This window comes from Phodopus roborovskii, unplaced genomic scaffold (assembly GCF_943737965.1).
Source record: "Phodopus roborovskii unplaced genomic scaffold, PHOROB, whole genome shotgun sequence".
Classification (NCBI taxonomy): Eukaryota; Metazoa; Chordata; class Mammalia; order Rodentia; family Cricetidae; genus Phodopus; species Phodopus roborovskii.
In genome coordinates, this window is record NW_026126447.1 from 17,159,007 (window position 1) to 17,303,185 (window position 144,179).

General features: G+C 42.8%; 1 protein-coding gene across 4 annotated transcripts; it reads right to left on the reverse strand.

Annotated features, from left to right (window-relative positions):
* Positions 1 to 14,480: 14,480 nt before the first annotated feature.
* Positions 14,481 to 114,430, reverse strand: Ttc39b (tetratricopeptide repeat domain 39B). 4 transcript variants are annotated; one of them, XM_051188117.1, is made up of 20 exons: positions 114,295 to 114,430; positions 93,413 to 93,447; positions 67,792 to 67,884; positions 57,145 to 57,252; positions 54,899 to 55,030; positions 53,979 to 54,055; positions 50,839 to 50,906; positions 47,032 to 47,096; positions 41,854 to 41,959; positions 40,532 to 40,597; positions 39,365 to 39,473; positions 38,577 to 38,644; positions 38,431 to 38,490; positions 36,640 to 36,801; positions 35,358 to 35,449; positions 33,875 to 34,001; positions 31,013 to 31,124; positions 27,105 to 27,219; positions 25,117 to 25,233; positions 14,481 to 21,420 (listed from the first exon to the last, which is right to left on the reverse strand). In XM_051188117.1, exons 1-20 carry the CDS (start codon positions 114,334 to 114,336, stop codon positions 21,330 to 21,332), a joined length of 1,845 nt encoding a protein of 614 aa, XP_051044074.1. In that variant the 5' UTR covers positions 114,337 to 114,430; the 3' UTR covers positions 14,481 to 21,329. The 4 variants fall into 4 exon arrangements, with proteins under 4 accessions (XP_051044074.1, XP_051044075.1, XP_051044076.1 ...); XM_051188118.1 differs by lacking the exon at positions 93,413 to 93,447 and having other exon boundaries at positions 114,295 to 114,420; XM_051188119.1 differs by lacking the exons at positions 93,413 to 93,447; positions 114,295 to 114,430 and adding an exon at positions 81,638 to 81,817.
* Positions 114,431 to 144,179: the final 29,749 nt, after the last annotated feature.

The following is a 144,179-nucleotide window of genomic DNA, read 5'->3' on the forward strand; positions in this document are numbered from 1 at the left end:
TTCCCATAAGAGTGTCCAGATTACAAGTGCAGGCCACTGCATCTGGCTTTCATGTGAGTTCCCAGCTCTAACTCTGGTCCTCAGGCTTAGTGGCTAGCACTTTTATCCACTGAGCCATCTTGCTGGTCCACTACAGGAGATTCTAAAGCAATGTTGCCATAATCTTCCAAGATGAATCTAACCCTCCTCTAGCTAGGATGGTTAGCCTACTGGCCTGATGGTTTCACTTCTTACTCTGTGGCCAGACCCAAGATTCCACAGTCAGAGAGGAGCCCCAGGATAGAAATAGCCAGTCCATGCACATTAATCTTTGAGTGGGCTCAATTGGAGCCCAAACTCAACTCAGGCCATCTAACAGCTCACACACTTATGCTAGAGGCTGGTCCTGAAACCACCAGCATCACCAGAGGAAACTACAGGTCCCACAGGAGGACATACCACATCATGCTTTCCTCATCTGCCCTTCAGACACTAAGCCCACCTGGTAATAGATGCCACCAGTGGCTCTGGAGGGGAGCTAGCTAGGAAGCAATAGCCTCACAACAACCTGCCTACTCTCTTCCTGCAGAATTGTTTCCAGAATGCATATTGAAAAGGTGTTTCTAAAAGCACTTCTGGGGCTGGAGGGATGGCTCAGTGGTCAAGGGCACCCACTGTTCTTCCTGAGGACCCAGGTTCATTTCCCAACACATGCCTGGCAGCTCATAACTCTCTGCAGTTCCAATTCCAGGGAATTCAATACCTTCTTCTGACCTTGCCAATTAAGTATGTGATCCACATATATACACATGCAGTCAAAACACTCATACAAAAATTAAAATAAATTGAATAAAAAAAAGGAAAGAAAGAAAATCTAGGACTTCCAATACCAAACAAGGTGCCACTCCACACCTCAGATGTTTGTTAAGGCCTCTCACCCTGCAGGGAGCTGTTGCTTTTGTGCAGTTGTCGCCACAGCCCCCACCCTTCTGTCACACCAGCTGCCTAGGTGACCTGAATAAAATTGCCCAAGTACTGTTTCAGACAGACCTACCCAGAAATAGCCTCGAGGGCTCACACCTCCAGCTTGTTGGGTATAACAAACTGTTGTCCAGCTGAGGAGGCTAGTACACAAAGGAGGTGCATTGAATCCTAGATGTCCAACCCCACGTTCCTGCTACTGAGCCTTCCTAAAATGAAAAGGCTGCCTGGGAACCAGCTGCAGGCCCATGTGTGCTCACTGCTTCCGCTCTGCACCCAAACTCAGGCACATGTCCTAAGAGGAGATTCGGAGGCCCCAGGTAAGCAGACACCATTTCCCTGCAGCTGCCCACTCTTTCCCCTGCAAGCTTCTGTGGACCTCAAAGAAAGGATGGAATGCCCTTATAGTAGTCTCATTTTGGGTAACTGTGTTTTCTTCTATAAGTGGCTACTTTCATCCCTGTGATTGTGTATATTTGTTTATAATTGATTAGTCTTTTTTGAGTAGATACATGTTCAATCACGGTCAGTATATTTCAACAATTTATTACACCAAAAAAGATCACAGAAAAGGAAAAAGTATTTACTTGGAATGTAACAACAACAACAAGCATCCCAGCTATTCACAACAAACATGAATTGAGGTCTAAGCCTACCGACTTAAGTATAGGATAAAAGGCTTTAGAAACTCCCCAAGTAAATGCAAAACACCTCGTACACATGAGTGGAGGACAAGGTCTAGTGCAAACTCCCTCAGTTATGTTCAATCCAAAGCCACAACTCCAGATAGAAACACAAGCTCTGTGAGTCTTCAGACAGGAGCTGGGGAGCTAGACCTCATTCTAATCGCCAGCTTAAATGTGAGCAGCCATCACTGTGCTTTAGCAACTCATCCAACAAAGACAGGAAAAGAGGCAGCCTTTGCTTCCTCTCCACATCCTCCCCAAGGAAGTGCTGCTGCCAGAAGAGCTAAGGCAGCTGGAAAGCCAGGGTTTGTCAGCAGCACACATGGCCCTGCACCTGAGCATGCAGAGGCAGAGAGAGGGGCCAGGGCTGGCTGGTTGCTACAGGCCATCTGGAAGAGGGAATCTGCTGGCCTTAGAGCAGGAGCTGCTTTCCTTGGGAGTTGTTTAAAGACCCTTTTATCGTAGAGCAAAAGATTGCTCAAATAAATCAGAAAACCAAGTCTACGATGAAATGGGTGAGGAAGGAATAAGGTAAAGTCGCATCTATTATAACATCTAAGATTTAGACCAATATCAGGCATCATTTTAAAGAGAAATACAGATGAATGTTCTGAGAAGGAAGACAATAGCGGATACCCGGAAGGAAAATTAACCTGGTGAGGGAAGCAGGTCTGCCTTCCCATCTCCTCCCTTGAGTTCAATACCAAGATGAAATATAAAACCCAGGTGCACCTCTAGCTCACAAGGAACATTTTCTTGTTCTGATCATCACAAAGCTGAATAGGCTACCCACCTTGTCTTAAACATCCCCATGACTTGGACATTTTAAAACCACAAAATTGCACACCAAGACATTCTGTTGACCTGGCCTCAGCTTGTTGCTCTCTAACCAATTAGGGAATATGGAGTTTTAACATCCAGTTTTAAGAATGTGTGCTCTCCTCTGTTAGGAGCCGGACCAACCCAAGGCCTTCTCAGAGGCCCCAATGAAAGGACATGTAGTTTTGCCTTGCTTAGAGGCTGACTTGAGAAGGTGGAGTCTGGGGTTGGGGCTAGGGCCTTGAAGGAATTGAGGTTTAGGTTCCTGGGAACCCAGCTTTTCTCCCATGAAGGACTGTGATTATCAGTCCTAAGGCAGCTAGCTGTTTCTGGGGTATCTTGTGTTCCCATTGCCATATTTTTTGCTGACCTTGGCCCATTCTGCCCCTACAAATAGTATATATGATGCTATACTCCCCCCTCCCAAGACAGGGTTTCCCTGTGTAGCCCTGACTGTCCTGGAACTCTCTCTGCAGACCCCACCTGCCTCTGCTTTCCAAGTACTGGTGTGTGCCATTACCACTTAACAGATGCTATATTTTTAATAAACTTGCTTAGCATAAACCAACAGCTTATGAAAGACCCCCTGGTCTCATATTTTACTTTTGTCTTCTTCATTTCTTATCTCTGGTCCTCCCACTCAACACCTCCTCCCTTTGGGATCATTCTTTTGAAGGTCCTGGTGACTTCTCCATCTCCCATAGTTGACCTAATGAGTACACAGTCTAGGTCTTAATAAAATCGTGGACACTTACTACTTCTTATGTTCACATGTAAACAAGTCTAAGGGCATAGAGTTCTTGTAGAGAGAAATTTAGTAACTCTAAGGAAATTCTCAGTGGGCAATTAGTGGCCCTATTGAAAAGACGGGGCACCAGGATTAAAACTAAGACAGCTAAAGAATTCATTGTCATAGTACAGTAGAGAAACATAGTCCCTGATTTATATACTCTGGAGGCTTAAACATCTCCAATTGGGAACAGGTAAAAGGCTTATAAAGAAGAGGGGCCTGATAATTTCCCTATTGCTGCCTTTTCCCTTTGGCATCTAGTTAAAGATGAGCTCCTGAGCAACAATGTCAAAGAAAAAGAACAAATGGCAGAGATGAGTAGGACTTTAGAGGAAGTATAAGAGTCTTTAAAATCTCTCAGAGAACAAGAAGGATCCCAACTAAGAGATAATAGTCCTACCATAACAGATGAGGAAGATACTTTGGAAGCAGAAATTAAACAATTAAAACAAAGAATTGCTGAAGCCGATGAGCACAAATGGCATCCGCTACAGCACAACCCGTTTTCTTGTGATCCCTTTAGTAGGGCCTCTGCTCCTCAAGGGACAGAGGAGGAGGTCAAAGATTTAATAACCAAGGTAGAAGCATCAGAAAAGGAAAGACAGGCTTTTCCTGTGATTGAGACAGTGGATCCTCAGGGTAACAGGGTTAAGGGAGCATGACCCATTAAGTTTCAAGGATATAAAACAACTTAAAATCCACCCATTCTGTTGCCTGTGGGTCTGAGTAGCCCTTTGTGGCCCTTTTTATGACCACTAATTATAGTTTGGGTAAAGCAGGTATAAAATTACACTTTGGTCCAAAGGATAAGAATTTCACCTTCATTTCAGGCACTTCTTTTTCGTTGTAACTGATGCTACTGATTTTGGAAGGAAGTCTCACTTGTTCTCAGCAGGTCTGCCCACTGTTTAGCTGCTGGACGTACGGAACAACAGCTGTCGTGGTACCTATGCTGGAGACCAACTTGTGTGGCATAGAGAAAAAGGAGATTTCGAGATCACAGCTGCAATTGTTATTGCCATTGCTGCCTCTACCACTGCAGCAACATTTTCAAGAACAGTCCTCTCCCAATCTGTAAATACTGCAAGCACGGCAGAAAAACTATCAGGTGAAGTGGCTGAAGCCTTAGCCACCCAAAACACACTCGATAATCTAGTACAAATTGGCATTTTAAAACTAAATCTACAAACTAGCCTCCTACAGGAACAATTGGATTTACTGTGGGAGGCACATATGGTTTCTTGTTCTCCCTCTTTCATACACATCTGTGTTATACCAGCTAAAGTTAAGAATGTAGTTACTTTTCTCCAGGGGTCCTGGAATGATCAGTTTTTAAATTATACACATACTTTAGCCATGCAGATCAGTACATCAATAATACCCGAGTACCACCTGCCAGTGCAGAAGACCTTTTATAAGGACTTCAACTTGAGGGCAGATTAATTAGAGAGTGGACAAGCTCTCTCTCACTGGGGCTCATAGCCCTTGCACTTGGTGCTATCTGCCTACGCCACCATAACATTAGACAGGCCCAGGTCAACTTTCAAACAAGACAGACTCTACTGTCTTTAGCTCAAGAGGACACCTCTGTCCAAGTATGGCTGAACTTACAGATGAACTAATCACCAGAGACGGATAAGGCAGAAGGGAGCAAATATCCAACCTAAGACAGGAAGTTTACGGGCCTGGGTGACCTCTCCCATGATGGGTAAGGAATTATGCTGACATCCTCTGCCGCCTAAGACAGGTATTAGTTTATATTAAAAGAAAGGGGGATATTTACACACCACCCCCCCCATCCCACCCCACTCCCGAGGCACCTTGAGCAAGCCTGAAGCTGTTGGCTGGAATGTCTTGCCCCAGAGTTGTTACTGGTACTCTTCCTGATTTGCTAACACACATCTGAGGAACTAAGCTTGAGAACTTGCTCTCTTGACCCTTGATTGTTTCTCATACTGTGTGTGAGTCAGTATATAAGCCCACTCCTTCCCCTCAATAAACAGCATTTAGCATTCCTGTTGTACGATTAACCTGCTGTCTTGTCTCTTATTTAAATCTCTAGGCCTTCCCCTGATTAGTGAAGCAGATTGTAGCTACAGGTAGCTACAGGTAGCAATAATAGTCAAAGATGCTTTGGATGCATTTTTTTCCCTCTCCCCATTCCCTTAAAAAATGGACATTTTAAAGACGGGAAATCTGAAAACTACTACACTAAGCCACACTATGGCCAGTCTCCCAGACTCGGATTGCATCTGGTTCTGGTGATGAACAACTCTGGTAAATGTGGCTAAAAGATCACCATACAAAGCAACTCCATCTTTGTCTTATGAATAATCCAGACCTTCCTATATATCTTCTCCATTCTGTTACCCATTCTCCTCCACTTCCTCCTAGTTTTCTCCTCCTCTTCCATCTTTGAGATAAGGTCTCACTGCATAACCCAGGACAGCCCCAAAATTGTAATTATTCTGCCTCAACCTCCTGTCTGCTAGAGTTACAGGTGTGAACCAATGTGCCCAGGTCCTTCCTTTCTAAGCACAGGCCTACATCTTTTCCAAGGCCTGCAGTTTCACCAACAAAAGATACCATACAACTCTGTGGTTGTCTGAATGATAAATGTCCCCACTTAGGCTCAGGTATTTCAATACTTGGTCCCCAGTGGACACTATTCAGAGAGGTCATAAAACCTTTAGGAGACATAGCCTTGCTAAAGGAAGTTCATCACTGGAGACAGGCTTTGAGGATTTTATAGTCTTTCCCTACTTCCTGTCCTCCTACTGCTTCTTGGGTGTGGATGAAAATGTGAACAATTTGCCAGGTGTTGGTGGCACACTCCTTTGATCCCAGCACTTTGGAGGCAGAGATAGCGGATCTCTGGAAGTTCAAGGCCAGCCTGATCTACAGAGCTAGTTCCAGGACGGGATCCAAAGCAATACAGAAAAACCCTGTCTCAAAAAACAAAACAAAAAAAAAAGGAAGAAAATGTGACCAATCAGTTTCCACCTCTGCCACCATGCCATGCCTTCCCTGCCATAAGGACTTTGTCCCTCTTGAACTAAAACAAAGCCTTTCATCCCTGAGTTGTTTTTGGTCCTGTCATTTTATTATGCAACAGAAAACGAACTGATACAAGCCCCTTCCCAAAGAAGCCTTCATCTTTCTGACAGTATGTCAGCCATGTGGTAAAACCTCCCCAGATTTGGCCTTAAGAAGATCTCCTGGGAAGGGAAGAGTGGTGAAGGAATGTGTTCTTTGTTCATACTGGATAAAATCTATGTCTAAATCTCAGATAATGACCAAGGGGAACTAAAAGAATCCCTAAGCTCTGAAATGTCCAGACAGACACATTTCCTCAGAGACTGACAAGTGTTATAAATGCTTCATGCCCCTCAGATGTGCCTGCCTTATAAGGGAACTGTGGGAATGAGGGGAGGAAATTGAGATCTGTTCAAGCATTGTACAGCCATCACTTGTATTTTCCTAGAATGAAGGAGTCCATCTCTTCTCGGAAAAGCCATGTCATAGACAAATGAAAGACTTTCAGTTTTATCCCTGCATTTTACCCAGAGTTGGCCAAACAGATTTTATTTTTAAAAATTAAAATTTATCATTTGATAAGAACAGATCTAGAACAGAATCCCAGGACTCTAAATGAAACTAAAGAACATGGTCTCTGTATCATTTAAGTCCCTTGAGTTCTCTTTAAAACCATTCATAGTATACTCCACAAATCACTAATAAATGAAGTAAAGGAGAAATAAAATGAAAGCTCACAGCACTAGAATAGCTCTTCCTATTTTCCATTTAATATTTGGATAGGAATGATTCTTGGAAATGACCACAAAGGCAGAAATTACTGGCTTAATTCTAAATAGATTTTCAGTTACTCCTTTCATGTTATTTTTGGCATGCTGGCTGTGGTGGTAGCATGCTCAGTTTTGATATAACTGGTTGCTCAGAAAACAAGACTCCCGACAATTTGTTCCATGGACAAGCTGAGGTCTGAAAGGGGGCCTAGAAATGCATATAAATTTCCCCCCTTGCAGCTGCTGAATTAAGATTTGAGATTTTACCATAGGTTTCCCCTTCTACTTAAAGCTTACGTGACTCTCTGAATCTTGACAGATATTTGGGATTCTTTGAGACCTCAGACAAAGACCCTACGAGTTTTATCAACAGACCTTGTTTACTTGTATACTACTCATATGTTTTGTTTTATCCAATTCAACAGGTTTGATTTGTCCTTAAGGGCTCCTGGAATATATAATGAAACCCAGGTCCTAATGACAGGTACTTCTGAGGTTTTCCTATGTCTCCTGTCACATGCTTTTCTTTTCCTCTATTACAATTAGGCAATGGGGGAGAGGTTGCTTGTGGAATGCTGTGCAACTTACTTATAGGATGTTAAACCCATAGAACTAAGATTTGCCCTAAAAAAAAAACCAATGAAGACATCAACTGCTTTTCTTTTTTTTTAATTTACATTTGAAACAAGTTTGTTTTACATGTCAATCCTGTTCCCAAACCCTCCCATCCTCCCCTGTTCCCCCCCCACCAACACCCATCCCATCCCCTTTCTGCTCCCCAGAGAGGGTGAGGCCTTCCATGGGGAGTCTTCAAAGTCTATCATATCATTTGGAGAAGGGCTTAGGCCCTCCCCCCCATGTGTCTAGGCTGAGGGATCATCCCTCTGTGTGGAATGGTCTCCCAAAATCCATTCATATACTAGGGATAAATACTGATCCACTACCAGAGGCCCCATAGACTGCTCAGTCCTCCCAACTAACACCACATTCAGGGGATCTGGGTCAGTCCTATGCTGCTTTCCCAGCTGTCAGACTGGAGTTCATGAGCTCCCCCTTGTTCAGGTCAGCAGTTTCTATGGGTTTCTCCAGCCTGGTCTTGACCCCTTTGCTCATCACTCCTCCCTGAGTGCAACTGGATTCCAAGAGTTTTCAGCTTAGTGTTTAGCTGTGGGTGTCTGCTTCTGCTTCCATCAGCTCTAGATGAAGGTTCAAGAATGGCATATAAGGAAGTCGTCAGTCTCATTATCGGGGAAGGGCATTTAAGGTAGCCTCTCCATTATTGTTAGTTGGGGTCATCCTTGTAGATCACTGGGCATTTCCCAGTGGCAGATTTCTCTTAAAACCTGTAATGGCTCCCTCTATTATGGTATCTCTTTTCTTGTTCTCCTCTATTCTTTCCCTGACTCAATATTCCTGCTCCTTCATGCCCTCCTCTCCCCTCCTTTTCCTTCTAACTCCCTCTCCCCCTCTTGGAAACCAGCAGTCTGCTGAACCGATCCCCTAACGATGGGTGGGACACACATGGCCATGTCACCCCTAGTCACTCATTAAGGGGCTTCGTAGGGGACTCAGTTTCCCTTTTAAAGCAAGCGCCGCACACCCCCAGTCTCTCTTCCTCTCTCTCCTGCTTTCGGTTGGCCACCAGCTACCCCCCTTTTCTTCTCTCCCCCTCTTTCTCTTCCCCTCTCTCCTCTTCTGTTCCCAGTACCTCTGTCTCTTCCCTTCTCCCTCACTTCCCTTTCTAAATAGACTCCTCATTTAAGCTCTATCTGCCTGGCCTGTTATTCCCTCTACCTTGCCGCCTTGGTCACCCTCACCTGATGTGGAACCTGCTATGCTCTCCCATGTGGTCCCTTACCTTGGGACCCCACTCACTCGGGACCGCCATTCCCACCCCTTCTCCAACTTTTATTCCTATAACTGTAACTAAAGAACAACACTCTCCCCCCATGCTCCTAATTTGCTTGGGAGGTCTGTCTCTCTTAGGGTTCTCTTTGTTTTCTAGCTTTTCTGTGGAGTGTAGGCTGGCAATCCTTTGCTCCATGTCTAAAAACCATATATGAGTGAGTACATTCCATGTTTGTCTTTTTGTGACTAGGTTACCTCACTCAGGATGGTTTCTTTTAGTTCCATACATTTGCCTTCGAATTTCAAGATTCCACTGGGGTTTTTTGTTGTTGTTTTGTTTTGTTTTTTCTGCTGATTATTATTCCATTCTGTAAATGTACCACATTTTCTCCATCCATTCTTCAGTTGAGGGGCCTTTAGTTTGCTTCCAGATTCTGGCTATTACAAATAATGCTGCTGTGAACATAGATCAACTGCTTTTCAAACTTGATAGTTGCGGCCTCAAAAAAGAAAAAAAAAAAACTTTACACAAATACTAAAATAAAAACAAATACACTTATCTGCACAAAGAATTGCCATTATTTCTGCATGCATCCACATTTCCGATTTGAGTGGTCCTGAGCAGAGTGGAAAATGTAGCAACATCCCAGGAGGCCAGACCCACAGTTCCAGAAACGTACAACAAAGAACTCCCCTGGGTCCCTGCCAAGGGTCTGAGGAGCCCTAGATGCCTCACCAAAGGTCAATTTCAGAAGGAGTACAAACTGAAGTAGGGGAGAGTGGAGGCAACAAGATAGCTTGGAAGGGGTGTGTCTTAGTTAGGGTTCTTATTGCTGTGATGAAATATCATGACCAAAAAGCAATTTGGGGAGGAAAGGGTTTATAGGGTTTATACTTCTACATTGTAGTCCATCACTGAAGGACGCATCAGGACAGGAACACAAAACAGGACAGGCACCCGGAGATAGGACCTGATGCAGAGGCCATGGAGGGGTGCTCCTTACTGGCTTGCTTCCCATGGCTTGCTCTGCCAGCTTTTTTTTTTTTTTAATAAAACATAGGACCACCAGGGCTGGGCCCTCCTACACCAATCACTAATTAAGAAAACGCCTTACAGCTGGATCTCATGGAGGCATTTCCTCAACTGAGGTTCCCTCCTTTCAGATAACTTGTGTCAAGTTGACATAAAACTAGCCACCACAGGGTGTCACTTAAGAAAACAGTAGTCCCTAAGGCTGCTACCCAAAGTTCTCCTGTCTATTTAAGGAGACCATGTGTCTGTAACAGGCAATTGTGACATGTCTGTCTATTCAGACTTGCCTTAGCTGATGGGAACCAATTTAAATATAAGCTCCTCATCCCAGAAGCTCAACTTTGTGGACAGTGGTCACACTTGACATGATAATCTGTTACAGAGCACTACTTATATATTCCAAATGGGCAGCAAATATTGTTGCAAGCAGCACCTTAGGACATACTGCCTTTGAGGGAGCACTTTCTTCCCAGGACCTGAGGTCTATAAGATGTATTGAGAAAATTTACCACTGTGCAAAATGGAAAATGACCAGATCAGGGTGGGGAAGTCTCTTGGTGACTAAGGGCTGTCACACCAACCTTCCAGAGCTGGGGGAGCTTCATGTTCTCTTTCAAGATAATTAAGCTCTTACAGGATGAGTCTGAAGCTGTATGACCCCCCCCCCACACACACACACACTCCACTATCCCTGGCATGGTTCTTGGGTTCACCTGCCACCACTCCACTGTAACTATCAGCACAGCTTGTATTCATTTTGTGTTACGAATTTTACAACGGGATTGCTTCTGAACATTTAAATCCACACTCTTGTTTTCAGGCTATATTTGACTTTCATAAACTGTCTTGGAGGCTCAATTATCCTTCCTTCTCTGTCTTATATCATGACCTTGTTGCCTTCTTCACTCCATTTCCTATTCCTTTCTAGCTTGTGTCCAGTTCAACCCTGGGAAGGAACTTCTATTTCCAAACCTGTGGCATCTGCCACTGTAGCTGCTGTAGGAAGCCTGGACCCTTGTAGTCACCTGGTTAGTCATGCCACACTACTGAGGGCTCCCAAACCTCTCTCACAAATTCCAGAGTCATTTACACACTTGCCTTCACAAACTCAAGACAGCTAAAAGATCTTCAACTTAAAACCCAAACTGACTTTTATTTTTGTTTCTTTTGTTGTTGTTGGTTTGGTTTGGTTTGGTTTTGGTTGTTCAAGAATTTCATCTATGTAGCTTTGTAGACCAGGCTGCCCTCAAACTTTCAGAGATCTGCCTACCTCCGCCTCCCCAATGCTGGAATTAAAGGCATATGCCACCACTGACTAGCCCAGACCAACTTTTGATGTGTGAACAAACTCTCCTGGAAGGAACCAGCTGACTGAGTAGAACATCCAGGATGTGGAGAGGCTAGGTGTTCTAAGTCCAAAGCCTGATTACAATTTATCATGGCCATCTTTCACTCCCTTTTGTCCTAACACATTAAAGAAAATCCCATGGAATAAATTAAAACAAAAAACAAAACAAACAACAACAAAAACAAAACAAACCACAGTTTTCCAGTCAAAGGGCTAAGTCAGACAGCATTGGAGGCCTGTGGCAGAGTTGTCCCTGTGTTCCTATAACCCACCTACCTGACATATCCACCAATGTATTTGAAAAGTGCCTTGATTTGTGACTGATATTCTTTGCTCTATTCCTATAAAATGCTCCTAAAATTGCTACCTCATTGGAATATGGAATTTAGGGTAACTAAATGTGTGCTCCTGGGCAATGGCCACTCACATTTGGCTCCAGAATAAACGATCTCTTCCCCTTTGAGATGAGGGCTGTGCTTTTATGCAGAGACCGCTAAGACTGCTATTGGCAATACCTCCCGTCTTGGCTGATATCACTCCATCTTTCCAGTTTTCAGGCCCAAACAGCAGATGCCACACTTTGGTGGCTCCTGGTGGTCATTACATCTTGGCTCGATTTTAGTCATAGGCTCCAATCCTCCAGCTCTTCCCTTGTCCACAAGCTTAATCCCAACAGGACACTTAGAACAGCCTTTCCTAACCATTCTCAGCTCGTGCCACTCACTTACTGAAAACAAATGGCTTCTTGCTGCAGAGTAAAAGTTCTTAAAATGGCCCCATTATAATACATGTGTGTGTTCTCTCATTATCATGAATCCTCCTCGGGGCTTTTATATTCCCGTTTCTCTCTATTCCTCTAAGAAGGCACTGACTAGCTTTGCTCCAGACTGTCTTTTTTAAACTATTCAAATCCTGATCAACTTTCATGATAAAAGTAAAATATTTTCCCCACCTGAGTACAGTTCTGATTTATTTCCTGTCCAGTGTAACAAGGATAATGTATGTTCTCTCACAAAGGACAAGTTAGTCTGCTTGCTATCCACATAAAACATTCAGACTACCTGAGTTTGGGGTTACTCAGCTATGACAAAAGTTCACTGGGGATGTAGCAGCCACCTGGCCTCTGTGTCACTCACTGGATGGAGGGCAGAGGGATGTGAGGGAAACTCTAGCCAGGAGCATGTGAGAAATGGCATGTCTTTCTTTTCTAACTCTGGAGTCTCTTACAGTCTGCCAGAATCCATGCTCAAGGCAGGCTAAATTCTCTAGCAAACAAGGCAGCCTTTCTAAGATCCTCTACTCCCTCCGGGCCAGTTACACATTTGTTCATGACTCTAGAACATGGAAGGTGCCGTGTTTGTTAAAGCCTTCCATTTCTCATAGGCCTGAAATATGCTCCCCTAGTTTTTGTTAGCTGCCCTCCTGACCAAATGTGCTTTCCAGTTTCACCCTTTAGGGAGCAGACCATTTACAATCACAGCGAATCCTTTTTCCCACCATAACCTTCCCAGTTCCCTTCATTAACTCTGTTTTTGTTTGCTTATTTTGTATTTCAATTATCAACTTCTACAGAAGGCAGGGCAATTGAATGCCTTTAAAGAACCAGATAATAAGCATTTTTAAGTTTGAAGGCCTTAAGGTTCCTGCTAACATGGCTTCATTGTAGTGGGAGAGCAGTAATAAATAATAGACTAATAAGTGGAGATAGCCATGTTCTAATAATATTACTTAAGAACAAACACACAAACAAACAAACTAGCAGCCTGCCTGAGGATTATAGATAATCAGTCCCTGTTAGAAAAGTCTTCTCAGCTTCTCATTCTACTGGCCAATAAGCCCCATAAAAGAAGCAATCTTGTTTTATTGATGGCCCTAGCTGACCCAAACTATGGAACAGAGATCTGCCAAGAACTAATGTGTTTGCAGATCTATTTCTACACACAGAGACACACACATGTCAAAGGGAGTAAGATAGCATATTCTAGAAGTAAATTTGAGTGGCCAAGATCTAGAAATACGTATGTTTTTCTAGAAATGTTAGAATGGCCAAAGAATGATGACAAGGCACAATTAACCTACCCATTACCCTCTTTTCCTAATTTCCAGAGCCCACATTTAGACTGCACTTCTCCATCTCTTCTGCTAGTAGATGAAACAAAAGACTAAATTCTAGAGAGGGGAGCTGGCTTGTGGTGCAGAAAAAAGGGCTTAACTTTAGACTAGTCCACTGTGTCTCTTGCATATATCCCTTGATGGTTCTTAACACTGAACAGAGTAGGAGAGTCATTCCTATTTTACATTAGATTGGAGTTTGGCATGATTAAGTGGTTTGATGGGGAAATCACATGCAATGATCTAGACAAGTCTAATCTAAATACATACCTGCATTTTGGAGACAAGCACTCTGTCCACTCTGCTACAATGGACTCTTCAACTGGACTGTAAGAAGCTAGTTTAAACCTCTGAGCTGCTTAAAAGATTATACAAAGATGAAAGAGACGGCAACCCCTCCCACCCTCCCTCAGGGCAAATGGTCTATGCCATTTCTCCTTCAAGCCCAGGGCTCAGCCAAGAACACGGCTTTAAAAAGAGCCTTCACCAAGGCAATTAGTTGAAAGGCAGTAGCTGCCGGTCCTTGTGTCGTTTGCTCCAGCTCTGGCAAGCACAGATCACAGCTAGTTACTGTGCTTCCATTAATTTCCAGGTCCCCAGTCACACAGTTCAAAGGTCAGCCGTGCAACTTTGGCTTACTGTGTGAAGTACAGACTCTAAGTTACTTCTCTGGCTCACAAATCACTAAGTTGATGACAGCGTTCTTAGCGGTCACTTATGTCCCCACCAAGAAGGACCATGAGGAAAACATGGCTTTCAACACAACCGGTGGCACCTCTTCAAGAGCAAGGGCATTCCATTAACTGGAGTTATTGAAACACAGGATGTTTTCATCGTGATTTCTTTGAATAATCGGTGCTTGAAAAAATAAAGTTGTCCAAATAAATGGAGTTAAAAAAAAAAAAAAAAAAAAAAAAAAAAAAAAGAGCCTTCACACCTGCCTATACGACTAGGAGGAGAAAAAAGGAAGTCTCACCAAGAAACAAAAAGTCAAGTCAAGCCTGTATCTCATGGCAATTAAGGGCCAGACAAATGGATGTTAATTCCAGCTTTCATATGCAGACCAAGCAGAACAGACTGTAATTCCACCAAGTGTCATTTATTTAAATAACAAATCAATTGCACATTGTAGGTAACCTGGTTACAGCAATATGAAAATATAGAATTCTGAAAACAATCTGGCAACTTAAATCCGTATCTAATAACACAGAGCCTTCTATAGGGTACAAAGGAAGGAGAAGAAAATTATTTGCACTTAAAAATACAATTTCTAATATGACATCTGTTTTCAAAACTGTCTAAATTGTAAAAATAGAAACAGGAACTGTTGTCTTCATATTGAAAATTTAAATCTTTTCTACATTCACTTACACAACACAGATGATAACATTAACACAAAGTCAGCATACGAAATCATGGGAACACATGAAAAATATAGTTCATACTTTTCTTCTTCCTCCTTGACTAATGAAATCTTTCCAGATGGTCTCTTTCCCTCTCTAGGACCTGAACCTAACCCATTGATTAGCAGATAGATGTTAATAACACATTCATTTTACAGAGTCCTAACCCCTTCAAGTTCTACAGTGGGTTTCCTCTGTAAGACTGGCGGCTGAGAATGAACACAGAAGACCATGTTCAAGTACCATGAGGAAAGGAGGTCGAGACAAGACACCTCCAAGTCTGACCAGCATGACACTGACTCCTAAGTACAGATGGGAACCCGACTGAGTCAACTGGAAACTCAAAATTAGTTTACAAATTTTTGCTTAAGCCAAAAATAAGTGAAAAGCAAATGTTACCATGAAGGCCTCTTACAAGTCAGAAGAGAAGACTTTTTGTATTTTTGAGGCAAAAAAAAAAAAAAAAAAAATTCTCAAAAGACAAACATCTACAAAGTAAATGCTTTGATGCTTTGGAAATAAGTTGTACAATAAAATAATACATCTCAATTATTAAATATATATATGCTTTTGTATATAACTTGCATCAAAAATTAAGAATTCTATGGACATCTAAAATAAATATTTTAAAATAGTAATCTATAAAGAGACAGATAATATTCTTTCAGGTGTTCAGATGCTAACAGTCAGCAAAAAGAGAAATGATGAAAAAGATAAACACCTGGCTGTAGAACCACCCCCCCCATGACACGGTGACTGAGTGCAGCACACTGTTAACTGTTAAGTGCCTTCCTGTACAGCACACGTCAGTGGCACACGCTGTCTATCTCTGTAAATCTTGGCTAATCTGGACCCAACAGTGATATTTTCTTTCATCGTTAAATAAAACCCAAAGCCTGAGATTTAAAATGTTTGCCACAATCTCTCTCTTCATGTAAATTACTTCCTTAAATACAGATCACCTGGGCTGGGGGCTCAGTGGTCCAGTGCTTACTCAGCAGTGTGCCAGTACCCTGGGACAGGAGTGGGCAAGAGAAGAACCATACAAAAAGCATGTAACTGTCCATTATGGGGAAGAAGAAGAAGAAAAAAAAAACCCACTTCAGAATATAAGGGAATTTGTGAAGACTTATCTATACTCATTTACTATCTCCAAAACTTGGGCACTCTGCTCTATTAAAGGCAAGACTGAAGTTAGAAATCTGTATAATTCCTCAAGCAGAATGTGTCACACCTTCAAACTGGGTATATTTCAAGCTCAAAATAATGCAATTCCTTCAGAAATAAATGCAAGTAATATTCTTTAATGTGTTCAGTTATCCAGATACTGTTATTGTCTGTTCTGTCCCATTGAAAACAATTTCTTTGTACTTTCTTTTAGTACCCAAACAAACAAGACTTTTAATTCAGTCCTAAAGGGGGAAAAGAAAAGTTAAGGTGCAATAAAAAAAAGTTAAGGTGCACCCAATGTAATATGCATACGTACCAAGTTCATCCTCTAGATTACACAGTGTAAGAACTACTTAGTTAACATACAAGGTGCACTATGTGTTTACTGTCAGTAAGTCTGTTACTACTGTGCCTTGATTTTTCCTACTGGATAGTCAACCTGGGGCTGAGGACGTGGCTCAGTTGTGGAGCACTTACAAGACATACACCAGCCCTTTCTAGCACCATAAATAAAATAAAATAAGACAAAATATAATTCAAGCTGCAGGCATGTACAGAAGTCTTTATTATTTAAACACAGTGAGGCATCTGCTTTGATCTTTGCACACAGTCCTGTTGCAGTAGAACTGCGCTGAACACGTCACTGTGCACTGCACACATGAGTGCATGGGGTTTAGTCTTCTCACTCTATATATCCTCTGAATGGTTCAGGCTGAGAACCTGCTCAGCCATCTCAACACACAGAAAGTTCCTCTGTCACTTCTTTCTGAAGTAATGAGTAAATGGACTGGAATGGACTTAAATGTGTCCCCACATAGGAAAATCTGTCCAGATCAGATGTAATCATCAACACAAACTCCATCTTCCTTGAAGATAGAGTCTGATGGGACCTTTACATTACATTTCAAGTTCAATATTCTAAAGTAATAAAAGCTAACAGCAAATGTACAAAAGACCAAGATATGAACGAGGGAGGCAGGATTCTAGAAACCTAATACATAGAGAAAAATATGTAAATAATTGGGCTATGGAAGAGCAATTTGGAGAAATCCTTCCACTCTTTAAAGGGCATGAAGGATTAGCCAATATGGATTGGTTTATATCACTTACCTATAGACCAGTTTATTGATACATTAGATCTATCACTGTATCTAATAAAGATGTGCTTAAAGAGATTAAAATTTATATTTTTGTATATCATAATACACACACTCAAAATACTCATAATAGGCAACTGGAAGGCTTAAAATATTTGAATTCAGATAAATCATCTTCCATGTTATATCTTAAGTGGGTAAATTGTGCCTAACAATCTTTATATTGGACTAGCTAAGAGGGTCAATGTCAGCATGTTGATAATGTAAAAGCATCACAAAGGGTTCACTAAATTTTTCAGAAATTACTCTACTCCTGAAATCTACCTACCTACTGTTGCATATAAAGATAGTTTACAAAAAATAGAACTAAGCTAGCAAGCTTAAGAATAAGAACTTTTAGATGGGCACACACACAGGGGCATGAGGTGGATAAGACCAATGTTCATCTGCGGAATACACGGGAAGAATGAAAGTTTAAGGGCACTTAAACTGGGGGGAAAAACCACTGAGAGATATTTGAAACTGATATATATGTAACAGACGAGGAGTGGGCAGTCACAGCAGACAGCAAGCAAATGTCAGACTGCCAGGGGGCAAGAACCCAGGAGGCCTCTGAGAACTGCAGCAGGCAAGAAGGAAGGTCCCACCACCTACGGCCATTGCAGAAGTGCAGCAGCCACAGCTGACAGGTGGCCAGCACACCTGCCACAGGAGGGCAGAAGAAGAATAAGTTCAAAGGCTGAAAAGGATGAAATAATTTTCTAAGATCCAGACCTGATGAATTACAAACGTTTAGGATTTCAATCACTGGAAGCTTCATTCACTAATTTCAACTAATGCACCAGAATCGGTGACTCGGGAATACAGGGAAAACAGGGAAGAAAGAAATAGGAAAATGAAGTGTCTACAGAATTAACCAGAATAATACCAGAACTAATTTTTCCACTTGGTCCTAAAGGCTGTTTTTAAAGTATTCTTATTGCCCAGGGAATGGGGCTCTACTGGATCTCTGTGAGTTCGAGGCCTGCCTGGTCTACAGAGCGAGTCCCAGGACAGCCTCCAAAGCACAGAGAAACCCTGTCTTGAAAAACAAAAACAAACAAACAAAAATTGTAAAATGACCTGACCTCCAATTCAGTTAACCCAGGCACTCACACCAGGGAGGAATGACAGTCACCCAGTGCTACTGAACTCACCCCTGTCCAAGGAGCTGGTTGGACTAATGGGTTGCTCTAAGGCTACAGATTGTCCTTCACTCCTAGGAATCTAGAATTTATATCCCTGTAGTGCTTATCCACGTCTTCTCCTGTTCTCAGGACAGATGGAAAGGCACTGTGTGCTCTGCAACTTGGGAACATATCTTCTATGAAGGAAGAGCAAGTGTTCAAATATACGCAGGTGTTGGTGTAGTTATTAACCTTGTAGGCTTTCCTACTCACCAAAGCTCTGAAACACAACCTTTATATTTACAAAGCACCAATCAGAACACTGGACAATTACATAAAATGTTGTCTCTTGGGCACTTGCTCTCCACAAAACATCCTAAATCACAAGACAGATTTTAAAAGATGACCCTTACAAACATCCGAAGAAACTGGTGCCAGTACAGCATCTTGACCATGACAGGAAATAGATAAATATCTGTGGCATTAATTCTATTGCATAGCATTTATAAAGCCACCAGGTAAACACTGCTATCTGCGAAAGAGCATATGAGTAATAAAAGCAAGACAACAACAAAACAAAAAAATGCCATAGGTGAACTTGTTTGATAATGTAAACGCCATCATTTAAAAATGATTATCTACCTATGTGTATATGTGTGTTTCTTCTGTGTGAATATATGCCGTGTTTGTTCAGGTGCCTACAGAGGCCAGCAGGGGGTGTTGGATCTTCTGAAGTTACACACAGTTGAGAACCACCTTACATGCATGGAAACAAGTTCTGGTCCTCTAGAGAAGCAGGAAGTGCTCTTAACTGCTGAGCCATCTCTCTAGCCCCTAAAATGGTCATTTTTCAGCTTAATTTTTTCTCATTTTATACCAGATCAGAATGGGAATTTATTGTTATAGAGCATGAGCTCTGACAGTTTCTCAGAAAATATGGGTATATAATCTTTTTGTTTTTCTTTTTTGGAGACATGGTTTAACTATATAGCTCTGACTATCCTGGAACTCTTACATAGACCAGGCTGGCCTCAAACTCAGAGAGCTACTTATGCCTGCCTACCAAGTGCTGGGATTAAATAAAGGAATGTGCTACCACACCCAGTTATATTCTTTAATAATATGACTATATATGTTTTTAAAATAATGTTGTCAAAGCTCTTCTAAAGAATTTATAAACTTTCCTTCAAAGTTATATATATATACATAATTATTGAACATATTTCTATAGTATTATGACAATATATTTCCCCTTCCATCTGTAGCTAGTTGTATAATTCATAGTAATGTGATATAATGATATCTGTTCCCATGTTATCTGAAGGGATGGTCCTCTCACTCAAAGTGTATTAATCACCTTCTTCAATAAATATTTCCTCAATATTGGTCAAATGGTACCTTAAGTAACACAATTCCAATGCCTGCTGAGCATGGGGAACTGCAGTAAGGGACAGAGGAACAACTCCATAATCTGGGCCACTGTCATTGCTAAATGCATAAACTGAAAGGTTTCTGAATGCCTGCATTCATTTCATTTTACAGCAGAGACTGAAGATGCAGCTGATACTTTTTTTTTATAGGTTCTGTAATCCATGCACAGAGCCATAATTATCAGACTCACACAAATGTATACAGCCTCCCCAGGTTACAGAAAGCTACAAAATGCACAATCTAACCGAGACCTCAGAGCACGGAGTGCTACCTTAAGCCATTCCCACCAGAAAACCCAAGTCTTAGAAAGGCTAAGTTATTTGTTTTGTGTTGTTAACTATTCACCAACACACAGGGACTCCTAACTACAAACCTAGGGCTCTGCCTGGGAAAGGTGGAGCCATTACCACCTAGACAGGTAACCAGGACAAAAACCCAGATTCATGGACTCATGAAGTGTTTTCCTCACTAGATGGAATCTGGCCCTTAGCTGTAACACCTACTATTAGGATTGGGAAGACAGGGTATGGGTTAAAAAAATACTACAAAACATTCTAAATGGGAAGAGTGTAGATTAAATGCTAAACATTGTTGAAAATACCTAAAAAACAAGAGATTCACGGTTCTAAAACTCAAAGAGACCATTAATGTCACCTGTTCCTTTTCTAGTTCTCAAATGAAGAAGACACAGTGATTGACAGATATGGGAACTCTAGAAAGGCCATCTGCTCACCAGCAGCAGAGCCTGGCTCATCCAGCTCCATGCTCTGGTTTTGTATCCTATTCAGAGAACTAAAACACAGCCCAGAAAGAAAAAAAAAAATGGAAAGAGAAAAAAAAAAAAAACCATTAGCACTGGGCCAGCCACATCCTAACTGTAAAAATGATTGATGTTTTACATGTCATTTAAAGCAACAGGGACTTTTCCTTCCTATAAGAAAGGCAGTCATAGTCTATATTTCAGGCTCAGCACTAAGGTTAGAGAGTTCTAGAATACAGCTTTTTCTTCCCATAGATACTGAATGCTATTACTGAACCAGATATGAGTACATTCAAATACAGGATCCTTTCTGAAAAACATCACCATTGCAACTGCTTGAGGATGGAAACCCATGAGCTGACGACTGCATCATCTCGTACAGAAGTGGTCCTTCAGCCTAGGAATACTCCACCCCTCAGGCCCTCTGCCTCTCTCTTCCAGAACTTTCAGAAACCCACTGCTATATTACTTTAGATGTGATATTATTTTCCACTCTGAGATCTAAATACTAAGCAATAAAATATCTCTGAAGTTTAAAGGACAAGCCAATCTAAAAAACGGCTCAGCTTATAAAGCCATTTTCTACTTGAACAATATTAATTTTCACATTAAAAAAATAAATAATCTAACTAGACTTTATTGTACCTGTCAGTCTTTTAAAAGACTACCCCTCAATTGAAATCTAATGTGAAATTCTTTTTAAAGGCAGAGTATAAGAATTTCTATACAATATGGAATGCCATTCCATAGGGGAAAATATGTAGACCAACAGTAAGCCACTCAGGAGACAGGAAATGCCTGACAATAGTTTCCCTTATGTTTCCACCTTGGCCAGGACTGATCTCCATAGCAAGAGTCCATGTTAACTGGTGGTAATTCCATCCTGTGCATTCATTCCGATCAGTCTGAGGATGGCTTTTTCCAAAGATGAAGGGCTGCTTGAATTCTGAAATGTAGTCTAGATTCCAAGGAGTAATCTTTGTAGTTGTTTCTGAAGACAATGAAGAATAAAATTATACAGTCAGCATTTCTCTGTCTAGCAGGGCACCACCACCCCTCCTCTGTGCCTTCTGATTCTGGGTTTCCAGAAGCTTCCCTGGTAGTGACTTAAAAGGTCATGCTTTGAATTGCAACGCTCTAATTATCAAACCACAACTACAGCAAGGTCATGAGGGCATGGCATGTTTTGTTAACTATTGCTAAACGGCTCAGCTTCTAGTTTTAAAGGAAAATGTTAAGTCAGGTACATATAACACAATGGTCAACAACCCATTACTCAACAGAAGAAAAGCACCTTGAAACTCACATGAAACTACTCTGACAAAGACAGCAGGGTTACCCTGTGACCCAAAACCATTTATTCCAGTTCTTATGCAGGTAATCAGTGCTTTTGTCACTAATGACACAATTACACCACTGTGAGAAAGGGCCACAAGCAGGTCAGCGGTGCAACATGTTGGTAGAGAAACTGTCTGGCACACAGAGAATCCGAGGTCAATCTGCAATACCATAGAAAAGCAGGGAGCACAAAATCCAAAAATTACTTGAAAATTTGACCACAGCAGTTTAAATGCAAATGGCCCCAAAGGCTCATAGGGAGTGGCACTATTAGGAGGTGTGGCCTTGTTGGAGGAAGTGTGGCACTGGGGGTGGGGTTTGAGGTTTCAAAATGCTCAAGCCAGGCCCAGTATCTCTTTTCCTGCTGCCCACAAACCTGGATGTAGAACTCTCAACCTACTTCTCCAGCACCATGTGTGCCTGTGTCTCACCATGCTTCCTACCTTGACGATAATGGACTAAACCTCTGAACTGTAAGTTAGCCCCAATTAAATGTTTTCCTTTATAAGAGGTGCTGTGGTCATGGTGTCTCTTTACAGCAACAGAAACCCTAAGACAATGATGTTGACCTCTCCTTGCTAAAATTGTTAGGAATTGGCAAAATGGATGGAACAGTTGCAATTTATGTCTCCTGGTTTCAAACCCTGCCTTGGCAGACAGGCAGCCGACACCTGCTTTGAAGTAGTTTTTCTATCTTTTTTTTTTTAATTTATTTAAACACACTTTCTTGGTAACTTTGATGAGTGTTAGTACGATGTTGTTCACAGATTAAAATGAACCTGTTCCTAAGATCCACCAAAGAACAATTGAGTATTTTCTCAGTTTCTGTCCACTCTGAAAAGCCCATGCTATGAAGGGGAACTGGAGACAGATACGGTCCTGAAATGATGGGAAAGTATGTTTGTGTTTGCTCTACGGGTACTGCCTGCATTAGTGGTGGCTTTGAGTACTTTTCAGTGCTAAAGAACTGTCTTTCTGCATCTCCTGCTGCTCCATCTGCACTGAGTAGCTCTGACTATGCTCCATCAGTGAATGTCTGAAGCAGCAGTGCTCACAGTGCAGTGTCCCAACTCCCTGTGAAGATGCACAGTGCAGTGTCCCCACAACCCCCTGTGAGATGCACAGTGCAGTGTCCCCACAATCCCCTGTGAGATGCACAGTGCAGTGTCCCCACAACTCTCTGTGAAGATGCACAGTGCAGTGACCCCCACGGTTCCCTCTGAAGATGCACAGACACCACAGCTGAAACATCAGCTGTCCTCATGTCCAACATGTTACCTCTTAAAGTGGCTTCTTCCTAGACTGTCCATTTCTCTTTTAGGAAGAGCCTGGTGGTTCCATGGCCCTAAGCTCCCCACCACCACCCCCATTATACTCTATTCACAGCAAACATCCCTAACCCTTACCATAGAAGCTGACTCCATCCTCTCCTCACCTTCCTGTCAAGATTATACATGACCTCTATAGTTTTGGTATCACGTTGCACACCTTCTTGGCAGATGCACTCATTAGCAACCATTCCCATGGTTTTCAAATTTTTGGCTTTTCATATATGAGTGCTTCTTAGCTGGTAACCAGTTGTATGAATGCAGCGATTTCATCATCATTATTGGATGTGCATATGATGTATTGGTGGGCTATGCATGCCACAGAGTCTGTGATCAGGTCAGAGGACAACTCTGTAGAGTTGGTTCTCTTCTACCTTTAAGCAGGTTCTGAGAATAGAACTCAGGTCTTCATGTTTGTGGACAAGTTTTTAATATTCTGAACCATGTGTTGCACTTACCTCTTTTGAACAACCTTACATAAACCTTGACATGCGTAAAAAATTAAACAACAACTTGTTATCCTCTTAACTCCATTTAGTCTTATTAAGATCTTTGTTTTCAAATATTACAGCTTAATCCTAGAACTGGAATGTTCCAGGCGCTGTACAAGACCTCCATCTCTGGCTCTGTAGCTTAACCACCTCAGGAATGATGGTTTTGACCAGCACTCTCTGTGCTGGGGACTGCAGCTTGTATCCATGTGGCCTTGACTTTATCACTGAATACAGCTGCATATCTCATCTCTAGCTCACCATCTCCATGTAGATGTCTAGCAGCCACCTCCAAGTATTACAGCCTGGAGAGGTGTCTCTTTCTTCTCAAAAACCTGTTGCTCTGAGTGTTTGCCAGTCAGAAAAAAAGCATCACTATCCACCTACTGACCAAACTACAGCCACATCTTGTGCATGATGTTCCCTACACAGCCATTCTGGTAACCCATCTTTTCAAAACTACCTTACTTATGCTGGTGTCAACTATATCATCACCTCCTCCGAAGAATCTCAGGTGCCCTAGGACAATACTACATCTCATCATAATACTCTCCGTTCTCTGATACCTCCCTCCAGCTAACCCTGCCGAGCATTCCCTGATCAGTTTGCAGCCGCCTTTCCATGGCCTTCATTGTATCTGGCATATGACAGACATTCAGTGAATCTGAAGAAATAAACCAGTGACTACTGAGCTATTTATAACCTAGAAGTTTTTGCTTCGTTTACTGTTTGTTTGTTTGTTTGTTGACACAAGGTCTCACTTTATAGCACAAGCTGGCCTCATACTTACAGCGATGTTGTGTGGAATTACAGTAGGAATTACAAGTGTGAGCTACTCACTGACCTAGAGTTTTTATGACATTCTTTTTCTACTGCCCCATGTGCTCCAGACAAACAGACCACAGGGTTTTGCACTGCTGAAAGCAGGCCATGATCACAAGTGTGGGCCACTATCTAGCAGAAATGAGCAGAGATGCTTGGAGCTTCCATAGAAGAAAGAAGTGAATGCAGGAAAGAGTTTCACATGATCAGAGGTTCATGAAGGAAATGGTAGATATGACTTATGTGACAGTATTTTTTGGGGACAGGAAATTATGACCCAAAGACCAGCTCTGAACACACCCCACTGTTCACTTATCTTCTACACTACAGTTACTTACAATGTATTTAAGTGCAGTCAATGGGCACCTTACACTCTAAATCCAATACTCAGAGACCAAAATACCTACTACTTGGCCATTTGCAGAAAACGGTTGCTGACTCCTACTACACAAGACAGTAAGCCGAAGCTGGCCAGCTAGGTGCACACATAACATCTCTAGGTAGCCATACAGCGATGGACTGAGAGTCTTGAAACAGCACAACTACAGCAAAAGCCCACACACAAAAATAAACCCAAGTTAGCAAAAGCAGTCACATTAGCTGGCATTAGCTCATCAGCTTTATGGAGTACCATGTCACTGCTGGTGTTGAACTGGCACTGATGTCTCTCACTCCACGTCACTAGGACAAATCAGGTTCAATACTCACCTTGCAGTTTCTAGGGCCTTTATGGCTTTGTCAATTTCCCCTTGGCTTTTAAACAAAAATGCCAACTCAAACAGAGTGAATGGCACCAGATAGTGGTCATACTTCAGTAGCTTTTCACTAAAAAGACAAATGAAAATCAGTTAAGTCTTAACAAAATTCAAGAAGTATCATTTATAACAAGTATCATTCTTCATTTCCCAGACAACATTAAGAGGAAGGCTTCTGTCCCACAGATATGGTCCTTAACCTCTGGAATGGAGTACACTTCCATACACTAAATCTTTTGTTCCTTAAAGTATGGCCAGCAGCGATATGGCACTGTCTCTCAGGCAGATCTATACACAGAGACCTTCAAGATGAACCAGAGAGGACAAGATCACCTTCATGAGCATGCAACTCTAAATTTGGTAATGAGGAAGTCTCATTAGTTTTGTGTTTAACAAAGCATCAATTTCCTTCAAACATCATCTTAGAATTCTTCAAACGGGCAATGGCTACATGGCTGGCGGTCTGGTTTCAGCACCGTTATGAAATCTATAAGTTCAGGGAAAAGCCTGAGTAACAAACAGCCTTTTGAATCTAGAATGAATTGTGTCTCCAGCTCTAACTGCAATGGAGTTTTTGTTTTTGGTGTTGGATAAGCACATAAAAATATATTGGTTATTAAAAGCATAAAATCCAATGTAAAACCCCATGGCTTCTATTTTGAATGGGTGCTCTTGACTGTTCACTGATTTGTATAGTTTTTGTGCCAGGTTAACTTTACTGTGTGATTCTTATTTTTATTTCTTACTTTAAAAATAAATTTGTAATGTAAATAAATTTGTAACCTTTTAAATAAAGTTAAAATAAATGAAACATAATGACAATCATCCATAGCTCGGTTTACCAGGCTATCACCCAAACTACTCTCAGATGCCAAGAAGAAGCAAGAGCAAGACTGGCTGTGCTGGCGAGCCCTGGGGTCTGCGGAGAGACCTGAGACTTTGAGTCTCAGTGGTCACGCAGGCAATGAGGCCCTAGACACAGAAAGCAGGTGGCTGGAGCTGACACCTTAAGCCTGGAATGCAGAGTCTGTGCTTTGGAGAACGCAGATTAAAAGAAACCCACTCGCTGGCAAGGAACAAGCCCAGATGATGGCCTCCTTTTGCCTGCACTTTTGACATGAACAAAAAAACAAAACACATCTCTTTGAAACTGAACAACAAATAGGCCAGCCCTCCCAGAAATTTGCAACTCAAATTTACATTGCTTAAGAGATCCAAAAGCTGTTCAACATGACATCAACATGACGATGGCCTCTAAGCAAGCGGTGTAGGAAAACTCTTCCACAGAGGGTGATGTCAGAACACAAATCCTGAAGCACTGTGAGTCAATAAAACAAAGCAAGCAGCACACAGGGCCACTGCTATCACCCACCGGCCCTTGAGCCTAATGAAAACATCAATAAATTACAACTGCACATATAGTTCTTTAATATGTTCACCAAATACAGGGACCTGCCTTATTTGGGAAGTAGATACTGTGCCCTATATTCTCGTAAGTACTGTTGTGAGGAAGGACATTGTATGGCCTCCATCTTTATGGCTTGCAGTGTTTTCAAAAACACTGAGCCAATGTGTGTTTAAAAATCAGGAGATCTGACATTAGATGCAGCTTCCGGCTTCTTTATGACAATCATAGGGACCCCTGTTACTGGGCCCACGTTGTGCACAGTGAACAGTTACAGCCCTTGGGGAGAACACAGTGGCTACCAGTTCATCCACAGCCATTCACCCTGGCTCCAATTCACACCAGGGCAGCACCGTCATTGCTATCAAAGAGGATCACCGCACATACAAGAAATGGGCCATCCTTAAACACTGAGTGGATAAACATAAAGCTATTGCCCATGCAGACTGTAGCTTTGTTCGTGATACAGGCTTGGCACATCACTCTGTCCCAGAGATTACCCTGAAGCCACAACTTGTATCCAGGCCGGCTCTTACCTTTCCATAATGTGGTTGAAACACAGCTCAGCTTGCAAGGGCCGCTGTAAATTCTTGAGGCAGCATCCTTTCAGTAATTTTACCAAGCACTCATCATCCACAGAGTCAGCAAAGTCTTAAAACAAGAAGCCAACAAGAAGGGAAATTTCATTGTCTTTTGTGGTGCCTGGGATGAGTGCTAGCACCTCATCCTTGCGAGGCAAGCACTGAGCTGCCAGGCCAGCGCAAAAGTACTTTGCAAAAACCCTAACTGAGAGGAAAACTAACCGCTTTTGGATTTTAGGGGGACCATTTAAAAACAAGTTTACTAACCTACTATGTAAATAAAAACACTCAGAGGAATACTGAACTTACTCATTCTACACCGTTCATTAAGGGAGACATCACAGGCAGAGTTTTCAGGAGGTCACAGTGAATTCTGCGACCTTAGCTACAACAGGAAATCTGAACTCTAAATAAAGAATGAGCTTCATTAATTCTCTCGGAGGTAAAGAGGAGGAACCGGGCTGTCTCCTCCTGTTGTTTTGGCTTCTAACCACGCTGGCGTCCGCACAGAGGAGGGATAGCACTTCCATATGGAGAAGCAGATGGCCTCCCACCCGCTCAAAATGCAGGAAGCACAAACCTCTCTTCCAGATCATTATGTTTACAACCTATCAATTCTCCCAGGTTATGTTCTTTTGGGGGAAAATTATGCCATGGTTCTGAAATACAGAAAAGGCACCTAAAGTCGACACAAACTTCCATGTTCCAGGAGACTGTTCAGGATGTCCTTTCCCTGCTCCGGCCCCTGCCTCTCCAGCTCAGTCTGGGTATGTATTAAACAGAGTGAACCACATGGTGTAGTGGCTATCTGTCAAAGGTAGCCATACCACGTGTTCCGATCCTGAAGGTTTTTCTGCTTTTTTTTTTTTTTTTTTTTTCTTTCGAAAGTGACAGGCAAAGAAGTCATTCCAAGACAGACTGCTAATTTACACGTTTCAGGCTGTGACAACAGTGTGGAGGGGTGGTAAAGGGAAATGACTAGACCCTGGAAGTTTCCATATTGCAAGTCTCATGCTTTGGGTTCAAGCCTCAGACCTCATCGGAGACACATGCTGGTGTTTCGGTTGGCAAACCCTCACCTATGGGAGGTTAACAGTGCTACTCGCGCGGCTCACTTCACTTCTACGTGTTTAAATGCATGAGACTCACTTCTACCTGTCCAGTGCTGATATGTCACGGGCCACCTCTAGGAAAACCACAGACACCAACACCTCTGACCTTTCCTACTACTGACTCGGCACCACCTCACACCCTCCCACACATAATCCATGCTTCTATCAGAGATGTCCACTGAGAAGCAAGCCAGTCAGGCCCAAGCCCAACGCCAGGTCCACACTGGTCACTACTTTCCTGTCCCACTTGTCTACATTCTGTTGGATTCTGAGAAGCGGCTCTCTAATGGTTTGCGTTGTGACAACATGTGCTTGCTCAGTGAATGATGATTTTTGAGGTGGCACAGACAACTACTATTGAAAACCTAGGAAAGTCACTCTGTGGAGATCTTAAGTCAGCGGTGTGACAGAGGAGTTTGTATCCCACATCTCCCACAAACCTCAGAAGCAAAGCCACGGTTTCCTCTGACCACAGCACACACTGTCACGACTTGCACTCCCATGAAAGAGGAAGAGGTGAACAGTTTCCATGAGGGGGTGTGGGGGGCTGAGGGGGAATCACTGTAGCTAGACTGATGAGGTGGGCTGTGGGTGAAGGCGCTTGCGGTAAGCCTGACCCCCTGAGCTAGAGCCCAAGAGCCCCCATGGTGGAAGGAGAGAACCAGTGTCCACAAAATGTCCTCTGATCTCCACACACGGAGGAAACAAATCATGTTTGACAAGCTTTTGTTTTGTTTGTTTTGTTTTGTTCTTTTATCACAGCAAAGATGTCCACGCTCGTGCAGCACAGCAGGGATGCTGAATATCCTAAATGAGGGCAGGCTAAGAAAGAAGGAAGTTTGAAAATTACAAAACATCTCCGCTGAGCATTGCAGAAACTCACTGCAGGGCACCAAGAGGAACACGTGAAAGCAGACTGAAAAATGAAAAGCCGCCAGGCAGTCCTGCCTGCCTGCCTTTATGTAACCAATTCTATTTGCTATATAAATGTCACCATACAAATGTACTGCAATGATAGACAAAGCGGATCCACTGCCAACTTCTGGCTACGTGATGAATTTGGTTAGTCTTCCAAGGAAAACAGTATAGAAGTTACCACCACATGCCAACGCTAAGCATGCCACCAAGTGCTCCTGCGTCTAGGCTGTGCCCTTTGTGTGGATGACCAACCTTTACTTACTATGGCCAGGCACTATAAATAGGCCAATAGCACCCTCTACCCTCCGCTCTTTAACCATAACTGACAAATCAAAAACCAAAACATCTGATATGGTATCTAATAATGGGCCGGAGGTAGAGGGGTAGAAGCCCCCACAAGCTCAGACTTAGAACTTCTCTCAATTTTCCAATCACAGATTCCCCACCTCACACTCCGAAGAACAAATACTTAATTACTAAGAGTCGGGAGTTATGGGGCGGGGAAGATAACATTCCTACATAAAACAAGTATAACCTGAATTCACAGTAAGGTGAAGGTGACCCTGACAATAAACCAATTCTTTTACACAGAGGAAAATCACAGGGCAGGACTGCCAGCAAGCCTGGATGTGTGCTGTGTCTCGCACAAGCCTCTGATCTGAAGATGCCATAGAAACAGAAACCCGAAAGGCAGTGATTTTGGTTTCTAACCACTTTGCATGTATGAGCATATGATGCAAACACTTCTCCTTTAATTGTTTCTCTCCAATCAATAGAGGGTGAGTATCTGAGGGTAAAGAGTCTGTTCAGCGAAAATCCCAATGGCCATTTGCAAACTCAGGACCCTTGACTGACAGAGGCTCCATTCTTGGGAGCTGGAGAGGTACAGAAGAACATCACAGACATGCATGGAAGTTTATCCTACTGAGTCCAACCCACCTGTGCAGAGGGAGGTGGAAGGATACAGAGGAAGAAAGCTGGTTATTCCTCTGGGGGCAGGCATCCTACAACTGTTCTCACATAAGCATTCATTCATCCACTTAATTTATAAATATTTGGTCTTTAAACAAGACAATCCCCATAAAGGCAAGAGTTATCTTTAATTAAATTCAATGAATGACAACAAGAGCTACTAAATTTGTTCAAAATTTTGAATTTTTGCAGAAGTCCATCTCATGAAATCTCATTTTAAAAAGTACTGGTTTTAGCCTGGCGTCGGTGGCACATGCCTTCAATTCCAGCACTTGGGAGGCAGAGGCAGGTGGAACTCTGTGAGTTCGAGGCTAGCCTGGTCTACAGAGTGAGCTCCAGGACAGACTCCAAAGCAATATAGAGAAACCCTATCTTGAAAGACAAAACAAAACAAACAAACAAACAAAAAGAGTACTGGTTTTTATTTTATATGTGTGAGGATTTTGCCTGCATGTCATGTGTACCACATGCACACACTGATCCTGTACCCCCTAGTCTTCAGACCTGTGGAAAACACACTTCTTTTTCTTCATAAGTTACCCAACCTACAGTACTCTGTTATAGCAGCAGAAAAAGATTAAGAAAAGCAGTTCCTTAAAAACAATGCTAACTGATCCATCTGTAAATCGGCCCACAATGGCTATGCCATAAAAGTGGAATCACATCCCACATGGTCTTTTGTGGCAGACACCATTCACTGGTGAATCAAGAGGCGCCATTCTCCCTTTATCTTTATGACAACCACCCAGACACCAGAAGCTCACACCTTGCTCTTGAGATGCACATAGAGCAACACGGGCAGACATGCACCGGGGAGAGACCAGGGAGGAAATGGAGTCAAGACAGGGTCTACACACTTACTCTGATTTTTTTGCAAAGCTGCCTCAGCCTTCTCCACAGTCACCAAGAGGTTTTCAGAAAGGTCCTTCCTTTTGGCCACTATTGAAAAGCCATTCCAGACATACATCATTTCCTAAGGAGACAGGAGAGAAAACCATATGTGAAGTGTCTGCTAAGACCTCAACATGACAGTCAGGATCTTGTTCCGACCTTTCTTCATTTTGGAATTTAGTGACATAATTTCCCTGGGTTTACTATATGTCTGTTGTCTTCCATGCTCTGAGGTAAGTAAGCATATATCTTATACTCTTATTAAAATCATCAATTCATTCAACAAATAGACATTAACTATCTACTAGCATACAATTCTTTGGATAGATTATACAGAAGTAAAATAATACTTTAAACTGACACTATGAACAATTTTGTTTAATGTAAACTTTTGTTGTTACTTTTAAGTAAAGGGAAATATTTTAAAATGTCTGCTAGTTGTTTACATAAAGTGTTTCCAAGCATATCACTAGAAATGATCATTGGAATATTTATTTTACTGGGCTCAGGTTCTTTTATATCATTAAAAACATGTGTCTGCCCAGTAATACGATCCAATATGCAGAAAACACGTTTGTTTAAAGGCCATATGGCTGAATGACAGCTCCTGAAATGTAAACTAATGACTTCTCGTTGCAGATTATATTTAATGGACTAACAGATGAGAATTTTTTTTGGATCAAAAGCAAATGTGTTTTTGCTTGAAAATATTTTTCTAATGTCCAGATAGTACAGTTCATATTTTTGAAGGGTATATGATGAGCATGAATTTTAAAATACGACAGATAATTGTTTGAGAATCCTTTTAGCCAGAGAGGCCATGGGAATGAGGCAGCCCATAATGATATCAGGTTTGCTTTATGGCACTGGAAGCTAGGAGCACAATTCAGTAATGATATTTTTAAACTGATAATTTAAATGTTTTAATGGATGTAGTGTTTACCAAAGGGAGAGGCAAACTTGGTTGAAATTTTTAGGGAAAACAGGCTGTGCCAACATCCTTAGGCAAGACATGGCCGAGTCTAGTCAATTCTTCATCTCTGCATACCCATCAACCTTCAGGGGTTCAAAGCATTACAGAGCCTTATACCACATCAGTGTCTAAGCACTAATACACACAAAAAAACATAATGGTCCAGTAACATTTCCGGAAAGTTCCTTGACACAGAACCTTCCCAATGCAAACCACTTGATATCAATGAATGTGGAACAGGGCTAAAGCTAATTAAGGCAACAAAACAGGCACCAACTGGGAGAGGGTGTGTGGTCTCTGTGTTTAGAACAGTGCTCTTGTTATTGTCTGTGCTCAGGACACAATTACAGGCCCATCACATTTCTATCTCACCACATCAGTCTACTCTGATGTCCTGTGGGAAAACACCTGGGTCTAGGTGCTAGCTGTAGGCCAGCTCCTATCTGACCCTTGTCAGGGGCTATATTCTTATTCCACTTAAAATACACAAAAAAATCCTTCCAAGAGTGAGCTACAAAATAAAAATAATCCAATAAAACTGAAGAAGGATATGAACAACTGAGCACATGAAGACACTCAGAAGTGTTAGCACAGAAATGCAAATTAAAAGAAGGAAGAATTATCAGCCATTTGATACAGTATTGAGGGGGTGCGTGAGAAATTTAATGTTATCTACCCAAACATTAACACACACACTTCAACTAAGAATTCCACTTCTTTGAAAACATCCCCAGAGAACTACATGTGCATACAAATGATGTTCATTATAGCATGTCTATAACAGTAAAAAAAAAAAAAAAAAAAAAAAAAAAAAAAAAACCTGGGAAATGCTGCATAACTTCTAAGTGGAAAATGATTAAATAATCCCCCAAGTTACAGAAGGCTCACAGAACCAACCACAGAGGAGGACTGTGACACTGGGGTGCATTGAACACTTTCCCATGCCATAGCTAGAGAGTCATAGCGGTGTAGCATATCCAGCACTCTCAAAAGAAGGCTTTGTTTTAAAAATTCAGGTCAAATTGTGTTTTCACAGAGGCTTCGCCAAAGCAGTGAGCTGATTAGGAGGGTGAGGTCAAGCAGGACCGGAGCAGCCAGTAGCCCAGAGCCCTTCCACAGTAGAACATGCTAGTCCAAAAGGGGTTCCTCTCTGCTGGGGAAGCCATCTACAAAAGGCTGCAATGCAAAAGGGCGTGGCACAGCTCAGGGGTGAGTTTCCCTTGTTTACAATTCCACATCAAATTGGCAAAGTTTTGCTTACATGGGTTAGGTATATTTTAAGGGTGGGGAAGGTAGCTGGTTTTCTCAGACAGGGTCTCATTTTATAGACCAAGCTGGGCCTCAAATTTGCAGCAATTCTCTGGCCTCAGCTGCCCAAGTGCTAGGATGACAGATATGAGCCACCACGCCCAGATTAAACAAACTATATTCTTGAAAAATTATTCTTTAAAGGTTTCCTTTTACTTTTTTACATAGCTATTAGAAAACGTAAAACTGAATTTGTGGTTTGTTTTGTAATTAAATTCCACTTTAGTGAAGTCATCTTCCCCCTTTAGGCTCAGACTTCCTCATCTGAAATATGGAACTGAGACTGTACTTGCTTTTATGATAAAAATCAAATGACACATTTTTTTTTTAATTTGCCTTTATCACAATGTCTAGAAAATACTAACTAATCAAAAAGCCTCGGGTTAAATGTTCAATGTTTTTAAAAGTAATTTATGTATATATATAAATATAAAACTATACAATCATGCTTAACTGAGTTATAAGCTTCACAACCAAAGGGAAATACATTCCTTGATGCTCTCAATAGTGAATTTATCTCTAGTATGTAAACAATGAATAAAAGTAAATACCAGGGCTGGCAAGACAAGCTTCCCTGGGGCACCTGAGGAGGGTGAGTACCGACGTGCCTTCCTCACAGCGAACTTCTCAGTTGGGAGAGATTTCCCAGCGATCCTCTGCTTCAAGCCATCTACCTGTCTGTAAAGATCACATGAAAAGACCAGTGAACATACATATTATTCACAACTGAGGTTTTCATATCTATATCCTAGGCCAGTAGCAACCAGGAACCTGCTACCCCAAACCTGAATCGGCAGTTCTGGGGCTGGGACCAGCAATCTCGATTAGGATGTACATTCAAGCAATATGGATGCACAATTCCGTAAGAGACACTAATTCACATATTTCCTTCCAGTCAGCTTAGCTAGTGTCTTACGGTTGCCAAACACAGTCCAGTATAGGTGTAAGATTGTCAATTTCCATAGATGAGTAGAAAAGAGAAGGGAAGCATGAAAATTGGTACATTTCCTGTTCCTCTCTGCAGATATTACACAGATATACAATATAATGTGTATCAGAAGACAGTCATTCATCTATGCAGATTTGAAAAAGCTAGCATAACATAAGTAACTTTGTAAATAATCATTTTAGGATTTAGCATTTTCAAATTCTAAGGAATTTGGACTGGGAGATGACTCAGTAAGAGTGCTGGCTGGGCAAGCATGAAGAATTGAGTTCAAATCCCCAAACCCCAGGTCGGTTCATGCTCCTGCCTGTGAAATGGGAAGGCAGAGACAGGAGACAGGAGGGGCACTGGGATTTGCTGGCCAGCAGCTTGGCTCCAGATTTGGTGAGACCCTGTCTAGAAGGATTAAGGCAGAGAGTGGTAGAGTGGAATTCCTACATGTCTGGGTGCACGCACATGCGCACACGCGCGCGCATACACACACACACACACACACACACACATACACACACACACACACACACACCCCTAAGCAAGTGGAATTCCTAATGTCCTCTGTCCTCTGCACACGTCTGGGTGTGCACACGCACTCCTACACATGATGCATACATACACACACAGTCCCACACACAAAATCTAAGTACATGAAAATGAAACTAAGATGAAGAGAGACTAAACGTTCATGGGGAAAGACTACATTGTTTGTGGGGTCTCTTTCTTATGCATCACTTTATGAATGCATAAAGGGAAAGGATTCCAGAAGATATCCGATTACATCACTGAAAGAATCAAACGGGGAGGACAAGAGCCCCAGTATGAAAGAGCAGGTGCACAGCCCTGTGATTAAACCCTAATTCTAGGAAACAAACACAGCGGTATGTTTTCATGATTCCCTGACTTGCACACACATCTGAAAATCATGCTAAGGAATGACATGCTGGCCTTCAGCTAAATGTATTATTTATTCTGAGTGTGTCCATACCGCTGAGCAGAGGAATTAAAACCTATGGAAGTGGGGTGTAAAGGGGAAAAGCCCTATGTGTCTAACACCCCCAGAGCCCCTGTGACAGAAACAGTGTCGTGCTTACCTGAACAGAGCCACCACATTCTCATTAGTGGTTGCCACATCCTCCTCTGGAAGCATGCTCAAAATGGCAGCTTTCAAAAACACATAGGTTGCCTAGAGGAAACAGAGTCATGAGCTTACTAGAGAACATGGCATTTTAACCTTGCACACTGAAGTGACCTAGATGTCATGTTAAAAGGTTTCATATCTGTTTCAATGGGGCCCCAGCACTAAGAGGGGTGAGTAAATATGGGACCCCATCTCTAACTAAGAAACTATGTGCACTGATCTGCTGGGAAAGGGACAACCACTTTTCTACAATGGAGTGAGTGACACTGGGTATACTGACCACACTCTGGGACAGGATGCTGTCCCATGCCTAGGAGTAGCTGCTCAACATAAAACAAACTCCATGTTTTTGGTTTTTGGTTGTTTGGTTGGTTGTTTTGGGGGTGGGGAGATTTTTGCTTTGTTCTGTGACTTTCGGTTTATTGATCCTTTGTGTGTTTTGATTTTCATTTTTGTGATCTACTTATTTATTTATTTTTTAAGGAAAGGGAGAGAACATAAAGTTGGGTGGATACGGAGGATCTGGGAGGAATTGAGGGAGGGGGCACATGATAAAAGTACATTGTATAAGTGAAAATTTTAAATTTAAAAAAAAAAAAAACACAGGCTTCAGCTCTCTGCCCTAACTGAAATGCTAAAATGTGCTAATAAAGCTGGGTCCGGTGACATGTCTACAACCCCAGCACTGGGGAAGCATAGGCAGGAGGTTGCCACAAGTTCTAGGTCAACCTGGGATTCATAGCGAGCTCCAGGCTAGCCTTGGCTCCAAAGTGAAATTCTGTCTCAAAAGACCAAAAACAAAAATGACAGGACCACGCCATCACAGGTGGGAAAGTGGACAGAACAGAAGACCATGATCTCTTCCTCCCTCCCGGCTTCTCAAAAGGGGCTCAGAATTAACTCTAATTATCACCAAAAACTTGGCCACAGGGTACTAAAAGCCTACAAAACCACCAAGAGTACAACAGTGATAAAAAAGACTGACAGCCTACCTGCAGTCTACCCAGGCGGTAAAATGCCTTGGTTGCAGAGCACTCCGGGGGATTTCTTAAGCTGGGAGTGCTGAGGACACCACCTGTGATTGTGCACTAGCTATCCACTGCCCACTCCCTCCTCCTACAGTCTCTAAATAGAGAAAAGTGTCCATGCCATGTTCTTGAAAAATCAGTCTTAAATGACAAAGCACTGTGGCCATGTAGCTAACAGAAGACTCCGACAAAGGTAGGACACTTTACCTTGGACCATTTACTCTCTTTGCAAAGTAGGTCTGAATAATAATACGCCTGCATCCAATTTTGTTGGTATATACAAATCCACATTAATTCCCAGTAACAGAGATGGTGAAACTGTTTCCACTCTTCTTGAACTGAAATGCATTTTCGAAACGTTTCTTGAGCCTATAAAAATTGCATAAACCTGATCATGCAGATATTAGACAAGGAGATAATAACCTAACATAAAATACATAAAACACTTTGTACAGAAAGAACAAAACATCACTCATTAAGCCACTCAATATGACAATACACTCCCTTCCTTATGTGCGGTGATACAGTTAGATTCTGCTGTGTTACTGCACTTTGTGGGGGGGACCTTGTACTTTATAACATAGGAGTAGGAAAGCCCCTTTCCAAGTGAGAGAGAAATGTCAAAATTCTTTCATAAAACACAGACTATAACAGTGTAAGAACCTCTTTGGACAAAACACACTTTAAACAAAATTCTAGGCCCTGGGTGGGCAAAGAGAGGGCACTGCAGGTCACAATTCAGCAAAAGGTCAGCTGAGCCCTTAACAGAAAAGTTGGTAAAGATGTAATCAGACAAATCAGAGGGAAGAATAAATAATCAATAAACATGCAACAAACTGACAAACTGGTTAATTGGATTTGAAACTCTGGGGTAGGAATGTAGCTTGGTGGCAAAGCATTTGCCCAACATGCACTAGACCCTAGATTTGACAAGCACAACAAATAATAAAAGTAATAACAAAGTTAAGTTAAAAATTCAATTCTTTTTTTTTTTTACACTTATCATATGGGCAAAAAAATCAAAACACAGGGACACACAGAGTTGACAGAGAGCACTAGAAATACAGAGTCCCATGTTTTAAAATGTATTATTTTTAAAATGTGAGTGACTGTACACATACTGCACCACATGCATGCCTAGTGTCTACGGAGGCCAGAGGAGGGCATCGGATCCCTTGGAGCCAGAGTTATAGGCAGGTGCGAGCCACCTGGTGTGGGGGCTGGGAACGGAACGAACAGCAGGTGCTCTTAACCACTGAGGCATCTCTCCAGTCTCAGTTTCTCATTTCTTTAGGTAAGAAAGGCAGTTTGCCTGGATGACATAAACACAAGCACCATCTGACCCAGAATTTGACACCGATGTATCTATGCACAGAAATGTACACATGGTGATGGTTTAGTGGCCAATCATTAGTAGCCACTGTAGTGCATTTAAATATCCATCTCATGTAGTGCATTTAAATATCCATCTCATGAAAGGAAATACAGCCATCAAAATGAACAGAGGGAGACTTACATATTCTGGCCTGGAGGAAGAACTAGGGTTTTATATAAATAGGAAAAAAAGGTTTGCTCCTATCTGTGAGGAAGGGTATCATATATGCACCCACACTCTTCTACTTCAAGGGAATGAATCAACTCGTTCCTCTGATGAGGAACCAGGGCAGTTGCCTCATAGGCAAAAGGTAAGTTCCAATGTCAACACACAAACAGACAATAGTCAAAGTTTTCTGGAACCCCTTAGATTGGCCATGTATTATATTTCATAGTTCTACCATGAACTATCCCATGTACTTTATGTATAAACACACACTGATGTAAGTTACTAAATGTGACCATCTATATGCACAAAGTAAAAGCTTGGCTTTTCAGAATGACATTGCCTGTTTCTGGTTTTTTCCTAGTCCATGTAGACAAATGTACTTATGCTGAGTGACGTGTGAGGCAACCCTTCCGCACAGACACTGGCCCCGGGTAACCCTTGATGAAATAACTCACATTTTCAACGTTGCCTTTCAGCAGCTCGATTCGGGCGTGGTAGAACAGTATGAGCGAGCCCTGCAGAGAAAGCAAAAAGCACACTTCAGCAGACAATGGCGGCTGATGAGTCATGGCTGGGACAGGCACCGGAAAAGTAAGCATACATTTGGGAACTGTCGAAGGAAGGGTGCAAGGAGGCTCTCTGCTTCCATAACGTTCACTTCTCCTGTGCCTAGAAAGTGAACAGATACGGCTCAGTGCTCACAAAACACGGTACACATTTACAACCAACTCCCCCGATGTCACTAATAACAAAACAAACACAGACAAGATCCAAGTGTTTATTTTGTCTTTGTTTTCATCTGAAAAGTTTATGACTTACAGAACTCTAGGGCAGACAAATTCTTAAGAACGGTGGTGGCCATCTCAGATTCCTCTTGACATTTCTACTTTTCAGGCAATGTTAACTTACTTTACCTCCAAATTAAATTTTATGAAAAAAAAAATCAAAAAATTAACATGAGTGTGGTAAAATTCAGCAGCCTAATATATAAATCTTATCTGAGAATAGGTTTTAAAATGCTCAGTGAGGTATTAGAGAGATGGCTCAGTGGTTAAGAGTGTTGGCTGCTTTTTTCAGAGAAACCAGCTTCAATTCTTAGCACAGCTCACAGTCATCTGTAACTCCAGTACCAGGGGATCCAATGGCATCTTCTGGCCTCTGTGGGTTCCAGGCATGCACGTGGTACACAGACATATATGCAGACAAAACATTCATGTATGTATGTATGTATGTGTATGTATATATAATGCATAAATAAGTAATGTTTAAAAAATGTTCATTGAAAGCAACCAGTCAAGTGTGTCTCTACCAAAGATCACTGTAACAAATCTCACTATATGCCAACTCAAAAAATACTGAAAGCCCAGGCTGGAGACTGCCAGCTCTTACCGAGAATCAGAGAGATATAGGTATGAAAAGCCAGGATGGTAAGACAGCAGAGTGGGGACCGCATGCTGCTTCCGGACGCACCCTCCCGTAGCTGCAGAAGGCCCAGGTCCTGCGGAGAAGAATTGCGTCACAGAAAGAGAAAAGTCTGACTTTAAGAAAAGCACATTTAGAAACTTTCCCATTTATTTTTTTGACCAGTTTGGAATAATGGTACTAATTAAACAGAAACAAACTTCCCATTTTAAACTGGCAGAAGACAATCTGGTAAATCCTTTTAAACTGCCCTAGTTGGCTTTATTTGTCCATGTAACACGGCCTAGAGTCACCTGATTGGAAAGCTTATACCGAGGAATTGCCAGGCTCAGGCTGGTCTGTAAGCACGTCTGTTGGGGAAGACCGCCCACTGTGAGCAGCACAACCCCTAGGCAGGTAGTGCAGGGCTGTATAGGAAAGCTGGCTAAGCAGGAGCAGGAGCAAGCAATACGGCAAGTCAGCAAACAGACTGCTCACAGTTCCTTCCTCCAGATCCCTGCCTTCAGTTCCTGCCCTGACTTCACTCAGCAGTGGACTGCAGCCTGGAAGTGTAAGGGGAAATAAACCTTCCCCTCCCCTACACTCTATTTGTTCAGAATGTGTCATCACAGCAACGAAGATCAAACTAATCCCTATCTATCATGTGACTTTAGAGAGAGGAAGAAACTGCTCATTTCCAAGCAATACTGCATTTCTTTGATAAAATTATTGATTTTGAGTTGGTAGGAACTTGTCTCAATGGTAGAGCATGTACCCAATCATGTGTGAAGCCAGGCCTGGGTTTCACCCCCAGCACCACAGAAATCTAAACTGAGGTCCAAGCTCAAGGCACTGTGATGGGCAAGAACGCAGGCCTGCAGAGGCCTGCCACCCAGTAGGGAAGGTGGGATAGGAACTCACTATTTCGTGGGAACAGAGTGAGTACCTTGGGAACAAATGACTCTGGACGTTAGAAACACTTGTGCCTCATTGGCAAGTCTGAGGGAGCACTGTGTGGAAGAGATGGCATTCATCTCAAACCTATGAAACGAGGCACTCTTGAGAGAACATCATTTGAAAAGCTGCTGGGGAAGAACTCTACAACAGAGAAAGGCAGAAACTTCTGTCAAAATTAAGACAAAATGCTGTTTGTACCCTGTTTCCAGAAAATCCAATAAACTCTAGCAATCTGATAATTCTTGCTGGTAAAAGAGACAGCATCTGCAAGAAAAAAATAGAAGCATGGGTGTACTTAGGCGTTGGAAACTTTAACACTGTAGACAACACAATGGTTAACCCTAAACTGGTTACAAGTTCAAAAGCTCCCATAAACCAAACCAAGTCTAAACTGGCTGTGACTCGGGAGGGGACAATAAAGCCTGGCTTCCATGATCCTCTAAGCACTGGCTTGGCTCTTCTCGTGTGAAATGAAATGACATGAAAGTAATGGGTGGGGCTTCTTTCTGCTTTTTTCCATTCTGCTTTGTTTTGTTGAAATAGGGTCTCATCTGTAGCTTAAGCTGGATTTTAACTTGCAGTGACCTCCTGCCTCCCAAGTGCTGGATTACAGTGTGAGCCACCCACCAACCCTGGTTTATGAGAGGTTTCCTTCAGCTTGTTCTGGAAAGTACAAACCTAAGGTAATGTGGGTGATGGCTCATCACTAACAGAAGTGGGCAGCCACAATAGCTCAGCCCCTTCCTGGGATGTCCCTGAAAGACAGAGGAGAAGGGACAGTCTCCTACAAATAGCCATATATGGAATGACATACCAATTCATGGCTGTAGCCAATGGGTTGGGGTTAGATGGCCAGGGGCTTGGGAGGAAGGAAGAGGTTTTGGATATATCCTCTGAATGGGAGACACTGTGTCCCAGGTTAACAGCCAAGCCAACAGAATGGGCAATCTTCAGAGAAAAGTCGGCCTGCCCCAACATTGACCAATGAACATGGGTTCATGGACATAACCCTGGGGTCGATAAGCTTCTAAACATTACTCTTTTCACTACCTCATCTTATAAACAGTTAAATCTTATAAAATTTCCTACTCTCTAAATAACACATTGTATTCTGACAGCCTTACTCAGACTCTGCATCTCCCCAGAGATCATAATAATTGTTCCATAAGTTACATCACCCCCCCCCACCCCATCTTCAACTCCAGAGCCATCATTATCACAACAAAAACATCTCATCTTCAATGCAGAAACAACTAAATTCTAGGCTCCTCATTACTAAAAGCCTTACTGGTCCAATCAGGGCCCTACATGCTTCCCTTGCCCTGTGCAGTCTAAAGCTACTCTGAGCATGTGCAGAACTTTGTAACATTCACAGCACAGAAAACCAGTCCAGTCCAGTCCAGCAGCTCATCAACCAAACACAAGTAGACGTTTGGGATGATGTTCAAATACAGAAGAGAGATACTGGACACTTGTTTCATCTACAAAAGGTTCTAGTTTCCATATAAATGTCTCCTTACCAAATTAAAGGCCCCTGTTCCAAGCTTGACACCTCCTTCGAACTCATAGAAGAAGTTCTGCTCATGTTTGTTTTTCTGAATTACGTGCAGAATAGAAAGGCACTCTCTGGGGGTGAGAAAAAAGATAGAGCATCAGTTTCCCATGATTCTGACAAATAAATGTTAAACCAAGTTTTCTACTTGTATACTATAAATATACAAATTGTATACTATAAATGCCATTACCTAAAATACTACAAAAAATACAGAATATGATTTTAATCCCACCTGCTCCTAAAGCTACTGGGTAATTCCCACTAAGAAGAAAGGAAACACCCATTTTTACAGTGTTTAAGAGGATAGTATTTGTAAACTTAAAGAAAAAGAGGGATCAGCCATCAGCAAGCTCAATTTGGGAGCCACAGAACCTTGGGGGTTCAATCTCACAGATCCCCTGGAATGTCTCCCAGAAGACTTGGGGTGTGTTTAGGTCCCCACTGCTATGAACACTTCACAGCCCTGACTTCCACCCTGAAACTCTGGTACTACAGTCAGAAAGATTTCAATTCCCTGCAGCTGCTATGGACTCACACAGATTGGCCAGGGCTTGCTGAGACTATTCCCGTCACAAAAGCATCATATAGCTTATCTTTTCCCTTTACAGAAGCAAAGGTGGTGGTGCTGGTGCTGGTAGTAACTGAACCCAAGGCTCTCACACATTAGGAAAGTGCAATTAAGTGCAATTAAGACAAGTCCCCAGACCTCAGATCAAGGGCATGCAAACTGGCGGGAAGTGGTGACTGCTAACTGAGATGGTACCACAGAGGGTGTGTCTGAGGCAGGACACCTGTATATCATCCCCAAGGTCCTGCATTCCATCCCCAGTGGCACAAAGAGCAAAACAACAAAAAAGTAAGGTATACCTAGGTCTCTCCTATCACCAATGCAATGCAATGTGTAAAGCACACAGCTTCCCTTACGATACGCTCTACCAAATCCTGCAAGCTCAGAGCTGACCTGGTTTAAGCAGAAATAACTAACTAACCAAAGGCACTGATTTGATTCAGCTTCCTCCCAAACACCATCCCATGCTGTCATATGCCCTGGGCCACATTTGTTTTCTTTTAAAAAACAGATAGACATCCTAGTACTCAGGAGGCTGAAACAGGAGGGATTCCAAGAGTTCAAGGCCAACCTGGGCTACAGAGTGAGACCCTGTCTCAACAAAGCCAGAGATTATGGGGACATGACAAATGTGAATCCCAGGCTATACCCTAGAATAAAAGGAGCAATGATGAGACAGTTGGACGCTAGAGGCAGTAGATGCCAGCCTAGTAATTGAGCTATGGTTATTTAGTATATATTTGTGAATCTAAGAGAACAAGCTATAAAAATCCTTTATAGTGACAAATACTACAAAGAAGAATTTTTTTAAATTAATTATATGTGTGTTTGTGTCTGTGTATGGTGTGTTGCTTTGCATATGGGTACCCAAAGAGACCAGAGGCACCAGGTCCCTTGGATCTAGAGTGACAGGCAGTTGAGAACCACCCAACCCGGGTGCTGGGAACTGAACTTGGATCCACTGCCTGAGTAGTTATGAATGCTTAACCACTGAGTCATTCCAGTTCGCATAATGAAACATTTTAATCAAAGTTTAAAAGTTGACTTTAAACCATAATTGACCTTTTTATTTTAGGAAATGATTATATCTATAAATCTGAATAGATATATGAAAATTATAATTATTTCAAAGTAGAAAATTTTCACATAACTTAAAAGCTTTTTAATTTTTACAGTGTGTGTGTGTGTGTGTGTGTGTGTGTGTGTATGTGCATGTGTCTGTGTGTGAACAATTGGCCTCTGACTGCCTGGAACTGGAATCACAGGGATTTGTGAGCCACCAAAGTGGGCACTGAGATCCAAACATGGATCCTGTGAGGAATCAGGAAGTGCTCTTTTAACTTCTGAAGCATGTCTCCAGCCCCAAGTTTTTAATTTTAAGATCATAAAATATTTCCCTATGTTCTTCCGTAATTAAACTTTAAAAATTTTTAAGTGCTAGATCTTGTTGAAATTTATTTTTATATTAATGGCAGTTTTTTCCTTAAAACATTTTTCCAAAAAAATGTTTATTTAAAATATTTCTCTTTCTCCACCATTTTGGAAGGATTCATGTATAAATAGGAACTCAGTGTAGTGTGAACTTCCAGCTAAACATCAGTGTGTGAAAGTACATGCATGCATGCACGCACACATGTGCGCGCATGCACACATACATACACACACCCACACCCACACACGCCCTGTTTCAAAGCCCTGTCACTGCACGATACAGGTGTCTCTGTCACCACAGCACTGTTTAAATGACTGGAAAAGCAATCAACTCTTAAATCTTCTAAAAAATACTTGGAAAGGAAATCTTAAAACATCATGCCAAGTTCCCCAAATCTGCTCCCTCTTGGAAGATTTTTTTTTTTTTTAAATGGGTTCCAGGTTTACATAATGACTACTGGTAAAAAGCGCCTCTTGAAATACTGATTCAGGTTCTGCTTCTGGTAATGGGATTTGTTCCCAGTAATGGCAGGAAGCTTATGTAAGATTTGCTTTCCCACACATAACAATTATAAACTCTGAAAAGTACACACACACACACACACACACACAAAAACACACACAAGTGTGTGTTTTTGTGTGTGTGTGTGTGTGTGTGTGTGTGTGTATATATATATATATATATATATATATATTATGGCTTGGAAACTGAAGGTGGATGGAGTAGGCAGAAACTGGAGAAGAGCTAAATTTGAAAGCAGGAAATAGCTCATGAATTAATCTTATATCTATGTGTCTATGTGCCTGCAAGCATGCCCCACTCCTTATGGCGTGCATAGAACACATCTGTAAGCCACAGATTCACTGGGTTCAAAGTCAGAAGATGGAGTTCCAATCAGCTAGAGGAGCTGGATGAACATTTCCATAGATGAGAGAACAACACAGATGGGAACACCAAAATAGACGTCACAACAACACTGGAAGTCTTGGCGGACCCATCAGCTATGTGACTAGGGAAGGGTCCGAGAGACAGCAGGGGAAGACAACACAACAGAGGTGCAGCCATGATGTCCCTGCTACAGTAAGACTCTGGAGCCCAAGTCTAAGCAAATGAATTGCTTCCCAGAACAGAGCTTGGCACACTTCAGAGAAAAAAAAATGACAGAATCCAGAGTCTCTACAGATCCATCAATATCTAGCATACAATTTAAAAATCACTCCTCAGGAAAACATATAGTCAACAGAAAAAGCAACGAAAAGAAATTGACTCCAAGATGACCCACATTTTTGGGTCTAACCTAAAATAAAAAAGTAGGTGTGGGTATGTATGTAACTTGTTGAACATAATCAGGCTTACTGGGGTGCACTTAGAGATTCAGAGGATGCAGAAGATACCAAAAGAAAAAAAAAAAGAAAGAAAGAAAGAAAGAAAGAAAGAAAGAAAGAAAGAAAGAAAGAAAAAACCTTTGAAGAAATAATGGCCACAAAAGCCTAAAATCAAATTGCTGAAGTGCAAAGATACAACATATTCTTCAAGAAGACCAGGGGAAAAAAGTCACATTAGATATATAGAACAGGCTGGGCGAATACCTTTAATCCCAGCACTCGGGAGACTGAGGCAAGAGGATCTCTTTACATTCAAGGCCAGCATGGTCTACAGAGCAAGTACCAGGACAGGTTCCAAAGCAAACAGAAACCCTGTCTTGAAAAACAAAAAACTAAAAGCAAAACAAAAACAGAAGATATATAGAACAATTACACAACAGCGGAGGTCTAAACAATACAAGCACCAGTGTGACAGAGTGGTAGTTTTAAAGGGCTGCAAATAACATGGTAACAACTCTGAATACTACACTTAGCAAGGATAGCCTTGAAGGTAAAAGTCAAAATAAGCTGGTTTTCAAATAAATGAAAACGGAAGAAAAATGTTGAAAGTTGATACTATGAGAGATACTAGTTCATCAGCATAAAAGTGAACAGAAACGATGCCAAACACAGTGGTAAGCAGAGAAGAGTAAGACAAAGGACTCTGAAACAAAAAGTTGATGCTGTGTTATGGGTTTAATGATACACATATAGAACACATCGTAAGAATAGTTAAAAGACTGTCCTATAAATGGTCAACTTGACATAGTCCAGAGTTGCCTAAGAAGGGATTCTCAGTTGAGGGATTATCAAAACTAGACTGGCCTGTGGGCAAGTCTGTGAGAGATTGGTTACTAATTGCTTTAGGAAGATGCAGCCCACTATGGGCAGCAGCATCCCCTAGGAAGGTCCTGGGCTATGTAAGGAAGCTGAGCATGAGCCTATGCATGAGCCAGAAAGCAGTGTTTCTTCGTGGTTTCTGCTTCAAGTTCTTGCTTGAGATCCTGCTCTGACTTCCCTCAATGATGAACAGTGGCCTGGAAGTGTGAGCCAATTAAGTCCCCTCTTCCCCTAAACTGTTTTCAACTTGAATGTTGATCACACCAACAGGAAGGAAGCTACAATAAAGACCAATTGATGGCAAGTTAAACTGTTTACAAAGCTCTTACATTTTACCTCTTACAGTACCTATTAACTCTAAACTAACTATAATAAGGCAAGAAACTAACATAATATCACTATAGCAACCATGAAAACTAGAGACACAAAATTATAGATTTTTTTTTAAGTTTTTAATTAAAGCAAGCCAAATGTAGTAGCACATGTCTGTGATCCCAGCACTCCAAAGTCTCAGACAGGAGAATCAGAGGCTTAAAGCCAGGCTTTGCTATACAGTGAATCTCAAGAAAACAATATATAAATAACAACATAAATACAAAATACACTAAAACGTCTTAGGAGAGATAAAGAAAGGTGCGTCTGCCACTTTCTCTTCCAATATTTGCTCTTGGAAATGTATGTACAATTAAACCTCTCTGTCTTATAGCACTGAATACACTCAGGCAAGAGTCAAATAGATTTACCAACACCAAATGAAGAAATCTAGCCACACTAAGTTCGTAAGAATTTTGAAGAACAGAACTGTACAGCCCAAGAGAATCCTTTTACAAGCCAATCAGTGGAGTGATAACACTTGACTCTAAGACCAACACTTGTGTCTTCAAAAATATATAATTTAATTTAATTTCAATTTAAGTCACGTATTACTTTGTAACTTACTTATATATTTGGTAACTTGTTCTAATTTTGAGTCCACCTTTGATGAAGTTGATCATATTTTCATCCTGGAAATAATACAATTAAATAATTAGAGCATTTAGGGGGAAAAATAAACAGTATGTATTTGTATAATGAGTAATGAGAAAGTGTGTGTGTGTGTGTGTGTGTGTGTGTGTGCGCGCGCGCGTGTGTGTGTGTTTTGCTGGGAATGGAACCTAGAGCATGCTGAGTAAACAAACACCCTGCCACTAAGCTGTATCCCTGGTCCCAAATGCATTTTGAGAACATAATTTTGAAGTTGACACGATTCTTGCTTTACATTTGAAATGTGTCGTTTTGTAATTTCCTTACAAGTTTGAAGGTGGTGAGAATACACTTTTAAGAAGCTTGCATTACCTTGTATTTCTAAGAAAGTAATCATCACAAATGTAATCCAAAGCTACTTCAGTAAACGTCAACATCTACTGAACAACACTATTGCAGGATCAGTGGTATCCAGAACACTTGGCTACACAAATCTGCTTTAAGGCCAAACTCTCCATCCACCATACCCAGTAAATGGGATAATGGTTCTTCTCTCTGGCAATGCATGAAGCAGTCTACTTAACATTGTAGATTGTACTCCTATAAATTTGCAGACCAAAAACCACTGATCTAAATTCTGATGTGGTTGCCACTAATATGCAATTTGGGGGTAGAGGACTGTTTCACTTCTCTTTGCCTGAGGGTTATCGGTCATCATATTGAGGCAGTTTTGACATAGATGAATGGCACTTTCAGGACCAGCATTCTAAAAGAGACTCCTCCTAATAAGTTATACCAAATAGCCAACTAAAGGATGTTATGCTAAAGGTGCTACAAGACACAAGACCATACTCCACACTTCTAAGGAGATTTGCAAAGGAGAAACTGTTTTACTTTATTATTCTCATTCGTTACTTAAATCTTTAACATTCCTATTATTATACAAGTCAGTAAATACAAAATTGACTATGGAACTTCAATTTTGATATTCTTATTCTAAGAACTCTTATACAAGTTCAAATACAAGACAGAAAGAAATTTCTTGGGTCAGACTAAACTCTGATTCAAATAAGGGTATTTCACTCCACGATTCAGCAAACACTGACCAAATGCTTATTTTGTGCTGGGCACCTGCATGCAAGAGCAATATGATGTGCTAAGTGACTATGCATGCACAGTGATGGAGACATGCACAGATGTCAAGAGAACACAAAGCGGAGCATGACATCAGCCAGAAAACCCTCCTGGAAGCATTGGTGCTTTTAGCACCAAGAAAAGACAAGGAAAGACCAGGTGAAGGAAGGAAGACAAAGCAGCCCTCAGCTGGATACACCAGGAAGCAGTCAAGGCCAGGCCAGCATCTGCATGCATGGAGATGAGAGCTATCGGAACAGCTATTGCAGAGAAGGAAGGAGCAAAGGACAAGGGATGCTACCTCGACCCCTGTGCCCGGGGTGAGTAGCACCTGAGGACAATCGTAAGAGTTGAGAACAGGGGGTTTTGGGGAAGGCACCAGTACAGCCTGGAAATCCCTTCCCAATTTGTAATATTCTGATACAGAACACTGACAGATCCCATGAAAGCCATGAAATACAGCAGCAGAAAATAACAAGGCAAGAGAGAGTCTTGTTTCTAACTGAGTCCTCAATCACAGAAGGCGGGATGGTAAAAAGAAACCAGGGACAGAAATACTCAACAGCAGTCTGTATAATCAATTTGACAAAAGCTGAAGAGCACCTCCACAGGGGCAGTGATGGTGGGAGCACGGAGGAAGGGGTGGAGCTGGTGAGTGCCTCTGCAAAAGCCATGATGGTGGGAGCACGGAGGAAGGGGTGGGCCTGAAGAGCACCTCCGCAGGGGCAGTGATGGTGGGAGCACAAAGGAAGGGGTGGGCCTGAAGAGCACCTCTGCAGGGGCAGTGATGGTGGGAGCACGGAGGAAGGGGTGGAGCTGGTGAGTGCCTCTGCAAAAGCCATGATGGTGGGAGCACGGAGGAAGGGGTGGGCCTGAAGAGCACCTCCGCAGGGGCAGTGATGGTGGGAGCACAAAGGAAGGGGTGGGCCTGAAGAGCACCTCTGCAGGGGCAGTGATGGAGGGAGCACGGAGGAAGGGGTGGAGCTGGTGAGTGCCTCTGCAAAAGCCATGATGGTGGGAGCACAAAGGAAGGGGTGGGCCTGAAGAGCACCTCTGCAGGGGCAGTGATGGAGGGAACACGGAGGAAGGGGTGGGCCTGAAGAGCACCTCCGCAGGGGCAGTGATGGAGGGAGCACGGAGGAAGGGGTGGGCCTGAAGAGCACCTCCGCAGGGGCAGTGATGGTGGGAGCACAGAGGAAGGGGTGGAGCTGGTGAGTACCTCTGCAGGGACAGTGATGGAGGGAGCACAGAGGAAGGGGTGGGCCTGAAGAGCACCTCTGCAGGGGCAGTGATGGTGGGAGCATGGAGGAAGGGGTGGAGCTGGTGAGTACCTCTGCAGGGGCAGTGATGGAGGGAGCACGGAGGAAGGGGTGGAGCTGGTGAGTACCTCTGCAGGGGCAGTGATGGTGGGAGCACGGAGGAAGGGATGGAGCTGCAGATCCTTAACCAGACAAAGCATGGACAAGGAAGAGACCACAGGCAGACATGAGGAAGACAAGAGGTCATGGAAACCACCAAGATGTTTGATTTCAAGTCCCCAATTACAAAACAAACTTGCAAACCTAATATTTGATTGTCAAATCTTTGGAAAACACATAAGGAAGAAGCTGGGGCCTCTGTGACTCACATCATGATGCTACTGAGGTGGTGAGACTGTTACTGGTAACCTGTCTGGGTTTTCTTCAGGGCTTCGGGGAACAGGATAAAAGGGCCACATTGATTCAATTTTATTGAACCAGACTCTAAGCTAACATGTCAACTTGCAGGGGAAAAAAAATATCACTACCACCAAAAAAAAAAAAAAAAATTAAAAACCGGAGAAATAACTTCAAAATAATTTAGAAGTTTGAGCTGGTCTTCTGCCTCCTTATTATCTCCTGTCCATCACAACAGCCATCACTGGGCCATATGCAGAGTTCATGTTTCCAAAGCATTGAGACACACATAGGTGACAGGTGAAATTAAAGTACCAATTCCTTAACTTTTAAAAATTATTCTGTCCAGGCTTGGTGACCAGCAATTGGGAGGCAAGGGCAGGTGGATCTCCATGAGTTTAAAAACAACCTAGATTTATAGAGAGTTCCAGGGACAGCTACAGAATGAGACCCTGTCTTGAGGCAAAGGCAAGGAAGGGGAATGAGGACAGAAAGGATAGGGGTAAGTAAAAAGTTGAAGGGACCATGAAAAGCGTGGCTACCCATGCATGTGTACTGAACTTCACAGAAGCATGTGGCACAATAAGCCATGTGCAGAGGTCTCAGCACTTGGGAGGCAGAAGTAGGGGAATCTCTGTGAGTTTGAGGCCATGTGGTCTACAGAGAGTCCCAGGACACCCAGGCTACACAGAGAAACCATGTTGAAGGGAGAGAGGGGGCGTCTCAGCCTGGACAACACATGTGCAAACTGGAGCCCTCTTTGTTTTCATACTAAGAAGCATCCTAAAAGCCATTTGAAACAGCCACTAAGTACATCTGAGTGGGAATACAGCTCTCTGGAGACTTTTTTCAGGCAAACTTTATCAAGACAACAAATATCTTTCATTACCACCCTAGTCTCAGTGCTAACACATGATGAGTAACGCGTACCATTTTCTACACAATGCTGGCAGGCTTCCCATACAACCCCAATATTCAGCCCAATGTTTATTACCTGCACAAATGTGAGTGCTGCTTTCTGTAGGAGACACTCAGCATAACAGATTTCGGCATGCATTTCCTCTATTATAAAAACAAATACAATTATATTAAGACACAGTGTTGTTCTAGACATTCTCAAAAGGCTGGAAGACACAAAGGCCAGGGATGCTTCCTTGCATGCTTCCAGTGATACAGGATGACGTGTTCTTAGTCCTGGCACAAGAATCTCCTAGAACGTGTGAACTGTTCAGGGAAGTCATCTCCTGCCCATTCAACACTGGCAGCAGAGTGAGTCTCGGACAGAAGAGGAAACCAACTATTTGTTTGAGACAGGGTCTCACTTTGGAGCCCAAAGTAGTCCAGACTACACTTGAATTCAAAGCAATCCACCAGCCTCAACATCTTGGTTCTGAGATTATAGGCATGAAACACCACGCCTGACTAAGGAAAACAAAATTCAAAAGCCCTTTTGAAAGAAGAAAACTACTTTAAAATAATCATAGCATAAACATTTAGCAGTTGTATAGATTGAAAGGTTCATTAAACTTACGGATTCTAACTTCTAAACTATGAAGTCATGGGCATCACAACACTGATAGATACACTGTCAACCCCTGAGTAGCCACCACTCCCTGGAGTTGTAAGAAGACCTACTTTCCTGGGTGCACAAGTCAGAACTCCTTTGAGACAGCATCAAAGTAGCTCTACTCTCCAATGTACAGCGTTTTCAGACCTGAGCACAAGCACAGCGTGCTCACAAGGACAAGCTGACAAAGCCATGCCCAGTCCAGGGATAAGCACACCACCCCAAACATGCCCTGACTTCCTAGACGACCCGTGACATTTGCAGAGATCAGGGAAAGAAATCTTTACATTTCTACATAAACAAAATCATCATATTCCTTTCTCCATAGGAGGCAAATTGGTGTGCTCATTAAGTAAATGAGCGTGGAGGAGACTGCCACATGCTAGTACAGAGCGCTGCACAGGCTGCCCTCCCTCTCTGCTGGTCCCCTCATTCATACGGCCCACTAATAACATCTCTACTTTGCAACTGAGGATCAAATGAGTATGGCCCATAGTGCTTACCAGACACAGTAAGCCCTGATGACTGCTGGCAACTTTCACCATTATTGCCCTTGGCCCATGTCTATGCTTCCGGGTAAAGGTTCAGAAGGCAAAGGGCCTTTTCAATTCAAGTGATGGGACAACTCAGGGCAACTGGAAACAGTGTTGACCAAACTAGAAAAGTATGTATAGTTTTCCTTCCTTTATACACACATAATCCATAGGCTCTCTCAACTTAAATGTTCAATTTATGAGGAAGTAATATGCAGCTGAGTTCCCCAACAATAGAGAGGCACACAGGGTAGAAACCACAGAAGTCTGTGCACATTCTGGCATTGCTACTGGTCAAGATGGCAGTCTCCAGGACACCTTCCCTCAAAGTGAGCCTCCTCAGTATCCTCAGGGAAATTCAAATTGGCAGCTTATATTCAGTAACCTGACTAGCCTCCTCTTAGGTAACTGTAACAAAGTGACAACCATCTGGAGGATGCCAGGAGGGAGAATAAAGACACCAGACAGATACCAGAGTCACACTGGGGCCAATTTCACCTCTCATGGATCATCTCTGGAAGACTTTAGGCCTAATAGTACCAGCTTTTATTCTTATAGATGCTTAAAGGTCAGTTTCTAATGAAAAAGAAGATGGATTTCAACTGCCTGTGGTAACCAACAAAATACCATCTGTTTCTGTAATGATTGAGTCAACACTATCCTCTTTTTCAGCAAGTCCTAAAGGCATGATGTGTCACAATCCTCAACTGTAATCAGCACTCAACACTCTCATCACTCAAATGTGCATAACTTCTCTGATTTCCCAAACCAGCAGATAACACCTACAAAGCAAACAAAGGCCCATGATAAATCAAGTGAGGCATACACTTGACCATCATGACAGCCTCTGATGGCCATGCCCAGCCACGGATACTTCCAGAATTTAGTGCTGACTACCTCTCCCGCAGACCAAGTTTGAAAATGACAATGTAAACACAAAGTCTCCTGAGACAGGCCTGCTTCTACAGAGTTACCGGATGCTCCTTGGTGGTGGGCCACCCTTCTTTATGGGACTGCTTAGGCCACTTCTGCCTTCATCTTACTGGGAATCTGAAACAACTGACAAGGATGTTTCCTCCCATCTATCTGATCGAGTGCTATAAATATTCCTGAACTCCTGGCTACTCTCAAAGCCCACAAACCAAACATCTTCAACAGCTATATAGACAAGCGTTATCATTTTTAAAGGTATAAAAACTACCTGGACACAATGGTGCACTCCTTTAATCTCAGCACTTGGGAGGCAGAGGAAGGTGAATCTCCATGAGTTCAAGGTCAGCCTGATCTAAATAGTGAGTTCAGGCCAGTGAGGACTACATAGAAAGACCCTGTCTCAAAAACAAAAAAAATGTGCTTTCACCTTGGAAAAATATTAACAGTCTATATAAAATGAATCTCTCCAAGGTGGTTGAATATAAAGGTTTTCTGAGAGAAAAAAAAATATCAATGTCTATAAATACTGTAAAATTTCAAGCCCTTAGTTGCAGTAATTCTTCTTTTAGGAAACTGGCTCATGAAATACTTGAAAGAACAAAGACGTGTACAAAGGCTTTTAGGACAGCAAATTTTACTAACAATGAAAAAATTAAAGCCATATAGCTGCCCTTCAGTAAGAAAAAAACAACACACTGCTGTACCATCCTGTTCATGACTGAACAGCTCTGAACAGATAAAATGCATTAACGCACACTGATGTGGGTCCAGATCACATTGGAGCATGTGTGTGGCTCAATGTTTGCAAGCGCGTGCACGTGCGCACACACACACACACACACACACACACACACAGGCACGCAGGCACGCACGCGCGCACGCGCGCACACACACACACAGCAAATGAAAAACAAAACTCCCTGTGTTCCTTCTATGTATTAGTGCTTGTACTCAGTGTGTCCACAGCTGAGGTGGGTCAGGTATGAGTAGCATATGGAAAAGAACACTTTCCTCATCGTCCCCAATTCAGCGACAGGCTGCAGGACAGAGACGCCTTTCTCTTTGAAGGAAAGGCAGCGAAAGCTTCCCCCACACTCTCACCTTCACTCAGTTGTTCCAGGGACCCACGAGAGAGGAGACTTGAGAAAGACTCTACAACTGTGCATTTCTTTCTGTATCTGTATTGAAGATAGACAGGGGAAAGAGAAGAGAAAGGGAAAGGCCAGCATCAGACTGAGCTTGTCATTACTGATAATCGTTTCATTCTTGCTATAAGCCCCGGCCGGGTATGCAAGGCCAATCCCTCCTCTCCCAGTGCTGCATACATTGCCTAGGCCTGCACTGCCAACCATGGTGCAGAGCCCACATACCCCAATGAGCATAAACCCTGCATAAAATCCCCCTCGTTCTTCTGGATAAAAGTAGAATTTCTGTGGTAAGCATCTCCACAGGTGAAAACCGGACTGTTAGGAAAATGCTCTTCATTGAGGATTTACAACATAATTACCCACATTGAAGCTCACTAGCACAAATAATGGCTTTCCCTAAGGCCTTCTACATGCAAAGTAGCATTTAAAACTGACACTCTACCTCATTTGGTAATCAAAGAGTGTCCAAGCGCACCCTTAGGCAAATAAAAATTCCCTTCCCTACTGAATGTGCTGTTTCTCCCAATGGCACACTCCCTGCTTGACCCAACATGGTACTCGGTTCTTAAACTCAGAAGACCTAGAAAGATGCTCTCTGCTAAGCTCTTCTGAAGCCTCCCTCAGATTCTAACTATAGCTCAGACCCCATGTGGGTACAGGGGCTAAAATGGGAGTCATATTATAATTCCCCGTAGGACATCTTGAATTCCATTGCACAGAAATGAATTAGCCAAAAGATTTTGAAGCTGAAGACTTGCTGCATAACTCTGGCCAGCCTCAAACTCAAGACCTTAGCTTGGCAAACTATACCCACTCTGTACTATGGCAAGAAGGTTTGGTGTCTTAACTCAGATATTAACTACTTGGTCATACTTTTGGCAGGTTTGCAAAGCGTCCTTCATGGCAGAAATGCCATTCTGGATGTCCTGTTGCTCAAAGGTCATAATAGCCTGCAACACCACAATGGTACTGTATCCCAAAGCATGGTACATGCTCTCCTTGGCCCTGAAGAGAACAGACAAAGAGTACATCTCAATACAATGAAAGAAAAAGGAATAAAAGTCCAGGTTCTTTCCTTTACCAGCAATACCAAATGCTCCCCATGCAAGTGACTTCTGCTGCAGGTACTGAAATGACACAAGCTCTGTTAAAATCTCAAGCTCCCATCTAAACCCTCACAACAGAACAAAGTGCTGCAGACAAGATGCCTTCCCCTGATTCAGCACAAGGGGGCAGCCACTTGATTTGTTTCCTAGAAAAAGTCTGAAAGCACACAGATTTTTTTTCCAGTTGAATAGGGAGGGCAGTGTACCATTTTCAAATCTGAAATGAGTGAGGCTGGGTGGCACACAACTTCCATTCTAGCATCCCTAGACATAGACACCAGAGTTCAGAGATTCATGGTCATCTTCTGTGAGTTTGAGGCTAGCATGAGCTACAGAAACCCTATCTCACAAAAAAGGGAGGGAGGGAGGGAGAGAGGGAGGGAGGGAGGGAGAGAAAAAGGAAAAGAAAATCCAAAATATCTGTGTGACACGGGAAAGGCACCTTTAAAACTACTATCTCCTCACTAACCCTGCCCCTTGCACTAGCCAGGCCAGTGCTGGAGAGCTCACCCTGGTGATGAGGACAGGGGAGAGCTGGCGGGCTGACCAACCCTGCTGCAACTACCCAGGCTTAGAACCCTTAAGGCCCTTAACCCTTAAACTAGGGTTAAGTGTAGGCCCACCCCAATATTCACCCCATCCATGATCTGCACGCAGGGGAGGGGGGTGGAGGAGTAGGGGGCGTGGTCCTGCAGACCCAGGGCTACAGGATATCCACAACACAGGGCAGCAATGGCAAGTCCAGGAAGGGTTAAGTAAGGGCCCAGAGTGGATAGTACAGCAGAGACCAGAGGCCTCAAACCAAACCAATGACTGTGGTGAATGCCTGCATGTAAAAAAAAAAAGATGGATGGAGGGTTTACTGCATGATTCACCGTGTCACACTGCAGCTTCCACAAGATTCTCCGGTCCTTCCTTTTTTATCTTAAATTTTGTTTTGTTTTATTTGGGGGGGGGGTTTGCAGGAGAAGAGGGCAGATGCAAGGGGACAGGAGATGGGTGAGATCAGGATTCATGATGTGAAAGACACAAAGAAAAAAGAAAAGCCCTGCTATCGCCTCTCCAGCCAAAGCCAAGAGGAAGCAACCAATCAGTTCATGAGCACAGACACTTGACCACAGTGAGCCTGAGGTCTAATACCTGGGACCCCTGACTGAATCCTGAGAGCCGAGGTTATCAGGCTCGTGGTGACAGTCTGAGACTGCTTGCTCGCCTCAAGTCCTCTTACGCTGATTGTTCAGGTTTGAGGTGTCTATGTGAGGCTTGTTTTAAATTTAAGTACTATGACTCAGCATCCCTGGGCTACATGAAACCCGTGTAGCCTTGGTCCTGAATGAGGGCACTGCCCACTCACCCCAGAGTCACCAGTGCCAGTTCAAACCTCACGCTCAAGTGCGGTGAAAAGGGAATTTTAACAGTGAATTATGCATAAAGGGCAGAGACCATGAAACTAATTTATTTTTATGCTATTTTATAAGCAGACGGTAGAGATGAAAAGGAGATCTGTTTAAAAAAACACACACACAGGAGGCAGACAAAGATGCTGAGTCAGAAGGCAAGGGAGCCAAAAAGAAGCATTGGTCCGAGGGACACCACTGGCCACTCGTGGGGGACTGGACTCCCAACTTCAGCACCAAGTCTTCCTCTAGATCGGTTCTGCAGCCTTTCACGTGCAGAGCTGAGGGCAGTGAGCAGGCAGGGCAGAGGCGCTGCCAAGCCTGCAAAGCTCAGGGCTGGTAAGTTCCATGACAGAAGCAGGGAGCCCCGGTCATATTCCTCATATCTTACATTTGATTTTAGCACTGAGACTCGGCTACTCTCGTTACTCCCCTGCTCATTTCAAAGGAAGCGCTGTCGGGGGACAGAGGGAGCAATTATGTGAAGACCTCCCTCCAGAGAACAAACGTGGCAAGGGGTTTCATAAATACTGAGGCAGACACAGATACATCAACATAGAAACATGACATCAGAGAAACATGTGAAAAATATCTAACAAGAAATAGAGCTAATTACCACGGACGAAGCAATTCCAAGGCATCTTTAAATTTGTTACTTAGAAATAAGTTCAATGCCTCTGCACACTCTTCCAGACCACTCTTGAGATCCACCTTGGCTGATGAACTGGAGGAAAAAGCAAAAAGACAGGATTTTTGTAACTTTTACTTGCCACCACCTTGTCCCAAGGTGTAGGGGAAGGGGACTGCGGTGACCAGCCGAAACTCCTCCCCCTTGCCACTTCCCAATTCTGGGGCAAAGGAGCTTCCCCTGCCCTCTGTAAGGCCAATGCTCTGAGTCTATAAAACAGGTGGGCAGGAGAAAAGGCACACACATGTACTACACACACAGGTGCACAGCAAGGACGAACAGTGAGCGCCCGATCACCCACATTAAGATTTGAAAGCACATAATCCTACGCAGAGGAGAGGGAACTGGAGCCAGAGACAACAGATGATTGTATTTATTTTGGGTCTGCTCTTTGAAACAGAGTCTGACACTAGAGCCCAGGCTGGCCTGGGACTCACAGCAACTCCCCTGCCTTATCCCCCAAGTGCTATAATTATAGGCATGAAACTCTGGGCCCCATTTCTAGACAGAGCCTCTGGCCGTGCAGGCAGTGTCTACCCACTGCAGTATTCTATGCTCTGGCTCATCTTCCCAAGTGGTGAGGACAGAAGGAGGAGACACAGAGCTACATTCTCTCTGGAACTATTTCCCCTGTCAGACTTCAAAGAAGATACCCCCCCAACCCAACCCACCCCACCCCCACCTTCCAAAGGCAGAGAAAGAGAAAATGGCACCCCAAAGTACAGTGCTTTGGCATGCAGACTATCAAAGCAGGAGCTTCAAAACCCATGTCTGTCTGGGAAACCCATTTCCTTTTCTCTTCCTTCCTTTCAGTCTTTTTCTTAACTACAGCCCTGACCTCACTATGTAACCCAGACCAGCCTAGAAATGATGGTAACCCACCGGCCTGCCTTGGCTTCCTAAGCACCAGGGTTTTTAGGCATGTGCTACCACGTTCTGGGACGTCGTTTTCTAAGTCCCAGTGCCAACTCTGTCTATAACATAGCTGGGCCTCTACTTCCTTATCTGTAAAATGGGAGAATGGCAATCTATTTCCTGGGCTGTTATGAAAAAGAGATGGACCAACAAACCCTGCCCACAGCAGGCACTAATTAGATGAGGGTTTGGAAGAGAAGGGGTCACACAGGGAGGCCTGATTCTGATGAGCGTCATGATGGAAAGATGTTCCCTAACTGCTACACAGTGGGGTGACTCATGGGAGTATCTGGGTTCAGGGGAGGGGGGATTCTATGCTGCATGTGCAGCAGGAAAGACAGAAAATGAGAGAAGTGACAGGAACTAGGCCAAAGTCACAAACTACAGTGTTGAGGGGATGGATTCTATTCCAAGAACAAGAATCCTGTCACGCGGCAGCTGTGTGTGTGGCAGAGCGCACTTTAGTAAGACTTCTGTAAGCCAGCCTGATCTACATATCCAGGCATCCAGGGCTAATCTTTCCCTTCCCTGCTGCTGAGTGCTCCTGGCTTCTCTGCAACCCCTCCCATCCCCACAACACACACACACACACACACACACACACACACACACACACACCCTCAGTTCTCCCTAACCTCAACCTCTACTACCAGGAAATGGGCTGTGGCTAGAAGCTCTCCTTGCCAACAAACAGCCACCTCCGCATCTCAGCTGTCATCTGGAGGATCCACACCTGTCCCAGCCCAGGGCAAACAAAGAAGACACAGCCCTTCAAAGTTGTTTTGTGTGAGGTCTGCCTAGACCTGAACCCAGCCACTCCCAGCAGGCTGTCAGTACTGCCTACCAAGGGCTTCCATCTTGGTCAGATTTCCTCCTGGAGACATGCATCCTCTCTGCTCCCAAGGCCATCCCACGAATGGAGAAGGCTATCCCTTCAGAACTAAGCTCCAAAGCTCCCCCAAGAATGCCTCCCTGAGGACAGAGGCTTTGACTTCATGACATCAATCTTAAGCAGGCATTAGACACACCTTTAAGAGCTTGTTAATGCCAACTGCTGGACCCCACACCCAAAAGTTTCTAACCAGGCCCAAGTGAGAGCCCAATTTTGCTTTAATTCATCCTCTATGCCACTCTCAGACTTTTCCTAAAACAGATTAAGAACCAAAACTGGCTGCCACACAAAGTTCAACGAGCCCAGGAAACTTCCCACCGGGCCTGTCCAATCAGACTAGAACAATGAGCAAGATTCTTAAAGACAACCAGGCATCTGGGAAGTTTATCAACATGGGATTCCCCGGAAGCCTGGTATGACAGAATGAAAAGGATCTTGAACTAGAAGTAAGTCAGTGTTTCCATTCTCCAGAGAGTCCCGGGTCCCTGCCCATCTCTGAAACACCAAGGTGCTTTCACAGCCTAAAACCTGTTTGAAAGAAACAGAGGCAACAGTTGCTATAGACATGCTTTGTGAGCTTTCCTGCTCTGTGTGAGCAAACAGCTGTGTATAATCTTGCAAAAGCTATGGATGCTCATTCTAGACCTGCTGGAACCCTGTCTGTTTCCGGCCATGTATCCTCAGTCAAGTAAAGACTCCTTCCTAGTTCTAATTTACATATTATGCTAATATATGACAGAATGATTATTTTAGTCTTGTATTTTCAAAATCCACACAAAATCATTTATAACAATATCTGGAATGATACTAATAGTATCCCTTGTGTCCCAATCCCATTTTTCCTTTTACAATCACTCAATATGACTGACTGCAAATGCTGTATGCCTTGTAGTGAAGGAGGATCTTGGTTTTGGAGCCAGACCCTTTGGCTCCTTTCCTGCCCTCACTCCAATCCTACATATGACCATGACAAGTCACTTTCCTTCCCTAATACTCAGTTCCCTGGTTCATAAGGTGTATCTATCAAAAGTGCCCACATTATAGGCTGCACTGTTAATACATATGATGTGCGTGGTGTCTGTGTAGAAGTCCTTGGATAATGCCTACTATTAGTACCATAATTTCATTAATAACTGCTTTCAGTAACTGGGGAGTCATTTGCTCACATATCCACTCAACTGTATAATACCAGACAACTTAGCAATGACTACAGTGAGTACAAGTAAAATGTAAATATGGAAGGGAAGATGAATGAGAGTTCAGAAAATCTGAGGCATTCGCCCATGAAAACCTTGCTGAATAAACATGTGACTAGAAGTAGAAATTAGCTATTTGGAACTTATGGACTATAATGGCTAGATAGAGTATTCATGTATGGGAGTGAAGGGATATGTCCAGGGTAACAGACAGAAGGTGGGAACACCGGCGTCTCCACCAGATAGTTTCCACCTTCACTAGTTTCCTCCAGGTCTCCTTAACCTCAAAATCTATAACCAAAGATTTCCCAAACTGTACCGACTCCACTAAACTTAAGGTCATAAGTAACCAGATCACAAACACCCAACACAACTCTATTTTTTTCTGGGTATGTCTCTTCCTTCTAAGGAGCCATCATTTAGACTGACTTATTTTGAGGAAAAGAGAATAAAGAACGGACAGTCATGGTAAGGTATCCTAGCAAAGGGGGGTTTCGCTCTTCCATAATAAACTGAGAAGAACTTAGCAACTTGGGTTTCCCAGTTTCTTTGGGTCCTCTCCTTCTAAGGAGTTCCATGCCATTTGACACATCGCATGTGTTTCTCTTGTTTATCTGGGTTTTGTTCTAGATTCCTCAACCATGAACCTACCATGGATGGCAAGGCACTCTTTCTTCTCCTGTATTAACATCTGGAGGAGATGAGCACTTCCTCCCCCTAGATTCCCTGGGGAGGGACTTTGTTGGTCTGCTTTCTGCTCCATTCCTCCCCTGGGTAGAATGAAGACCCTGAGGCAGAAGGATCACAAGTTCAAATCCAGTGGGTTAGCTGATTGCAAAGAGAGTGAGTCAGGGTGAGCTGCCACCACCACCACCCTACCTGCCACTGAGTTATATCCCTCAGCCCTCATCCAGCCTTTTCTTTAAATAAAAGGGGGAGGGGGCTATGTGAAGTCAGTTCACTCTGTGATACAATGAGCCAAGTATAATAGGCTCTATCACCCCAACCTACAAAGCAAAGCCTGAGACTTTGAGCCTAAGATCATGCAGGGACCAGGCATAACTAAAGAAAATCTCCAAAGAAAGTCTCCACAAAGTCTTTGTTAATTAAAAAGCTAAGAGTTCCTTCCATCTTCATTGGTAAAAACTCTTCCCTGATATCCCAAGTGCTTTATACCAGCAGGTCCCAACCTGTGGGTTATGACCCTTCGGGTGGAAGGACCCTTTCACGGGGGCCACCTAAGACTACCAGAAAGCAAAGATATTTACATTATGATTAATAACAGTAGCAAAATTACAGTTTTGAAGTAGAAACAAAAATAATTTCATGGTTGGGGTCACCACAACACAAGGAACTATATTAAAAAAGTTGCCGCAGCATTGGGAAGATTGAGAAACACTGTTCTACCCAAAAACTGTCAAGGAAATGGGTCTTCCGTAGTAGGAATGTAACACTTCCAATGTTGTGCACACAAGGGGAGAGGGACAAGACTTTACTCTTCATAGATTTACTAAAGAGTGTGGAAATTTTGAAAATTCTCCAAATCCAAGACCCCACTGCACTCAAACAGCCCTTGTCTAATGATTCAGGTACACAGATCCAGAAACTCTGAAGCCTACAACAAACGATCAGACCAGAGTCTCCTGTTACCTTTTCTCTTTAGTTAGCCAAGGCAGAGGGGAGACCACAATTTCACATCCACAGTGGACCGTGCTGGCCGGTGAGATTTACCTCTCGGCTATCATATGGGAGGCTGCAGCAGGAGGAGAACACATTCAATGCCAATCAATCTACAGGGGCAGACTCTGCTTTAACAAGCCTCTCATGCACAAGTTAATTAAACTCTAAATGTGGAAGATACAGGAAGATGTGGCAATAGGTATCAAATGCTTCTGCAAAGCCGAGAAATGGTAAAGATACAAATGTAAGAAAGTTAAAAGTGTGACCAAGTAATACACTGAAAGGAATGAGGCAAAAACATCATCTTTCAGGGAGTGAAAGGTGTGGTGATACATGGCTTTAGTTTAGGATTTGGAAGGCAGAGACAGATGGATCTCTCTGAGTTCCAGGCCGGCCTAGTCCCATAGCGAGTTCCAGGACAGTGGGGGCCACAAAGAGAGACCCTATCAAAAAAAGAAGAAAGAAAAAGAAGAAAGCAAAAGAAGAAAGGAAGGGAGAGAGAGAGGGAGGGAGGGAGGAAGGGATGGAGGGAGGGAAGAGGGAGGGAGGGAGGGAGGGAAGGAGGGAGGGAGGGAGGAAAATAATTCGCTTAGTCAGATGAACAGTGTGCTCATGCTTCAGACCCCACAGGAAGATAGGTGCTTTCAAAGAAGAGGCAGGTAGGTCCCGTAAGTTAATTCTGCTCTATGGCTATTCTTGCTACCCTGGTTCATTTAAGTGTAAGAACAGTGAACTAATCTTTAATATATCACTAGTGTAGTGCTATTTTTGCAATGCCTAATGTATCGCTAATAAAATTAACTTATTCTGAAATGTCTCCTTAGCAAACACTGGAAACTACCCTGGTTTAGCCTACTATCAAAGATGCTAATCACTGATAAGCAGGTAAAGTCAGTGCCTTGGGCAAATGCCAAATATATCAGGAAGAAGTCAGAAAGCTGAGACAGGGGGACTGCTGAGAGTTCAAGGCCAGCTTGAGCTACATAAAAATTTCAGATCTGGATTGGACAACATGGTGAGACCTCTTATCAAAAATATAGAGGCTGAAGTGCTAGGTCAGTCAGTCAGTGAAGCAAGTGCCTTGCAAGCATGAGAACCTGAGTTTGGATCCCCAGAAACCATGGAAAAAGCAGGCTGCAATGGGCACACCTATAATCCTAGCAATGACGACACGGAAGGTGGAGACAAGCAGACTCATGAAAGTTCACACACCCACTAGCATGACCTACAGTGGTGAAGCCACAGCCCATGAGCGACCCTTCCTCAAACAAAAGGTAGAAGCCTCTGGGGACAGACAGCTGAGTTTGTCCTTTGGGTGCCACAGGTGCAACTCCCCCCCCCCACAAACTCACAATAAATACATAAATTAATGAACCTATTAAATAGAAAGGGGACAGGGTTAGGTTCAATGGTCGGAGCAACCTACCCTTCGTTCTTTTTTTAAGAAAATAATAGTATAATACATAAGAAAATAAAATTTTAATAAAATACCATAACCACTTAAAGAGTACGGTCCAGCAATTCCCAGTATACCCACACTATTGTGCTATCTCCAGAACTTTCATACCCTGTGACACTAAAATTATGCTCTTGACAAGCAGTGGCTCTCTCTGTCCTGCATTCTTTACCAAACAATCCAAACACAGCTCTCTCTTCTCACACTAGCCTCTATTCAAAATTTTGCCACAATCAATGACTTAGCCATTTGGGAACCTCATTCTACAAACAGCCTCTGGAAGTCTAGCTCCTCAGTGATCTTAATCTCCTTCATGATGCTAGGACTCCCCCAAAGCAGCCTTCGTTAGTAACTGACCTAGCCTGTGTTGTACCCACATGGGGCTGAAGTGGTACCTAAACTAGCAAGTGAAGAGTAAACAGATCTATAAAATGCTTCTCTCCTTTAGCCTGAGACCCCAGACTCCTGCTTCTTGTGAATTCCTCAAATACAACACCTCAAAACAACTATGATACACTTTATCCTTGAGTTCTGAAAATAAACAACCTTTCCAACAGCCCACTTCCATGGAAAAATACCTGTGTGAAGCCCTAATAGCATGCCTTCTCCCTAATTATGGGATGGTAAGAGGATGAAGTGATGGGAAAGTCTGGGTCGACAAGGAGTCTTCCCTCATTTTTCCAGTGCTTAACATAACTACTTCAGCAACAAGTTTGTTAAGAAACTGGAGGTGTGGCACACACCTTTCATCCCAGCTCTTGGGAGGCAGGTGGATCTCTGCGAGTTTGAGGCCAGCCTGGTCTACAGAGTGAGTTCCAGGACAGCCTCCAAAGCTACAGAGAAACCCTGTCTTGAAAAAAAAAAAAAAGAAAGAAAAGAAAGAAAGAAAAAACAGAAAGGAAGAAAGAAAAAAGAAACTGGAGGTGATAAGCATAAAACTTACAGAAACCCGTAATTTCATCACTGGTGCCCTTTAAAAATACTGATAATAAATACAAACTCAAAGAATTTCAGGGCCACAAAGCATCTTAGTTAGGAGCCATGTACTTCTCTAGGCATCAAGATCATTCTATGAGATTTCTCTATTTCTAGGTTGAAAGAAAAATCAGAAGAACCTAGCACCATCAAAATGATTTGAGACTAAGCAAAAAAAAAAAAAAAAAAAGAGGGCCAGGGCAGATAGAATCACAAAAGGTATTCTGTTTAGAAATGAGGGCAGAACATCAGTGATTGCCTTCTGACTACTGCCTGGCTATAGCACCTCCATCAATTCATGTGGCATCTAGGGTTTCCTGTTTATGAAATGGTGACCCAAACTCTTGACTTGCCTGCCTTACAGCACTGTTTGGAAAAGCTGACAGGTGCTTGTAGGGAGGCATAGTCTGAGGAGGAGCAACAAGGCAGTAAGTTGGTTACTTCCTATGCCACCAACCATACTGATGGACTTCTGAAAGGCCAATGCTTCACTGACCTTCTGATGGACAGGGTGGGGACATTTGGTTTTGCTAAAACTACAAAATCTGCAGGTGTTACTACCACAAGAAAAGCATCTCTATACCATTTCTCACATTTGATCTCCACAAGTTCCTGGATGTCTACCTCTATCTCACCTTTGCTCTTCCCAACATATGCACAAATCAGTTTTACTTGAACAAACTAAACAAGAAATAACTTTCCCTCAGGCTTGCTCTGTGTCCTATCAGCTAGCCTGCATATGGGATGTCCCCAAAGACACATGTGTTAAGTGTTAAAGGGGTTGTCTGGGGATGGTAGAGTCTCGAAGATCTTTAGGTGATGGACAGATGCCCTTGAAGGGGACTGTGGTGCCCTGGCTTCTTCCTGTCTCCTTCCCTGGCCATGATGTAAGTGCAGTATTGCCCTGCCATGCATCTCCCCCTCCCATGATCACAGAGCCAAAAGCAGCCCATCTTGTGGCCACTGCTCAGTCTCACACCCCCCCCCCCTTCTCCCGTGGCTCTCACTAGAGCTCCCACTCTCTCAGCAACCCTTCCCTCTTTCCCAAAGGGCCCTCTGTCCATCTCACCTCTCCCTCCAGACACTCCCTTTTTTTTTAAAATTATGCTGTCTCCCAGAAATAACATTTGTTGTCAGTTAAGATTCCTGGACCACAGCCTCAGTCAAGCTGCGGCATTATTTGCCACTGCTTTCAGCTACTTTATTACTATGGCCTTTAAATAGGGCTTTATAAATGTTGACTTAGTTGTTACCTAGGAAACAGAAGAGTTAGAGCATAACTATGAGAAGGGAATATTTCTTTCTAGGAAAAACCCCTATATATTTCCATGAGCAGAAACATTTGGAATTTGAAAAATGATTTTTAAGCTTCTTACAAGTTGTTTCTAACTTCATCTCCATCCCTCAACCCTGCCATACTGACAATTTACCAAATTCATGAGTATAATGAACACACTTGTACATATCTAATTCCAAATGTGAAATCTAAACTAAAGACCTGACATTAAACTTAAAAGCTCCACAAATATATAAGAACAGAAAACCATAAATAAATAAATAAGCAAACAAACAAATTATTTAACCCCAGCACTCAGAAGGCAGAGGCAGAAGAAACTCTGTGAGTTCAAGACAGCCAGGGCTACATAGAGAAATCCTGTCTCAAACAATCAAAAAAGACAAAAAAAGAAAGTACTTTCTCACTGGCATTAAGACAAAACAAAAATACTTGAAATTCACAAAGTAACAAATTAGGGCTAAGGAAATGGCTCCGTGGATAAAGGAGTCAGCATGAGTTCATATCCCCAGAACCCATGTAAAACCGGATGCAATGACTCATCAGTCCAGCATTGCTGTGGTGATACAGCAAGTGGACACAGGCAAATCCCTCATAGCCTGTGACCAGCTAGGCTGGAGTAAGCAGCTAAGCAGCTGACAAGACATCCTGTGTGATTGACACATAAGCTTGTCCTCTGACCTCAACACACATATCATAGTACACTAGCACACACACACACACACACACACACACACACACATACAAACATGCACACAAACATATGTGCACGCTCATACTGGGGGGAAAAAACACCAACTTACATGTTCAGGAACCTGTCAATTCTAGAATAAATTAGAAAGGACAATAATTGACAATTAAATTTGATATTGTAAAAATACCTATTAGGAATGGAAATTATAATTCGATGCTGGAGAAATGGTTCAGCAGTTAAGAGCACTGACTGCTCTTCCAGAGAACCTGGGTTCAATTCCCAGCACCCACATGGCAGCTCACAGCTGTCTATAAACTTCAAGATCTGACACTTTCACACAGACATACAAGCAGGCAAAACACCAACATAAATAAAATAATAATAAATTATCATTTAAAAAGAACAAAGTATAATGATATGTAAGTTTAAAAAGCAGATTACAGAACAATGTAACATGATCCCAATTTAAACAATTTAGTAAATCTAGGACTATAAATTCTGGTATTACATCTCCTTCTCTTTGTGCTTTCTGTGGCTCCTGAGTTTCTACAGTGGCTATATTTTTTACAATACATTTTAAGCTAAGGTCATGAGAAAATAAAAGGAAGAAAAGTAAGAGTAACACATTAGTTTTAAAATCTATTATGGGCCAGGTATGGAAGCCTATGCCTGCAAACCCAGAATGCCATGCAGAAGGATCAGGAATTCAATGTCTTCTTCAGCTACAAAGCAACAAACACACACACACACACACAAAGCAAACCACTGTGGGATATTTTGATAGAATTCTGACATTCCTAAGACTGCCAATAAAGTTCACTTTGAATCAGAGGGTGGAGCTAGTTACTAGTTGACCAAAATTAGTGATAGAGGTTTTGGAGGACCAAGGACATAAAGAAAGATGCAGGAAGTAGTAGGGTGGGGCTTAGAAAGATTCCCCACCCACCCCACCCACCCCACCCCCTTTTTGTTAGATTGAAGAAGGAGAGAGGAGCTCACTGGTCCCTTCTCCACAGCTTCTCTGCTCATTCAGGTTCTTACCCCAATATCTGACTCCCGAGGTTTTTATTGATAAAGAATAATTTGATAAGCATTTCAACAAACAAAACCAAACTTTAAAGTTTAAAGATAAACCATTAAAGATACCTGCTGCTGAGTCTGAGGAGCTGAGTTTGATTTCCGGGACCACACAATGAAAGATGAGAACTAACTCCTGCAAGTTGTCCGCTACTCTATATACTTGTATTGTGGTACTCACTCTCACACACATGCACATACACAAAACAATGCTTTTTTTTTTTTAAAGAAACAAGAAGCTTTGGCCCCCAAGTTTTATTTAGTTTTGCTCTGACTATAGTTCCTTTGCATGCATCTTCTTTTCTAACTTGCAAAATGGACACTATAATGGCCTAGGCCCACCCCCACCTCACTGGTGTACTACAGTCCCCTAAGAGTCCCCAACAGTCCTCTGACCTGCCCACAGCAGATGCTCCAAGTGGTCTGGATGCCCGTTTGGTGTCACAGGGTACAAAGGGAAAGCTGCTTGTTGCCATTTCCGAGGGAGATCTGTTGATTAAAAAGCAGTGAGTTTTTAAGTTCTTTGTTCTGTGAGAAGGGACTGCACAAACATGAGAACATAGTGCACACCAATACACACCTGTCAATCATTTTCTAGAACTCACCTCTACTTCAATTTACTTCTATATCATGTTAAACATTCCTGAAAATAAACTACTGGGAGCTGGGTGGTGGTGGTGCAGGCCTTTAATCCCAGCACTCGAGAGGCAAGGGGGGCAGATCTTGTGAGTTCAAGACCAGCCTGGTCTACAAATCAACTTCCAGGACATCCAAGGAAGGCTACACAAAGAAACACTGCCTCAAAAAGAAAGGAAGGATGGGAGGGAGGAAAGGAAAGGAGAGAGGGAGAGAGGGAGGGAGGAAAGAAAGAAGGAAGGAAGGAAGGAAGGAAGGAAGGAAGGAAGGAAAGAAAAAAAGACCACTGGGAGATTGACTTTCCTTATATTTTAACATGAAAATAAATAGACTGAAAGCATCCACAACCTGTTATCTTTTGCATATTTTTCTTTTTCTTTAATTCTCTCCCTCTCTCCCCCAACTTTTTTTTTTTTTTAGGAAGGGGACAAGGATGGGTGGGCAGGGGCTGTCAACATAGTCCCTGCTGGCCAGAACTCAGCATGTAGATCAGGGTGGTCTCAAATTTCCAGCATTCCCCCCAACTATCTGTCAAATGCTGGGATCATGAATGCTTTATCCAGATCATTCACACATAGTCTTCCAGGTTTTTTGTTTTGTTTTTTTGGTGGTTTTTTTTTTTTTTTTTTTTTTTTTTTTTTTGGCTTTGTTTTTATTTAGGATCTGTCTCCACACTCAGGTGGCCAGGCTAGCCTCAGCCTCCCAACTACTGAGATTACAAATAATGAGCCACCATGCCTAACTCAGACTTTTTTCTCCAAGTAAAGCTATATATTATATATATTTCATTAAAGTATTTATTATATTCATAAAGCAGAGCTCTGAGACAGCAGCTACCCATCTTTTCAGGATGTTGGTTTTATTGTTATTGTTGTTTAATGCATATGAGTATTCTACCTGCATTTATGTCTCTGTACCACATGAGAGCCTAGTGACCCAGAAAGCCAGAAATGGGTGTCATATCCCCAGAGACTGGAGTTACTGATAGTTATGAGCTGTCGTGGGGGTGCTGGGAATTCCAATTCAGGTCCCCTCAAAGAACAGCCATTTCTCTTAACCAGTAAGCCGGCACTGTTTTTGTTGTTGTTTTTGTTTTGTTTTGTCTTGTCTTTAAAGACAAATGTTTGCTCTATAGCCAGACTGGCCATGAACACAACCCTTGCCTCATGAGTGTCAGGATAACATGTATGTGCTCCCATGCCTGGCCCTGAATGCCAGGTCTTCAATAAAACCAACTTCCTTCCCACCAGCATATTTCCTAAGTGTTAGCTTAGGTGAGTGGCCAAACCTGAGTCTGCTAATAAAAGTTTAAATTCCATCTCTTCACCTTTTAAGCTTTTACACACTAAATTCCCAGAAATTCTGTTTCAAATTTTACATTAATATCACAACCAGCCCATCATGCCACAAACTGTGCTTTTAATCACCAGCATTTGCTCAGGATCAGTTGTTTTTCTTGGGGGGAGGGTGTTTATTCTATAACACATTTCAATTGCAAATGTCAATGGTAAGGCGTCTGTTTCTAACTGACTCCCCTTTTCCATGAGCTCCTCCAGGGAACTGATCATAATATGCCACCAAAGGGGTGTGTCATCTTTTCTGGCAGAAGCCAAAAAAAACTTCAATCTTAAAACCAGCAGACATGATTCTACCTACAGTTCCTTGACATCTCTGTTCCAGCTCTACTCCTGCAGTTTTTCCTACTGCTCTATAGACAAATTACTTGGCAGAGTAATGAGGATATATCGCCTTCTCAGGAGGATGCCAGTCATGTGGCAAGAGGGACCACTGGAGAATCAGAAAAGAAAGCAGTCTGTGGGTGCTGACAGTGCGGAATCCTGCCTCCCTCAGGCAGGGTGGTCTTTGTCACATCCATTTCGGCATGACCTTTCCCAACCAACACTCTCATCAAACAAGCAAACAGGCTCGGTGGTGGTAGCGCACACCTTTAGTCCCATGGCTTGGAGCCAGAAGCAGGTGGTCTACAGAATGAGTTGCAGGACTGCCAGGGCCACACAGAGAAACCCTGTCTCAAAACACCAGTCAATCAGTCAGTAATAAAGGAAACAAGCAAATGAACAGCATTTGTCCCTGCCGACAATTAGGACTCTAGGTAGCACAAAGCTTATAAAACCACAGCTTGTGCTGAGAGGTGGTGACACTTGCCTTTAATCCCAGCACTTGGGAGACAGAGGCAGGCAGATCTCTGTGAGTTCAAGGCCAGCCTGGTCTACAAAGTTCCACAAAGAAACCGTCTCAAAAAACTAAAAACAAAAACAAACAAACAAACAAAAAAAAAACACAGCTTGCTCCTGAGTCAGACAGGACACAGAACCAAGCATGCCATGCTGGCCTTTTGCCTGCATCACTTAGAATTTTCACACACCTAACTCATTTGGTATAAACTGCTGTCTATTCTTCATCAGAACCTTTTTTCTCCAAAAAAAAAAAAAAAAAAGAAGAAGAAGAAGAAGAAAGAAAAAAAAAAAAAAAAGAAAGGGAGAAAAAAAAAAATAGAAATGTTCCAGACGTATGTAGAGAAAATAGCACAGTACATTACCTTACACCTGGAATATGGTTTTGAGTACAATGTGAACTAAACTTAACCCACACCCCCCCCCCAAATTCCTCCCTTCCTTCTAAGAGAAGCAATCAATAACCCGTCCTCCAGCCATTTGTTAGCTCAGAAAAGACAAAAGGAAGACTGAAGTCCTCTCGGGATCCTCAGCTCTGGCAGGAATATCCACTCTCTAGAGACTGGCTTGCCTTTGCTAGGCTGGGCACTTACACTAACAGCTATATTCTAGAAAATGGGGCATTCGTGCTCGAGAGATGGTTTGGCAGTTAACCTGTTGCTCTTGGAGAAAACCAGGTTTGAGTCTCAGCACCCATATGATGGCTTACAATCATCGATAGCTCCAGACCCCCGGGGACCCAATGCCCTCTTCTGACCCCTGGAGATACCAAGATTACATAGGGCACACACATGGTACATATACATACACACAGGCAAAACATTCACATATAAAATAAATACATCTTTAAAAAAAAAAAACTTTGACATTAACTTGTAGCTATTTCACTCCAATAGATACACAAATAATTTATGTCTGAAATGTTCAGGATTTATCACCTGACCGGTGATTTAAAAAAAAAAAAACAGTTTTGTATTTCATAAATCTTATCAACATTTTTTTCTTCGTTCCCCAAGTGCTTTAGGGAGCGTTCTATCATCTCTATGCTCTTCCTGTTGCTCAGCAAGCCTGAGGCATGTGTTGATGCTACAGTTATTACTGTTGACAATGGTGCACTATGATGCAACCCCTAAGAGAAGGCAAGTTCCTCTGTGTGTCACCTGGTTCTGGACACTTTCACTCCACATATCCATTCACACCTCAGCGTTCTGGTAAGTGGAGGCCAATAGTTGCTGCATCATTAACTGGTATTTGGGAATCTTTTTATTATATTGTTATAAATATAAAGTTATAAAGTTATATACAAAGTCTTGCTAGATTTTTTTTTTTTTTACTCAGAATTCATTCACACACTTACCATTACCTCAGCTTTCTGGTAAGTAGAGGCCAATAGTTGTTGCATCATTAACTGATATTTGGGAATCTTTTTATTATATTGTTATAAATATAAAGTTATATACAAAGTCTTGCTGGATTTTTTTTTTTACTCAGACTTCATTATATTATTACAAATGCCCTTTATAATATTGCATTTTATGCAAAAAAAAAAGTACTGCATTTTTACGTCTATATATACATTGCTATGGCTTGAGTCTGCCCTGCCATCTCCAAAGTCCACTGTGAGTAAATACTTGCTCCCAAGTAGGAGGTGGTAGACCTTTGGGAGCTAGGATCTAGTGGGAGAGCCTTAGATCACTAAGGGTGTGGTCAGAGAACTCAACCCCTTAAGCAGTGTTAAAAAAGGAAAAAACCTGGTGTGTCCATCCTCTTTTTCTACTCCTGTTCAGGATGTGACTATGTTTCCTATACAAGCTATTACCAAGAGCAACCAAAGAACCATCAAACAGCAACACTAAGTCTTTATATTGTTCCATTTTAAAATGTATACCACCACGATTAGCACAATTTTTCTAAGATTTATTTATTATGTATACAGTTTTCTGCCTGTGTGTATGCCTGAACTGCATGCCAGAGAAGGGCACCAGAATGCATTACAGATGGTTGTGAGCCACCATGTGGTTGCTGGGAATTGAACTCAGAACCTCTCGAAGAGCAGCCAGTGCTCTTAACCTCGGAGCCATCTCTCCAGTCCCACAACTTTCACATGTTACCTAAATGCTTCTTAGTCTACACTTACTCTAAATACCACTATACCTATGTTTGAAAGTGTGTTTTCAAATAGTGACAAAAACACTCTTATTTGATTGACAGTGACTAAAAAAGGTCACATAGTATATTTCAATTACAGGTATTAATATATAAGGAAATATGCCTTTATTTTGCATTGTTTTGGACATTCCAGTTTTTAAAAATGTTTTAAACAAATTTTTGAGGTATAATTCCCAGAGGTTTCCAACTAACACCACAATCTAAATTACAACATCCCGTCATCCAAAAGTGCCACCCTACTGACTGTCCCTCCCCATCCCTCATGACCTATAATTCTAAGCAAACACTAATCTTTTTGCATCTGTAGATTTTATTTTTCTGGGCAACAATCAATTATCATATATGTTGGGGGGTTTTTTCTCTTTCCATGTTTCCAATATTCATTCACGCTATATGGAACAGGTAACAATACTCCATCCTATCTAATACTAAGTAATATGCCATAGCTGAGATAAGCCAAATTTGGTTAGCATTTCATTTGTCTATTATGGATGGGACATTACATCTTTTTGTAGGTCATGAAGACTGCTGCTATTAATATTCATGTACAAGTTTTGTGTGAATATAATAGGCCAGGTCAAATGACAACTCCACATTTGACACTGAAGAATTGCCACCAAATATTTTCCAAAGTGGCTACAATGATTTTAATGTAACCAATAAAAATGACAGCTCCGATTTCTTTACAATTTGGCAATTGCTTGCCATTTTGGTGAGTGTGGTAACTGCTTTGTGAGCTGGGGCTTTTTATAACATATGCATATACCAGTTGCTTGGGAGCCACAAATCCTTGTGCTTATGCAGCAAACACTTTGCTAACTGACCAAGCCATTGCACTGTGGTTTTGACCTGCATTTGCCTAATGGCTGATGACATTAGGAATTCTTTAAAGCACTTAGTTGGCCATTTGTGCATCTTCTTTGGGAACTCTCCAGATTCTTTTCATATTTCTAATTGGGTTATCTGCCTTTTTATTATCAACTTAAGTATCGCTCTAATTTTCAAATACTACACAGATTTTGTTGTAGTTGTTTTGTTTTGTTTTTCAAGTCAGGGTTTCTCTGTGTTGCTCTGGCTGACCTGGAATTCGCACATGTGGCATATGCTTACACTACAGACTGGAAGAATATAAACAAATAAGAGTAAATCTTTTCTTTTACATCAGAAGCAAATACACAGTGGGGGAGGACAGAGAACTCGAACAGCCCAGAACTCAGCATGTTTCCCTTCAGCCTTCACCACATCTCACCTGGCCATCATGACCAAGATGTCCTTCCTCTAAGACTACAAAAGTCCCCGGAACAAAAACTAAAAATCTTGAGTATTATCTCTAGGTCTTGATGGATTTCCTTTCTTTGCACTTGTCTCCATCTTTTCCAAATTTTCAGACACGATCATACATTGTTTTCATAATCAGGAAAAGGAACATTTAGGCTCCAAATCACTAAAGAAACATTCAAGTATTACTTTAAGGAAATAAAACTCTGAACATCCCATGCTCAAAATGAAGCTAAAAATAGGCATGAAAAGAGTAATTTATTGCTTTTAGCCCTTTCCAGGTGAAGAAGTCAAAACGGTTCTCCACCTAATGTTTCTCCCCTCATCATTTTAGACGATTCAGAAAGCTTTCAATTTCCTACTAAAATGGCAAAGTTCTTAACCTTTCTGGGTTTTTAATTTGAACTTTTTTATTTCCTCCACTGTAACATGCTTCATCACTGAATTTTTTTTGGCTGTCCTGGAACTAGCTCTGAAGACCAGGCTGGCCTTAAACTCACAGAGATCCACCTCTGCCTCCTGGGTGCTGAGATTAAAGGCGTGTTTTAAAAAACTGTTTTTTCCCTGTTGTCTGCCTTAACTGAAAATGAGCTATGGTTGATGCCCACTTTACTTGAGGTCCTGGGGACTGGGCCTCTGAGCAAGCACTGAGTCTCCCAGCCTTTTTTTTACTTTTATTCCCAGACAGGGCTTGAATTCTCAGACTTCTTCCTGCCTCAGCCTGCCTGGCAGTGGGGATTACAGACCTTCCCAGGGGGGCCCAGCTGAACAGAGATTTACTCTTTACTGAAGGAACTGGCCCTGGCAGGACAGTAAGTAGTACACTATCAACTTTAATTTCTTATGTTTGAAGACCAGAAAACCTCAGTACATTAATTAAGACTGTGTAAACGTCAGTAAGGGTTGGATTTGAGGCTCTATAGAGAGCTGCTGTCTGAAAAACGCATAAACAAAATGAAATCCATGTGATAAGTGCTGTATAATGAAGAGATGACTGGGTGCCTGTAAGGCAGCTCTGCGCGTAAGAGTACCGACACACAAGCCTGGCAATTTTAATTTGCTCCCTGGGACCCACGTAAAGATGGAAGGAGAGTACCAACTCCCCAAAGTTGTTCTCTGACCCCCACACCTCATGGCATGTGTGCACCTGCATGCACACACATGACACACATGCATGACAATAACAGATAAAATAATTTTTGAGAGATGTGGCTTGGCAACATAGTAGTGAAATGTTGGATTACTTAAAAGTGAACTGATGAGCATGGCAGAATGTTAACTGGCAACACTTAAGTTGTATTAATAGAGACAGGGCATCTAGGACGAGCAAAGCGAGATGAGTCCTAAATAACCGTCTTTTCCTGGGACAGCAAGCATCTTGAAGGAGGGCGCTGTCACAGCACCTAGCCCTGTGCTTTGCAAGTGGGAACCTTCAATTAGCATTATGCTGACTGGATAACAGAACCAGGGAACGGCTGCAGGGTGGCACCACCATCCCCTGAGCAGACCAGCCACCCCTGGTCTATCCACCAACCTAGGCATAGTCCTGTGCTACGAACAGCAATGGGAAACTCAACCAAAAGCCAAATGCCAGGAGGAGAAGGCACTCAAGGCTAGTTATCAAGGACATTGATCTTTTTTAAGTTCAGGCAAGGCACAGGCAGAAAGCTGAGGAAAACAAAAGCACATAAACAGCTTTGTTCAAGCCACGGAGTGGTATCTGTTGTATGCCTGTAATCCCAGCACTCCTCTAGCTCTGAGTTCGAGGCCAACCTGGTCTACACAGTGAGTTCAAAGACAGGCAGGGCCACCCAGAGAACCCATATCTTGAGGGGGAAAAATTGTTTACTTGACAGATTCCCATACGCCCTTCTAGAGCACCCTACTATGAAATTGAGTTCAAAAAATATATAATGCCACCACTTGTAACACAAACAAATAAATGACCCAGAGACTGATGATTGGAATTCAAGCTTCAAGCTGAATATCAGAAAAGTAAAGCATCTGGCCACTAGTTCTTAACTCTACCTGAATAGGCTTATCCATGAGCTCTCACCAAGCCTCAGACTGTAACCTCTCCTCAGCATGGCTGGAGAATTAATGTCTCATACTGACTACTTGCTCCTGTCTTTTATACCCCTCTAGTGCTGGGATGAAAGGTGTGAACTATAATTCTCTTTTAAACTGACTGACTCTCCAATAGATCTAGGTGGCCTTGAACTCAGAGATCTGCCTACCTCTTAATCCTGAATCCTAGGATTAAAGGTGTGTACCATCACCTCCCAGCTTCTGGCTGCTGGCTGACTTTGGTTTTCTGAATCCTCAGGCAAGCTTTAATAAATCACAAACCACCGCTTTGGTTTGTTTGCTTTTTGAGAAGGAGTCTCATATAGCCCAGGTTGGCTTCAAGCCTGCAATCCTCCTGCCTCAGTCTCCCAAAGGTTGAGCTGGCAGGTATATGCCACCACACACAGATCATGGAGGGAATAATAAAACAAACAAAATATTAAAACTAGATTAAACATATTCATTAGTTCTTTACTCAATAACTCACTTTTTTCTCTATGCCTGAAATACAACAAAATAAGATTTTTTTTTTTTTCAGGCTAGTTTAGTGATAAACTAGGATTAACTTCATGATGTGGGTGGGGTTCCTGTTGGCCAAACAATATCAAGAGAGAACACTAAGCCCCAGGATCAGAGCCAGAGCCATGTCCCTTCCCTAGCTCCACAGGTACCCACGTGCACTCACAGCCATGGCCCCCATCACACACACACACACACACACACACACACAGAGAGAGAGAGAGAGAGAGAGAGAGAGAGAGAGAGAGAGAGAGAGAGAGAGCAGGGCTGGGAGCCAGTGTGAAGGCCAGAGAACAGTCCCTCCCTGCCCACGAGCCCCTTTCCACACTTCTGCAGGAGCAGCTTCTCCCTGGAAGGAGGGAGGCAAGGGAGGGAGGTACAGCTGCAGAGCTTCAGTCTGCACTTGACATGGTTGGTCATGACCCTCCCTCACCGCCATCACCCACTCCACAATCGTCCAAGAGAGGGCACTGGAAACCTGCAGGTCAGCTCCGCTGGCTGACAGGCTCGTGTTGGTTTGTTTTCTGTCCCTGGTGGCAATGGGGGCTTTACTGCCAAGGAGACCTTTGGAAAGGATAAAAGGTCATGTCCATTTAAAGTATAAAGTGCTTCAAGCCTGACTAAGGGGACAGAAGGGTGACTGTTATCTGTCGAATCTGTCCCCAAGGAGTGCTGTTTTCCTTGCCCAAAGACACAGAAAACTCCCAAGAACAGGCACCTAGATCTTTCCACTGTCTTTCCTCGGGCAGAGCAAATCAAATTTCCTGTGTTCTTTGAAACCAATGACAACAGACTGGCAGACTGGCAGAAAATGTGTGCAGCTGCTGGTTGATCTTCCTGGGTCCAACTGCTCGTCTCTTTTAACTGAAAGCTGAAAGGTAAACTGGAGCCAGGCGGGGGGGGGGGGGGAGGGTCCCTGTCTCTACTGGAGGACTCACTCCCTGCAGTGACTTCGCCTCTGCCTCGTCCTTTCTCACCCGAATACTAACTACAGTGACAGAGGAGGCAGTGTGCTGGGGCACAAGGCAGAGCTGGAGTGCTACCCCAAGTGTGTCAGCAGTTTTGGAGGCAGGAAAGAACAATTCCGGGCTCAGTCCCCTCACCAGGACACTCCCACAATGAGATGCACTCCATTTGTAAAATCACCTTTGAACTGAGATGGCACATAAATAACTGTAAGGCGTTGTAAGCAGTGGTGATGTTATTATGCCACTTAAGGCAAGGAGAGCCAGACCAGAGCTTCCCAGTACACAGACCAGGGAAGGATTCCTGCCACTCAGCAGTTACACCTAATGTTTCCAGCAATCCTGGGGCAGAGGCGGCTAAAAGCAGTGTTTGGCCAGTTATCATGCCCCTCCCAGCAGGGAAGCAGATGACTTGCAGGGTGCACAGCAAATACAGGTTTTCAGAGTGACAATGACTGGGAAGTAGCTGTTCACTTAAAAAAAAAAATCAAAGTCGAAATAAAGAATAGCAAGATGTCTTTAAACAATCGTTGCAAAAACAAGTTTTCCTTTCCTTCACCTCATAATCCAGGAGGGAAGAAGGAAGTAACTGCCACCCAAAAGCCATTTCCTCAGACTAGCTTGTGTCTGTGCTCACTGACCGAGCGTCAGCCTGCTGTTTCAGCTGTGGTGAGCAGTGGGTGAGGTATGAATACATGGGACTGTACCAGTGCGTAGACGCTGGTGGGCGGATTACATGGAAGGAGAGGCCTATACATTCTCAAGAAATTAAGCACCAGGATTGACTCTTCTCCCACACTTCCAACTTCTCCTAGCTGACTGCTATATTATCCAGACTATGGAATGGCTGCCATATGGGATTCTATTGCAGAGAGAGGGAGGGAGGGAGGGAGGGAGGGAGGGAGGGAGGGAGGGAGGGAAGAGAGGGAGAGAGGGTAGGGAAGGAAGGAGGAAGGGAAGGAGGGAAGGGAAGAAGGAAAGGTGGAAGAAAGGAAGGGAGGGAAGGGAGGGAGAGAGGGGAGGAAGGGAGGGAGGGAAGAGAGAGGGGAGGAAGGAAGGAGAACCAAGCTCTTAAGGAGGTGAATAGCAGGTAAATGTTTTATGTTACGTCCTAGTTTGTGAAAAACTGAAAGGCTCAAATTCTGCCTTCTCTCTAAGAAGATAATGCCCACAGCCCCAACCACAAATGAAATTCAAGTCTTAGTCCCATGCTCTTCTCTTTCTAAACTACAGTGACCTGTACTGCTTTCAAATAAAGCATTCTATAACCCACTAATCTAAAATAATCACCAAAGAAATCCGTTCATCCCAGCTGAACGGTCACTAAGGACTGCCCACACCTGTGGACTAGTGAACCAGCAAAAGAAGAGGAAACCATGCATGAAATTCACATCAAATCCACATGCTAAGCACTAAGACTCCATTACAACAAACAGCGCTGCCTCTCCTCACTCTCACCAAGGCCACGGGGCATTTTGGTTAATGCGCAGGTTAATCTGGGGAAAGGTCTCCATCACCCACAGGCCTGTCCTGCCCGGCGTGTTGACATCTTCAGTGCAGAGTACAGTCACATGTGTGGGCTACATGTGTGGCACACATGTGTAGGGACAGTCACAGGATAGGCAATTCCAAATGGACACAGCCGTCAAGACTCAAACAAGCTTTAGAAGAGCCAGGCTAGATGGAACTCTGAAAGCACAACCGGTTACATGTAACATAAGAACTGTCCACCTGCAAGGGAACCGCCCGGGCTCAGCCCAAGCTGAAGGCTTTAAGGTATGAGATGAAGCTGGAACACAAACAGGTCTGGTGTGGGGAACATGGTGTTAACAGATCCCATGGGCTCACAAGTTCTTTGTCACAGTTCCCACCAAGAAGCAGCGTGGCCATCTAGAAACTGCGGCAGGTCAAGGGAAATGCGCTGAATGTCTCTGTTGAAAAGTCTGCTATCTGGACTTGATGGACAGCAATCTGAACATAAAGTGCAAGAAAAGTTGCTGCTTCCTTCCCACTAGCATTCCTCTTCTCGGATGAACCTTGCCCATGGTTCTCGGATGAACCTTGCCCATGTCTTTCACTGGCCCACCACTGAGTTCAGTCTGTCCATGCACAGTCATCTCCTTTCTAAAAGGAACAGAGGACGCAAGCATATGTCAGCAGGAGGGAAGCAACTGCAAATGATAGGGAGATCTGGGCTCGGGGCCAACAGAAATGACTACTTCTTATTTTTCATGATGTATTATATCCACAAGTACGCTAGAAGAAATCGGGGGAAGCTCCCCGCAATTAACCTCCAACTGGGATACACAATGCAGTCACCCGGAGGAGCACAGGTCTGCCAGCTTATTAGTGGTGCCATGACCGCCAGCACTCTGAGCGACCCCAGGCATTTTCCTCATCTGGGAAACCACTGACAGGACAGTTGCTATAAATTTAAAGAGAAAAGAGGAGGAAGATGTGAGAAGGAGGAGAAAGTGGAGGAGGGGAGGAAGGAGGAAGAGGAGGAGGAAGAGGAGAAGGGGACGGAGACTGAACAAAAGCATTGGGCCTGGCCCAGAAAACCTTTGAGAAAGAGTCCAGTTCTGTCTCCTCCCCTAAGATAGGAAAATGATGGCACAGAGTGACATAATAACCAATTTCCCTCCCTTCCCCAGTGGGGCCAACCAAACAGAAACCAGTTCTTCTAATCTAAGCCCTATACGCACAGGGTTTATTGCATGCTTGCTGAACTAATGAGCATATTTCTAACATCTCTCTCCAGCTAAGGACTCAAAGGCTCCGTGCCTGAAGATCTGGGGCAGCACTAGTTACAAGCATTGATGTGTCCCATATAGGGCTGCTCACAAAGTAGTCTGTAGCTGTACAGCTGAAAAGCTCACCACAGCTCTAATACAATAACTTGCTAATTAGGTTTTAACAGCCTCCTTTACCTACTAAAAATATCTGCTCCAGAAGTCTACATACAATATTTTCTTCAGCATCATATCCGCAGAGCTTGGAAAAAGCTTTGCAACAAATGTGAACATTTGTGAATGAATGAATGAATGAATGAATGAATGAATGAATGATTAAATATTCTTTGCAAGCTTAAAGGCAGAGTGTCCTAAATTTAGCAACCCTTCCCAATTAAATTCAAGTTGCTACACTTACGTATGACAAAATGTTTAAAAATAAAAACAGCACATGTTTGATCTCTGGGTGGCAGGGATTTTTTTCTTTTTTAAAAAACCATTTATTTTTACTCTGCAGGAAACCAACCAAATAATGGCACAAAAAAAAAAAAAAAAAAAAAAAAAAAACTCCTATTATTTCAGCCTAAGTCAAGCATAATATGCGTACAAAGACAACCGGGACCAGTGTTTTAAACTATTATGACTACCAGCCACTTCTAAAAGTCACTTTAATGTGGTTGTAAGAGATAGGAAGATCATAGCCACCTCATAGAATCAGTTCACAAAAACCAACTAGAACAGGGAGGGAGGGTCACAGGAGGAATCTGAAACCAACCAAAAATGCTCCAGATGCATTCGCCAATACAGAAAAATAAATAAATAAATAAAAATTAAAAAAAAAAAAAAAAGTTGTAGCCTCTGGTAAATTCCAGAGGGGAAAAGTGGGACACAATGACTCAGGACAGATGGACAGATGTTCTGAGTTCAGAATCTGCATCTCTCTCTCTCTCTCTCTCTCTCTCTCTCTCTCTCACACACACACACACACACACACACACACACACACACACACACACACACACCACAAATCAGCAGTGATTCCAATGCACAACTTAAAAAGGTCAGGAAGCAGAGCTCACTTTCTGGTGGTTCACATTCACTATGATCTGCTACAGAGACTGGCTTAAGCCAACACCACCCAGTAGAAGGTGAATTTCCAGGGTACCTGACCCAGACTACTTCTGAATGAACATCACTTTACTCATCTTTAAGGTCTTAATTACCATAAGAAGACAAAACAAAATGCTGGGAAGAAGGCAGCAGAGGGCCTAAAACAAATGCAGAAAACACAAATGAGCCTCCTCCTGCTGCCATTGTTCTGCTGTGGGAGTCTTGGGGAGCTCTGGGGCACACCTTGCAGCATCAGTCAGCCAGCCATGGCACGGAGAAAGACCACAACCTCTGCAGCGCAGGCAGGCAGCATGGACAGACATGCTGCTTTCCACAATTACTGCACTCACCCTCAGGAAGATTTAAAAAAGGGAGGGGGTGTGGGAAGCCCTGGCAAGCTAGACAGGAAGCTACTAAGAGGACAATGTCATCTGACAAAACCTGCAGGTCTCTAGTGAAACTGAACTCTTTCATTTTTCCCCAAAGCTTTCCTTAAATAAATCCTCCCAGACTTAAAGAGAACCTTGCAATCATGTCCCCTGGAACCACTAAATGAACACAACATACTCACGGGCTCACGGCAGCTGTAACTTCCAAGGAAAGAACACGGTCCCACTATGAAGCTGTCTTTCCCTCTCTTCTGTCAGACCTTTTTTAACAGCCAACTAAAAGAAGAGCCATTCCTCAATATAAAACGCAACAGAAATCTGCAACTTCTGCTTCATTCCCTGATCTGCAAAGAGACTCTCAGTTACCAGACCCTGGCAAAGAAGTGACCAAGGCATCTGACAGCCCCCAGAGCACTGCAGGGTGAATTTAAGACCTGTCAGCTACAGTGGCAGCTACACTCACTGCTCTGGCGGCTGCTTCCGCAGGAAGGGATGCTGGGAGATTTTTTTCCCCCAATCTCTGCCGCAGCCTAGTCCTAATCCATCACTGTTTAATTATCCTAGAGAAGCAGGCAAGACAAGTACAGATGGACCGGTTATACGAACCACAGAACCTTTCAATGATTTTGCACCTAACCTAGGCATTTCTCTATCAAGGGATAGCATGAATTACTTTCTTCTTTTAAGAAAGTGTAAGGACAGGCTGTTATTCCTGGATGTTACTTACATTTTCTATCCCATGGACTTTCTTAAAACATACTTTTAAGAACAGTGAAGAAGGGAAAATCAGTTTCTCTAGAGTTTTCAGTCTGGCAGGTTATTTCAGCAACAAATCCATGTCACATGACAATCACATCAAGGTTGCTGGAAAAGCCAGTCTCAAATTAACATTTAGTAAATAGTATTTCAAGTAGGTTCAGGTTTGGAGTTGTATTTTTTTTTTTTTTTTGGTTGTAGTTTTATTTTTGTGTTTTGGTTGTTGAGGTGGCTATATAAGACACTGCCACTGGAGCGAGAGGAGTTGCTAACAAGTAAAATATTATAATCTACAGATTACAATAATTAGGAAATGAAGAAATTTAAAACCAGACACAATCCCATGACCCAGAAATAATCGCTGCCAATGTTTTGTAACAATTTACTTAGAATATTTTTCTCCTTCTTATGTCAAATGTATGGGACTTAACAATTATGTATTTTTTCTTTAATAATTTTGCTTCCTGAGCTATGTATTATTGCATGAATTTTCCTGGGAAAAGTGCACAAGTGTCTCTTCATCCAAACTAAAAGGACAGGACAAAGAAATCGTTCCCAGAGTCTTGCTTGGTGAACTTGAGTTCACTGGAATGACTAGCAGAAGACTCCAAGGCAGTCATCCCTAACAGCACCAGTGAACCCAGTGCAAGTGAAAACTCACCACACTTCTAGACGAACCTGTAGGCACCTCTCCGAAGCTTATCTCCTCTTACTCCAGCAATTGTTCCCTGCTTATACAATTTCAGGGAGGCGCTTTGGGGATCTCCCAGCTTTCTATATCCTATCAGCTTCCTTTCTCCATATACATACAACTTCTCTTCATAAATAGTATAATTATTTGCCCATATATGTGACCTATGGTTAACTGCCCACATTTCTTAAGCATCCATTTATTATTTGTTGGAGAGGAAGGACACGAGTATCACAGAGCAGGTGTGGAGGTCAGAGAACAACCTGCAAGAGTTAGTTCTCTCCTTATACAGTGTGGGTCCAGGGATTGAACTCAAGGTTATCAGGCTTGGCAGCAAGCTCCTTTAACCACTGAGCCATCTTGCTAGCCCAACCACCCAGATTTCTAACAGTGCTCCAAGAGTTTGTGCACATCATGACAGGTAATATATTTGTGCACCTACTGGGTGCTAGATGGTGTGGTGAGCAGAGCAAACACAATCGCTGCTCTTCTCGAGTTCCATACAACAGAAAGGCTAGACATTCACCAGATGTAATCAATACTGCACTACCAAAGAGAGCTACAGACACCCAAGAACACATCAGAGACCTGCTCTTGTGAAGGTTTATGTTGGAGGAGGGGGGAGATGTAGCGATCCAACAGCAAAATTCTAAGTACAGTGTAATTCACACCTTCATTTCTCACCATTATTAATATCCCAACTAATATCTCTTTTTCCTACATAAAGCTTAAATGTAGATTTCAACTATATTTTATGAATGGCACGTATGAGAGGTGGGGCAGGAGGAGGAGCTAGGGTGTAGGCGGTAGCACCACCACCCCAAAAGCAGGCGGGTCTCAGAAACAGGGAAATATGAAAAATTACATTCTTTTCTCTTTATTTGATTGATAAATTTAGAAAAAATATTTTTTTCCTTTTATGAAAACTTTTTTATTTTAGAGCCTTTATGGGGGTGCATGAAAATAAGCAAATGTCTCACATCTTGGGTGCTATAGTGGCTCTATAAAATCGGCAGAGCTTTCGCAATATATATGGCATGTTGGTTGGCATTTATCTGTGAAGCTTTTTTTATATCTAAGTTAACAAAATACTTTCAAGTCAATTATTTCACAGGTTAAAGATATGTTTTACGGGAGCTACCAGCACCCTTGACCTCCAGCAAGTGCCGGGATTCTGTGTGTGAGCTGGAAGCTTTTCTGTGGTTGCCAGAGGAGGAAGGAGCCATACGGGACTACTGCTATTTCTTCCAGCAGTGTCGCAAGATGACCTGGTGCTAAGGTGCTGGGATTATATCTGTGCACTACCATACTTGACTTATTCATTGCCCAGGATCAAACTCGGGGTTTCATGAACTATGCCAGACAAGCATATTAACAACTGAGCCACATTCCAACTCCTAAATATTGGGTTTGTTTTGATACCTTGATGTGAAATAACAAGAATTCTGATCTTTGTTCTTGCAACAGAAACTTGAGAATAGTTATCAGAGAGAATGGCTGTATCTTCAGTGAATATGCCCCAGGGAAATATCATATATTGGGGAAATATGAACATCTTGAATTGAGGATCAAAGCATAGCATCTACGACCTGTGTATAACCAAGAGAAGTCTGACAAATTTAATGAGATTGGCAAAATGGCCAATGGAAAGTGCTTTTATCTGATATATCAGGCTAAAACCCGTAATAAAACCCATAGTAAAGAGGCATCTTACAAATGTAATCAATGTGAAAAATGCTTTATTGATAATGATCAACTTGTGACACATAAGAAAATTCATATAAGTAACAAATCTTTCAAATGTAATTATTGTGAGAAATGCTTTACGCGTGCTGATCGACTTATAGTGCATCAGAGAGTTCATACAGGAGAGAAACCTTTCAAATGTACTGATTGTGAGAAATGCTTTACATATGTCTCAGGTCTGAGACTACATGAGAGAATTCATAAAGGAGAGAAACCATTCAAATGTAATGAATGTGAAGATTGCTTCAGACATGCCAATTGTCTTAAAATACATCAGAGAACTCATACAGGTGAGAAACCTTACAAATGTAATAAATGCGAGAAAACTTTTGCACAGTATTCTAGTCTTGTACAGCATCAACCCAAGCATACAGGAGAGAAACGTTACAAATGCTGTGAATGTGAGAAGTGTTTTGCGCATGTACAAACTCTTGGAATTCATGAAAAAATTCATAGAGGGGAAAAGCCTTACAAATGTAGTGAATGTGAGGAATCTTTTCCATATTTCTCAGTTCTTAAAAAGCATCAGATAGTTCATACACAACAACGACCTTTCAAGTGCAGTAGTTGTGAGAAAGCCTTTAAAAGGAGACATAATCTTAAAAAACATCAGTTCACTCATAAGACAGAAACCTTAGAAATGTAGTAAATACGAGAAATCCTTTACACACAAGAAATCCTTTACACACGATTCAAGTCTTAGACAACATTAGAGAACTCATACCAGAGAGAAAATAGTGAGTGTAGTTAATGTGGCAAATCATATTAGACTCTTTACTTCTAAGAATACTTGAAAAACTTCATACTGGAGAGAAAAATTTCCAGAGTAAATAATGTGGCATATAATTTTTCAGATATTCTGTTCTTAGAGACCACTATTTGCATATAAGATAAACATTATGATCATGAGGTATTTGTGAAAGACTCTAATAATTTACAACTCTTATAAAACATTGAGAGTTTATACTGAGGAAAAATTCTGAAAAATGTTGACAATGTATGACAATTTTCATTCAAACACTTTACTTTCTCAACTTCAAAAATTGCATAAGAATGAAAAATGAAGAAGCCTCCTCACTGTGCTGTGTTCGATCAGTTCCCTGAAGACTGAAACCTTCCATCCTGAATTGAAGGTGACTAATAAGGCAATAATCACCTAACTCATTTCAGGAAGTTCAAAACCTGAAGAAATGTAGACCAACCATGCTACTTATAGGAGGTAGTGATGAACTAAGTCTCCAAGAACGGATGCCCTACAACCTATAGATATATCTCTAGGTGTGTAGTGCATTCTGCGTGTGTAGGGTTTATAAGTTCTTTCTCATGAATGTTAGAATTTTATTTTAAGTCTTGATTTGCTCCTGTAACCAATTTGTTTCCTTATTCCTTAAGGTAACCCAAGTAGAACTTATTGATTTAACAAAATGTACTTTGGTGGTATCCATTCTTGGTACTGTTTTCAATCGCATTTTGAGTGAGTAGATGCATATGCATTCTACATCTTTTCAGGAAAAATATATTATATAATATGAATGGACCTCATTAATAGTTTCTCCCAAATTGCTGCACTGAAGAAAATTGATACTAGAAAGTATGGAGATGTTCACACTTGTGTTAGATATGTGCTTCATTGCACCTTATGAGACTACTCTAGAGAACTTCTAGGAATGAGTTGATGTTGTCAAGGCCTACTGATAACAATGTAAATTCCTCTGAAAATTGATTCTGAAATAAGTCACCTCCACAATGGTACAGTAAAAGCTCATTTGTTATTCACCTTCACAGTATTGATTACAAAAAGAATGCCTACAAATAATATGAGAGGATTTTAAAGTTATAACCTGTAATCTTGAAAACATGCAGATGTGTCTTTAGCTATGAAATATCTAAGATTGTGAAAGTAATTAGTTTACCAGTGCTCATCAGAAAATCTCAGAGAAAAGTAGTCATAGATTTACATAGAAATACTAAGACAGATTTAGATATTAGACAATTAAGAATAAAATGCAGTATATGAAACTCTGACACATTTCAGTTATTAAGAATTTTTATTTTAGAATTCTATTTGAATGACTAAAACCGTGTTTTGAAAATATGTTTGTATTGCCAGTATTGGACTTGTGGATAATGTCAACACAGTTGCATAGTTAACCTACAATAGAAACCTCTTTGACATACTGAAAAAAAAAAAAAGATATGTTTTACAAGCCAGGTGTTGGTAGTGCATGCCTTTAAATCTCAGCACTCTAAAGGTAGAGGCAGGTGGATCTCTTGAGTTCCAGGCCAGCCTGGTCTACAGAGAGAGTTCCAGGACAATCGGGGACACACAGAGAAACCCTGTCTTGCAACAAAACAAAACAAAAGATATGTATTGCATGGAATTATGTGGAAAAGCATCCATATACAATTTTAGGGCTACATTCTGTTGAAGATAAAGGATCAATCTATCTGTAAACAATGTCACTGTACTGAAACCACAAGAGGGCTTGTATAAAAACACAGGTGTTGCTTCAAACAGCTAAGCAAGGGGTTAACTCTCTTGCAGAATTTACACTAAACCATACATTCCTCTGGGCATATTTTCTTTTAGATTGGCTCACAATTTTTAAAAGCCAAACAGTCCCTTAGTAATGGAAGAACTGACATGCAGAACATTATATGCACACACTTTTCTTTAAGTGTGCAAAAGCAAGAGTTAGGCTACCAGAGTAGACAGAAACCAGATGCTTCTAACTGGAATGCCTGAGGGACACAACCCTGGATGGGCATCCATCAGCGCTGCAGACAAATGTAGAAAGCTCTGATTACAGGAAAGAAGAAGACAACCCCTGTTGTCTCAAGCATTTCCATTCTGAACAACAAATATAAAGTAAATAGCATGGAAATGACTTTGCACAATAATGGAAGTGATATAAATCAATCCCCTAATACCTCTTCAGGTTTCAGTGACTGCAAGCTCTTGTAATTCATTAGTGGTTATTAAATCTTCAGATTTATTAAATGTGTGTGATACACAATACTAAACTCCCCAATATAATGATGCTCAACCAAGAATCCCTAAGCCTTTGAGATAGGAAGAGTCAGAGACCCCGATTAACTTTCAAAACACAACCATGACACATTTCAAAGGATGAAATTCCCAAGTGTCTGCTTTTAAATGTCTTAACAGTCATTTTTTAAGTGACTATTTTATCAAAGGTAGAAAAGGGAATGGATGGAAGGGTCATGGGGGGGGGGAGGGAAGGTAGCTACAAGACAGTGGATGTTAAAACGCAATGAGCTCATCACTTAAGAATTGGCAGGTCATTTACATAAACTTAGAATAAAAATCAAGTCAGCCAATGGTTGAGAAATGGCAAAAAAGATACCTCCAGCCCTATGTCGTGTTCATATTGCCAGACTGGGCACTACTGAGTTATCTATGTGAGCTGACAGACATAGCCAACCACAAATCATCATTCTGTGAAAAGTATACATTTTAAAGGACCCCTTTAGTCAATCTTTGAATGGTAACAGCAGTTATCCTACACTTGGTAAGTGCTCAGTGCTGGAGAAATTTATCATTTTATGTGTATTGGTGGTTAGCCTGCATGTATGTCTGTGGTCCGTGTGTGTAGATGCTGCCCATGTAAGCACCTGGCACCAGAGTTACAGATGACTGTGAGCTGTCGTGTGGACACAGGAAACTGAACCCAGGTCCTCTGGGAGAGCAGTATACTCTTTTAGCCACTTAACCAGCTCTTATCTGTAAATTTTTAAAAAGAATCCTTACATTCTCCTTAAGAACATTTTCTCAACGGACCTAAAAAATTCCTATGTTTGAAGCCTAATCTCCAGGGGCCAGGGTAGAAGGCAGAGAGAGCTTCTGGAAGGCTCCTCTATCACAAATGGTCTTACTGCCCTTACAATATAATGTGCGTTTGATTGGTTTGCTTCTCCCACCACGTAAAAATGAATAGTAACAGGCTTTTGATAAAAAAGCCCTGGCTCCTCACTTGGACCCACAAAGTAACTAAAGGCACCATGAAATCCTGGCACCCTTGCCTGCATTTTATGTGCCTCCTTTATTTCCAGTCACTGCTCACCTCTGCAGGCTGGCATTGTAAGCTTCAAATCACCCGACTAAAAATCCCTACCTATTTCCCCTTCTCCAAGTCTGTCAAGTTGTCAAAAGTCCTTATACATCAACAATCCACCACCTGATTCATGCCCATTAGACACCTATATACCCCGATGTCAGGATTAACTCAGACTTTATCAGGGTGCAGTGACATGAGAAGCTGAGAACACATTAAACCAAAACTGTTCTAACATAAAAGCAGTATGTGCCCCAGACTACTTTTAACTACCGTGAAAGACAACTTGGATTAACCACTGACTTACCAAACCTCTCAACAGATTTCTGTCCCTTTGTCCACTGTGATCTATCACAGCTGCCAAAGGGGGGAGCTCCCAAGTGCCTAGTACACCCCCACTCCCCACCCTCCACCCCCCACCCCTGTTAATACAATGCCAGGAATCTTCTGTCACTCAACAGCACTTAAGTCAACATCTCCTAGGGTGTTCATTCTACACCCACTGTTATGTGCTCCAGAGCTGATTTTTGGAAAAAACAAAATGCTTCTTTATTTTTTATTCATCTATTGTGAGTATATGTGTGCAAGTCAGAGAACAACTTTCAGGAGTTGGTTCTTTCCTTCCACCATGTGGTTCCTGATGTCTGAACTCAGGTCATCAGACCTGGGGGCAAATGTCTTTATGCACAACCATCTCTCTGACCCCAAAGACTTTTTTTTTCTAAGACAGGCTCTCCTACAGCCCAAGCTAGTCTCAAGCTTGCTATATGGGCCAAGGATGACCTCGAACTTAATCCTCTTGAGTACTACAATTACAAGTTTATACCACCACAGCTAGCTTACGCTTTACATATCCTAAGCACTCTCTTTATCAACTGGGCCACATTCCTACCCCAAAGCATTTTATATACTGTGAAGGTTTGAAAGAAAATGCCCCCCCCCCAAAGGGGGAGTTGTTAGAAGAGGTGTAGCCTTGCTGGAGGAAGTGTGTCACTGTGTGGATGGACTTTGAGGTCTCTTTTGCTCAAGCTACACCCAGTCAGACAGACCACATCCTGTTGCCTACAGACCAAGATGTGGGACTCTCAACTGCTTCTCCAGCACCATGTCTACCTGCCAGCCACCAAGGTCGCACCATGATGATAATGGACTAAAGCTCTGAAAATGTAAGCCACCCCAATTAAGTGTTTTTCCTTTATAAGTGTTGCCCTGGTCAGGATGTCTCTTCAGAACAACTGAAACCCTAAGACACATATTCTCACTATGACATATCACAGTTGCTTTATGAACAAATTATTTCAAATACCACCATAAACAGTACACTTGCACAAGCTAGGAAAGAATAGCCTGTTTGTTGTGAGTGCACCTAGGAACACATGCCAGCTCAAATGGTTCATACAAGAAACAAGATCCCACAGGAGAGCTGGTAGAGAGCTATGTGTTAACACATACGGCAGGCAGATCTCTACATGTTATGAGTCCAACTGATCGTACCTCCCTAAGAGCTTGCTCCTCATGCCACACAAGTCACAAAACTCATGAACAATTTAAATTTCAAAGTCCATGTGCTGATATTTGTCATCAGGCCAGCCAAGACTACACAGTGAAATCTTGTCTCAAAAAAAAAAAAAGAAAAGAAAAAAGAAAAAACCCAAGGAAATAATCATAACAATAATAAATAGTCTAAACAGACATGCATGACATGATAATTGGGATGGCAAGAGAAAAAAGGGATATGAGGTGAAATCTAAAGAAATAAGAACAATGGACAGACTGTAATTACTAAAAATGATCAGTACTGATTTTCTGATACTGTAACAAATGTTGGGGAATCAGTCAACTTAAAATAAGGAAAGATTTATTTGGGTTCAAACTTTGGAGGTTTGCTCCATGGTTGGCTGACCTCATTGCTTTGGGGTCTGTGACAGAGCAGTCCATCTTGGTAAAGGTGCAGGGCAAAGGAAGGCCATTCTTCGGTAGCCAGGAGGCAGAAAGGGAAGTGGGAGGCTGGGTCCCATAATTTCCTCCGTCAGCATGACCCCAATGTCCTAAAGGCCACTCTGCCCCACCTCTTAAAATTTCCCAACACTTTGAAAGAGCACCAAACTAAGAACGAAGCCCACAACATAAGGCATGTAGAGGACACTCCAGATCTGAACTGTATCAGGGTCCATGTTGACTTAAGAGTATGGCAAATATAATGTGCTAGTTAGTAAATGAGTAATAAGGAAAACCAGTGCAAGTGCACGGAAGCTGTGTTGTTTTCACAAGAACTCTTAGAATCTGACACCATTTCAAAATGGAAAGGGGCTTTTCCAATCCCCACTATGATTAAGGTGATTTGTTTCTTTTTTTGTCTCAGAGGCAATCAACCACAAAAACATTAAAACTTATCAACAAAATTAAAATTTATGATTCTAACATAAAAAGTACTAAGTACACTATTACAAATGGAAGACTAGGATGTGTATAATTTAAAGTCCATAACAACGTAAGAGAAGGCCAGGCTAGTGGCACATGGCCTGTATTAACACTCTAGAGACAGGAAGATACAGTGTTGGAGACCAGCCTAGGCCACATGAGGCCCTGTCTCTAAACAACAACAACAAAAGTAAACAGGCTCAAAGAAGTTATGCAAATGTTTTTTTTTGGGTTGGTTTGTTTGGTTTGGTTTTTAAAGCCAGGTTTTCTCTGTGTAGCTTTGAAGCCTGTCCTAGAACACACTCTGTGGCTTTGAACTCACAGAGATCCACCTGCCTCTATATCCCAAGTGATGGGATTAAAGGCGTGAGCCACCACCATCCAGCTTGCAAATGTTTTTATACTAAACAATGAGAACCAAAAAAGTTTAAGAACCAAAACGGGTATCATTTACAGAGTATATAATGGCTAATTTTATGTCAACTTTACACAGGCTAGAGTCATCTGGAAGAAGGGAACCCCAACTGAGAAAATGCCTCCATACTATCTGGCTATGGGCAAACCTGTATAGCATTTTCTCAATTAGTGATTAATGAGGGAGGGCCCTGCCCATTGTCGATGGTACCATCCCTGTAAGAAAGCAGGCTGAGGAAGCCTTGGGGGAGGAAGCCAGTGAACAGCACCCCTCCATGGTCTCTGCATCAGCTCCTGCCTCCAGGTTCCTGTCCTGATTCCATTCAGTGATGGACCATTCCCTGGAAGTGTTAGCTGAAGTAAAGCCTTTCCTCTCCAAGTTGCTTTGGTCATGGTGTTTCATGACAGCAGCAGCCCCCCTAACAAGGCCAGAGTGTGATTATTTTTCAGGCCATTCTCTGTGGTGGTAATGCTGAAGCCTGCATCACTCACACAGGACTGTACCCACATAAACGGAAAACAAAACTCGTTTGAAAATGCTAGGTATTGAAGTGTGTGTCCTCTCCCAGTGAAGCCCTAACCCTCAGTGTGACAGAGTTTCAAGATGGAGACTATGGGAGATGGTCAGAGGCACAGAAGAGTGAGCTGGGTGACTCCCAAGGACAGTGCTCTGCCACAGGAAGACGGAGCAAGAAGATGACCCTGTACAAGTGGGAAGACAGCAAGGCCTCACCAGAACCCAGCCATGCTGGCACCTTTATCTCAGACTCCCAAGCTTCAAAACACTGAGACATACACTTCTGTTGCTTAAGCCATGCAGTACACTGTATTACATTCTGTTATGCAGCCCAAGCTAATTACCAAGACAGGCATTTCAAGATATATAAACACACCCATTCCTCCCCTTTAAACCAATAATCCTACATCCGAGTTCTTAACTGTTTCCAAATGGTTCAAACATAAACAAGTAATTCAAACAGGTGACAGAGTTATATATAAGAAAACATACACCACTTAAACCATTTTTTGAGCTAGAGAGATGGCTCAGCCATGAAGAGCACTTGTTCCTCTTGCAGAAGACCCAGGTTCAATTCCCAGCACCTACACTGCCACTCACAACTGTCTATAACTCCTATTCTAGAGGATCCGATGTCCTCTTCTGGCCTTCATCACACATGTGATGCAAGGACATACACTTGAGCAAAAACAATCATACACATATAAAACTTTTTAAGTTTTTAAACTAGTAACAGCTTAAATGTCTGTCAATGGAGAGGTAGCTAGCTACAGCATTCCTACTTGATCTAATACTATTTAGCCATTTTAAATTATTAGAAAAAGCACTCAAGCAAGGCAGTAGTGGTGCACACCTTTAATCCCAGCAGAGGCAGGCAGATCTCTGTGAATTTGAGGCTAGGCTGGGCTACAGAGTTAGTTCTAGGATAGTCAAAGCTACACAGAGAAATCCTATCTCAAAAACAAAAACAAAAAACCACACATACACACACAAAAGAGACCACTTTAGCTTAAACTTGAAGTTAAATACTAACCAAAAGGAACAATCTATAATAAAGCTAATCACATACATAATATGGACAAATGTTTGGAACATATCAATAAGCAAAGCAATTTGCTGGAAAGCATTCTCTTTTATTTAACAATGCAAGAAATAAAACACAGTTGAGAATGTTAGGTAGAACGTTAAGTGTAATCACATCCTTCCTTATAGACCAATGACCTTTTTCCAAACAGTGGCCACTACTCTCAAAAAATTGAGAATGATATACTGATACTTCAGACACAAGAACCAACAATTTCTCACTCTAACATTTTTTTATTATACTACTACTTACATAGAGATGGTCTCCAAGGCATCTTCAAAGATGTCCTGGAAAGGAATAAAAACTACAGTGAGTTTCTCGAGAATGAAGAATTTCGAATGGGAGAAAGATGAGACTATGTGTGGGGAGTGGGGTAGGAAAAGGATGGGCAGAGGGCAGAATAACAACTCCTAGTGGAATTCCACCCCCAGAAATGTCTGAGTTTAAGTGACATTTCTTTCTCTCTACTTTTACTATAATTGAAACAGGTAAAAACACTCGGCCTGCAGTCAAAGTCACCTGTTCCAAGAGTGTGGATTGTGCCGTTCAGTTTCTTTGACCCCTCAGTTTCATTCACCCAGATGTAGAACATCCACGGGCAACAGGACATGCCTGAATCCGTCTCATGTTCTCCATGACTTCCTCCAGGCCTTCATCTCCCCTTCCCACCAATCCTCTGATCCTGAGCTGGGCTAGGCTTCCCACCACCAACACACCCTTTACTGCATGCCAGTAACCTGCTCAAAAGCATCAACATATTCTGTCCCAGTTACAGTTACTACTGCTGTGACCACAGCAACGTGGAGAGGAAAGAGTTATTTGGCCTACACTTCCATCACCGTTCATCACTGAAGGAAGTCAGGACAGGAACTCAAACAGGGCAAGAACCTGGAGGCAGGAACTGATGTAGAGGCCATGGAGGGATGCTGCTTACTGGCTTGCTCCCCATGGCTTGCTCAGCCTGTTCTTGTAGAACCCAGAACCACCAGCCCAAAAGTGGCCCCACACAATGGGCCTGGCCCTTTCCCATCAATCACTAATTAAGAAAATGCCTGTGGGGGCACCAGTGTAATTCCCAAGAATCTACAAGAATGATCCCAGCTAAGACTTCTAGCAATAGTGGAGAAGATGCCCAAACTGGCCTACCCCTGTAATCAGATTGGTGAATACCCCAACTATCATCATAGAGCCCTCATCCAATAATTGATGGAACCAGATGCAGAGATCCACAACCAAGAACCAGACCGAGCTCTGGGAATCCAGTTGAAGAAAGGGAGGAGGGGATATATGAGCAAGGGAGGTCAAGATTATGATGGAGAAATCTACAGAGACAGCTGGACCAAGCTTGTGGAAACTCATGAACTCAGAAAGTCATTTCCTCAAGGTTAGGTCTTAGATCACACTAATTAAAGTTACCAAGAATAGCAACTTGTAATTCTCATCATCTGACTTCTTTCGTACACAATACTTATAATCTGCAATCATCTTCCTTGTTTACTTGGCAAATAACTAATTGTAAGAAAGAGAAAATATCACAATAGCGCTCCTTAGGATTTAAAATACCTCGTGAAAGGAGGAGGAAGCACCTCCCTGCCTTAAGGTCTGAACACCAGGGACTGCCAGATGGTGAGTGGTGGGTGTGGGAACCTGAATGAGCTTACCCCGAAAACCTCATAACTTGAGTTCAATCTCCAGAACCAACAAAAGGAACAAGAGAAAAAAAAAAAAAAAAAAAAAAAAACATGCACTCAAAGTTGTCCTCTGTCAGTGAATCCTGGCATATGCCCCCTCGGGTTGTCTCTGCTCATACACACTAAACACAGTAACAACAAAGTTGTTTTGTTTTGTTTTAGTGTTTTAAAAAAGATTTGCAATACCATATAAAAGCAAGGGTGGAGGTAGTGTGGCTTGTTGAAGCCTACTAAGGTAATGTTCTACTGGTAGAGCATGGCTATTTTTTATTTTGTTTTGTTTTTGTTTTCATGCTTTCTAATCAGCTCTGTTTTGTAATTTTTTTTTTTTTTTTTTTTTTTTTTTTTTTTTTTGGTCAGAAGAATTGGACCTGAGTTATATCTCTAGCCCTGGATGGTGCCCTGCCATTCTACACCACCCAAAGAGCACAAAGAAATGGGACTTCCTCTTCCCTTTAAAAGTTAAGCCATGTGGGCCTGTCAACCACTTGAACAAGAAAAGATCCTTCAGGAAATCTGTCCATCACACCTAAAAGATGCTAAAAAAAAAAAAAAAAAAAAAAAAGTGTGGGGCCAGAAAGATGCTCAACTGTCAAAAAGCATGTGCCTCTCCTGCCTAGAACCTGAGTCTGTTTCTCAGCATTAACATCAGGAGGCTCACAACCACCTCTAACTCCAGCCCCAAGGGATCCAACACCCTCTTTGGGCCTCTGTGGGCACCTTGAACCCACGCGCGCACACACACATGCACACAGAGAGAGAGAGAGAGGAGAGAGAGAGAGAGAGGAGAGAGAAATACACATAAGTAAAAATAAATCTTTCCTTTAAAAAAATGTAAACAACTGTCCCTTAATGAGATATATACTGTCCAGGCCAGAAGCCTGGCCTGATGCAGCTGCTGGTACCTCCACAGCTTGCTAGCCCGTCTGCTGTCCCAAGTTCTGACAGAAAAGCACAGCTTTCTCCTTCCAAATCCTTTCCAGACACGGGTCAAAATCCTCAATGGACTTGACTGATGACCTGGGCCCTCTCACTCTCCCTGAACACAACTATCCAGCTGCTTACAAACTTCCATTAACGAGCCTGCCAGCTCCTCTGGCCTGTGACTCAAAATGCTTCACTTTCTCCTTACCCACTTTCTCCAGGCCGGCAGCTTGCCTGCCCTAGTTTTTGTTGTTGTTGTTTGTTTGTTTGTTTGCCCTCTTGAGCTCTGTCCAAATAGTCCTCTGGTTTTCTTCTGAGTCATTTTAAATTCTATTACCTACTGTAAGAACATTATTATATAAGTGAGTTCCAGGCCAGCCAGGACTACACAGCAAAATTCTGTCTCAAAAGCAGAGAAAAGAAAAGAAATCAAAGCCAGTGCTTTGTGACCCTGACCTGAACCACAGAGCTCTTAATCAAAAAGCCCTAAAAGCTAGTACTCGAGAGACCACCTCCAAAGCCACACCTGTAATTGCTCCTAGCTCTGGCAGTGAACAAAATACAACCTTCTCGAGGTTTCAAAGGCTACAAACTTAACTCTCAATCAGAGCAGACTAAACGGAAGAAAGGCAAGGAGCACGTCGAGCTTCTGACCCGGAGGTCTTTAAGTCTGATTTGTATACTTGGGGAGAAAATGAGAGATTTCAGTTAACACAACTCAGGAAAACTTCAAGTCGATTGAGGTGGCAGAGACTTCTTAATCCCAGCACTCAAGACCATATCTCAAAAGACCACATTGTTTTTAAAACAAAATTCAAATCATTTAATAGTAACATCACCAACCTCAAGCCCAAGTTTGCCTGGGACATTTATGGATATAATTTCACACACTCCTCTGAGGCAGCCTCCTAGTACACTGTCCTCCGGTCACTTTCAGGAAAGTGCTCACCCGGCTGCCCTAAGACTCTGTGTGGATCAGGCTGGCCTCAGACTCACAGAGATTAAAAGCCACTGTGTCATGCTTCTTTCTTTCTTTGTTGCTCCCTTTCTTTTCCCTTCAGACAAGCCTTTACTACGTTGTCCAGGCAGATCTGGAACTCTGGCGCTCAAGGCATCTGCCCCCTTTAGCCTCCTAAGTGCTGAGAATACAAGCATTTGGCTTAAGCCTCTTGAAGCTTAAAACTTCATTTTTACAAATAACATAATTTTTCCCATTCTTTAAGCTTATTTTTTTATTTTATTTTGCATTCCAGCCACAGTTCTTGCTCCCACCCCCCATAATAATTTTTTTAAAATCACAGATCAGAAAATAGAAATCTGGGGTTATAGGTTAAATCATGCTTGTGGGAATGGCCATGTTCTATAAATGTGGGAACCACAGCCAGGAATTATAGCACACGCCTTTGATCCCAGCACTGGGAGGCAGAGACAACTGGATCTCTGTGAGTTCCAGGCCAGCCTGGACTACATAGAGAGCTACAAGGGAACTATAACAAGATCAAATGAGTTCATTTTTACTAAGCAACTGCTTCATTTTGGTAGGTTATATTTTATTCGGATGACTCAGTTATCTACTAAAGCAGCCTACACATGATTCACACAGCGATGTGAAGATCTTCATTTTAAAACACACACACACACACACACACACACACACACACACACACGTGCTTTCCTCTTCACACACATAGGAAAGCGTGCTGCCTCGCCATCAGCCTGGTGCTGGCACGTCACCAACCAAGGAGGAGAGTGCTGCTAACGACGTGCAGCAGGGCCTTGGTCTTAACTGTCACCGCCGGGAACACCGGAGAAACTCACACTTGACGACTGTGGCATGGAGGAAGGTGTGTGTCAAGTGCGCCCACACCACACCACAGTTCATCGGTTTAGGAAAGGAGGGTCAGGCATAAGCCAAGCACACTCCAGTCAGCTGTTTGTCCCAACTCCTTTCCCCTTTTCCTTCATCACGGCAAACCCTTTCTGCCCGTTCCAGTGTCAGCATTTGTAACCTGGGGAGACAGGGGAACACCCGCAATGTCTACAGGAACAGTTACTGGGAGAACCAGGGTGACATCATGACGGCATGAGTCTCCCACCCCACTCCTCTACTAAGCCCCCCTCCCCAGTAAAAAGCACTCCTGCAAGTATATACAGGGCTCTGTGGAAAGTCTATGGGTCATGTGCTCTAATGTCTAAGGGGCAGGTTTGTCTCTGAGCACTATCACTGTAAGTAAATATGCATTAGTGACTTAATTACAGTGCCAGTAGAGGATGGCAGAAAACACAACTTAAGCTTGGGAGGTAGACCTGTCTGGGTGTCAACCTTGATTCTACCCTTGACATGAAGCCAGTTTAGCCCTCTTAGTCCTATGCTATATGACAGGAATCTCAACCCCTTCCCAGCAGCTCCTTAAGGGGTTTAGTGACACCATACATACGTATATACATACAATAGGCCTGACTCAAAACAGCTGCAGGGGACATTCACCCTCAGAAACAATGATTCGGTTGACTCCTGAAGACAGAGCTAGAAGCCCTCACCATCCTTAACTCTTTTTCAATCCCAGCATTCTGAGCCTCTCCAGCAAAGGAGAAAACAAATCAGATGAGGATATATTTGTAGCAACCACCAACTCTTTTCCTTCCTTAAATGCCTTCACCTCAGAACCTTTCACCTGCATTCCATTCTCATATGGTTGACTTCCTAGCATGAGACGCATAACTCGTGGGCTTGGTCTCACAGGACCTCAGCGCCCATAGGAACAGTGTGACCTTGGCCAACACACACAAAGTTTTGGGATCCTGTCTCAAGAGTAAAGCAGAGAGGCCAAAATCATAAAGTCTTTGAATTACATTAAAACCAACTCCTCAGTTCGGTCATCTGTCCATCACACATGCAAACAAACCTCGGGGAAGACTGGCTATCGTGGGGCACCCAAATGGATTACTGCACTTCTGAGAGTGTGCAACTGTCATCACCACCAACCTACCAACCTGATCCTCCACGGCTGGCTGGTGCGGCTACCAAGCAGAGGAAACAGTTCACACAAGGTTTCTTTGGAATGTTCAACAAACCCAGGGAAGTGATGCAATTATAAAGCAACCACCAGATGTCGCTCATCCTCATGAAAAGATTGGGATAGTGTGGCTTTAGCGTCCACTGCCCACAGATTGACATGTTTTTTAAAATGAAAGTTAACTTTATAAGGAGATGTTGCAGCTTAAGTTCTAAAGTCAGAACTTTTAATCCCTCACACCACAGGGAGGTGCCTTTAATCCCAGCACTTCAACGGCAGAGACTGGCTGACCACTGTGAGTTCAAGGGCAGCCTGTTGTACAGAGCAAGTTCCAGGACAGCCAGGGCTACAAAGAGAAACCCCCTTCTCAAAAAACAAACACACACACACACACACACACACACACACACACACACACACACACACACACACCAAATAACCCTCATAATTAAAACTACCTCAGAAAACAAAACCTCTAAATTGCCACAACAGAGGAAATCCACAGGGGAATGAGTATGTATAGACATAAAATGTGCACTACATTTAGGAGGGGATATGATCAAGATCCATTATTCACATGTATGAAATGTCTAAAGCATACAAAAGGTATTCTAAAAGATGCATACTACAGTGCACAAAATACAACAAAGTTCATTTGCAAAAGTCTTTTACAATCATATATGCTGAATTTATTTAGCATAGATGAGCAAATTATTTCATGTTCATTGATACTACTTGGCTAGTATTTTTATGGTTGTAAAATTAACCTTGCAAATCACTTGTTATATCAAACCCCTGCCTTCCAGTGCTAGCCAATACCTTACCTACCCACAATTTATAGAACAGCTAAGGGCCTACTATGAGGAGGAGATAATTTTATTCAAGAGATCAACAGCAAGTAGAACCAAGACTTAGTGTTTTAAACTATCTGATTTTGAAACTAATGGGAGTGTTTTCTTAATTAAAAGGAACAGAGTTCACACTACAATGCTGTTTCTTCAGTTTCACACTATTAAAATATGGCTTGCTGGGTAAAGATGATTGCTGCCAAGACTGATGACTGGAGTTCAATTCCCAGGACCCACATGTAACCTCCTGTAATCTGTTCTCTGACCTCCATACTCATGCCATGGCATGCAGGTGCCCACATGTACATGCATATGTGAACACATGCAATAAATAAAGTAAATTAATAAAAATACTCATGCACAAGGATCTATCTGTTAACATACAGTCTTGGGGAAAAAAACTAATCATGTGATCATCCATAGAAAAACTATGGTGTGATTATATCACTCAATTCTCTTCAGTCATTACATAAAAAATAAGAGTGAATCTACTCCTAAGACATATTAAGTGAAAAATCACAGTCCTAGAAGAGATGCACAGCATCCCATTTATATTAATAAGGCACCCTGTGATTATACTAATCAGTAATAAGTAATAGAAGACACATAGGTTCCTTTTAAGGTAGGGGGAAAGAATGGTAAAAAGGAAGATCGTGCTAGCTTCTGAATGATTTAACACTTTTTACCAAGAATGCCTGTGTGTCTTTCCATAGAGCATGAGCAATAACACCATAAAAAGGGAGACTGTTACAGCCAGGATTTCTGAATCTTCTTCGAATTCCCCCATGACAGCGCCCCTTACCAGCAGGAAGTAGTTTGGAAAGAACAACGCCCAAATTCCCAAATATTGTGTATAAATGCCTGTTTTCATTTAATTGGACTTTGTTATATAAAATAAATTTAAAAAAAGGGGGGGGGGGAGACTGTTCCTTAAGAAGCAGATCCAGAACGCCAGGAGAAAGCAGAGCAGAGTAATGTCAGAGGACACTACCATACACCCTGTTCCTTTTCACTCTGGCAACTTTAAAAAACAAAACAAAACACTGTTGGGAAAGAACTGCAAACTTACACACTTAGTCACCAGGCTACTAACCCAAGGAACACCTGTGTACCACTTACCCAGGTTCACCTATCTTTGACACTATGCCACGCTGGTTTCATAACCCGCTCTTCCTTCTCTCCCCACCTCCTTCTCCCTGCTTCCTGTCTATCTATCCACATAATCGATTCTTCTGAAACATCTGGGGATAAGGTTGATGTACTAACAGGCAAGTGTGGTTTATATCCTGCAACATGTGTTTATATTGTGGGATATTTGTACACTGTGTGAAGATATATTGCTGTGATTGGTTTAATAAAGACCTGAATGGCCAATAGCTAGGCAGGAGGTATAGGCAGGACTTCCAAGCACAGAGAGGACTCTGGGAGGAAGTGAGGTAGAGAAGCCAGCCAGACTTGGAAGATTTGAACCCACAGACTGGGAGAATGTAGATTAATAAAAAAATATGAGTTAATTTAAATTATAAGAAGACCTTGTTAGGAACAAGCCTAAACTACAGGCCAAGCTTTCATAAGTCTCCATGTCGTTATTTGGGAGCTGGCAGCCCCCCCCAAAAAAGCCCGATTACATATTTATCTCTTACACAGCTGGGTTCTATGAATTAGACCACTTCATACCACTGCACAGGTCATCATGTGACGGATGACCCCATGGCACCTTCACAGCAATTTTTATTCCTGCAGTACAGGCTCCAGGCTAGAGTCAGCTAGTGCACTCAGCCGTCATATCTCTCCTGCCTCCATTAATCTGGAAGTTTTATACTTCTCTTTTAGAACACTGACAATTTCTTTTTCTTTCTTCTCTCCTCTTTTCTTTACAGCCTCCATCACTGAAGTTTTGACAGATCTCTGTGAGTAGAATAAGGTATTAACCCACTATACAAGGGTTCCACACCTTCTCAGGGCATTTTATCTGGAATGCCTGCTCCTCCAGCAGTGTTAACTTTAATCACTAATTTCCCCACTACACTGTGACTGCTTTTGTTTGGCAATTACTATGAAGTTGATGGTGAGGGCCATCAAGACAGGGCAACAGATAAGCGCTTGCCATCACACCCTCAGATCTGAGTTCAATCCTGGAATCTATATATTAAAGAACAGAAATGACTCCTTCATGCAAGCTGTCCTCTGACCCCCCACACATATACACACAATGACTTAATTAATTGATTGATTAAAGTAAAAAAAAAAAAAAAAAAAAAAGTTTCCTGGAAGAAGAGCATGTAAACTCACAGACTAGACTACCTTACTCCTCACCCAAATGGCCCCCTGAACTCAGCACCGAGGACAGTACCACCCTGACATGGCCTCTGTATTGCTGGGATTAAAAGTAAGAAATTTCACCAGCCACCACACCAGACTCCTGCAGCAATCTAACCCTGAACACTGCATCCCATCTAGCCCATGTCCAATCCCCATGGTATTCTACCACAGCCAACCTTCTTGTTTCATAGCCAGCTATGTGTTTATCTCCCATCAGCGTGGACTCAAAGATCCCTACTGTTTTCAATGCTCTACAACACAACCCAGATAACTTATAAATTCTCACAATCTTCCCTCTTTAGAAAAGTCTAATACTTAGTTCTTGCTTGTCATAAGAATTCCTATGTCAGAATTCTTAACCTGTGAATCTGAGGTATATCTGAACTTTAGATTATTTTCCCAATTGTCTAATTTACATTGAGGTATATAGCCACTGACTCTCATATCTGACACACCAAGATACATTCCCAATGGACTTTGAGAGTGTGTTTGGTTTGCTGCTGTCTGAAGTTGACTTCATCACAAACTCTAAATCAATCTCTCAACTCCTCTAAATGCCTAGGTATGGATTAAGTTCCACCTGCTAAAATACACCTGTACATACTGGGCAGGTGGCACACACCTGTAATTCCAGACTCTGGAGGTGGGTACTGGAGGAAGGTTCCTTCTGACAGAATATACTGGCCATCTAGAGGACGGGGCCCACCTTCCTCCTCTTTCTGGCTTTCCCTGCTGTCCAGCAGAGGTGAGAACAGGCTGTCAACAGCAGTGTCTGGCCATGTACTCTAGCTCACTGCAGAGTGCCATGAAGACACTCCAGTCAAGGTCTTTGTCTTAAATGTCTGCAGAGATTCATAGGTTGAAGACTCAGTCCTCGCTGACAGTGCTGCTAATATAAAGTGCTACTTGGGCTGTGGTGGAGCCTGGAAGATGTGGAGACTTGGGAGTCAAGTCACATCATAGAGAGCATCACCTTGTGGGATACTGGAACCCGCCTGCCCCACAGGTTCCTGGTCACCCCCAGATCAGCAGCTCAGCTCCACCACATCTCCCCACTAGAATGTTCTGTCTTGCCTTGGGCCCAAAAGCAATGGAGTCAGCTGACCATGGACTGAAACCAAAATAAACATTTCCTCCTTTAATAGTTTATTGCAGGAATCTTGTCACAGTAAATGGAAAGCTAACAAACATAGCCCCCAAAAAAATCTAAGCCTAGAGCACCAGGGTCTTCCCTAAGTGGATCATTTCTAGATAGGACTGGGGTGACTCATGGACAGGAGCCTGGATCAAACACTCTAGTAGTGCTTCCAAGTACCTCATTTCCTCCTTTAACTGCCTATAGCAACTGCTGGTTCCTGCAATGAAAATTAGATAGAAGAGACAGATAACAAAAAGGATTTAAACAAACCAGATTATGAAGATAATAGTCATAGCTAAGAGAAAACAAAAACACTATGCAGAAAAGCCCCAGCTGATATGAAGATAGGAATCAAGCCAAGCCTCTGCCTTAGTTAGGGCCATCACTGCTGTGATGAAACACCACAACCAAAAGGCAATTACACTTCTATATTACACTTCCATCATTGAAGGAAGCCAGGACAGGAACTCAAGCAGGGCAGGAGCTGTTGCAGAGGCCATCGAGGGGTGCCGCTTACTGGCATACTCCCCAGGGCTTGCTTACTCTGCTTGCTTTCTCATAGAACCCAGGATGGCTAGGCCAAGGGTGGCCTGAGCCACAAAGAAGTGGGCCTTCAATCACTAATTAGGAAGATTCCCTACAGCCTTGTCTACAGTCCAATCTTACGGAAACATTTCCTCAATTGGGGCTCCCTCCTCTCTGATGACTCTAGCTTGTGTCACGTTTACATAAAACTAGCCAGCACAGCTTCTTTGGAAATCTGACCTCTGTGGTGAGGATGGGAAGTTCAGGAATTGTTCATGGCTTAGTCAGCTAGGCCAGGAAGCCTCACACAAGAGCAGTATGGTAGGAAATAGCTTGCCACATCCAAGAAACTAAATGGGACCTGGGATGTCGAGAGGAGAAGAGGCAGAGCAACGCTCAGGAGACAGGTGGAGGGAGAAGACAAAAAGCAGGATTATTCTGGTTTCAAGCATGGCTTTCTTCTAATTACTATGGACAGCCACTGAACATCTGTATACTGGGAAGAAGTGTGCAATCAATGTCTGAAAAACATAGGGAAGACACAGAGCGGAAAACAGGTCACAAAGGGCAAAGAAGAGGAAAAGACAAGAGAATGGCCGTTGCCCAAGGATAGAGTCATGTAAGGCCACAGAATAGAACTGAGGAGGTGGCCAAAGTGATAGCAAAGAAAAGCAGAATGCATCCATGCTACAACTCCACAGCAGTGGCTGGTGGCAGAGAAAGGGCAAACGGGTAGAAAGGGAGGATGGAGGCTGATGCCAGGCTCCCTTTGGGTATGTGGTGCTATTTTAAAGCCATCTGTTGGCTTCAGAAAATTAGAAAAAGATGACAGTCTCCAGCGGCCTCAGTTGAAAGCAAAGGCTTTGTAGTCTTCAGTACATGAACAAGGGTCTTTTCAACCTTAAAATGTCCACATCTAACTACTGCTGTGTGATAAACACACCCTACTTCTCACATGGACTGGGCTTGTGCACTTTCAAATGGGAGGGCTTCCTAAATTTTGTTTACTGACAACTCCTTTTTGCCCAAGAAATTTTTATGTAACACCAGTTATACAGGTATATAAAATAGGAATACAAATCAAACCTTGACTGATAATAAATCATAACAAACCTATTTAAAGGCAACTCTTTGGCATACACCTGACTTCATTATTTATAAAAGATGAAGGGGCTAGAGAGATGGTTCAGCAGATAAGAGAACTTGTTGCTCTTGGAGAGGACCCAGGTTTGATTCCCAGCACCCACATAGTGCTCTCTTTCTCTCTCCCCCTCCCCCATCTCTCTCCCTGCTGCCTACGGATTAGGGTGGAAGCCTCCCCACTACTGCTCCAGTACCATGCCTGTCTACTTCCCACCATGATGATCATAGATTAACCCTCTAAACCTATAAGCAAGCCTCCAATTAAATGCTTCCTTTTATAAGTCACCTTGGTCATGGTGTCTCTTTCCAGCAATGGAACACTAAGAACAAAATCCTCATGAATGGGTTAATATCAGTTACTGTGGAAAAGGGTTGCTTATTGGCAGTAGTGAGTTAGTAATTATAAGTGTGGGCTATTGGTCTAAGGATATGGCTTAGTTGGCAGAATGCTTGCCTTGTTCACATGAGGCCCTGAGTTCAATCCATGCACTATTTTTAAAAACCATGGGGAAGTGGGTTACTGGCCCACATGAGTTCGCTCTTTCTCTCCCCAATATGCTCTTTCCCTACATGATCCATCGGTCATGTTAGTTCTAATTTAAAAAGCTTTGCACAAGAGAAAGGTGCCATGTGGCAGAGCTCACATGGAAGGCTTTTTGTTGTCATTGTTGTTTTGTTTTGTTTTCTTTTATGTAGGGGAAAGGGGGTAAAGGAGTAGGGAGGGGGACTGGCCTCTGGGAATGAGGGAAGCAGAAGAGAAGAGAGATGCAGGGGAGGGAAGAGACAAAGAAATAGGGAGAGAAAGAAAAAATAAAGAGAGGGGAGGTGGGCAAGGCCCACCTTTTAAAGGAGAACATAGTGAATGTGCACAGGAGGTGCTCTTAGTGGTTGCAGCTGAGGACACATCCCATCAGGACCCCAAGGGCAGGCCAGTACAGATGCCTGGATACTAACAGTTATGATGCAGCAAGAAGGTCCTCAGCAGATGTGGCATCCCAATCTTGAATCTCAGACTCTCTAGAATAGTCAGAATTGAGTCTCTGCTCTCCAGGGGTTGATTACCATCTCAATAACAGTGGAAAGAGTAACCACACAAACATGCCTTTCCTAAATCATTGTCCCTTTCAAAGGTGCTGCATGAAACCTGTAAGAACACAACACAATACTCAGAGAAACCAGAGGTTATACCACCTTCTACCTGTGTGTCAGTGGAAGAGTAGATGCCTCTCCCAGATGACTGGCATTGCACTTCGCCTGCTGACAAGTGCTAACACTGTTCAGCGGTAGACAGAGCTGGAACAGATGGCCCTTTGAGTTCACTCTTCTCCCGTAGAAGAGCTAAGGATCAGTACAATCTACATAGCTGGAGTCCTGAGTATTAACCTAATAGGAAACTACATTGTCCCAAGGGAACCCCCAGTGGGGTATACAGACCCGCTCATACAGGGTCTGGGAGAACAATGCCTAACAGCTGTTCTTGATGACAATGCCAGGAGCCAGCACTGATGAGCAGCCCCACAGTGACGCTTAGATCTTACACCTTCTCAGCTATGAGGCGGGATGAACCATTTCTCCTTAAAATGAAGAAACCGAGAGATTACGTACCTTACCCTATGCTGTACAAGAAGCAGGGATTCAAACCCATTCCCACCCTACTCTAGATGTGCACACACCCCTTGACAGGACATGTCAAACAGACTAGTATTTCCTGGGTTCTGAAGTCTAATAAGGAAGTAAGCAAACTTAATCAGAGACACTATATCCCTAGAAATCACCCAGTAAAAGGGCCAGCAAACTGAAAGGACCTAGGAGTACTTAGGTAGTATCTGCCATATGACTTTTGACCCGGGTGCTCAAGTGTAACCCCAGGCAGAAGCTAAACAAATAGCCAAGGTGGCATTCCCATAAAATTTAACTTACAAAAATAGGTGACAGAGGGCACGCCTGTGTTAGGCCTTCCACGAGAGTTCTCAGGCCCCTGGCCTAGCAGAAAGGGCACTGAATTTAGAGTTAACCTTCTCTGCCTCCAGTAGCTGTGTGGCCTTGTGCCAATGGCTTCCTTTCAGTTTCTAAGATGCACAGAGGCTCCAGGGCAGGAGTGATTCTCCTGCCTCGGTCTATGGAGTAGCTGGGACTACAGATGCATGCAACTGTGTGGGCAAGAACTCTTTTGCCATTGAGGACGTCTCCACTCTCTTGTGCTGTCCCTTCAGGGTTTTAGTTTTTCAAACAGGAAGCAACGACTGCCTGTACCTTTACTTTCACTTTCCCCTTCTCAACCCCATTTCCTAGGACCAGGACAGCACTTGCCTGAGTGAGCAAGGACCCAGCAGTAATTCTGAGGAATTACACAGACTGTGTTACATCCCCTGACTCTCAGACTCTGGGACAGGGCCAGCATGAGTCCCAGCGGCAGCGGCAGCAGGGCCAGACAAGGTTTCTCCTTTCCTCCCACTCTGTCTCAAGCCACTGAGCATCCAGGAAACTGCCCCTAGATTCTCACATCACAGGCAAAGAGGGGTGGAATAGGAAAGAATGAGAGGCCTGGAGGAAGACAGCGAGGCCTGATTTCAGAGCCCTCTCCTAAAAGCCCATGGGCCACTTGGTGACAGCAGTCCACCAGGCTCTCACTGACTGCACTGTGCTGGCCTCTGTGTGAGCAGTGCTGGCTTCTGAGGGCCTGGAGCAACAGCGGGGCTCTGGGCCTCACTCCCTGTGTCAGCCCTTGAGTACATTACTGAACTTGCATTCTCTCAGGATGAACCCACGAGACTGCACACGGTACCGCTGCAAGGCTAGCTTGCTGTTTCTCACATGTGTAAGCTACGCCACCACTGCTCATTATCTGGGGATTTCGTAGTCTTCAGGCAATGTGTTGTACAGGAAAACACATACTGTAATAATGCTGGGGATGGCTGACTATATCTACAGGAGTACTGACTCAAAACAAACTTTAAAAGCCCCCATATAGCCAGGTGGTGGTACATGCCTTTAATCCCAGCATTCAAAGCAAATCTCCAAGTTCAAACCCAGCCTGGTCTATAGAGCAAGTTCCAGGGCAGCCAGGACTACACAGAGAAGCCCTGTCTTGGAAAGAAAGAAAGAAAGAAAGAAAGAAAGAAAGAAAGAAAGAAAGAAAGAAAGAAAGAAAGAAAGAAAGAAGCCCCATGTACCCCTCCCACCACAAAAAGTAAAAAGAAAAAACAATCCTCAGATACAGGAAGAATCACTTGGGGGGGAGGGGAAAGTAGGGGAAAAAAACCACAACACCTCTGCTAAACTAGTTCAAGGCCTATCAGAAGCTGGCCAAACACAGTCTCAGCCTTAAACTCAGTTCTTGGTTCTCTGGTACCCTCTGCCACGCCACAGCCATGCTGCCTACAGCTTCCCTCACCTCTCAGCTCCCATACTGGCTACTGAAATCCCTTCTCAGATGTCAAAACTGGAAAGAATTTACAGACACATGCATTTCACACTGTTTGCTGCCCATTAAGAATCAAGGCCTCTGTGATTAAGGGGTGGGCTCTAAGTCACTGCCATTCTACAGCGTCTCAGTCTGGATCCCAAGTCTAACCTAACTGCCCTTCCCTCTGGGGGGGGGGGCAGGACACACCCTGCTGACCATCCAGACTGAACTCTTTCACACCAAATCCTGCCTCCAGGTAACCTCCATTCATCCTGTAAATGAGAACGCCAGCCTTCTCCAGGAGAGGTACCCTCAACTGTGTCCCCAGTGCCTGCTGGGGACCCTCCCCTGTGGTTCTCAGCACACCCATACCGACCCCCTCCAGAGCCACCAAGAGAGAAGGAGCTTTCACTTCCCACCCAAGACAGATCCTAAGACCCAACTAACACATACAATGTATCATTTACTAAAATGTTTTTAAATATGTAGGCCCCCACAAGTGTCAGCATAATACCATCCAGGCCAAGAATTTGTCCATAGACCACAAGAAAGAGTCCCTCCAGAGAGGTGTGATGACATCACCAACATGGCTGTCTGACCACCATAGGACACAGATCCAGTGCATTAGGAGGGAGCCCAGACTCACTGGGCCCAGGGATGGAAAAGAAGTTGATGGTGGGAGGTGTGGGGGGGGGATAATATACTTTCCCCCCTGCTCCTTCCTGCCTAAGCCTCAGAAGTGTGCCAGTGAACAGGAAGTGACTCTGGGGGACTCCACTCAAGACTGACATCCGGGCCCCAGAGGGACAGGAACTGTCCATAACCAGGAGTCTCACCGGATTCCACAGTATCGGACTCCTGCAGTAGACCATTAGCAACAGCCCCACAAGCAGAGAACTGAGGGCAAAGGGCACCTGGAAGAACTGGCATCCGCCCACAGAAACACAACTGTGCTACCAACTTGAAAGGAGGAGAGCGGGTACCCAAGTCTGCAGAGAGGCAGGGCGGGGAACACCTGGGAAAGCTCTGCTGAGGAAGTTAGCTCTCCAAGTCTAGCTAGGATCCCAAAAGACATTCAACACCCAGCATCTCACCAACGGGCGGCTTGTTAACCTGAGCTGCACTGAGGGTAACTGATGCCATTTTCCTTCTACTCACCTGCATTACAGTTTACAAACAACCTTATCATAAGCCCAGAATCCCCCAATATGCTTGCCCTTCCCTGCTTATGCACCCATCCCATAGATATGGGAATGAATCCTTCTCCTACTAACATTCCACCACCTCCTCCCAACCTGAGCTTGCACAGGAACCAGAATTACTACCACTGCATGCTCCTCCAACACCTCAGCCCTGAGCCAAGTCCTCCTCCCTGCTCTCCCTAATCAGGCCCTGCAACCCAGCCTCTCCTCCCCACACCTCTGTTCTACTTGGGGCCTCATCCCAACCCATGTGAACTCGTGAAACAGTCTCCTGCTCCTCCTGCCGCCAACCCCACAACTGAACTTTTCCTGAGGCTGCAGAATGGAGCCATGGAAAATATGGTTGAAGCCTGTCACTGGCTGAGAGCCAATAGCTCTTCACTTAGCATTTGTTTCAGGCCCTTCTCCTTCCACAGTCGTACACTTGCCATTTTCTAGAAATCTCACCAGCAACTCTATTTATTATAATACTACTTTTAAAAGTGTGTTGCCAGACATGGTGGCATGTGTTATTAGTTCCAGAGCTCAGAAGGCAAAAGGCAGAGGTAGGTGAATTTCTATGAGTTGGTCTACGCAGCAAGTTCCAAGCTAGCCAAGACTACATAGTGAGACCTCGTCTCATAAAAAGAAAAGAAAGGGCATGTGCCAAACCCCTGGTGAAACCCTAGTGGCTCCTGGGTTTACCTTACCAGATTACAATTCCATCCAAGGCATTTCCAGAGATACCCCATAATCTCCTTTATAAAAACAGGAGAGGCTTCTTGGCAATCTCTTGAGAAGTAGTTTGAGCAGCTCTTTCTCTTAATTAATCAACTGCTTCAACTACTCTCTAAAAAGCCATACCATACCCATGCTGTCCTTCCCTGGACATTTTTCTACCTTTAATAAACCCATCTCTGTGGCATACTGGTTCATCCTGAAATCCTTTTCTAGATGAAAGCCAAGAATCCTAAGTTTGCCCGATTTAAGGTCTCATAAAAACTAAGGGACCCCTTGGCCTGCTGCAAGGAAATGTGGAGCTAACAATACTCGCCTGACTAAAACACTTGGGGGTATCCATTATTTAGGAGACAGAACCCAGGCCCTTAGTGTGACATTGCAGATACTGCCTCACATGGGATACTTCCAATCCAGTCCACACCAACTCCCACCAGGGTCCTAATCAGCCCCAATATACCTCTTCTTTAACCGTAAACCAGTGCCCAGGCTACGGTGGCCAGCACTCCTTGCTCACATCTGTTCTGCTGCTGTAAGTACTGAATGCACCCCAGTCTTACGACATACACTTGCTCTGGAGCCTATGATATGGACTCCTTCTACCAGAATCCCACCCTGACCCACAGGCAGACTGGTTACTGGGGTAACTAACCATCATTTACTATACCACGTGCTCTTCTAGGACCAGTAACTACCTCCTTCAAGTGTGCATTTCCAGTATTATTCAGAGAAAATGGGGTAACCAGTTTTACTAAATCGGCTGAGCACAGACAGGGATACAAGCCTGTCACCCCAGTACTTGGAGGGCAGAGGCAGTATGTGGGAGTTTGAGGCCAGCCTCGTCTATAAGGTCAAGTTCCAGGTCAGCTAGACTACATAGCAAGACTTCATCTTTAAAAAACAAAAACGAAACTTCTAAACCTCCAAGAGAGGGTTTTCTAGATCACAATCAAATCTTTAAAATTCCTGGGGTTAAGGGCCATGAAGCCAGGCTGGAAGCACATAGCCGTTGTTCCAGCAACTTAGGAGGCTGAAACAAGGGGATCGATAAGATCTAAGAAGTTAAGACTAACCTGAGGTACATAGTGAAACCATACACATTAGGAACAGGCCATGAACACCTTCCATAAGCCATTTCCTCAACATGACTCAGTGTTTCCAAACTCTTTTTTGTTGTTGTTGTTGTTATCATTTCCCTAAGTAATCTTTTTAGATGCCTTCCTAGTTATACCTTTCCATAAAATTTTAATAAAATGCTCTGTATATATTCTGTAAGAAAGTATGTACGGCTTAATTTTCTTACTCAATAATGGGCTCAGAATGACGAATTAAAACTCTAAACATTAAATCTAAAATCTAAAGCTATTAATAACCTAATAACTATATTTACCAAATAGCTTTTAATTTGAAATGCAATTTACCAAATTTATATATATATATATATACATATATACAGATTGTTCATTTCCATTAAGTGTGTAATAATAGAAATATAACTGCACTTCTCTTTTTAGAATCCAAAAAGTCATTTTAAAAATCAGTTTTCAAGTCAAGCAGTGACTTGCCTTTAATCGAAGAAGTTGGGAGGCAGAGGCAGGTGGATCTCTCTGAGTTCAAGGCCAGCCTGGTCTACACAGTGAGTTCCAAGACAGCCAGAGCTGTTACACAAAGAAACTCAGTCTTGAAGGAGGGAATCAGTTTAAAAAAAAAAAAAAAAAAAAACCCTGAAGGGATACTCTAAGAGTTTCCCCACCACTATCTTTTCCTTGGCTACTTAGGAAGAAACAGGGCTCCCTTAGTTTAGCCATGACCTCAAAAAGGAAAGGCGCACACACACACACACACACACACACAATGAACACTAGACATTTAGATACCCAAAGCCCTAACATCTCAGTACCAGGACACTGAATGAGCCCTGAGAGGCTGAGTGACTTGTCAGTCAAGGTCATCGGTCATGGACAAGGCCCCTTCTGTCTTATGCACTGCTGTTTCTCCAATCATTGACACCTAAGATAATCAGATGTTTGTCACTTCAATGAATAAATGGTCATAGGCAAATCAATCCCCAAATGCACACACGGAAGTGAGACAAAGTGCTTACTGCTGTCTCTGCCACGCTGCTTTGTCCTTTTATTTCCCAAGAGCATCAGAGGAAAGTGTTCTCAGGATATGGACCCTTGGATAAGCTATTTCTGCTCTACACACCTGGTGAACCGGAAGGACAGTCATGTACACTCAGTGGTTTCTTTACAGTCAGGGACTTTTTGCACGTATCTCAAGAATACCACCTACAACACCTTCATGCACACCTGTTTGCTCACCCTAAACTGTTACCTGGGTTCTTCCATACATGACGTATCTCCTCACCCATGCAAAGACCTAGACAACCACAACTGAACCTTCTCCTTCTAAAGTACCAAATTTAAGCACAGACTGAATACTCAGTAAATTTATGCCAATATACCTGTACAGCATGCGGGAGGGATAAAGGTAGATTTGACATGAACAAAGAGTCTCTTTGTGCCTTGTCGATCACCTAAGACTACTTAATACCTAGCATGAAATAAGAGCTTAATATCCAATCAACCATATGTCAAAACCTCAGGCCTGATCAAGCCATATCTTTCCTGCAGTCAGGCATTCGGTCAACAAGCATGTATTCAAGTCTTTGTGCCAGGCTGCTCTGAAACCTAACTTCCACATGAGCTGAAGCCTTCTTCTCCAGCTATCTCCTCTCCTTTCCTCAGTTTTTGTTTTGTTTTGTTTTGTTACTGGCAGTTAACACTGAGTGTCCCTTGTCTCAATCATGCCAAGACAGTCCCGGTTTACATCTACTCTTATGGCTTGCATTCCCTCAACAGTGAGCAAGGGTCAGAAACACCATTCCACAGTTATGAGAGACTCTGAGTCTTGGTTTTTCCCTTACTGGGGAAAAAAATACTCATGCTAGTAGATGAGGATGTAATCCAGGCTGGCCTGGAACTCACCATTTAGTCCTGGATAGCCTCGAAATTGTGATTCTCCTGCCTCAGCCATTCAGAGCAGAGATTACAGGCCTTTGTCATGGGCTCTGGATTGTCACTTCATTTTCAATACAATTAAACTACCTGGTTAGGGACAGGGAAGCAGTTGGAGACAGGCCTCACTATAGAGAGCCTACAATGCCAAGAGCATGAATATTTAATGCACACACAAGAGGGAGCCATAGAAACTTCTTAGGAAATGATAGTCAAAGTAGTAAAGGTGTTATTACCTCGATTACAGAAAAGATCTAGGGCTATAAAATTTAAAAGGGCAGGCAACAGGTCACACCAAAACTACAGCCTAAAGCTATAAATAAGTCGTCACAGAAGAAAATAGTAACAAATATGTTACCTCACTGTTTGCCTTGTGTGTAGTTAGAAGGTCCCACAACACATCCATGCCCTGGACAAGTTCTAAAGGAAGCTTTGGCTCACCTTCTTAACTGCCAGTAGCATAAAGATCTGTCCTTCGGTTTTTGATCAGTTCTTAAGGCCAACAGTTAAAGCACAATCTATTCGTTACCAGGATCTCCTGGCAGTGAAGACAGAATCCCAACTCGCCTCCTCCAGATGATCCACCTATTGCATCATTTGAAACCAAAGCTTTCTCAGGCCACGACTTGTAAAATTCAAGTCAGGTAAAATGGCAGCAGCAGCGGAGGCGGTGGCGGCAGGAGCCTGACACTCAACTCTGAGAGCACGCTCCCCGCAGCAGCCTAGAGCTGAAAGGAGCGCTCGAATCAACAGGTCGGGCGCCCCCGCCCGGGAGCGTTCAGACCCCGGCGTCACGCGAGGACGCGGCGGGTCACTTCGGTAGCCCAGGCGGGCGAGGCCGCCGGCGGTTCTGGACCACAAGGGACGTTTCCCGGCCTCCCGGCTGAACCTCCGGGGTGAGCCTCCCGCCCTGGGCCCCGGGGTGACCGGGCAGCCCTGCCGACACCCCGCGGAACTTCCACAGAAGACGACAGTCGGGTCCAGAACGGCTCCACAAAATACCCAGAGGGTCCAGGATGGCTCGGGCGGGCTCCGGGCTGCGCTGCCCAGCCCCGCGGGACGCTCATCGGCGTGAAGGACAGCCCTGCTCAGCCTCCCTGGCAGCCGGGACCCCGCGGGACCCCGCATCCCTCCCACGTCCCCCGGCGCCGGGACCAGCCCGCTTCTGCCTGTCCTCGCACCTCATCTGCGTCCAGTTCCACTCGGCTGCCCACGAGCGCCATGTTCCCCTCAGCGGCGGCCGCACACCCACAGGGAACTCAGAACCGACTCTCGCCTCGGCTCCGGGTTCAGCCCAGCGCGGATGGAGGCGCTACCCGACGGCGCCCCCGCGGCCGGGCCGAGCAGTCTCCAACCTCGGCGCCGCGGGATCCACTGCGCACCCAGTGCCGAAGCGGATGCCCGGCTGGCGCCCCGCCCCCTTAGAGAGCAACCAACCAGGTTCCGTGGGGCGGAGTCACCCAACAGAATCAGCGAGCGCTCTGTGAAAGGACCTCTGGGGTATCCGCCTCCCCAGAAGCACGAGCCTGGCGCCCAGACTGGAGCTCGCAGAGCTGACAACACAAGGTCATAGCTGCGCTCTCTCTGGCTAGTGGTCCACCTGGTCCTTCGTCTGGAACCAATGCTTTTACTTCGCCCAGCCGGCAGTGCGTCTGGCAGAAGCAGCTGGAGGACAGCCACGGGTCACTGGTCACCTAGAGGCATCTGACACATCACATGCCCAGGTCGCTGTGTGGAGAGCATCCTCTTCAAAAGACAGGAACTCTGCCACTGCGTTTGCAAAGCAAAGGCGTAAGTATAACTCAGAGCCCTGTGCGTTGCCCAACCAGGTCCAGGTTATTCTTGCTGCAGCGTCGTCTCTCACTCGGCCCTTTTGGAAATCCAAATAGATGTGTGTACTTCGTGCTTGAAAAATCCACGAGGGCAGGAATGCTGTCTTCTTTAAGGCTGCATCCCCGTGTGCCTTCTTCATTATCTGTTGACTGCTTAGAAACTGATTCCTGCTTCTAACTTGCAAAAGAATTGAGCAACCCAACTGGAAAAGTTAAAGCTCTAGTTTAGGGTTGGGGATCGGTTTTATTTTAAACTCTCCTAAGGGTGTAATTTGATGACAAGTGTTACAAAGCACCTCATTCATATAGAGCATGACAAAATTTCCTACCCCTATTCTGTGGCGTCCAGTAGAGGTCAAACTTTGATCACTATTTCCCCCTTTTTGGATGCAGTCATTTGCATGCACGGTATGTGGCTTATGCAATACTGTTTGTCAGTCTATAAACATAAAAACAGCAAGCTAATTTTAACTGAGTACTAGCTAATTTTAATCATGTACTAGGACTATGCTGGAAGCCTTTATATTTCCTCTCACCCATTCTCTGTAACCCTAAGAAGTGGTTACTAATGAGTAAACTGAAACTCGGAGTTTAAGATACTTTCCTAAAGGGAAGTAAAACAGCCATGCCAGAATCAGAAACGCCCCCAGTCTGCAGCACCTAGCACATAGCAGGTCTCTGTATGCCTACATCCAACCCTCTTCTTCTCCCGTGGGTTTCAATAGACAGGCTGGCAGAAGCCTATTAAGCATTTCCCGTGAATCACCATGGCATACATGATACCAACTTGATGATGTTATTGTTTCCAAGTACCTTTGACACAGCAGCAGTAAAGGTGAGTTACAGGAAAACTGGTCAAGAGAATAGAATCTCTGGGCTAATTGGAGAATTGATGTTTCAGTTAAGGGTGTCAATCATTAGCTAAGGCACCACCCACCCCTAGGAAGGTGGGCTCACTTGAAGTCACATTAAAGAGGTAAATAGAATATTTCTTTCTTTAATGAGATAGTTCATTTTTCCTTCCCAGAATCCCTTCCCTCTAACACAGTGTCTTATGGAGTGCCTGACATGCAGCTTCCTATGTCTGCCCACTTCCCTGAATTATTCAGAAAAGCCAAACTTTTCCCTTTCTTTTCTTTTCTAAGCCTATGTTCTCTAAACTTGGCACTTCACTCTTTCTCTGAAGCTCCTCCCCATCGTGTCTTACCTCCAAGCTAAAGAGCTTTTTTTTTCCCCTTCTTTTGCCTCCTCTGGACAGCTGCTGAGATTTCCTGTTGCCTGCCCTGGAGGTTTCTCTGTCTCTGTCTCTCTCTCTCTGGTTTGTTTGTTTGGTTTTTCCAGACATTTTCTCAGTAGATTTGGAGCCTGTCCTGAACTAGCTCCGAAGACCAGGCTGGCCTAGAACTCACAGAATCCTCCTGCCTCTGCCTCCCGAGTGCTGGGACTAAAGGTGTGCACCCTTTGAAGCTTTTCTTTTAAACTCCTATAAAATTGTCCTCTAACTTCCAACTGAGTCCATTCTTACATTATTTTATCAATGAAACTAAAGAGCCCCCAAAAGGAGACCTTGATTCCCTAATATCATTTAGCTATCATGAAGGGACTCCCCTAAAATTCTAATAACACCTTTATACTAAAAATATAAAAATACTTTGTAGCCAAAGTGATAGGAGGGATGATAATCTAAAAAAAAAAAAAAGTACCCACATGTGTCTTACTTATCATTGTTTTTTAGAATATTGAAACAATGCATCTCAAGATATCAGAGCTTCCCTCCAAGAATCTCATCCTGGAAGGAGAGAAAGCCTAAGGCATGAGCCAGAAGGGAAACTTTTCTCTCAGAAAGAGATTTACAACTTATCAGGCCACTTTGGGGGGAAAAAAATGAGGATGGGCAGGACGATGCCTTGTACCACCCAGGCTCTCTTACTGCTGGCCACTGGCCCTCTGCAGAAGTTAACTGCACCTCAGGAGCTCCTGCCAAAGATAATTCTGGGACATCCTGATCTCTTTGTCCCTCTTCTCAATGTGGCCACAATGAAATAATCCCCCTTTTCTGCCTTCTACTATTAATCTAGCTTTTTAATTGGCTTAGGAAAGACAGGTGACTGAACTTGGCTTTCAGGGCACAAGTAATGACCTTTGGGACTGGTAACAGTCTCTAACCCATAAATAACAAGACAAAATGGATTTGATTGAGGTGACGACACACTAGTTAAGTACTTTCCTGCCTGGAGATGAACTAGCATGGAGGAAGGCCTGGGTGCATCCCAGTATGCAGAGTGTCGTGACAACCCTGAATACAGACACTAGAGGATCAGAAGTCCAAGGTCATCTTCTGCTACACACAGTTAGAGGCTACCCTGGGCTACCTAAGATTCTTGACTCGAAAAGAAATTATTGCAGTGTACTCTTCAAATGGGTAAAATTTACAATTACATATATACACACAGATAAATATCTATGAAGCTGGTATTAGAAATACATTCTTAAGGTGCTTAGAAACAGACACATGGGACTAGAAATGACTTGGATGTCATTTAACTCTAATACCTATGAAAGTTTCTGTCACTCTCCTCCTCCCCCTTAGCCACCTCACTCTACCTCTGCCTCCTTCCTGCCTGGGACCAGACTCTGCGTTATTATTCATGCCTGGGGCTGGGTTTTAAAGTTCGCTGCTTCCTACATTAATGTAATGTGTTTTGATGTGAAATGGTCTTGTTGGTGACTTCCTCTCCCATATGCTCTGTTGTTTTCATGTTCCTTTCAACCCCTCCAGTTTTCAAAAGACTTCAAAATACGAGGCTCTAATTAGTGACATGGTTATGTTATAATGAGAATCGGGTTTAATTTTTCAATAATGTCTGTTTATAAACTTGGGTTTGGTGGAGGCTGTGCTGAAGCCCTATATGCTGTCAGTTCCCGTCACTTACTTGTGTTTGAATTATAAGTAATAAATGTGTTGTCGCCACTGGAACATCTAGTCTCTGAGTTTTTGCTCTTAGCAGATGTCAGCTTTCTTTTTTCCACATATGAGTAGCTTTATAAGATCACAGATGACAAATATAAGTCAGTTCTTTCCCGTGAACAATTAGAACACAGTCATTTGATAAACAGAGCTCTCCTTGCCAGGAATCATTATGCTCCAATAGGCAAGTATGATTACCCAGATAGCCCATTTCCTGATTTACCTAGCATAGGGATTAAGCGAGAATAATGTTGGAATTGTTTCATGTTAAAGCCACACATACTTGGAGACCTACAGAATATGGCATTTAAAATGGTCTAGGGTTTTTCTTGACAGTTCCTGGCAACACCACCTGCGTCAGAAAAGAAGATGGACATGGAAGAAACTCGTTATGGAGTTTACTCCCAATATGGCAAGACTGGCCATTTGGGCAAGATACTGCTCTTGTCTGGACTGTTTGACTTTATGCTGTATAAACTGGACATGAAAGACCCACAGAAAAGTGACTGCTGAAACAAGATGGACATTGCTGCAGGGTTCCTGCTTTATGGAAGAGTCTGCCAGACAGTCTGAAGGACACAGAGAAAAGTGATAAACTGCCAATGGAGCTGGACAGCTTAAAGTTTCCTGGTTTGCTGAGGAGTCTGCCAGACACACTATGGCCTATGGGCTGAAGATGGGACATTACAGAAGAACTTTGTGTGACTGACTAGGCAGTGAGTTGTCTCTGTCATTTCTAGAGTTTATATATTATCCTTTTGTGGCCTTTGATGGAGTTGAAGACAAATAGTAATGGTTATAGTTTTCCTTAGTTAGGATAAAAGGTAAGTTACACATAAGACTTTAAACTCATGAAGAGGATAGATGATAAAATATTTTCTTTAATTCATGATGTTAATGAACTAAATATTGTTAAATATAGTTCTTACTTGATAACTGTTTTGTTATATATTTTACTATATTAAAGTTAAAGATCTTTTTATTTAGACAGAAAAGAGGAGATGATGGGAGATGTCATTGTGTAAATATGCTTCTCTTTTTGGTTAATGAATAAAGCACTGTGGGCCAATAGGGAAGCAAGATAGATGGAACTAGGAGAGGTGGAGGATTCTGGGAAACGTAGGATGGGGTCTCGATGTGATCTCAGGAGGAGAGGATATTTGAGTCTGGCATTCTCAGTAAGATACGACCATGTAGAAATACATGTGTTAATAACTATGAGTTAATAATTAGACAAAGCTAGCCAATAAGAGATGCTAGTAACAGGCCAACATTCCATAATTAATACAGTGTCTCTGTGTGTTATTTGGGGCTAATGCAGCTGTGGGGCCAAGCTAGCAGGAAATAACACCTACTTTTCTTCAAAATTATGAAAAGTGAGACACTTAGAATGTGGCATAAAGTAAGTGTCTTAGTTAAGGTCTTCTTGCTATGAAGAGACACCTGGCAACCATATCTCAAAAAACAAAATAGCAACCTGTTCATTGCCTTCTGTCCTCCATGTTCCCCTTGCTCCATGAGTAGGGAAATCTAATTTTTATACAAGACAGCACAGTGTCTTTCTAAAAGTTTACATTTCCTAGGACTTCTCTGTAACTAAGAATGACTGGTAGAGTGCTCGCTTAGCATGGAGGAAATACTGGGTTCAGTTCCCAGTAGTGCACAAAATAGACATCATGGCAGGTGTCTGTATTCCCAGAACTTAGAAATTGGAAGCAACAGGATCATAATTTCAAGGTTACCCTTAGCTATATGAGGAGTTCAAGGCTAGCCTGATCCAAATGAAACCCTGCCTGCCACCCCTCAAAAAAAAAAAAAAAAAAAAAAAAAGCCCGAGGGAGGTGGAGCAACAATGTATCTGAGTGTGGTGATGCATGCCTATGATCCCTGATCCCAATGCCTGGGAGGTGGAAGGAAGCAAGAGGACCAGAAGTTGGGTGGAAAAATGGGATGCCCTGGGTTTGGCCCATAGTGCAAACAAAACAAAACAAACAAACAAAAAAAAGACAGCACAGCTAAGAGCTGGACAATGACATATATTGACTTCCAGGAAAGCTGTTTAAAACCAGTCCCATTTTGCTCTTCTACCAGCCTGGCTCTCATCGGTTGGAGCTCCTGGCCTATTGGACCATGAGGTATGAAAGGCAAAAGTGTGGTTATTTGAACAAAGTTTTGGGGTTCCTGAGAACTGAAGAGCTGCCATATAAGTCTTTTAGCTTCTCAGTGAGTGAATAATAGGCTAGTTGCAATCTTCCAAGTCACTGTTACACTGAGATTGCAAAACAAACCTAACAAGTATCTAATTCAAGTGGTAATTGGCAGATGTCCTGCACCCACTCATTCTGGCAAAATCAGTTTAGAACTGCTCAGGGACCAATGAGAATGAGTAACTTCAGCAGTTGTAGGCTGTGGGACTTTAAACAGCTTCTGTCCTCAGGAGGTCTCCCCAAGACTTCTTCCTCTGTTCCATCTTGCCTTCTCCGACATCTTTGGTTAGGGTTGCATACTGTCCCACACTACAAATATCCCCTACATTCTGAGTAATATTCCCATCTTTTTTAAGATGCCCTGTGGCACTGTATGCATGGGTACAGTAAGCCTGTAATTGCTTTTATCGATTTTTTTTCCTTTTTTTTCTTTTTTTCCCCCTTGTTTTGATTGATTTATTTTATATATCTGAATCTTTTGCCTTCTGCCTACACGTGCACCACATGCATGCTGGGGCCTGTAGAGGTCAAAATAGGGTGTCAGATCTCCTGAAACTGATGTTTGTGAACTATCATGTGAGTGTTTGGAATTGAACCCAAGCCCTCTGCAAGAGCAATGAGTGCTCTTAACTGCAGAGCCATCTCTCCAGCCCCTTTTTTGACTTTTTGATACAGGACCTTGATTTGTAGTCCAAGCTAGCCACAAACTCATGATTTAACCTCACAAATATTAGTGATATGGGTTGGGCTTTTAATTTGGTAGTTAGGGTGCCTGGCAACCAATCAATGATCACCAAAGCCACCAAAGCCACTGGCTTTGGAGTTTTTGTCTCATTTCCAAGAAGAATGAGGAAATATGACCAAGAGTAAAATGTGTGAATGTAGATATATTTTTTAAAAAAAAAAAAAAAAAAGGTGAGAAAGAGCTGCCCAAAGAAGGAGATGTTCCAAGGGAGGAATACCAGGAATTCCATCTTGCTATCTTGCCCAGTGGCCTTCGGCAGGTGGGAGGGACTTACAGACAGAATTGGCTACTGAAGTGATCTTTATTGAGACTGGTCACGTTAGAGCACTTCACTGGCCAAGCCAGTAAAGGGTCTACACACCTTAGGTGTGCTCCCAACCAGTGACTAAGTGTCACTCATCCAGTTAGCAAGTGGTCATGTGTGCTATATGGCTAGCTCATAAACCACCACTCCCTTTCCTAAGGGGAGTGTAACTACTATCTCACTACAATTTCAGGAGTAGCCCCATAGTTGGCTGGCTTTATCCATTTTTAGCAATTTTATTTTTATTACCTCTCTTGGGCCTGGGCAATAGTTTCTACGCTATCCTAAAAAAAAAGGGGGGGGGGGTTGTGATACAAACTTCTTTGAAAGACTGGCATATAGAAACACCTATGTTCTAACGTCAGTTTTGGTTCAATGCTCCGGTGTCTCCAAAGTGAGGCTTCTCAAGTTTGAGCCTGTACCTGAAGAACTTGTCAAAACAGATCCTGAGCCACAACCCAAGTCCCACATTTGCTGATTAGATGAGTCTGGAGCAGAGGCCAGTTTCTGATGTCACTGCTAACTCAAGAATCACCCCGTGATTTTCCCTTGCAGGGTGGTGGCGGCACACTCCTTTAATCTCAGCACTTTGGAGGCAGAGGCAGGCAGATCTCTGTGAGTTCAAGGCCAGCCTTGTCTACATATCCAGTTCTGGGGCAGCCAGGGCTACACAGAGAAACCCTGTCTCAAAAAACACCAAGAAAGAAAGAAAGGAGGTCATTGCTCTCAAGCATGGATACCCTTCAATCATAGGCTACCTTCCTGGCTTCCAGGAGGAAAAGTAGGGAAAGTGCTCTTCTGTTGTGCTATGGGCTGAATGAATTTTGATGTCCCCCAGGTTTTTTATGCTGAAATCTAGTGCTCTAATAGGAGGTGGGTCCTTTTAGGAAAAGGTTGGTGAGGAGGGGCTGCCTTCATGATGGGATACTGCCTTTACAAGGAAGGTTGTAAAGGGGCAGCAAGGAGCAAATTATGAATGACAGACATTGGGTTTGCTAACACCTTGATGATGAAATTCCCAGCCTCTGAAAGTTCTTTCTAGGGTGAATGGGGCATAAGAGTCTCACATTCTAGCCCTGGCTAGCCTTTAACTCCAGTCTGGTCTCTTGGCATTCCTGCTGTCTCTCAAGTGCTAGAATTATAGACATGAGCCACCATCTACTCCCTAAACTATTGATGAATAGTTCCTATTATTTCTACATTAGCCAGTGCATCACATCCTCTTTGATATTCTTCCAAAATAGGAGAAACAGCCCAAGTGGTTAAGACTATGTCATTTCTGGTGTGATACAGTGAAGCCATGTCATTTTTTTTTTTTTTTTTTTTTTTTTTTTTTTTGCAAACTTTGTTGTCTTTTTGAGACTGGGTCTCTCTGTGTAGTCCAAGCTGTTCTGGAACTCACTCTAAATCAGGATGACCTCAAAGTCACAGAGATCCACCTGCCTCTGCCCCAAGTGCTGGGATTAAAGGGGTGCACCACCATGACTGGCTTCATTTTCATAAACTTTGGTTTTGTCTGGTTGACCAATGTGGGGGTAGGGGAATCTAGGTTCTCACTGTGCAAAGCACAGGCTAATTCCTACATGGACGGCAGACCACCTATAAACATTCTTCATCTAGCACCAGGCTTCCTAGGGTTCTGTCCTCCCCTCCCCCCAACTGCTGTGATTTGAAGATAGTATGTGTATTCCTCCCCAACCCTGCCCCCAGACTTCCAGGATTGAAACTTAATCCCCACTATGAGGTGCTCAGAGGCTGGAAATTTTAATCTGACTGTGGTATTTAGAGACAGGGCTTTGGGAAACTGATTAGAGTTAGCTTAGGTCATTAAAATAAAGCCTTTATGAATGGATCTTGATGGCTTTAGAAGTAGACAGAGAGAAAGAGTAATGTATAAGTGTGCCCTGTCTCTTGCAATGCTCCCCACCGCTCTGAGATGCCACCGACAAAAAGCCATCACCAGGTGGGGGCTCCAGACGTATGAACTAAAGTGAACATATCTCTTCACTGAAAAGTCTGCCTCGGGTTTTTCATTATAGTAATTAAAACAGGGTTAATAAACTGCCCTTAGCTGTTTAAATTCTGTCAGGTATCAGTGTGTGCAGATCAAATGTAAAATGAGGCACTAAAAGTTGGCATTGGAGGGAGATAATCAGAGGATAAGAAAGTTCACTGCCCAAACATGAGGATCTCACATCAGAATCCAGCACCTGTTTAAAGGTAAGTACTGATGCCCATGCTTGTAACCCAGCACTGTGACGGTAGAAACAGGAGCACCACATACTGGCTGCCAATCTAGCTCCAGGTTCAGCAAGAGACCCTGTCTCCTAGGAATACATCCGAGAGGGATAAAGCATGACAGCTGACACACTCTGACCTTTGCACATCCATGGGTGCATGCACCCACACACACACATGCTCATACAGCACACATAAGAGAGAAAGAGAATAATGAATATTTAAAAAATAAAATACATAGATTTCCATATTAAACAACTACAATTCTGGGAGTCTATAGATTGAATCAAAGTAAGATCTCCCTCATTCACAGCTATGATAGAGTCTCACAGGAGGAAGATCTCCTCAACTACAGCTTTGATAGAGTCTGACATGGTCCTGGGGGTGAAGAAACTGATGCTTTACCATTTCCAAATACACTCAGCAATTGTTCCTCTTTTATTAAAGATAGTCAAAGCAAGATAAACATTTGCAAATACGTCATTGAGCCTGGTCTGAGAATTTACATATGTTTATCTAGATGGAGTGATTGATACAGACTATCTCCAATCAGCTCTGCTAGAACCTTCCATAAGGAATTTCAGAGTTCACTTTTAAGAGCCATTCAGAACTAGCAAACCAAGCCAAGGGCTCTCCATCACCCTTCACCGGCAACTCCTGGCTGAATTCCTCTCTTCCTGGGGTTCTTAAAATATTTTTAAACTCTTATGCATGCCAGAAGGTGCCATTCTTTATCATAATGTAACTATATGAACTAAGGATTTAAGGATACAAAGCAAATTATTCCAAGGGATTATTTAATTGACACCATGAAGTCAAGTTCAGTTCCTTAAAGTTAGCTAGTCACATCTGAGACTATGGCTGCTAGTCAAGCTTCGGTGGTAAAACTAACGTTTCCACCTGGCTCTTGTTGAGGGAAAAAAAAATAAGTGCTTGTTTCATTTTTATAAATAACTATATTTCATACACTGAAAATATTACCAAAACTTTCCAGATTTTGAAGGGACAATTTGTGGGAGGGGAGTAACACTTTGAATTCTGTTCACCAAAGTCTAATGCTTACAAAATTGCCCTAAACTGTGGACAGTTTTCAAAACAGTAAAATTTCCTTAAACCTGGGAACAAAAACTAACAAAATCAATGTTCCAAACAAAAGTCAAATTGATAAGCGTTGCCTTGGTCCTGGTGTCTCTTCATAGCAATTGAACGGTAACTAAGATAACAATCCAAATTTTCTCACAAAATCTCTCTCTGCCGATGACCACATCTTAGAAGTGCATGGCTAGGCAGTCAGATGGTAGTGCACTATAATCAGCAACTTACAAGAACATCCGATTGTTTCTGTGACACACATAGTAACATAGCAGCCAGGAATTGTGACTGGCCTGAAAATGTTCTAGACTGCTATGAAACTCATCTAGGCTTAGAACACATATGTCTAACATGTTCATGTAACTGTGACTCAGTGTCTTATTTGGTAATGCTTCTCACAAAAGCTAACATTTCAAATAAGCCTAGTTACTCTAATAGATCCCTTTTAAATTCCAGGGGCCCAGTGAAAGTCCTTTCACCCCCCCCCAAAAAAAATTTAGAATTTAATCTTTCGCCAAGTGGTGGTGATGTATACATTTAATCCCAGCATGTGGGAGGCAGAGGCATAAGAATCTCTGTGAGCTCGAGGCCACCCTGGTCTACAGAGTTCCAGGACAGCCAGAGCTATACAGAGAGACCCTGTCTCAAAAAACAAAAACAAGGGGCTGAAGAGATGACTCCGTGATTAGGCTGCTCTTCCAGAGGACCTGAGTTCAATTCCCAGCATTCATAAGGCAGCTGTCCAGGTCCAGGTGATCCTACACAGACAAATGTGCACATAAACTAAAAATAAATAAAATTTAAATAAACAAAAAGCATTAAAAAAATCTTCTCTTTTTTTCTTTTTCTGAGATTGGGTCTCTTTGTGTAGTCCTAGATATCCTGGAACTCATTCTGTAGATCAGGCTGGCCTTGAACTCACAGGGATCCAAACTCATAGGGACCTAGTGAGTGCTGGGATTAAAGGTATACACCACCAATGCCCAGCCAAATCAAATAAAATCTTTTGATCATCATTCTGGTTAAATGAATGCACTTCCACTGTAATTTTCAAATTGTTGTTTATCGTGTGTGTGTGGGGGGGGTGTATGTGTGTGGTGTGTGATGTGAGTGTGTGTGGGATGTATGTGTATATAAGTGTGATGTGTGTGTGTGTGTGTGTGTGTGTGTGTGTGTGTGTGTGTGTGTGTGAGCCTGCATACCATGCTGTGGGTGTGGAGGCAGAGGACACATTTCTAGAGTCAATTCTCGCCTTCTGCCTTTACATAGATGCTGGGACTGAACTTACTTGTGAAGCAAATGTCTTTACTCCCTGAATCATCTCTCTGGCCTCTCACTTAGCTTTCTTACCTATTATTTGAAACAAATATGGTCCTCTTAAACAGATAACCACTTGATTTATGTGTCATTATTACACAAAAAGCAAACAAACAAAAAAATGGAAGCCAGGTATGGTGGCACATGCCTATAATCCCAGGCAAGAAGCAGAGGAGTCCAGCCTGAGTTACACCTAGTGGATTTAAGGAAACCTGAGTTACAAAGTAAGTCCATCACTCCAGACAAAAACAACAAAAAGGGTATTTCAACTTAATTTTTAGTTATTTTTATTTTCATTCATTTATTTATTTGTTTTGGTTTTCCAAGACAGGGTTTCTCTGAGGAGTTTTGGAGTTATTCTGGAACTCACTCTGTAGACCAGACTGGCCTCCAACTGCCTCCTGAGTGCTACAATTAAAGGTGTGAGCCACCACCACTTGGCTTTTGGCTGAACTTTTAAATACTCAACACTCACAGTGAAAAGGAAAATGGGCATGGAAGCATTGCCTCAATATCATAGCCTAAAAAGGTAACAAGAAAAGAGAAACCAAAATCAATATACCTTCTAACTGAAGGAGGTGTGGTAGTTTGCATGAAAACGGCCCCTGCACACTCATGTGTTGGAAAGCTTAGTCCCAGTGGGTGGACTGTTTAGGAAGGATTAGGAGGTGTATCACTGAGGTTGAAGGGTGGGAAAGTTGAGGTTTCAAAAGCCTTGTACCATCCCCAGTGCACTGTCTGCCTCCTGCTTGCAGTTTGGAAATGTGAGCTGTTCCTCCTGCCATGCCTAAGCGCTACCAGCATGGACTCTAACCCTCTGAAACTGTAAACCCAATTAAACACTTTCTTTTATATATTGCCTTGCCTAGAGTGTGTTATCAAATCAACAGAAAAATGATTTATTCAGTGAGGGATATAATTTGCCCTCACTGTTTATAAACTTGCGGCTGAGATAGACTCTTATAATAAAAGGCAATTGATGAGAGCCAATGTACTTCAGTGGCCGAATGGATTAAAAATGTGATATATTCATACAATAGAAAATTATTCATTAGCTACAAAACATTTATGTGTGCTACAGCATGAATAGACACTTAAATGGAATGTCAAAGAGTGGTAAAAATCACAAAAACAGAAACATAGTAGTGTCCACTCGGGATGGGGAAGAGAACAAACAGGGAATGATTATTTAGTTCAGGATGAGCAAATATTCTGGAACTAGATAGAAGTAATAATTGAAGAAAATGTCTTAAAGGCCATTAAAACTGTACACTATTTTAGGGTTTCTCTATGTAGCCCTGGCTATCCTGGAACTCAGAGATTTGCCTGCCTCAGCCTCCCAAGTGCTGGGATTACAGGTGTGTGCCACCACACTCAGCTTTGAGATGATTATTTTTCAAGGCTAATTTTATACTACATAGGTTTCAAATCCATTTTTAAAAAAAGCAGAAAGGCTATGCTTATACAGGTGCCAAACAGGCACCATCTTGAGGCATTCTGCTGTGGAAGCTTGAAAACATCATCCTAACTAGGTTGTTGGCTATATGCATTTCCTCATGGAGAACTGGGGAGCATCACAGGACCCTCACATGAGTATCCAGCCACTCCCAATACCTGCCACATACATCTCTACCTGAAATATATATATATATATATTTATATCTTGGGGTGGGGCTAGCATATGTAGGCTTGGGAAAGGGTGGGGCTCCATCTATGTGGCTACAATAAAGTTCTTATTCTGCTTGGGGAAAAGATTTCCAGGTGTGACATGTTGGGGAGAAGTGTCCACACCCCGATGACTAACCTCTCACCTAGGTTCTGTAAGAAAGCCTAATAAACTCATGGGTTCCCCAGGAAGAACTTTAGTGGAATCATGTCTTGGTTCATAATTGAGACCTTAGGAGAAGGGGTAGGCATTGCTTACCTCTCTCCCTGGGAAGGAATTGTAGAGATAGATGCAGCTCTATATTTTCAGAAAGACAACTGTTTTCTGCCCAGATTCAGTCATAGTTATACAGGGCCTCATGAGGCCTGTGTGCTTTCAAAGCACACTTGCTAATGGCTGGAAAAAGAGGGCTCTGTGGTGACATTTTGTTTATGCTATAACAAATAAAGCTTGCCTGAAGTTGCAAATCTAGCCACACTAGTTAGCCATAGAGGCCAGGCGGTGGTGGTGCACAACTTTAATCCCCCCTGGAGAGGAATATAAGGTGGGTGGTGACAGGAGTGCAGTGTATTCAGTCTGCAGTCAGACTAAAGACAGGATTGCTCCTTTTGGTCTGAGCTTTGGTAGAAAAAAGAACTCTAGTGGCTGGCTGCTTTGCTTCTCTGGTCTTTCAGCTTTCCTACCTAATATCTGTCTCTGGGTTTTATTATTTGTGCTACAGGGCTCTGTTCATTGGCACTGTTAAGAGGAGCTGAGAGTTCAAATCACTGTTATGGATGTATTGGTGTTGATCTCCAGAGGTGCTTCCAATTGCTGGTTCTTTTTATTTTTACCATTTATTTACTTACTTACTTTCAAACCAGGGGTTCTCTGTGTAGCCCTGGCTGCCCTGGAACTGCCTGCCTCTGCCTTCCCAGGTGCTAGAATTAAAGGCATGTGCCACCACTGCCCTCCCAGTCCCTGCTAGTTCTTAAATACTTAATGTTTTGTTTTGATTATTTGGTTGGCTTTCTGAGCTCAGGCTGGCATGTTGGTTCCCTAGTGCTGGAATTATAGTCCTCTCTGAGCTGCTTTTTAATTACCCTCGTCACTGTGCCAAGTGTCCTGAGCACTGGGGCTATAGCAATGAACAAATCAGAAAAAAAAGCTCAGTCCTCCTGGTTTACACACCAATGTGGGAGAAAGAAATGCTAGGTAAGGTAGCATTACTGTAACTGAGCTTTTAGGAAACTAAGACAGGAGGATCAGGAGTTCAAGGCCAGTATAAGTATAGGCTTCGTAGGAAGACCCTGGCAGAAAATAAAACAACAAACCACTAATGATAATATGGTAGACACAGATAGGCACTAAGGAAAAGAAGAGGAAACAGACTAAAGCTATTGGCAACTACATTGCCAGTCACACCTCAGGGACTCATGGGAGACCAGCTCTCCTGCAGATAACAATTACAGACTAAGGACTAGAAGGAAAGGAGATGAGAGGGGAAAGAAAGGAAGTGCCCGAAGTTCCCAGAAATTACCCCCCCCCAAAAGGCAGAGTTCTACAGGAGTTAAGGGTTTTAGCTTGAAAGCAGGTCCAACACTGGAACTTTATTTGTTCAAAGAAACCAGAGTCCAGGGTGACCCTAGCAGGTGGAAAGTGAGACATAAAACCAACCATAAAAGGGTAAAGGTAAGGAGTGGGTGTAGAACACGAAGATGGAATCTGGCACAAACCTCTGGCTCATCCCAGCCACATGAGGCCAACTCCCAGCTGCTCAGCCAAGGTTTAAAAAAACCAAACTGCTAGATAGAGCAGGGCAAAGAGCGTTTACTCTGTGTGTTGGGCAAGTCAGCTAGCTAACTTCCATTTCAATTGCATGTCTTCAGAGAATGTGAAAACGCCAAATCAAAGACCTGATAAGCCCCTTATAGACTGTCTTCCTACCCACAGACTGCCTTCGGGTTCCTCACACTCTACTCTTTTCTCTTTGTTAGGTGGAGAAGGGAACATCAAGAATCAAAAGTAACATTGTGTATGCCTTTGACCCAGTAATACCTCTTTGAGATCTCACCTTTTAGAGATAAGCAAATACACATGCAAACATACAAGTAAGAAATATAGGGCGGGGCTGGATCTGGTGACCCATGGCTGCAATCCCAGCTCAGGAGGCAAAGGCAAGAAAATCTGTTGTTTTACCTTCCTTACAGTGTCCAAGCTTTAAACTACTAGCAGCCTGGCAGCTAAGGTCATAGCCTGGCAGGGGCAGGGATTCTGCCCCACCCCACACACACACACACCCCGCCCAAGACAATGGCTCTGTTGTTGCCACTAAAAGGTAATTCTAACTAAATCTCTGTCATTCTAAGAAAACTCAAGATTCAAAGGCTAGTGAAAACCTGTGAGCTTGGAGAGTTAGAATAGCAACTGGGTTTCTCTCTATGCTGGCGACCTGAAAGCCACTCCCTTCCACAATGCCCCAACTGAGAAAAACCCACGCTAAGCTACTCCCTACTACTTCCTGTCAACCAGTTGCTAACCCTGCCTCACTAAGCCTGGGTTAATTTAATTAACACAAATGCAATACATCTTTACATAGTTAACAAATGCAACATGAACAAATGTAATGCATCTTTGCCTGGTTAAACAAATATTTCACAACAGAAATCATTGCAAGTTCCAGGCCAGCCAGGGTTACACAGCGAGGTTCTGATGCTCCTCCATCACACCCTCCAGTGTATCTGTCGCAGGGAATTTTTCCTGCTCCGTCTGCTCATCCTAGCTTTCTGTGGCACAGACCCTGTAAAAATCAGATTAGCAAAGGGCAGGTAAAGAAAAGAGAAACAAGCAGAAGTTTGTGGCAATGCGCACTATATAGAGAGGACAACACTCAATGACCGGCAACTCAAAGGTCTGGTGAGGACCTGGGTTTAGACATCGTGTTAAGGAAAGAATAATAGTTTATTGATATTGAAGTAATGGAGATCGAACACAAGGCCTTACGAAGGCTAACCTGACACTGTACCACAAAGCTTCATCACCAGCTCCAGAATAAGATACCTACTTTATGTTTAATTATTTTGAGACAGTGTTTCACTGTGTAGACCAGTATAGTTGGACTTTTTATGTCCTGCCTGACAGCTCCCAAATAACTGTATGAAGACTTCTTTATTATGAAAGCTTGACTGGTAGCTTAAGCTTGTTTCTAACTAGTTCTTATAACTTAAACTAACCCATATCTTTTAATCTATGTCCTTTTTCATGGCTCAATTACCTTTACTTTGAGTCCCTGGCATTGACTTGGGACTCTACCCTTCTTCTTCCCGGCATCCTCTCTGCCTGGAAATCCTGCTTAGCTATTAGTCATTCAGCTCTTTATTAAACCAGAACAAGTGACACATCTTCACAGTGTGCAAAAAAAGATTATTCCACAATAGACCAGGCTGGCCTCTACTGCACAGGGACATACTCACACCTGCCTCCCAGTGCTGAGCTTAAAACCATGCACTACCATGCCTAACTGGGATAGATGATCAGAGAAGTGACTGAACTTCTAGGGAAAGGTAAATGTAGAGAAACGAATGGAATGTAAGAGCTACATAACAGTTTGTGCGATTTCTGGGCTAAGGGTCTGCTTTGTCTCCAGCTTTTAACCTTTATTCTTCCTGGGTGGCAGGAGCCTTTATAAATCTACACCTTTAGGCAAATGAGGAAGAGAAAAAAAAAAAAGATTCTTATTTCTGCTTATTGTCAGTTATCCTCACCTTCAAATACTCCTTTTTCAAAGTGGTGTGCCTGGAATGGTTCATCTTGCTACTCCTCAAAAAAGTTTTACTTACAGTACTGTTTTCAAAATGTTTCAGAATTGTCAGATAAGCAACAATTTAAAAGTTTAAGAAAATGGTCTGTTGAGGGACTAAAGAGATGGCTCAATGGTTAAGAGTGCTTGCTGTGCTTGCACAAGACCTGAGTTCAGTTCCCAGCACCCATGTTGGATGGCTCAATAACTCCAGCTCCAGGTGATCTAGTGCCCTCTCTTGCCTTCACAGACACCTGCACTCACATACACATGTCCACATACAGACTCACACAGATACACATAATTTAAAACAAAGTTAAATTTTTCTTAAATGCTCTGTGGAGTTATTGTTATTGAGGTCTGCACTGTTATAACCCTATTGAGGGCTGCAATCTACCCAAATCACAAACTCTTAGAATACCACACCTGGACACTCAGCTTATAAACTTTCTTTTTGTTGATTGTTTATTTGTTTTGTTTTGCTTTTCAAGACAGGGTTTTTCTGTGTAGCTTTGGAGCCTGTCCTGGAACTCTGTAGACCAGGCTGGCTTGAACTCACAGAGATCTGCCTGCCTCTGCCTCCCTAGTGCTGCGATTAAAGGGATGCACCACTATCACCCAGCTTCCATACCCTTCTTTATTAATTACATTTTAAGCATTCATTTATAATATGTTTACCCTAATAGCATGTTTTAACTAATTAAATGAACTGATTAAATTTCTGAAAACTGTGAAATTGCCAAATCTTTCTGAATTGGTTACCTTTCTCATGGATGTAACAAAATAACTGACATAAGCAACTTTAGGGGAAGATTGATTTGTTGTAGGTCATGATTTCAGAACTTTTAGTTCTCAGTTGTTGGGTCCATTGATTCTGGGCCCATGGAGAGACAGAACATCCTGGCAGCAGAGCCATATTGAGGAGGAAGCTGTTTACCTCATCATAGAGAAAAAGAGAAGAGGGAGGAGGGACTGGGAATAATCTTCAAAGACAGATCCCCTACTGACCCATTTCTTCCACCTGGGCCTCATCTCCCAAAGTCCCCACAGCCTTCCAAAATATTGCTCCTAGCAAGGGACCAGTCACTCGGCACCTGAGTCTGTGTAGGTCACCTCATATTCATGCTATAACATTTTACATGTATGTAAAACTACGTGTGCCCATTTAGATGTCAAAAGTATTTAAGATACTTTTTACTAAAATAGTAACAGTAGGTTACTCCAAACAATGGTGTTTTTAGAGTGGATTTTACTTTCTTCTTCATGAATTCCTTTATAGTCTACATTATTTTATGTAGGACTCTGGGTTTTGCAGGGGCTTCAGTCATATCCAGCCAACTTGCCCGGTTCTTACCTGAGAAGGGAAGTGTGGATTGAGAAATGATAGGTAAGCTGGTTGTGGTGGCGCACACTGGTAGGATTTGCTGAAGGAGAAACGGTAGGTAAAGATTCTAAGGAAAAGACAGAGACACAGAACAGAGTCAGGAGGCCAATCCAGAGAATAATGAACACCCCAAGTTTATTTCTCAAAATCCTTATGTTCCCCAACCAAAAAGGGGGAAAAGCAAAAAACCTTCTTATCATTATACAAAAAATAAACAGACTCTCTTCCTTAATTCTGCAAGCATTTAGTAGCCGCCTTAGACCAAATATCTGGCCTTGAGGATTAAGAGTAACCACACCTTAGACCAAATATCTTGCTGTCTAGGTAAGACATCTACAATTTAGATCAAGCATCCTACAGCAGCCACACCGTAGACCTTTAGGTCTTATGACTTTAACCTTGAAAGAGTAAGGATAGTTTTGAACTCACTGACCTTAAGTCAAGATGAAGAGCCATTTTTATGGGCCCCAACAATTTTTATAATGGTTATTATTTTTTTAAATTAAAAAGCTGGAAAAATAGACCACTTACTAACATGTACACAAGGTCATGGACTGATCTCCAGTGCAAAAAAAAAATTACTGTGTGAAGTTTATCTCAGCCATTGCATTCTAGAAGAGGGAGATGGTGGCCAGGCTTGGTGGTACATGCCTTTAGTTCCAGCACTCGGGAGGTAGAGACAGGAGGATCTCTGTGAGTTTGAGGCCAGCCTGGTCTACAGACCAAGTTCCAGGGACAGACTCCAAAGCGATACAGAGAAACAAAACAAAACAAAACAAAAAAGTAACAACAACAAAAGAAAGGGAGATGGCATTCCTTTCTTCACTAAATGCTCAATGATAAGGTAAATGCTTATAGCGTATGGGTTTGGGGGTTTGTTTTTCAAAACAAGGTCTCACTGTATATCCCCAGCTGTCGCGGAACTCATTGTGTGGACCAGTCTGGCCTCAAACTCAGAGACCCCCTGGGCTCTGCCTTAAAGTTCTGGGATTAAATGAGTACCCACACATGCTAGGCCACTAGTATATGGTTAATAAGTATCCCCATGTCTCTGAAGAAAGATTTTCTCTCAGTCTACAGAGAAGTTCTGCTGTTTGCAGCTCATCCTATGAAAAGCGTTACCCACTAGACCAGCTATTTGTCACCCATTTAGCTATTTGACATCTAAAACTCTGTAACCAGGGAATTTCCACCCTGCAAGGCAAAGATAACCAGAATGTTCTAAAGCTGGGAGCGATGACCCAGGTTCCACAGACACAAGTATTCAACCCAGTATTGCATTTCTTGATCATGGCCCAGTATTTTCCAAAAACCATTCCAGAGAAGGGGGATTTTCAAAGACAGGTATGGCAACAGCCCTGTTGGTACCCAGGGTCCATCTAACATCGACAGGGCTGACCATACCAGCTCAGAGTCTGTGTATGATGGTATCTTTGTGTTCAGTTCAGTGCCAAGGAACTTGAGGTTGTTTTAATTATGAAGCCTCTCCATTCTTCAGGCAAAAAAAAAAAGGCATCCTTCCTTTTAGTAACTTCCTTTTCTGCCTCAGGTATGAAGAAGTGGTTTCTATTACTTTCAACTAGAAATCCTGCTGCATAAATACATAGGTATATATGTATACATGTGAGTGTGTGTGTGAAGTGAAATTGTCCTGTGTTGGGGTTCTCTAGAGGAAACAAACCCATGGGATGAATGAATATATGTAGATATGTATATAATATTAAAGAATTTATTACATTGGTTTACATTACAATAAGTCACACCTGAGAACCTGGGAACCTGGTAGTAACTAGGTCTGTGATGTGGTGTGCATGCAGTTGTAGCAGTCCCCCAGTAGTTACCTCTCACTAAGGAGCCCAACAAACTGGTAAATGCTCAGTGCACATGGCTGGAAGCCTCAGCCATCCAATATGCTATGGAAAAGCCAGAGGGTTCTAGAAATGCTGGTCCTGATATCAGGAAGCCAATCGAGGAATAAATCAACTCATGGTGAGAGGTAAGACCACTCAAGTAAAAGGCAAGTGATGTACCCTTTTTAGACTGGATTGTTACTGGAAGGTACTGCCAACTATTGACATCAACTATTGACATCAATTAAGGCAATCAGGACAGTTCTTCAGGTGAGGAACCCTGCTTGGGTGATTTAACTAATGGCAAGTTTAAAGCCAACTATCATATCCTACAAAATTTTATCCTAGACACGTTTGACAAGGCTGAATTTTTCAGTTTTAAGATGTATATATTCTAAGCCGGGTGGTGGTGGCACACGCCTTTAGTCCCAGCACTCGGGAGGCAAAGGGAGAGGCAGAAGCAGGCAGATCTCTGTGAGTTCAAGACCAGTCTGGTCTACAAGAGCTAGTTCCAGGACAGCCTCTAAAACCACAGAGAAACCCTGTCTCGAAAAAAAAAAAAATATGCTAAATTTATTGACATTGTTTCCCTTTTGGCTAATACCTAGTGATGATTGACACATGTGTGTATATATGGTGATGGTAAGGGAACAGGGAGCCAAACCCAGGTCCTTGTAGGTGCTTAGAGGGCACTGAGCTGCTGAACTACAGAGCTACAACCCTAACAAAATTTTCTATTTTCTGACTCAAGGTCAAGGCTTGACCGTGGTCTTCAAGTTTGCAGACCTGGGTTCCTTCTACTTTGTTGCTTTTTTGTCCTCTAGGGGCTTGTTGTCCACACAGATTGTCACTGTTCTATCTATATTTCAGCCTGTAGAACAGGGGCAGGGATGTAGAGAACAAACACTATTCCTTTAAGCACATGACCTAGGGGCTGTATACATTGGGTCTCAAATCTCACTAGATATAATTTAGTCACATGCAAAGGAAAATGAAAAATCTTCTTTCATCTCCATATTCACAGCAAAACTCAAGGGATTGTAGAATGGAAAAGAAGTTGCAATGGACACTGGGGGAAGGTCACAGTTTTAATCACATGGTTACATTCCATGATTATATACATACATGCATGCATAATAGCATGTTGCTCAATGATGAGCCATATAAAATAGTGGTCTTATAAGAACACTAAGGAGATGAAAAATTCTTTTTTTAAATAAATTATTCTTTGGCAGTTTCATACTGGTGTATAATATGGGCATGTTGAGGGCCTCTGAGGCCTTTCTGGCCAACAATTGCTAGGGAGGTGGTCCACACTGGGCACCGGGATTTCACTGAATAACCCTTGGCTTCTCGGACTGGCTTTATCCACCCTTGCATAATATATCCAAGTTGAAAAATTCTTATTGCCTAGTGATATTGTAGTCAACATTACATAGTAGCCCAGTGCATTAGCTATATGTTTGTAGTCTCAGTGGTATAAACAAACCACACTGACAGACATTGGGAAGTGTAGCTCATATAATTACATATAGTACATATTTAAATAAATATTTTATTCTATACTTTTTATCATTAACTTATATTCCATATATTTGTTTTTTGCTTACTATAATGTAACTGTAAGTACAGAATACTGTAAGTATTCTGTTACACCAGCCACAGCTTCATACATGTATTTATTATGTTCATTTATTGCTTTTAAAAGCCATTCTGAGATCAAGAATGATAGTTCTAACCCCAGAAACCAAGAGTCAGAGGCAGGAGGACTGCAAGTTTTGAAACAAGTTTGGGTTACGTAGTGTCTCAGTTTGAGTTTTTATTGCTGAGAAGAGACACCATGACCTCGCAACTCTTATAAAGAAAACATTTAATTGGGGCCGGCTTACAGTTCAGAGGTTTAGTCCATTATCATCATGATGAGAGGCATGGCAGCATGTAGGCAGACATGTACTGAAAGTAGCTGAGAATCCTACATCTGGGGGCTGGAACATGGTCCTGTTCAATTATCTTCATCAGCTTTCTGTCCTTGTTTGTTTGTTTGTTTGTTTGTTTTTGCTTTTTTAAGACAAGGTTTCTCTGTGGCTTTGGAGGCTGTCCTGGAACTAGCTCTGTGGACCAGGCTGGCCTCAAATTCAGAGAGGCACCAGCATCTGTCTTCCCATTGCTGGGATTAAAGGTCTGTCCACCACACCCCACTGTAAGCTTCTCTTAGTTCCTTTTCACAAATAGGAAACTTCTCTGAGGTCACCACTTCCTTTATTCCATGTCTTACTCTGTTTATCTCCTTGAACACAGAATTTAGCTCCATTCCACTTTCTGGTGCTCTTTTCTCATCAAATAGTTTTCTTGCTCAGCTTACTTCTTTTCATTATAAATCTTCATCACAGTTAACACAGTCTATACTAGGCTGCTTTGAGATTTCCTCTGCCAATGGCATTAATCCAAAACTTCACTTTAGCCTCGGGCAGACTCTTTAGACAAAGGCAAAAAGCAGCCACTTTCTTCACCAAAATATCAGAAGAACAATCCCTAGACAACATACTATAATTCTTCCCCTCTGTGACCTCTTGAATGAGCCCACTGACAGTTCAAATAACTCTTAGCACCTCTATTTTCCATGTTCCTAATAGTATGGCACATTAAGCAGTGCTTAAAGCATTCTACTGCTTCCATAACCCAAATACCAAAGTCCAAATTCCTCAAAACAAAAAAACATGTTAGGCTTATCATAGCAAAAGCCCAGCCCCTGACACCAAATTTGTCTTAGGGTTTTTATTGCTGTGAAGAGACACCATGACCTTGGCAATTCTCTTAAAAAAGGACATTTAATTGGGGTGGCTCACTTACAGTTTCAGAGGTCCGGTCCATTATCATCAGGATAGGAAATATGGTGGCGTACAGGCAGATATGATGCTGGAAGCAGCCGAGATTCCTACATCTTGCAGGCCACTGAGACACTGGGCAGTGTCCTGAAACCCCAAAACCCACCCCTACAGTGACTCACTTCTTCCAACAAGTTTCTACCCAATCTAACAAAGCCATACCTCCTAATAGTGCCACTCCCTGTGATATTATGGGTCCAGTTACATCCAAACTACCACACACAGCAAGACTTTGTCTCAAAAACAAGCAAAATGCCTCTTTGAGCGATTGGCTAAAGCCATTTTGGTTTGCCTGCATAGACTCTGTGATGCTTTTGCAATGAAGAAATCACCTAATAGTGTATATCTGGAGACATCACCTCATTGACTATAATAAAATGTCCTAACAAAAGCAAACTTAAGAGACAAAGGGTTTATTTTAGCTCACAGTTCAAGTCCATCATAGTGGGAAAGTCAAGGCATCAGAAGCTTGAAGCAGCTAATTACATCACAGTCAGAAGATGAAAGCAGAATGCATGCATGTTGCTCTGTTTACTTCCTCCAATTTATGCAGTCCAGGATGCTCTTCCTAGGAATGCTGCCTCCCACCTCAGCTGAGATAATCAAGATAAGTCCCCTACTGACAGGCCTAGAAACTCATCTTCAAAATGATCTAACTTCTGTTGACAGCAGTAACCACCATAGCTATAATTACTAACACATGTTGAGCACTTATAATATCTGATTTTGCCCTATGTGGTAGTGCTGTGGTGAATAATCGTTCTGTATACTGTGTGAATATATGTCGCTATGATTGGTTTAATAAACAAGCTAACTGGCCAATAGGTGAACAGGATACAGTTAGGCAGGAAAGCCAGGCTGAGAATGATGGGATGATGAAGGGCAGAGTCAGAGGAGATGAAAGCCAGACAGGGAACAAATTAGACACACAAAATGGGATAGAGGTAAAAAGCCACGAGCCTGGGGGCAGCACATAAATTAATAGAAATAGGTTAAGTTGTAAGAGCTAGTAAAGTAACAAGCCTGAGATATTGGCTGAGCAGTTATAATTTATATTAAGTCTCCGAGTCAGTTACTTAGGAAGCGGCTGCCAGGTATTTGGTAGCAGGTAGTTGGGACAGGAAAACTTCACCTACATGGTAGATACTATTTTGAGTTCCACTCTATTGATAATAAGACTTAGAAGTGAGTGGAAGAGAATGGAGTATCTATCACTGTAACATTCTCCTCTTCTTCATAAACAATAGGAAACTCAGCTACAGGCAGGGTATGGGTACCCAGGATAGAGCATTCTATTCTTCAAACTTGTTTTTCCAAGTATAACAATGACTAAGATCTAGTCAACAATAGGCAAGCGTAAGACTGTATAATTGAAACTGCATGAAAAGGCACCTGGCCTTTTACCTGCTGTACATCATCATTGCCTTATACCTCTTCTCTCTCAGCACAGAGGAAGTAGTGGGGTCACACCTACAGATATCTGACTGGTCAAACAGATCCAGTGCTTCTCATGTAGCCAACATACAGCTGCCCGCATCTGGATTTGTTTAATAGTTTTTATTCAAGGTTTTCTATTGCTGGCAGAGAAATGCTAGCAAATATAAACCTCAGCTTGATGCTCAGCTAGTAGGTTTTGAGGCTGGAAACGATAGTACCTGCACTCCTGACCTCCTGTCTCAAAAAGGGAGTGGTAAAAAGGAGAGAACAATGCTTTCTTTTACTAGTGAGACTATCTATCTCACTAGTAGCTATAAAAACTATCTATAAAAACTATCTATAAAATCACAATGAGATATCACCCTTCATCTATTTAATTGGCTAATATAAAGAAGACAAGAGCTAACAAGTAAGGGGAGGGGAAAAAATCTCTTGCATACTTGACAACTGTAGATTGGTTAGAGCCACTATAGAAACAGTATGGTAGATCCTTAAAAACTAAAACTTAAGCTGTCAAGTGATCCTACAGTTCAACTCATACACCCAAAGGAAATGAAACCAAGACATTAAAGAGATGCTAGCAACTGGAATCAACCAGCATGGCCACCAAAAAGTTAGTGTGGTATATAGACAGTAAGCTATTACAATCATGAGAAAGGAAATCCTATCATGTGTGACTACATGCCATGTTGTGGAAGACGTTACCCTAAGTAAAATGAGCCAGGCACAGAAAGATGAATAATGCATAAACCTACTCGTGGGAGTAGAAACTCCTGTGGTGGACAGCAGGCTCTGGGGTGGCTGCAGAGGAGGAAGGTGTTGACCAGAGGATGCGAAATTCCAGTCAGGAACAGGCAAGGGACCTTTTTGTCAACAAGGTGATTGTAGTTAACAGTACACCTACTTGAAAAACTGCTGAGGGTATTTTACATGTTCTAATTCTCACCACACAAATAACTATGTAAAGCAATGCATGAGTCAATCAGCAACATTTGGCTATTTATATGCTTCCAAGTGAACATGTTGGATGGTGGTGGCACATGCATTTAATCCCAGCACTCAAGAGACAGAGGCAGGTGGATCTCCAAGTTCAAGACCAACCTGGCCTACAGAGTGAGTTCTAGGACAGCTATATAGAGAAACCCTGTCTCAAAAAAAAAATGTTATGTGTACAACAATGACACATCTACCTGTTTAAATACAGAAAATGGCTAAGGAGGTAGCTCAGTGGTACAGTGCTTACACAGCATGCCTGAGACCTGGGTACAATCCCCACCACCACAGGCACACACAAGGAAAATACAAAACTGATGATATATTATTTCTGATACCTGGTTATAGAAGAGATGAAGTACTCTCTCTCTCTCTCTCTCTCTCTCTCTCTCTCTCTCTCTCTCTCTCTCTCTCACACACACACACACACACACACACACACACACACACACACACTTTGATTCATTTGCTCTAGCTCTCTTATTCCTCAATGTGCAGGAATCCAGCTGCCGTGTTGCTAGATCACTCGGGCAGCCAGCAGACATGCTAACACAGTGACAAATGGCTCCCAGCCAACACCAGTGGAAACTGAAGCTGCCTGCCAACAGCTACACCAGTGAGTCCAAAAGTCCCAGTCAGGCCTGAGGATGTCAAGCACTGAAGCCAAAATCCTAGCTACAGTCTCATGAGAGAACCATTTTTGAGCTAAACTCATAACTACAGGAACTTTAAGAAGCCAGCGGGCTTTGTTGTGTAGGTATTATTTTAAACTAAAAATGTGCTAGAGAGGTGATGCTTCATTGCAAAGATTAAACCTGGAGAACATTTTAAGGAAGAAAATCAAGCTTAATGAAAAAAAAAATTTTTGCTACCTCATGAAAACAGATGGACAGATTCCTATAGTAAAATACCTATCCTGAAACAGACACTCAGGGTAAGTGCTTACCACACAAAATTCTGTCCTATTCCCATCCCAGGTGTGGGGGGAATCAAACTGGGGCCTTGCATGCACTCAGCTAGCACTCTGCCAATGAGCTACATCCCCAGCCCTATTATCACATCAGTGTGTATGTGGAGGGAGACTTGCACATGTTTGTGCATGTACACACCTCAGAGGAAATTATAAATGTAATAGTAAAGGAACTCCAACCTCCTCTCCTTTGCATGTTTACTGCATTCTTTTGTAGCCAGCAGCAGTAAGGCCCATAGTAAAATATTTTAAAGATTTAGTGTTTGCTTCTATGCAGATATGTATGTTTCTATGCATATGCATGCTACGTCCTTATGGGTGCCCAAGAGGGGAGAAAAGGGTGTTGGGTCCCCTGGAGTGAAAGGCAGTTGAAAGATGCCTGACATGAGTGCTGGGAGCCTAACTTGTCCTCTGGAAGAGCACTGAACACCCCTAACCACTGATGTGACCATCTCTCCAGCAATACTCTCTTTAAAGTTTCTGCTATATGAGATTATTGAACAGTCTATGTCTACTAAGTCTGTCCTCCCTACCCTGACTGCATTGAAAACCCTGAGAAGTTTCTTTGGGGGTCTCTCTTCCTGGTTTTACCTAGCCATTCAACACCCTATTGTAGCCTACTATGAGCATAGTACCATGCTGGACATGTTAATATAAAGATGGACAAGATAATGGGGTTGAGATTGAAAATTGTATTCAGTAGTGAAAAGTAATAAAAATGGTACAAATGGGCCAGTGAGTGGGCTCAGCAGGAAAAGCACTTGCTGCCAAGCCTAATGACCTGTGTTTAATTCCCAGGGACCCATAGGTGGAAACTGACTTCCATGGGTGTACCTGGCATGAACATGCCCTCACATATATACACATATATACAACACACAAAACGTAATAAAAACAGTATGCATGGGGCAGAGGCGTGCTTTGCATATTATAACTTAAGCTCTCCTTAAACTAAAGAGGAATTAGAAATACAAATTGGGAGTGACAAAGAATATTCAGAAATAAGTCACAAGTTACCAGAGACTTAGCACTTGTTTAATGATGTAAGGCTATGTAACATTTGTTTTACCTTGCCTGCTTAAGGTACCTGATTGGTTCAATAAAAAGCTAAATAAATGGCCAATAGCTAGGAAGGAGAAAGATAGGTAGGGCTGGTAAGGCAGAGAGAATAAATAAGTGGAGAAATCTAGGCCTGAAAAAAGAAAGAGAACAAGGAGAAAGAGGCGGGCATGCCTGGGGCAAGAATCCAAGCATTAGCCAGCAAGCCAGACAAGAGAAGCAGTGAAAGTAAGATATACTGATGAAAATAAAAGTTAAAAGTCCCGAAGCAAATTGTAGATAAAGAGAAATAGGTTAGTTTAAGTTAAAAGAGCTAGCCAGAAGTGAGACTAAGCTAGGCCATGCATTGCAAACTAATAATAAGGCTCTGTGTCATGATTTGGGAGCTGGTTGGTGTCCTAAAGAAAAGGCCTGGCACAGGGAAGAGAAATTTATTTTCAGGCAATTGTCACTGATCAGTGGTAGAGTGCAAGGCTCCTGGGCTCAATCCCTAGAGCTCAAAAGAGACTTAAATAATCACAAGCCAGAATATGCCGTCTTTCTTTTTGTCAATGGGTTTCCCAGTCTACATAAAAACAAGTCTACAGTGAGGCAGAATCATTATGGTGTGCAGCTCCAGACGAACCAAAGCTTCAAGTCTCATGATAGCCACGAGGCACGAAAGCAATGCCAGGAAGGGACTGAGGACAAGTCCTCAGTCACCCACTCTCTTCACCCAGGTCTCACGGTACCGAGTTTCCATCACCTCCCAATAACCCACCAATTTATAACGCCACCACGAGTGGACACATGGATGAGTTAGAACCTTCAGTCCACTTTCCAAAGCTACTTCTGATTGTTGCTACGTTTGGGGAATTTCAAATCTAATCTGTAACACTTATTGATGACTAATGCTACCAGACCAAGGGCTCTTGAAAGGCATAGCTTTGATTTAGTTAATCCAGACTTCCCAGTGCAGTTAATGAGGAATGTTAACATTTGATAAAAGCTGCCACAGTCCACACTGAGAAGCCACAGGTGAGACTGTGTCTGGCTGTGACATCAGTCCACGCACACATACACACATCAGCTGAAATCTGCCTGCCTTTGCATCACACCCTTTTCTGTGGAGCACTGCCTGCCCTCGTTGCTAGATGGTGCTATCTGGCCCTGGGAGACACATGATTCATGAGTTCCCCTTTGCTCAAGGGAAACTGCTAAATTGCATTTGTCTAAAGTGTTTTTGTTTTAATTTTTGGTACTGGGAATTAACCTAGGACATGCACCATGCTAAGTATGTGCTCTGTGCTAAGCCACAGCCCTAATTCCAAAGGTGGGTTGGTTTGGTGTTTTTTCTTATTATGTTAAACATGAAACTCAGGGTCTTGCTGCATGCTGGACAAGCATTCCATCACTGGGCTACACTGCCAACCCTATAGATTTAACGTTAACAAAGAAAAGAGTAAAACAGCAAAAGGAAGCTGCGGTTTTCGTCCAGGTGGTAACTGAATCATCAGAGTCCTGCCAACCCAGGATCTGAAGCAATCGTTCAATTGTTATCTTCCTCCTAGTGACACTTTTTTTGGGTTTTTTTTTTTAATGTTTTAAATTCACCTTTTCCAACTATTTTTAATCTTTTCATCTTAATACCTTGCATTCTTCTTATCAAAATGCTCTTTCTTGACATTTTTTTAAACACTTTTATGTATGTTCAGATATTTTCTCACTTCCATTTTGTTTTCTCTGGGCAGTAAAAGCGATAACATCCACAGTAGGCAAAATAGCCTACCACTGAACTACATCCCCAGGTCTTTAATGCCTACTTTTACAGGCCTCAGGAGATCAGATTCATCCATCCTACAGACTGTCCAAAGGCAAACTCTGTTAGACCATTCTGTAATCTGCAGACGTGACTACTCACTCATGAAGAGAAAGTTGTTGTCTCTGAGGACTCCGCTGTCATAGAGGCAAAGAAGCTATGGCTACACCCTGTCCCTGACTGCTTCCTCTTTCCCTTCCTTCCCCTAAACTACAGAATCCAATACCCACTTTCTGCAACCCTGCACCTGTACAAGTTGTCTTGCCTCTTTTCCCATTCTGTGTAATTTTTCTCCCTGGATAATCTTACCCACTACCCTGGCAAACTTCTCAAACTGACAGCTCCAACCAGATCTTCATCCAAGCTGTGCTTCCATCTTCCAGATGTCGCACTCTCCTGTATTTATCACGGTACACACAACCTCTCTCCATCAAACTGCATGGGAACTTGCAGTCATGTCACCCTCACCTTTGATCAATCACTGAACCCCATGATCTCACATGAAACACCTCTGCTGTCTGTCTATCCAGGGTCTTTCTAGTA

What these genes read in the sequence shown, in the direction of transcription:
- Ttc39b (XM_051188117.1), bottom strand. Translation starts at nt 114,336, where the DNA reads ATGGCGCTCGTGGGCAGCCGAGTGGAACTGGACGCAGATGAG. An exon ending in TGGAACTGGACGCAGATGAG is followed by an intron (nt 93,448 to 114,294) that starts GTGCGAGGACAG and finishes ATTCCTTTCCAG; the next exon opens with GACATCTTTGAAGATGCCTT. An exon ending in ACAAGTTACCAAATATATAA is followed by an intron (nt 41,960 to 47,031) that starts GTAAGTTACAAA and finishes TCTCACCCCCAG; the next exon opens with AGAGTGCCTTTCTATTCTGC.